This window comes from Orcinus orca, chromosome 6, assembly GCF_937001465.1.
Source record: "Orcinus orca chromosome 6, mOrcOrc1.1, whole genome shotgun sequence".
NCBI lineage: Eukaryota > Metazoa > Chordata > Mammalia > Artiodactyla > Delphinidae > Orcinus > Orcinus orca.
In genome coordinates this window covers 58,923,006-59,067,184 of record NC_064564.1, presented here as the reverse complement: position 1 = coordinate 59,067,184, position 144,179 = coordinate 58,923,006, and the positions used below count along the sequence as shown (strand labels likewise).

General features: G+C 35.7%; 1 long non-coding RNA gene across 1 annotated transcript; it reads right to left on the bottom strand.

Annotated features, from left to right (window-relative positions):
• Positions 1-38,640: 38,640 nt before the first annotated feature.
• Positions 38,641-142,194, bottom strand: LOC125964600 (uncharacterized). The gene is made up of 3 exons (XR_007477755.1): positions 141,839-142,194; positions 73,473-73,544; positions 38,641-38,799 (listed from the first exon to the last, which is right to left on the bottom strand). It is a non-coding gene; the product is annotated as an uncharacterized LOC125964600 (long non-coding RNA).
• Positions 142,195-144,179: the final 1,985 nt, after the last annotated feature.

Below are 144,179 nucleotides of genomic sequence, written 5' to 3'. Positions count from 1 at the left end.
GAGAAATGCTAAAAATAATTTTATTTCATATGATGTGAGTTGCATAGGGAATATTATCAAGTCAAAAGAGATGCTTAGCCTTCCTTATGTTAAATCTATATGGGTAAAATATTGATATAAAAATTCCAGAAATTATTTATTATATGGGAAGTTCCTAGGGAATCATCAATCTCCTTGCTGTTCACGATGTTTCTGTTTATGAGTGCTCGTGCAGCCTTGCCTGAATTTATACAAAAATATGGTATTTTCAGTCATAGTTTGTTATTCTTTAAATTATTAAATTTGGTGGAATTTTACTTCTTTAATTTAAATCCAGAATGTTCGAGGGCAAGTGACTCACATCACTTACCTATTAAGTTTTATTAATATGTAAATGTTTAAGACTTACTCCAGACTTACTGGATCTCTTCACTTGATAATCTTGACATATTCTTGCTATAAATGCTTGGTATATTCATGGCATATTAAGACTCAGGACTATTAGATATTATATCTGAAGACTGTTTTCTCTGTAAAGGTTATGTTCATCCATTTATTATATGTAAGTTAGATGTAATATTTACTGTTCTTTGAACATAGTCTTCATCATTATGTTTATAGATATTTTGTCTAAACTTTTCTGCATTAACTATTTTGTTTTGCATGCCATAGAAGAGATCAAATTTCCTTACCAGCTGAATTATTTGTGTAATGAACTTGTGTCAGATCTTTCACTTGTGCAAATTATAGTAATAACCTGACCACAACCATTTTAAGTCTTGTTGTCTACAAACAGATTTCTGTTTTACTCTGAGGCTTCCCTGAAGGTGCTTGCAAATATGTCATAGAGACCCAAAACAATGGACTGTGCCAGGTACTCTTGGCCTCTTTCCTCTACTTCAATAACCTTGAATAAACTCATTCTTGCCTGTTTAACTTTGGTGCAATTTTTCCTTCCACAGGAGCCAAGATTAATTATGGAAGCAATGCTTGCAAAGCCCTCTTGGGAAAACTAGCAAGGTTCCACAGTACAATTTTACTAAACCTTACAGGTGAGGAAGGAAGGCCCAGGAAATTTAGGATATTTTAGGGGTCTTGAGAGGAGAGGAATTTACCCAAACCCTAAGTATTGCATGTAAAATATCACAGGTAGTTCTAAGGTTGGCTTCCTAGCCTCAAGAGATTTTAAAAGTCCAATCTAAGATTTCTTGTAAAAATTTATAGCAAAGCAAACTTTAAATGCCTATATGGTTAATCCCATTCTTACTTCACCTATGTAAACAATCAGGGCAAATCTAATGAAATCAACCTTACTTTAAGATCAAGGACAATGTTTCTTTGAGATTGTCTTTGATCAAAAATAGGAGATACTGTAGAGAGAAATTTTGCTTTTCAATAAAAAAATGATAGCACATTATTTTAGGTTATCAGATTCTCTTCATTGTCTTTGTGCTATTTGCACCTCTCAGTAAATTTCAGGTAACTGATGGATATGCAAACTATCCTCTCTGTTAAATTTAATGGACTTCCTCTCCCACTGTGGAAAACCCACTTTTTTACTTATTTATTGTGATAACACTTAAGTTCTACTCTCTCAGCAAATGTCAATCATAAAATCATACAATGCTTTATCTACTATAGTCATCATGTTATACATTAGATCCTCAGACCTTATCCATCTTATAACTGAAAGTTTGTACCCTTTTACCAGTCTCTCACTATTTCCCCAACCCTATATCACCTGGCAACTGCCACTTTACTCTCTGTTTCTGTGAGGTTGATTTTTTTTTTAAGATGCCACATGCATGTTATATTATGAAGAATTTATCTTTCGCTATCTGGCTTATTCCACTTTACCATAATGCCCTTCAGATTCTTTCATGTTACGGCAAATGGCAGGATTTCCTTCTTTTTAAGGGCTGAATAATATTCTTTTGAGTATATACATTCGTCCATCATGAGACACTTAGATTGTTTTCATACCTTGGCAATTGTGAATAATGCTGCAATGAATGTGAGAGTACAGATATCTCTTCAAGATCCTGATTTCAATTACTTTAGGTACGTATCCAGTGAGGTTACTGGATTAATATGGTGGTTCTATTTTAATTTACTGAGGAAACTTCCTATTGTTTTCCACAGCAATGTGTCAGTTTACATTCTCACCAACAGTGTACAAGGGTGCCCTTTTTTCCACATCCTCACAAGCATTTGCTATCTCTTGTCTTTCTGACAATAGACATCTTAACAGGTGTGAGGTGATATTTTATTGTGGTTTTGGTTTGCATTTCCCTGATGAGTACAGATATTGAGCACCTTTTCAGTTACCTGTTGGCCATTAGTATGTTTTCTTTCTTGGAAAGCTGTTTATGCAGGTCCTTTACCCATTTTTAATTGTTTTGTTTTGCTTTTTGTATTGTGTCACATGATTCTTTGTACAGTTTGGATATTAACCTCTTGTTGAGTATGTGGTTTGCAAATATGTTCTCATGTTCCATAGGTCATCTCTTCACTTTGTTGATGCTTTCCGTTTCTCTGCAGAAACTTTTTAGTTTGATTGAGGCCCACACGTTTATTTTTGCTTTTGTTGCCTTTGTTTTTTTTGTGTCTAGTTGAAGAAATCATTGTCAAGGCCAATGTCAAGGAGCTTACCTCCTATGTTTTCCTCCAGGAGTTTTATGGTTTCAGGTTTTACATTTAAATTGTAAGTCATTTTTAGTTGATTTTTTGTGTATGGTTTAAGATTGGGGCCATTTTTTTTTTTTTTGCATATGGATATTCAGTTTTCCCAATGCCATTCATCGAAGAGACTATCCTTTATCCACTGTATATTCTTGGCTACTTTAAGATTAATTGACCATACATATATTGATTTATTTCTGGGCTCTCTCTTCTGCTCTATTGGTCTCAGTGTTTTTATGCCAGTATCATACTATTTTGATTACTGTAGCTTTGTAGTACAATCTGAAGTCAGGAAGTGTGATGCCTCCAGTTTTGTTATTCTTTCTCAAGATTGCTTTGACTGTTTGGAGTCTCTTATGGCTCCATACAAATTTTAGGATTCCTTTTTCGATTTCTGTGACAAATGCCACTGCCATTTTGATAGAAATTGCATTGATTCTGTAGATTGCTCTGGGTAGTATGGGCATTTTAACAATATTAATTTTTTCCAAGCCATGAACACAGAATATCTTTCCATTAATTTCTGTTTTCTTCAATTTCCTTCATCAACATTCTATAATTTTCAGTGTACAGATCTTTCAGCTCCTTGGTTAACATTTTTCCCAAGTGTTATATTGGTTTTGATGCTAGTGTAAAAGGGACTGTTTTCTTAATTTTTCAGATATTTTGTTGTTAGTGTATAGAAACACATCTGATTTTTGAATATTGATTTTTGTATCTTGAAACTTTTCTGAATTACTTTATTAGAACAACCAGTTTTCTTGTAGTGTCTTTAAAGTTTTCTATATATATATATAAGATAATGTCATCTGAAAAGAGAGACAATTTTATTTTTTTCTTATTTGGAAGGCTTTTATTTCTTAATTCTGCCTAAATGCTTTGGCTAGGACTTTCAGCATTATGTTGAATAAAAGTGGCGAGAGTAAGCATTGATCATTCCTGAGCATACAGAAAAAGCTTTCAGCTTTTCACTGTTGAGAATGTTAGCTGAGGGCTTGTCATATATGGCTTTTATTGTGTTGAAGTACCTTCTTTATATACACAACTTGTTGAAAGTTTTTAATCATGAAAGTATGTTTTATTTTGTCAAATGCTTTTTCTGCATTTATTGAGACGCCCCTATGATTTTTTATCCTTCATTTTGTTAGGGTGGTGTACCATACCATATTTATTGATTTGCAAATATTGAACCATTTTTGTCTCCATAGAATAAATCCTATTTAATCATGGTGTATGATACTTTTAATGTACCACTGCATTTGGTTTGTTTTTATTTTAAGGACATTTACATCTATTAATATGTTCATCTGGAATACTGACCTGTAATATTTTCTTGTATCTTTGTCTGATGTGATATCAGGGTAATGCTGACCTTGAAAAATGTGTTTGCAATTTATCCCTCCTCTTGTATTTTTTAAAAGAGTTTGAGAAGGACTTGTATCAATTCTTCTTCAGGTGTTTGGTCGGATTCACCTCTGAAGCCATTCTGTCCTGGACTTTTCTTTGTTGGGAGTTTTTTGATTACTGACTTAATCTCCTTAGTAATTGGTCTGTCAGATTTTCTATTTCTTCATGATTCAGTCTTAGTAGAATAGGTGTTTCTAAGATCTTACCTTGATTATTGCTAATTTTACTTATTGATTCTAGTAAAATTCATTCTTTCAATTCCTGAGAATTTTCTATTTATATGATCGAGTTTTCTGTAACTGTTGAAATTTGCAATCTGTGAAATTTTAAATCTTCTTTTTCAATATATATACCTTTTATTTTTTTTTCCATGCCTTATTAAGGTTAGTAACTCCAGTACAGTGGTGAATAGAAGTGGTGAGAGTCAGCCTCCTGGCCTTACTCCTGCTTTAAGAGAAAGACTCAATCATTCACCATTTAAAATGTTACCAGAATTTTTTTTAATGTCTTTTATCAAGTTGAGTAAGCTTCTATATATTGTGGGTTTTTCCATAGTTTTAATGATGAATATTGTTGAATACTGTCCAAGTTTTCATATGTTGAAAAGATGATTATGTTCATTTCCAGATGTTAAACCAAGCTTGCAATACAAGGATAAATATCTCATTCATATAAAATATATTTTTTATATATTACTAGATATTTGCATTAATATTCATGAAGGATACTGGTCTTTGGTTATTTTTGCTTGCAATGCCTTTGTCAGGTTTTGTTGCAAGGATAATGCTGACCTCAAAAATTATTTGGGAGTATTCTCTCCTGTTCTATTTTTTGAAAAAAATTTGTGTGTGGCATTACTTATTTTTTAAATGTTGATAGAATTCAGTAGTATAGTCAGCTCAGCCTTGAGTTTCCTTTTTGTGGGAAAGTTTTTAATTACAAACTACCTAAATGTTTAACAGATATAGGGTTATTTACATATCTCATTTTAATTTTGGTGATTTGTATCTTCAAGGAACTTATCTATTCTACCTGAGATTTTTAAATAATTTATTGGCATAAAGTTGTTGTAATATTCCTTTTAACATCCATTTAGTGTCTGTAGGATTTGAGATGACCTTCCTTCTTTAATTCCTAATATTATAATTATAACTTATCATTTTTATATTTGTGTCTCCTCTCTCTCTCCCCTCACCCCCATCATTCCATTTAGGTTCTTATCAATTTCATTAACTTTAAAAATAGTAACATTCATTTCACTGACTTTTGCAATTAACTTTATTATTCTTTCTTCTCCTTACTTTGTTTTTTGTGATAGCTTTTTAAGGTAGAAGCTCACATAATGAATTTTAACCTTCCTTCTGTTCTAATGTAAGCATTTAGAGTTTCTAAGCACAGCTTTAGCTATATTTTGTAAATTTTTACCTTCCATTTTCATTACCAGTTACTTTGAAATATTTTCAAGTTTTCATTTTGATTTAATCAACCTACTAGTTATGTATGTTGTTTCATTTCTAAATCTCTGGGGGATATTCCAGATAACTATTTGTTACCGATTTCTAATACAATAATTCCACTGTGGTCAGAGAAAATACTCATAACTTTGTAATTTATTGAGGCATGTTTTATGGTCTTGAATTATGGTCTCTCTTGGTCAAAATCCCAAGCTATTTTTAATGACAGCATTCCGTAGTCATTGGTTATTATGTGACATTAACACTAAGGAGATTAAATTTCATGATAGTATTCAAATCTTCGGATTCTTAATGACTTTTGTCAACTGATGAAGGAAGAAAAGAAGACTGTTAAAGTTTATAATTGTGGATTTGTCTTCCTCCTATCTTTAGATCTGGTGGGTTTTGCCTTATATATTATGACAATGTCATTAGGTGCATTGAAATAAACATTTAGGTTTATTTCAAATTCGTCAATGAATTGGCACTTCTATCAGTAGAAATGACGCTTTTTATCTTTGATATTACACTTTTTCGTGAACTCCACTTTTCTAGCATTAATATAGCCATTCTCATATGCTAATGCTACATGTTTGATTGTACGTATTTCTCTATTCCTTTTCCTTTAATTTAGTTGTGTCCTTATGTTTGCAGTGCATTTCTTATTGGCAGAATATATTTGCATCTTGCTTCTTTACTCAGCCTAAAAACAGCTCGTTTTTATTTAAATAATACTATCCATTTTAAATGCAATTATTGATATGCTTGATTTTAAGTCCACTATCTAGCTGTCTTTTTTATTTGCTTCACCTGTTCTTATTTCTTCTTTCTTGATTTCAACCTTCTTTCTCAATAAGCAAGTATATTTTGGATTTCATTTATTCTCTGATCTTATCTTTTTAGATATATGTATTACTTTTTTATTTTATTGCTTCTACTGAGATTACAATATTCAGTCTGAATTTATCCTATAATATCCTTTAAATTAATATTATACAACTTTACATATGAGGTAAAAATCATACAACAATAAACAACATATTCATCAAATTAAAATATAGAAAACAAAATTAAATTGAATTCAGAAAATAATATTTACATTCATGCATTCATGACAAAATATTGAGTGAGTACTAAACTGTCATGAGAAACAATGAAAGGAAGAAAATAATGGGTGAACATCATTAATGTGCTGAAAGAAAAAAATGTAAAAAAAAACTTGTCAACTTCTAATTTAATGGCTATTACAAATATCTTTTTAAAATGAAGTTAACATAAAAGCATTTAAAAATAAATAAAAACTGAAATAATTCTTCACTCACAGAAATGATCTACACAAATCAATGAGAAAGAACATTTCTTAGTTGAAGGGAAATATTACCAGAAAGAAACTTGGAGCTATTCAAAGAAATGAAGACCATCAATGATGTTCAGTATGTGAATTAACATAAAATAGGTTTTATTATTTTTATTAAGCACATGTTATTACATGCAATGGTAATAACATATAGAATAATTTATAGTATTTCTGAAAGTAAAATGCATGCAGTAACACATAGGATGAGTACAGCCAAATTTTCCTTCTTCTGCATATGTCTAGTAATTTTTACTGTATGGTGGACATTGTGGATGCTATTGTTAAAACTCTGTTGTTGTTGTTGCTGTCCTTTCAAGAGTTTTAAGTTTGTCCTTGTTGGCAAATAATTTACTGGTAGACTCACCTTGTCAATGCTTGTTTTTAAACTTTGTTAGAGTCCTTAGTTTAGTCCTGTTATTACACTAGAGTAGCTCTGCTTTTGAGGTTGTGCCTTTCTAGGGCTCAACTGAATGCCCATGTTATTCAGTAAGGTTTACTCACTCTGTATAGTCGGAAATTCAATGCCTGATTTCTATATGATCCACAGAATCTCTGCCCTGAATATGTTTAGCTAATTATTCTGCAAAAATTTTAAAGAGACCTATTTGTAGATTTATGGAGTTTCCTTTCTTTACGGATCCCTCATTTCTGGTAACTTGCATGTGAATTCTAGCCATCTCAATTACCCTAAATGATAATCAGTTTCCTCTGCCCAGTAATATTAGCTGCTATTTGTCTGGATTCCAATTCTCTGTGTGTATTTTGTAAAATACATTTAGATAGAATGTTGAGATGAATGTAGAGCTCACTTTGTGTGTTTCTTTTCTTTCAAGAATCAAGGGTCCGTTTGCTTTTTATTGTGAAAATAGTTGATTCATATATTTTTTCCAGATGAAAATTATTTACAAAAAGTGTGTCAGTCTGATACACATTATTCTCTGATGACCAGGAAAAAGACCCTGCAATTAGTTTTCAACTAGGCTAAAACAGTTCAGGAAAAAAAAAAAAAAAAAAGGTAATAAATAGAGTACTGTTCTATTCAGTGTTCCTGAAGCAATTTAAAAATTCTACATATTCTCTGATCAAGATTAAGTAAAATCCAAAATAACTGCCAAAACTTCAAATAAAAACATTCTTGACAGAGATTTTTTAATTCCAAATGTGAGTTATGTATTAAGCCTAGAAAGAAGTCGGTCTAAATTAGTATAAATAAGAGAAGATTCCAAATGTAATGATTTCCAAAGGAAATAAATTTCAGTTACTTATAATATGATAAAAATGCAAGATGATGTTAGCAAGAAGTTGACTATTAAATAAAATTTAAATTTTAACAATGTTTTTTATGAGTTTTTCTTTCCCTTGCTTTCTCCAAATTTCCATTAGGTATTTTTTTTTTTTGTGATGCTGAATTATAAAAACATAGGATCACCTATCCATCTCTATAAATCCAAACTCACTATCTCATTTCTAGAGTAAATGATATTTATAGCCAGAATGTTGTCTTTGAAAATTGGAATCGACCTATGAACATACCCTGGAAGATACGATTTTATTCACCAGATTACAAATTTGATGAATTCTGTGGTATAGAAGAAATAGTAAAGTGGGTAGATATGGGGATAGGGCATGGTAAAATAGTGTTTGGAGGTGGGTATGTTGACCTCCTCCTACTAAAGGACAGAAAGTTGGGGTACTGTCTAAAACTAGCAGGTTGTGACATATGGTGATAAATATATAATATAATCTATAAAAAGGACAAGGAATGGAGAGGAAGAAAGTGTCAGTGATATAAATTCTTAATGTTTCATAATGGCAAATAAATAAACTTTGTTTATAATCAGCAAATCAAGAACTAAATATATAATTATATTATTTAGAGTTATGGAGATAACCACCAACACTAAAATCAGAAATTAAAATCTTTATTTCCTCCACTACCCAAGAACCTACTTCCCAGAGGATATGATATATCTTATTTAAAGAAGATGAACAGCTTTTTAAATACCACAATGAATTAAAAAAAAATGCCTGCAGATACACAACCTGACAAAATTTCAAATATCCCAAGATAAAAAAGTTATAAAAGCCTATAAAGTAAGAGGAAAGAGAATGAGAGAAAAGATAAATACTTGAAGTTACAAGAGTCAGGTTGATGCCAGACTTCCAAACACCAGTCTTGAAGACTAAAATACAAAGGAGCAATGGTTCAATATAATAAACAAAAATAATTTCACATTATTTTACAGTCTTACATTCTCTAACCATGTGATATTTTATTGGGAAATGTGTTGTTTCTTTCTAGCTTCTACTTTACTAAGTAAGAAAAAAATAGTTTCATATTGAAGAATATTGTTTTCTAGTCAATCAAAAGCAATTATTTAAACATTGTCAAGGAAAAAATTATATGGGGAGGTGGAGGAGGGCTAAAATATTTATAGTACAACCAAGAAAATGAGTAAGACTGTGAAATAAGAATTTAAAGACAATCCAACAGCATTTTACTGGACTAAGCATGCCAAGAAAGAACTATTAAAAGATTCATGCATGTATAAGCATAAGAATCAGCATCCAGAAAACAGGAATTGTAATTTATTCAGATGTAGCTCTAAGGCTCAGTGGTATTTACTAGTATTTCTCTAAATGCCAGGCTCCACAGTAAGCAATAAACAAATAAAAAACAATTCTATCAATATGTACTTGTATAAAAATTTCATTGAAATATAAAGAACCATGGAGAATTGCCACAAAAAAGTGCATATTTAGCTACATATGCTTTTAAATTTAAAATATATCTTTAACAGTCATTTTACCCTCATACTCTATTGTACTATATACACGGGTATCATATTTCTCTAACAACTACATCTTTTTTTCTGGCAGTTAGTGACCTATTTTAGAGGAATAAATAAAATATAGTGAAATACGCATCTTAATATGCTAGCAGATAACCATGTACAAGCAACAAATGTTTGTGACAGTATTAAACACTCCTTTCTTCTGAATATATTTAATACCAGAAATAAGTATTGGTTATATTATTTCTAATTAAGCCTTCATAACTGTGAATGCCAAGAAATTTTTTTAGACATACACTCTAGTTTAACACAATTTTAGTAGTGTTAATTGAAGTTAATTTCCCACTAATATCAGTGAGAAAGGGTAACTTTATATATAACTGACCTCTCAGAAATATAGATGTATAAATGAAGTCCAGGAACAGGCAAGCTGAGGAAGATTTTGAACTCCCTATGCTTTGTCTTTAGAACATAAAGTGCTAAGTTCTAGAGGTAAGAGTGAATCAGAAAAATACTGGTACTTTCAAGAAAAGCAGCACCACTTCAAATAATCTAAATTCCTATGAACAGGTTAAGGTTATCTGGGGTTGCCATTGCCCTTAACACCTGACAAGAGTAAATAAAAACCGTCTTCTAATTACAGTCCTTTAATTATTTCTACAATTTTTTAATTTGATATTCAGTACTACATTACCTATTAAGTGACAAAGGAAAAAAGATACACCATTAATATAAAGCAAAAACACATACAAAAAAGAAAAAAAAATAGTAAAAACAGACTCAGAAGAGATCCATATGATGTAATTATCCAGATAAGGCTTAATATGTTTAAAAGATAAAAAACAAGACAGAAAATTTAGCAGAGGACTAGAAAGTATAAAATTCAATAAAAATAAGTGGGTTTAACAAGATAGTAGACTGAGATGAAAAGAGAATAATGTGTTGGAACACAGGTTTAAAGAAAATATTCAGAATGGAAGCAGAAAATAAAAATGGATATTAAATACAGAAGAGAGAATAATATAAAGGAACAGTAATGTAATCTAACATAGATAATTGGAGATTTGGAAAGATAAGAGCGATAAAATAAGAGCAATAAAATAAGCCCAAAGCAATATTTGAAGAAAAGATGCCTAAGAATTTTTCAAAACCAATGCAAGATATCCAGCTAAAGATTTAACAATTCAAAGAAGAAGGAAGGGAAAAGACAAAGAAAGGTTTATTATAGTTAAGCTACTAAATAAAGACATAGAAGGGCATATAAGTCAGTCAGGAATTGAAAGGCCAAGATAACAGAGAGAAGAAAAATGTTCTGAAGTAAGCTCAGTCTTCTGTGAAGATTTCTTCCTCTAAATTTTCATCAATTCTTAAATGGGCTGGCCAACCAACCAGAACTCTTAAGCCAGAGTCTTTGGTAGAGTCATGGGACTAGGGAGAGAAAGTTGAATTTCAGAGCTGCTAAGGCAGTCAAAATTTAATGGGACAAGATCCTGTAGACAAAAGAACTACAGAGAAGTGAGACCAAATCTGTCCTATTTCCCTACCTCACACAAAGGATGTTTCTGTTTTCTTAGACTGTGGCTTTTAGGATATAAGCAAAATTCACCAGGTAGGGAGCAACCAAACTAAAAAGAGCCTTTAAAAACTCTACTGTCCTGGGAGTACAAAGAATAGAGTTAAGAGACCACCAGGTTATTATTTGAGAACACATATGAGATACATCCTAGGAACAAAGGCAAACCCAAAATGACATCCCTTAAAAAAAACTAAATGCAAATTTAATTATTGCTTCCTCTAATTGGAATAATGTGATCAGACTTTATAGAAACCCTCACTGTAGGAAAACAGTATCAATCAAAGCCTCTAAAACAGAACTTTCCCATAAAACTTGCTGTTATTATGGAAGCTGCAATGTCCAAAAATATAACCACTAGCCATATGTGGCTACTGAACACTTGAAAGGTGGCTACTGTGACTTAGGAACATAATTTTAAATTCTATTTAACTATTTTAAATGTTTATTTAGATAGCTGCATATAATTAATGGATACTTTACTGGACAGTGCATTATTTTTATTTGTTTTTGTCAATGTCTAGCATTCAATCAAAAGTTATCAGATATAACAAGAGAAAAGAATAGTAATAGCTAAGAGGTGAAAAACAGGTAATAGAAAGAGCCTACAGATGATACAGTTTCTGCAGTTTTCATGTACTTGTACACTTGATTTATTAAGGGAATTAGCCAAAGAGAAACAGGGAAGAGCATGAAAGCAGGAAAGAAAAGGGAATGGAATCAAGCAAGGGACTTAATGTCAAGTGGAATCCCCATCTCAACATGATATCACAGGAAACTCTGGCATGTAAATTGCACTGAAGAATTTGTCCTATCTCAGAGAAAGAGCTGTGCTTTTATTTATTAGTTTTTTTTACCAGTATGCCACTGGATACAGGCTGCTCTAGGGGGACAAAAATTACCAAGTAATTCTTGTTTTTCCATGTCTGGGCAAAATCAAGTTATCTGAAAAGGCTGCAATATAACTTACTAAGATTGAAGTAAAGATAAACCGGGGGATGGGCACACAGAGGTGAATTAAACTGATATCCTAGTTGTGACTGCATCCTCTATAACAGGAAAGGGTTCCACATACTGACAGCATCTGCTAAAGCAGTAGTTACCAAAATGTGATACCCAGATCAGTAGCATCAGCAATACCCAGGAACGTGCTAGATATACAAATTTTCAGGCCAACGTTTTCAATATTGTCTTTTACCTCTTTTTACATACTATTATTTTAAGTATAATTTTTAAATCTATGATAGGGAATTCCGTTATCTGAAGCTTCCACATGTGTCACTCTATGGTCATTTTTTTTCCTTGATTATTCTTTACATCAATATGTTTCCTTATGCGCTAACTTGCTTTTAATTTAATACTGGATTTTTGACATTATGTTATTTTGAACTTCCTCTCTCTCACTTAAAAGTTTTCATTTATACATCAGCCACTCTATGTATTTCAAGTAAGAGTTTGAGTCTTAAACCACAATTAGAAGGACTGGGAAAACAAAGGTTAGAGAGGATGTATCTCTTTTTCAGAAAATTGGAAAGTTCAAGAATCTTAAGGGAGGCACCACAGGTTATGGCTGCTTCTGAAAAGCACCAGAGGGCATGATTCTTAGGGACATGCTTGAACTGTCCAGTTAAAATATCACATCTATCACATACATATGCCACATGCCTGCTTTAAGCTTTCACCAAGAATAATAGCTTTTTTTTTAATTCTACTTTCCATCTCAAGCAAGTTCTTCTCATCAGTTAACTCTAACTGAAACCCTGCTGGCAAACAAGCTAGGAAAAGTAATTTCCAGTCTTTCAGAATTTTTGACACGGAAGGAATTTTAGAATGTTGGAATGAAACTGTTTACCAAATAAAGAATTTGGACACATCCTACAATTATATTGTTTTTTTCCCCCCAGTGTTTCTCTAAATGGTTTCCTTTTCACCATCTATAACCTAAGTGTGGGTTTGAAAATAAGTAGTGTATTTTGTAACTTCTCCTAACAAATACAAACCTGTGTTAAGGAGGATTCTAAAAGAAGGGGATGCTGCTAAAGTATAATATTATGTTTAATAATAAAGATTTTGGAAAAAAAAGTACCAGCTCTGCTTTTATTATTTGTTATGAGTCATGTCACATAGGACAGATTTCTTCCTCTTTTTAGCATGCTACCTTGCACACAGATGCATCTTAGTAAATGTTGCTCTATGTCTACCATCATTTCATCAAATACCAAAGGTTTGCCTTCTCTGAGAAATAGAACCTTGATTCTGATAGGCAGATTGGGCCCATTTATTTCAAATAGCTCTATTTAACAGTACATAAATTCTTGTGTAAGTCCAAACTTTATAGAGATAAAATAGAGATTTTTTAAAAAAAATAACCAAGTCTATACTCTCTAAAAAGAGCTATAATTATTTTACTTTTCATGCTACTGGCCTTTAGATAAAGTACTATTCCTTCCTGCACAGAAGTATTTCTCCCTCACTCTTCTTCCAGTGACAATTAAGTAAGCTGGGGCACAGAAAGGACAGCCCCTCTATTTAAAAAGATTGGAAAACCGGGTGGGAGGGAGGGAGAAGCAAGAGGGAAGAGATATGGGAACATATGTATATGTATAACTGATTCACTTTGTTATAAAGCAGAAACTAACACACCATTGTAAAGCAATTATACCCCAATAAAGATGTTAAAAAAAAAAAAAAAAAAAGATTGGAAAACCTCTATACCCCACTCCTATGCCAGTACAGGACATCATGTCTTCTTCCTGACGATCTGGGTATGGAAAACAATTAATGTTTCCCCTGTACAAAAAAACCTGCCCATAAATTAGCATAAAATTGTCACAGTAATAAAATTGAAAACCATATGAGAGGATCAATAATGGAGGCATCACACCCAACAAAAAGGAGAAGTAGCTCTACAAGAAGTGGAGATAATAAAATGTTCTGTAAAATCTGAAAAACTAGCAGTGAAAACCCCCCAAAAATCAATGAAGGAGTCAAAATGATATTAAATACACTAAGAGATGACTCTAGAGACAGGCTTCCTGAGTTTAATTACCAATTCCACCATTTGTGTGTTTCTTACCACCTATGTTGTTCAGTTTTCCAATCTGCAAAGAGGGGATAATTACAGTATCTACCTCATTAGGTTGCTGTCAACAAACACTAAAGATTTGATAATGTGCAGGGCATAATTTCTGCCTATCGAAGAATAAATTCAGGAATGAATAACAAGAACAGAGACAAAAACACTTCATATATATGGTGTAACACAAACTATTACATAATCCACAGGTAAAGGAGCAATCATAAAAATTACTAAATATGTTTAAGAATGAGAAATGGGATTATCAGAATACATCTAAATTTGGGGGATTATTAAAATATATCTAAACTTGAGTTACACTAAAACTTATAGTTGTAGTTATTCTATTGAAAAATTTTAAAATTGAAAAGTAATCAGGTGGCTTCTAAATCTAGAAGTTGGAAAAAGAATAAAAAAAAATCCCAAAGAAAGTGGATGGAAGTAATAGAGTTACTTATAGTAATAGAGATTTGCAAAATGGAAAACAAATATGAAGAAGAATGAAAGCTGGATCTTTGAAAGAATAAAAGAGAAGGCATTAAATACCAACATTACACATTAAAAGAGGATACAAATAAATAAAAGTAAAGAACTTTTAAATTTTTTTGAAAAAAAGTAGAAAATTTTCTAACAAAACAAAATTTTCTAACAAAATAACAAAATTTAAAAAAGTTATTACTGTTTAAAAAATTAAATCTATAGTATAAAATCAAACTAAAAAAATTAGTTGGAGAACATGTTTTCATGTTACATTTATTTTATTATAGTAAATACATATTAATATGTTAAATATATTTATGTATAATATATAATTGTAATTAAATCAGGTGGTGATAAACTTCATGAAGAAAAAAAAGCCAAAAGCAATAGAAAAAATGTGTGATATATTCAGTAGTCATGAGTGGTACCTTTGTGAAGGTGACATTACTTCAGAGACCTAAATGGAGGGACAGAGAAGGTCAAGCAGATTTCTATAGGCACTACAATGAGAGCATTAGAGACAAAGTAAAGAAAAAGCACAAATACCCTGATGGTGTTAGCTCAGTGGTCCAGAGACAGCATGGAAGCCAGTGTTGTATGAGCTGAGTGATGGCGATAGAAGATGAAAGAAAATGAGGTTAGAGAGGTAGCAGCCATCAAAGTAGTGGCCTATAATGCAGAACAAGGAACATCAAAGTGTGGTCCCTCAGGTCAAGTAAAGAGAGCAGTTCCAAAAAGAGGAGGTGATCAACTGTCCCATTTTACTTAGAACTCTCCTGATTTTATCACTGACACCACATACCCAGGGAAACACTCAGACCCAGAGAGACCAGGACATTTGGTACTCAATGATGAAGACTGAAAATTGACATGGGAATTGGCCAAATGGAAACCTGTCTTGAACCTGGTAAGAGCTTAAGTAAAATAGAGGGGAAAAGGCTGATTTTCTTACGTGTTCAAGAGAATATAGGAGGAAGTACCAGGATTAGGTTCATGAAGAATACAAGACTTTCAGAGTTTTTCTATAAAAGGAAACAGAAAATGGGACAGTAGATCAAGGGTTTTTGATTTATTTTCTTTGTTTTAGTTAAAAATATGTACCTCCACTCCACTCTGTATATCCAATGACTTTCTCAATTCATCTGGTATGGTGTGTATACTATCTTTTAACATTCCTTCTGCTGTAGACGGAATGTTTGTGTCCCTGCAAAATTCATTAAATCCTAACTCCCAGTGTGATGGTATTTGGATGTGGGGCCTTTGGGACTTGATTAGGTCATGAGCGTAGGGCTCTCTCTCATGAATGGGACTAGTGCCCTTATAGAAGAGACCCAAGGGAGCTCCCTTCCTCCTTGTGGGGACTCTGCACAGAGAGTCCTCTATGGAAAAGGAATCTGGCTCTCACTGGACACTGAATCTGCCAGCACCCTAATCTTGGACTTCCCAGCCTCTTGAATTGTGGTACTAGGTATAAAGTTCTGTTTTATAAGCCACCCAGCCTGCAGTATTCTGTCCTAGCAGCTGAAATGTCCTAAGACATGGCCCAAGTAATTCTTAGTATTAAGGCATTTAGGGAAAGCCACTAATATTTAATAATCCCATTTCAAAATCCTTCTCCCATCTTTCTAAAAACTTCAATCCTACATTTTCCTCAAGGCCCATTTAATATTTTATGTTTTCCATAGTACAGATTCTATCATATCCTCTAATTCTTTTGGTTTATGGTTTATGGTTCCTTTAATTGACCTTGACATACATCACATTTCTGAACCCATAGTAGATATTAAACTTCTCCTGGGTAGTGACACATTTCTATTTCTCTGTCTCTGGCTCTATGTTCAGTATATTTTATATTGCTAAATGCTTGCTAACTTGTTGCAAATTAACGATGTAAATTCTAGTATATCTGCAGTGGTTTTCCATGAGGTTTTGGAAACGAAGGAGGTCTTGATTTTAAGAGTAATTTATGGGGCTTCCCTGGTGGCGCAGTGGTTGAGAGTCCGCCTGCCGGTGCAGGGGACGCGGGTTCATGCCCCGGTCCGGGAGGATCCCATGTGCCGCGGAGCTGCTGGGCCCATGAGCCATGGCCGCTGGGCCTGTGCGTCTGGAGCCTGTGCTCCGCAGCGGGAGAGGCCGCATACAGCAAAAAAAGAAAAAAAAAAAAAAAAGAGTGATTTATGAAGATATACTATGCTCTAGATGAGTTCATAGATTTACAACATAAAATCCCCTAATGGATATACCCAGATCCTCCCTGCAGTCTTCTGAGTAGGTACTGCATACAGGTTTACTGTGCTACTTTAGCTGAAAGATGCTTTGCTGCCAATAACCACGTCATTATTATTTGTCTCAAAGGAATAGAAATATATTCTTCTCTCCTTTCTGCAGTGATACACAAATAATCAAGGCACAATCACAGCACTCTCTTCTTCTCTTAGAGGTGTAATTTAAACTCTGAGATATTCACAATGAGAAATTAAAATGCCTTTTGCTTCATGTATAAAACCTGACATCTTAATTCCAAATACTTTGGAGATTTAACTAATGAGAAGTGAATCAACCCTTCAACATTAAAAAGAAAATCCATAATTTGGCCTCTTTCAGTGAACAGAGTGAAATGTCAAATTAGTTTAGGCCGACAGGATTTTTCGTAACTTTTTTTTTTTTTTTTTTTTTTTTTTTGTGGTACGCGGGCCTCTCACTGTTGTGGCCTCTCCCGTTGTAGAGCACAGGCTCCGGACGCGCAGGCTCAGCGGCCATGGCTCACGGGCCCAGCCGCTCCGTGGCATATGGGATCTCCCAAGACCGGGGCACGAACCCGTGTCCCCTGCATCGGCAGGCGGACTCTCAACCACTGTGCCACCAGGGAAGCCCAGATTTTTCATAACTTTTATGATGTAAATGTTTCATAATAATGTGAAAACTTCTCCTCTATTAAGACAGCATGTAACTGATCCAATACAAATTGGCCATGACATTAAACTATACTGATGCCTTACCAAAGAGATAAACTTGGCTGTGGAGAGTGGGCCATGCTCCCTCAGCAGCAAAAGAAAGATATTTGGGAAATCAAGTGACCAAGCTACTTACCACTCCTGGAATTGCTTGCCTGTAGCAGCAGCTCAGAGGTGTGCCTGCTTAACTTGGAGTAACTGGAGTAGAAAAGTCTAAATTGGAACTGACAGTCAGGTTTCTCTATTTGCTCCAGCTTCTCTTTTTACTCAGCCTTTAGCTATATACAGTGAATTCATTAAAAGCACTCGAAGCTGCAAATTCTGTAGGACTAAATGCCTGGCCCAGACAGCAAATGAAAATGTTGACAAATGGGATTTCCACAAGTTGCTGCGTTCACACTATTTTCCAGGGAATAGGTATTTCTCCTTCAATCACCAGGACTGATTAATAGCTACAAATAATTTGCTAATACCTCACATTATAATACTATGTGCCTGTATTTGCAATTATAGAAGATCTTGATAGATATCACAAAGACTTTAGTTGTGAATAATAGTAACTTTTTCTACAATTACGTATTTATGGACTATAAAAAATAAGACAAGTTAGGAACATGAGAGATGGGAATATTTTGTTATAAATGGTCAAATGAAATACAAACACTTAGCCAAGATAAGATAACATGGACAACAACTTTTCAAATAAGTAAAAAGGCTAAAATGTAGTAGAAGGATTAGGCATATTGCATAATGCTTAAAAGGGAAGTATAAGGAGGGATAGAAATGATAGTAAGGTTTATTCAACTCAGCATTAGGGGAATCCTCTTACATTATTTAGAATTAGTTCAACATTGAGTTAGTTGTTGGAGGAGGTAGTGAATTTTCCATCTCTGGAGGTATTTAAGCAAAGCATATGGGGTTCAAGCAGTGGTTTTCAATCTTGTTTTGACTATGCCCCATGTTACAAAATATCTTTGACACTATCCTTAATAACCACATGTAGGCTTCATGAAACAATATTTACCATTGATAGCTATATATTTCAATATTTTCTAGAATATATATGTATTGCATATATGTCATTGATACCTGATATATTCTATTTTTCTATAATATTTATATTTTAAAAAACTAGTGTATGACCCTCAAATTTGATTGTTCCATGTTACTAATGTTTCATAATGCACACTTTGAAAAACAATGATATAAACATCCTCTTAAATCTCTTTCAAACATAATTATATCAAAATAAAACATTAGTACACACAAAATGATGGGGAAAAAAAACCTTCACACATCTATTGCTTGAATAAACTGAATCTGACTTATAAATGACTCACAGAGCTGACAAGAGATACGTTCTCAGTCATATAGCAGGGGTCTTAAATCCTTTCTAAGATCAAGTAAGAATCTTTGGAGGCCCAGGGTCTTAGTCCATTTAGACTGTTATTATAAAATACCAAAGGCTAGTTAGCTCATAAACATTAGAAATTTATTCTTCACTCTTTTAGAGGCTGGGATGTCAAAGATCAAGGCTGCTGTTTAGTCATGTTCCGGTGAAGGCCCTCTTCCTTATTCATAGCCAGCACCTTCTCCATGTGTTCTCAGGTGGTGGGGAACAAGGGATCTCTTTGTGTTTTATAAAGTACTACTCCTGTTCCTGAGGGCTCCACTCTCATGATGTAAGCACCTCCCAAAGGCCCACCTCCTAATATCATCACATTTGGGGGTGAGGATTTCAATATATAAATTTGGGGGGCACACAAACATTTAGATCATAGCATCCAGAAATTCAGGAGAAGGCAAGGGAAGAACCACAGTCACCATGGTCAGGGTCACCATTAAAATCCTCATTGCCCGAGACCCTGTGGGTCCTGTTGAGATGGGCAGCCCCATGGACTCTAGACTGAAAAGAGACAGAGGATCTTCGATTTCAGTGTTCATGGCCATAGGTCTGTGGGTCTTGCCCCACGGACAAGAGAAGCTGGAGATCTCAGTACTTTGTGGAACCATCACCACTGACATCACAATCTTGGATGCTAACTCTAGTGTGTATATTACATTAAACGTATAATCAAAATAAAATGTTACAGAAATGTGTCAACCCACTACTCTGTTTTTGCATATACCTTTACAATATGTCTTTTTGAAAAGTTACATGTGGTCCAATATCCCTTCATTGTATTAACTCTTAGCCAGTTTGGGTAAAATTATATAAATAAAAGTGGCTGAGGTATAGTATAAAAATAGTTGATATCAAAATCAGAGAGTCCTTATTTAAACTCCCATGTCTTCTTACTTAATGTACCTGAAAGATGATTTTCTCATCTGTAAAATGGGCCGCATATTTGTGGGGCTATTGTGAAGGTTAAGCCATAAAACGAGTGCCTAGAAATAGAGCCAAGAGGAGCTCATAGAGACATGACAACAAAATGTCATGTGATATTCGCATATGGAATCCTGAAACAGATGAAGGACATTAGGTAAAAAGTTAAGAAAATCTGAATAGATGATAGACTTTAGTTAATAATGACATATCAATATAGGTTCATGAATTATAAACTAATGTACCATACTAATTTAAGATTTTAAAAATAGGGGAAACTGGGTGTGGAGTATATGGAAACTCTTCGAGCTATCTTTGCAATGTTCTCGCAAATCTAAAAATACTCTAGAATTCAAAGTTTATTAGAAAGAATGCCTAGAACAAATCACATACTTATTTAATACCCGTATATAGTAGTCTGTGTATATGTGTATGTATATATGTATATACATTATACACATATGCATACTCATGAGTATTTGATTAACTATATATGTGTATACACATTCAATATATGCATACACATATATTCAAGCAAATACTCATAAAAGTATACATACATATAATGTACTTACATACACATATGCAAAGAGGAGACATGGGTTTCTAAAAAGTTTTCTCAACTTTTAAAAGTTTCAAAATCTTGGAAGTTATATAAAATAGAATAGAATGAAGATACATTAATTTTTTTTCTTCAGTTTTAATTTTTAAATTTCATAACAGATTTAGTTAGGTTTTTTTTTTTTGAGTTTCTATGCCTTCACTAATTAAACAGATATGGTTTACATAAATCTGTGTTAAAGCAATGATTAAATCATCTTCTGAAGATGATAGCCAGTATGTTCTCTAATGAGGGTACAGTTTTAGTAAAAGCACTTAACTGACGGGCCAGTAGTCATAACCAGCTTAATTGGCTATTAGTAGGTTTACTCTGTTGATGTTGTTAGTTCGGAATCCTCCACTCTTATGTAACAGTTACTTACCATGTGACATTAAAGCAAATTTTGTCTCACATTTTCTTTCTTAGGCCTCAAATTATTCTTTTAAATTATTAGGGTTGCACTTACTGATATAATTAAGGTAGATAAACCCACAATATTGGAATCATTTAAAAATATCCATTTAATAATATAGCCTGACATCTCTTACCTCAGATCAAAATACCAAAAACACAAAATTGCTTCCTCCCACTCACCCTGCCTCTCCCAACACATGTGACCAACAGATGCCATATTATTAGAAACATGTACTTTGGAATTAGAAGTGAGATAAGATACTGGCCCTGCCATATTGTGTGGGCTTTGATTTTTCTCATCTGAAAATAAGCAATGATATGAAATATCAGATATCTTAAAAGGATTAAAAACTATCTGAGATAATATGGCCATCGGCCCACCTCTCTAAACTTTACCAACACCTCCTCATAACCATCCCATGACTAAGTTCTATTCCATACTTTTTCTCAAGTCCCTCAGTTTCATCTGCACTTCTATCCAAAATTCAATGAAAATCTTATTATCTAGATTTTTGTAATCATCTCCCTAGTCTTCCATCTTGCCTAAAATTCAAATTTATTTTTAGTAACAGAAAACTACTCTCTCCCCCAATCAACTTTTATTTGCTGATTAAAGGTTTAGCTTACTAGGTAATTGCTTAATGTATCTGGTGAATGACTGTGCTTTAATCATCAAATATCAAAAACTGTCTGATTTGAAAAATTGAGAAATTTATTTGAGTTTCTTTTGCTTCATATTTTAGGGGTGTGCTTCATTTTCTTTTTAACATCTTTATTGGAATATAATTGCTTTACAATGTTGTGTTAGTTTCTGCTGTATAACAAAGGGAATCAGCTATATGCATACATATATCCCCATATCCCTTCCCTCTTGCGACTCCCTCCCAGCCGCCCTATCCCACCCTTCTAGGTGGTCACAAAGCACCAAACTGATCTCCCTCTGCTATGCAGCTGCTTCCCACTAGCTATCTAATTTACATTTGGTAGTGTGTATATGTCAATGCGACACTCTCACTTCGTCCCAGCTTACCCGTCCCCCTCCACGTGTCCTCAAGTCCATTCTCTATGTCTGTGTCTTTATTCCTGTCCTGCCCCTACGTCCTTCAGAAACATTTTTGTTTTTTTAGATTCCATGTATATGTGTTAGCACACAGTATTTCTTTTGGTCTTTCTGACTTACTTCACTCTGTATGACAGACTCTAGGTCCATCCACTTCACTACAAATAACTCAATTGTGTTTCTTTCTTTGGCTGAGTAATATTCCACTATATATATGTGCCACATCTTCTTTAACCATTCATCTGTCAATAGACACTTAGGTTGCTTCCATGTCCAGGTTACTGTAAACAGTGCTGGAATGAACATTGTGGTACGTGACTCTTTTTTTTTTTTTTTTTGGCGGTACACGGGCCTCTCACTGTTGTGGCCTCTCCCATTGCAGAGCACAGGCTCCGGACGCGCAGGCTCAGTGGTCATGGCTCAAGGGCCTAGCTGCTCCGCGGCATGTGGGATCTTCCTGGACCAGGGCATGAACCCGTGTCCCCTGCATCGGCAGGCGGACTCTCAACCACTGCGTCACCAGGGAAGCCCTATGACTCTTTTTGAATTATGGTTTTCTCAAGGTATATGCCCAGTAGTGGGATTGCTGGGTCATATGGTACTTCTACTTTTGTTTTTTAAGGAACCACCATACTGTTCCCAAGAGTGGCTGTATCAATTTACATTCCAACCAACAGTGCAAGAGGGTTCCCTTTTATCCACACCCTCTCCAGCATTTACTGTTTGTAGATTTTTGATGATGGCCATTCTGACTGGTGTGAGGTGATACCTCATTGTAGTTTTCATTTTCATTTCTCTAATGATTAGTGATGTTGAACATCCTTTCATGTGTCTGTTGGCAATCTTTATATCTTCTTTGGAGAAATGTCTATTTTCTTGAGGATTTTTGCATGTATGTTCATCAGTGATGTTGGCCTGTAGTTTTCTTTCTTTGTGACATCCTTGTCTGGTTTTGGTATCAGGGTGATGGTGGACTCGTAGAATGAATTTGGGAGTGTCCCTCCCTCTGCTATATTTTGGAAGAGTTTGAGAAGGATAGATGTTAGCTCTTTTCTAAATGTTTGATAGAATTTGCCTGTAAAGCCATCTAGTCCTGGGCTTTTCTTTGTTGGCAGATTTTCAATCACAGTCTCAATTTCAGTGCTTGTGATTGGTCTGTTCATATTTTCTATGTCTTCCTGGTTCAGTCTCGGAGTGTTATGCTTTTCTAAGAATTTGTCCATTTCTTCCAGGTTGTCCATTTTATTGGCATAGAGTTGCTTGTAGTATCTCTCATGATCCTTTGTATTTCTGCAGTGTCAGTTATTACCTCTCCTTTTTCATTTCTAATTCTATTCATTTGAGTGTTCTCCCTTTTTATTTGGCTCTGTCTGGCTAATGGTTTATTGATTTGTTTATCTTCCCAAAGAACCAGCTTTTAGTTTTATTGATCTTTGCTATTGTTTCCTTCATTTCTTTTTCATTTTTTTGTGATATGATCTTGATGATTTCTTTCCTTCTGCTAACTGTGGGATTTTTTTGTTCTTCTTTCCCTAATTTCTTCAGGTGTAAAGTTAGGTTGTTTATTTGAGTTGTTTCTTGTTTCTTGAGGTAGGACTGTATTGCTATAAACTTCCCTCTTAGAACTGCTTTTGCTGCATCCCATAGGTTTTGGCTCATCGTGTTTTCATTGTCATTTTTTTCTAGGTATTTTTTGATTTCCTCTTTGATTTCTTCAGTGATCTCTTGGCTATTTAGTAGTGCATTGTTTAGCCCCCATGTGTTTGTATTTTTTACAGATTTCTTCCTGTAAATGATATCTAGTCTCATAGCATTGTGGTCGGAAAAGATACTTGATACGATTTCAATTTTCTTAAATTTACCAAGGTTGGATTTGTGACCCAAAATATGATCTCTCCTGGAGAATATTCCATGAGCACTTGAGAGGAAAGTGTATTCTTTTGTTTTTGGATGGAATGTCCTATAAATATCAATTAAGTTCACCTTGTTTAATGGATCTTTTAAAGCTTGTGTTTCCTTATTTTTTTCATTTTGGATGATCTGTCCATTGGTGAAAGTGGGGTGTTAAAATCCCCTACTATGATTGTGTTACTGTTGATCTCCCCTTTTATGGCTCTTAACATTTGCCTTAGGTATTGAGGTGCTCCTATGTTGGGTGCATAAATATTTCTAATTGTTATATCTTCTTCTTGGATCGATCCCTTGATCATTAGTTAGTGTCCTTCTTTGTCTCTTCTAATAGTCTTTATTTTAAAGTCTATTTTGTCTGATATGAGAATTGCTACTCCAGCTTTCTTTTGATTTCCATTTGCATGGAATATCTTTTTCCATCCCCTCACTTTCAGTCTGTTTGTGTCCCTAGGTCTGAAGTGGGTCTCTTGTAGACAGCATATATACAGGTCTTGTTTTTGTATCCATTCAGCCAGTCTATGTCTTTTGGTTGGAGCATTTAATCCATTTACATTTAAGGTAATTATCATTATGTATGTTCCTATTACCATTTTCTTAATTGTTTTGGGTTTTTTTTTGTAGGTCTTTTCCTTCTCTGTGTTTTCTACTTAGAGAAGCTCCTTCAGTGTTTGTTGTAAAGCTGGTTTGGTGGTGCTGAATTCTCTTCACTTTTGCTTGTCTGTAAATGTTTTAATTTCCCCGTTGAATCTGAATGAGATCCTTGCTGGGTAGAGTAATCTTGGTTGTAGGTTTTTTCCTTTCATCACTTTAAATATGTCCTGTGACTCCCTTCTGACTTGCAGAGCTTCTGCTGAAAGATCAGCAGTTAACCTTACGGGGATTCCCTTGTATGTTATTTGTTGTTTTTCCCTTGCTGCTTTTAATATTTTTTCTTTGTATTTAATTTTTGATACTTTGACTAATATGTCTCTTGGTGTGTTTCACTTTGGGTTTATCCTGTATAGGACTCTCTGTGCTTCCTGGACTTGATTGACTATTTCCTTTCCCATATTAGGGAAGTTTTCAAGTATAATCTCTTCAAATATTTTCTCTGAACCTTTATTTTTCTCTTCTTCTTCTGGGACCCCTGTAATTCGAATGTTGGTGCATTTAATGTCCCAGAGGTCTCTGAGACTGTCCTCAATTCTTCATTCTTTTTTCTTTATTGTGTTCCCTGGCAGTTATTTCTACCATTTTATCTTCCAGCTCACTGTTCCATTCTTCTGCCTCAGTTATTCTGCTATTGATTCCTTCTAGAGTATTTTTAATTTCAGTCATTGTGTTGTTCATCACTGTTTGCTCTTAGTTCTTCTAGATCCTTGTTAAATGTTTCTTGTATTTCCTCCATTCTTTCTCCAACATTTTGGATGTTTACTGTCATTACTCTGAATTCTTTTTCAGGAAGGTTGCCTATTTTGTCTTCATTTATTTGGTCTTGTAGGTTTTTACCTTGCTCCTTTGTCTGTAACATTTTTTTTGTTGTTTCTTTTTTGTTGTTGTTTTTAATGGGCGGGCCTGTATTCCTGTCTTACTGGTTGTTTGGTCTGAGGCGTCCAGCAGGCAGTTGGATAGAGCCGGGTTTTGGTGCTGAGATTAGGACCTCAAGGCAGTGTCTCTCTGACTAATATTCCCTGGAGTCTGAGGTTCTCTGTTAGTCCAGCAGTTTGGACTTGGAGCTTGCACCACAGGAGTTCAGGCCAGACCCCCTGGCCTGGGTATCAAGACACTGCAAGCTCATGGCGCAACAAAAAAAAAAAAAAAAAAAAAAAAAAAAAAAAAAAAAAAAAGAAAGAAAGAAAAAAGGAGCAGTAGAATATCAAAGAATAAAAAGCAAAATAAAATTTGAAAGATAAAAAATATATAAAATATATTATGAAAAATAAAAATATAATTCAAACAACTACAGCAAGGTAAAATAAAACCACAACAGAAAAAAAAAAAGGGGGCAGCAGGGGGACCAAGCCCTGTGTCAGGATGTGTGGGTGGGGTTAAGCCCCATGCATTGGAGTGGGTTTCACAGGGAGTCTCTGAGTCTAGTGGTAGGTCCCTGGATGGGGGTTTAGGGGCAGGGCTTGGGCTCTGTGCAGCAGGAGGTGCTCTGAGGGCAGAGGATTAGGCCTGGGAGCCCAATAGCTTCCCTGGTGCCTAAGTGGACTGGGAAAGCGCTGGCTGCATTCCCTTCCGTTCCTGCGCACCCCCCAACCATCTCCCCCAGGGTCTCCCCCATCCCTGCTGGACTCCTAACCATGGGTGGGTTCCACTGGGTGTAGGAACTCCTCCCCTCCCCAGCCACTCCTCAGGGTTGCAGTTCCTGGAGCTCCGACCTTTACTTTTGATCCCCTTTCCCTCCCTCCCATTCCCTCAGGACCCGCGCAGCTGGAGGGGGCCTCGGTGGGCAGAGGATCAGACCCAGGATCTCAGCAGGCTTCTGGGGGCCCAAGTGGGCAAGGGAAACCTGGCCACACTCCCTTTTGATCTTCTGCCCTCCCAGTGGTCCCCCAATTTCCCCCTTCGGGCATGGGATCCCTTCCCCTCCCCCAGCAGACCCTCAGTGATGCCAGTCCTGTCCCACCTCCACTTCTCTTCCTCCTTCACTTCCCCCACGCCCCATATCCTACTCGGTCGCTGGGGGTTCCTCCCGTCCCCTTAGGTGTCCGTGGCCCCCCACCAGGGCTTGGTAGGTGCCCCAGTTGTGAGGAGATGTGAAATCTGCATCCTCCTAATCCGCCCTCTTGACTCTGCCACCGGGTGTGCTTCATTTTATCTCACGGTGAGTTAAAGAGAAGTGCACTGATTGAGAGGCATTAGGATGAGCACGTGCACTTGCACGTTTTTCACTGGAATTAACCTCACAACTACCTTGTTTTAGTTTTTGTGTGTGTGGATTTTGAAGATCGCTAGGTTTAACACTTTACAAACATGTGATTTGGAGATTCTTCACCTGAAGTAATACTGTACCTTTCACTATGAATTTTTATGATGTCTATAGTTATATAATATTGCATTGTAATTTAAAATTCCACTTACATAGCCAGAAACACAGCCTTTGCTACAGAAATAAGTATGTAAAGAAGAGCAATATATTTAAAATGTTAGTGTAGCAGAATTGCCAGTTATGAAATTAACTGTTTTCTCAGCTGTAGTCTAGTCATGAAAGAATGTCAGATACCCCCTGAAGAGGGGAGATAGGGTTTACCATTTTGAAGATACAGGTTTTATTTACTTCTAGAAGAGTTAATCTGGCTTTATTTACCAAAGCTTAGGCTCTTAGAGTAATTAAGTGGACTTGGTGAGAAGGAAAGGAATAAAGGTGCAGGCTTTGAGAAATAAAAAGAGAGGATTTTAATTCTAGGTAGTTTCTTTGAGAATGGGAAAGGGAAAGGGAATGGAGTTGCAAGTTTCTCTGGGTGGTAGACAGAACTGGAGACACCGAATGGGACTAGGTTTCTGATACCTGGTAAAACTGACATCTAAACCTACAAACTTCCCCGCACAGTGAAGTCTCCATGACCCAATGTGGTGGTAGCGGAGGATAGACATGTCCAAACCATGGTGAGAATTTCCATCCAATACAGGCTGAAACATATGGCATTCAGCCATATAATTGTATTGCAGAAGAAACAAAAGTACTGAGGGCAACAACCCTGGTCCCTTCCCCATTTTTCTAGAACCATAAGAGCCTGGGAACATTGAACATCCTTTGGATATCAGAAGAGCCACCATTAATGTCTGACATTTAAAATCATGGTTTATTTTATTGATTTGTGTTTGGAACCAGATTTGACATGATTTTGAGTATTAAAGAAATATAATATTTCTTGCCTTTCAAGTGTTGTCGTGAAATTCATATTTGTTTCATAAATTTGGTATATTGTTTTTTGTTTGTTAAAATTTCTCATTTTATCTTTGCCAGACTCAGACATCTTTCATGTCTAGTATAAAATTTCTTAAGTATCGAAGAATAAATTGATTATCTTAGCTCTCTTTCTCTAGGTATAGAATTGCTCCAATTGCTAAGTATTTTCTGTATCTGACTCTTTTCACGACCCACAGCTTTTCTTACTCTTGGGTTAGGAGACATAAAGCTATGTCAATAGAACATATGAATTCCATTAGATAAAATGTGATGATGTTAGAATAAACCAGTAATCCATTACTTGTTTTAGTAAAATAGTATTTTAGCCTATTTAAAAGCTATGTCAAGTAAATTTCTTAATTAAAATGTATTGTTACTGTAAAGAAGTACTAAAAGATTTTATATCAAAACAGCAAGCAAGGGACTTCCCTGGTGGTCCAGTGGTTAAGACTCCATGCCTCCACTGCAGGGGGCACAGGTTTGATCCCTGGTCAGGGAACTAAGATACCACATGTCGAGAGGCCAAAATAAATAAATAAAAGCTCAAAAAAAAAAACAGCAAGCAAAACTCAATTTAAATGTTAGTCACTTTTAGTAAAAAAGTATTTAAAATATATCATAGACAGTCTACGGAAATAGATTTGGACATAATGCTTTTATCTCCTGATCACTTATTTCATAATTATTGGAGCCCTCTTTTTTCTTTGTACCCTTAAAATCAGTTTGCCTATGGAAAATCTAGATCAATTTGCATGATATACACATGAATGCAAGTACCAAAAAGGAAAACTGAAGAGGGATGATGAATTAGAATATTAGGATAAACAGTTAAGATGAAATAGCATACTAAAGTATAGTCAATTCAAAAGAAGGCAGGAAAGTTGTGGAGCTTAGCAAGAGAACAGCCATCTTAGACTGCGGAGGTCATTTTAAGATAAGACCATCACACCTTCCCCCAATGGAAAATTACCAGCAGTCACAAGCAGTTGGCATTCCAGGAAGATTGAGCTACGACACACCCAGCCTTAACCACCATATAGGTGGAACATTAACCCAATGGTGAACAGAGGGGACCAGAAAAGAAGCCCAGTTTCTCTCCTCCTGTGCAGACCCCCTCTTGGTCTCACCTGCTGCTCCCTTGCAGTGTACTCAATAAATCTTGCTTTCTACCCTTGCTTCTGACTCGGTAAATTCTTTTACCACCAGCGTTGCCAGTACTACTGCCACAGTTTGTGGCAAAAGTGAGAATACAATCAACAAAGAACATTTAAGACAACAGAATATAAGCAGTGAGGAGGTATACTTAAATCCATCCATGCTGATATTTACAGTCAACTAACATTGCTTTTACAAGCCAAATCCTAGACAGGGATAATCAAAATGGATAAAAGCATGACTCAGGAGTACTGTGTCTATATATAGGTTAAAAGTTAAACAAAAAGAAATGACATGCAAAAACCGATCATAAGAAAGCTGGAGTGACAGTATAAATATCTGGCAGAAAAGATTTGGGGATAAAGAACATATTCCCCATAAAAGGGATCTGGGACCTGATTTCCAATGGGAGGGGGGCAGGGGAGAAGTTTTTCCCACACACCACCAAGCAATTCTCCAGACACCAGCTGGGTGTCCTACAGTTCAACTCAGTTCTGACATTATGTACTAAGAGATGGCATCATATCCAACAGCTTAAGGGCTCCATCCTACAAAATGTACCCTACCTCCTTTGGATGACGATCACAAGCCCAGACGATCACCTGTGCCTCTGACCAACCAGCTATTGACTGGAGGTTCCCAGGAACCCTGCCTTGGGTTCAATTAATTTGTTAGAGGTGCTCACAGAACTCTTTTCAGGAGCCGATTTTATGAGCACAGTTCTTGTATCTCCTCATATCTAGAAAAACACTAAAATCCTTCATGGTGACGTCTGCTCCTCTTGACTAGTAGTGACCTTCAGGAGACTAGCAGAAACCTCTGCAAAAAATACGTGCTCGACTGCATGTACTCCCCCTTCACCAAAATCACATGTATACTGACCTTCCCCCGAACCTCTTTGGAGCAGTTTTTCAGAGCTATCTGGGATGCTGTCTTCCAGGCTGCAGCCCTCATTTTGCCCCAAATAAAACGTAACTCGCAATTCTCACGTTGTGCATTTTTTTAAGTCAACAGCAGCAACAGCCAGATGAAAGAGATGAATGTAAGGCCAACTGGCCCGAGGCAGGGGAACACAGATTCACAGGTTGCATCAGACCGAAATTCTCCGGACCACCCAGTTCCAGAAACTGCCCTGGAGACATTCCGGACCACCCAGTTCCAGGAACTGACCTGGGGACTTTGAACCCAGCCCAGCCTTCCCGCCTTTCGAGGGGCGGGACCAACGGTCCCCCAGGATACCCGAAAAGACCACCAAATAAGGAATACCCTGCGCCCTCCCAGATTCACGACACCCCTTTCCCTTCTTCCCCTATAAAATCTTGCCCAACCCTCGCCCAGGGTGCGACTTCTCTGGCCCCTTGCTCTCGGACCAGTGAACCTCGCCCGGGAGCGCTCCCTAATAAAGCTCACTTGAAGCTTTCCTCTGTTTCGTGGTGCCGTTTGTTAAGATCCGACCTTACAATGAACAAGGCAAAGTGTGGGGAAAGGGGTGCAGCTTCCATGATCTCTTGGAGCAGATGAATCTCTGTCAACATGGAAGCTCTCTGAACCGTCTCCATTTGGGGATTTTTAATGGAAGCTTTATTACATAGGCACAATTGATTAAATCCTCGGCCATTGGTGATTGAACTCAATCTCCAGCCCCTCTCCCCTCCAAGGAGGAACAAAGGGTGGGGTTGAAAGTTCCAACCTTCTAATCACATGGTTGGATCCCCTGGAAACCAACCCCCCAACTTCAGGGGACTTCTAAAAGTCACCTCATTAACATAAACTCAGTTGGGGTTGAAAGAGGCTTTTTATGAATAATAAGACACCCATTTCACTTTATAACTCTGAAGCAATATCCGGAACTGAAGATAAGAAACCAAATATAACAAAAGATGCTCCTTGCTCTTATCACTGTTTGGGGATGTTTATGCCAGAAATGGGACGAAGACCAAATATATATTTCTTATTATAAATCATAATATCACAGCCAGTGGTAAAGAACATTTCATAATGACAAAATGATCAAAATGAACATATAAGAAGCGTAAAAGTGTACACAGCTAATAAGAGAAATCCAAAAAAATGAGAAACCAGACCCCCTTCTCTCTCTGTCATCTCTATCCGTCTCTCTCTTTGTCTCTCCATGGAAAGCAAAGTAGTTGTATGAATTCCACTTGTTCCTGAATCATTTTTTAGTACCAGTGAAAACGATCTGCTATTCATTTCCATTAGTACTGTGTACATTTCCTACAGGTAATAGGAAATCAAATTTTCTAAGAAGAGCTTACCTCTACTTTCAAATGCAATCTACATGCATTCAGTATTTTTATTTTAGAGTATTTAGAATAGTCACGCATTAATTTTTTTCAGCATACAGATTAGAAGTAGTTCATTAGGGCAGGTTTGTTTGTTTATTTGTTTCCATCTAACCATATATTTTTTTTCCTTTTAAAAATACAATAACAAGAAAACCTCATATTCTAAAACAGTGTAAATTCTTTTGGAATTCTCTATTTAGGATAGGTATCAGATTGCCCGTAGTTTAAAAGGCTGAGTGGAACTCCAAATCTCTCTAATCAGAGTAATCAGAATTGTCACACAGGGGACCTCTGAAGGGGAGCAGAATTTGCCACCCCTAAAAATGCCTCTTTGAGGCAGGTCATTACTTTTTTTAAAAATTTATTTTTTTGTGGTACGTGGGCCTCTCACTGTTGTGGCCTCTCCCGGCTCTGGACATGCAGGCTCAGCAGCCATGGCTCACGGGCCCATGTGGGATCTTCCCGGACCGGGGCACGAACCCGTGTCCCCTGCTGACTGCGCCACCAGGGAAGCCCTAAAATTTTTTTTTAAATAACAGCAGACACAGGAGACCCTCTAGTAGATGGTATCTTTTTGCAAGAGACATTTACATTTGCAAGGGAAACCTCCACTAGTCAGGGTGTCTTTCTTTTTGTACCCTGAGCAGAAGGACCACTAAATCACTAGAAACTCTTATCAGGTGAAGTAGGCAAGACTTAAATCTGCATAACAACTATTCCCTTATTTACTGTGCTTTGCCTGATAACTTCCCCCAACTGGCTCCACACACTTCAACAGCTTTCTTTCGTCTTTAGTTTAAGAAGGTATTTACGGTAATGGCTTGGGCCATTTATGGGAATTAGTTTTTCTGGATATCTTCCATATATATACAGGAAATATATATATGTTATTAAACTTCTGTCTGTTTTTCTCCAGTTAATCTGTCCCTTATTACAGGGGTTCTAAGCCAAGAACTGAGAAGCGTGAAAAGAAAATTGTTTTTCCTCCCCTACACCTCCATGAGCGACGCTAACGTACCTTTTTGAGGATTGCGAACCACTGATAACTAGAAACACATGTCAACTGAAAAAAAATGCACAATGTGAGAGTTATGAGTTAAGTTTTATTTGGGGCAAAATGAGGATTATAACCCAAGAGACAGCTTCTCAGATAGCTCTGAGAAACTGCTCCAAAGAGGTAGGGGGGGAAGGTCAGTATATATGTGATTTTGGTGAAGAGGGAGTACATGCAGTCGAGCACATATTTTTTGCAGAGGTTTCTGCTAGTCGCCTGAAGGTCACTGCTAGTCATGAGGAGCAGACGTCACCATGAAGGATTTTAGTGTTTTTCTAGATATGAGGAAATGCAAGAAGTGGGCTCATAAAGTTTTCTCCTGAAAATAACTATCTGAAGACCTGTTCTGCCAGTTTTTCCCAGAGCACAGAGGGCCTCATTCCAGACCATCATCCTGAACTCCTTTGGGGGTGTTGATGCTCAGAAGCTGCAGCAGCTCATAATTTGATCCTTGTTGAGGTGGATGGCAAGTGCCAATTTGTAGGTAAAACACAATTTTAAAATCTATTATTGCATTTTAAAATCTAACTCAGAAATAGTGTGTTGTGCTGTAGACTAAAATATAGGTGTAACAGAACAGGGCCACCTCACCTCTGCTCTTATTAATTCTACCTCCATTATAAGTGAGATTGAAAATTGTTTTCACTCCTCTCATTTTGAAAAAAAAATATACAAAGACCTGAAGTTCTGATTTATTGTGTACATACATTATTTCCAAATAAGTAAACTTAAATTTCACTCTATTTTATAAATATTCATACTATTCATCTGGAAAATAAATTTTAAATATATCAAATCAAAAAAAGCCATTGATCCATATTAAATCTAAGCAAGGTATGACCCTTCTTTCTAAATTTCCTAAATTAGACCCCAAGCATTTTGTGTTTGTTAGATAAATTATGCTCATAGTTTAATTTTCATGAATATAAATTCCAACTTCAAAGACTCATGTTTTATCACAAAAGGTTTACATTCTACTGAGGGGCAGCAGACTGTGCCACGCTTATATGTACCTCTTTGGCACATAGATTATTTTTAGGTGACGACAATTAAGAACCATAAGATTCAGGAAAATCTGAATCAGGCAGTTCTCCCTTAACTGCCAAAAAAGAATTTAAATAGGAAAAAACCTGTACCCGGAAGACCTGTATGAGGAAGAGAGCTATTACCAGACATAACTTTTTATACAGGAAAGATTTATCTGCATGACCTGGCAAACATCCGTTTACCAAACAGTTACTCTCTCATTTTCCTGTGAATTATTTCCCTCCCCTTTGAGACACCAGACCCCCACCACCTTCTGCTTCACTCAGGTATATAAGCCTCAGTTGCCTGACTACCTTAAAGTCTCATGTTTTTGTGGGTCTCCTCTAAGTAGGTAATTAAATGTTTTCTTTCTCCCATTGATCTGTCTTATGTCCATTTTATTATTAGGCAGCCAAACAACCTAGAAGGGAAGAAGGAAAAATGTTTTCTTTCCTACACTTGGCTGAGGGTCTAGATTATTCTAATGGGTTAAGTGCACACATATATCTGGACTAAAAAAAAAAGCACTGATTTCATGGTAAAAAGTAGTATTAAAAGAATGCATTTTACAGTTGTAATAAACAAGACAACAGGCCCAAAATGGAGTCACTTATGCTAAGCCCTACATGACCAAATGGAGACTTAATTACAATTTCGGCTCTCCCATAAATGGAATCTTAAGCCAGTCAATAAGGAATTACCTGATCAGCAACAGCTAGGTAATCCACCAGATAAACCCCTGCCATTCCCTAAAGGACAGTGACCTTGACATAACCAATTCACATTTTTGCCTAGTATAACTTCCTTAGTCCCACTCCCTTCTGCCTATAAAAGTCTTTCATTTAATTTACTTAGTAGAATTTAGTTTTTTAACACAGTCAATATTACTCTGTAAAAATTTTCTTTTATTGAAAATCCAGTACTTTACACATTACTTCATTTTTCCATCCAGAAAAGATTATGCATGTATTGTGGGGTAAAGAACAGGACTACTTTATATTGATATCATTTAAGAATTAGGATTTTCTGTGTTGGACAAGGGGTAGAGAGATATAAGTTCAAAGAGGTTAAGGAAAAATCCTAGAATACTGAATTTTTTGGGAAGTATTGATATGAACTCATAATGGCATTTTAAAAATCTTTTTTTATTAGCTTTTAATAAGAAAGAAAGTGGCCAACCTAGTGACCAAGTTGTGGTCTCTAAAATTCTTTCTAACTAAATAAATCCATGGCTTCTCGGATATGACTGATTCTAGTTCTACGCCAAGCAACACACTAGATGACCCTGGGTTCATCTTATCATGTAATGAAGCAGAAAATGTTTTCACAGACTCCCAGGGTCATGTAAGTGATCAGGAAACAACTTGAAGACAGTCTCACTGACGCAAAGATAGAAAAGATTGATTATCAAGAAGAAGAACTGCAATGGATTGAGATACATCACATTTATTTAAATTCATGAGCTCATAATGGTATTAAAGAGAATAATAACAATAATTGACTAACATTATAGGGTTCTAGAGAAACCAGTCATTATTTTGAAAACTGGAAAGAAGGTTAAGAATCAAGAATCTGTTTTGCCTCACTGTGCAAACTATATTTCTGGATAACTATTTAAATGAGAATGGGATGTCTCTTTAGAAGAGTATCCTGCTCTTAATGAAAAGAAAGGATGAATTAGAATATCACCATTTGTAACAACTGGTGAAATCATGGATTTAGGCAACAATCACAGAAAGGAAGCAATTAGACATAGAGACCTCCAGATGGAAAAATACGATAGCAAGTAACTATAGCATATTCTTGCCAAAAATCAATCTTAAACTGATCAAACTTCTAGATCCGAGTACTAATTTACAGAAAATATATGAGCAGAGGAAGATGTTCAATATGATTTCAAGGATGTAGTCAACAGAATCCAGACTATGGGATACTGATTAAACCAAAAATCTGATTATTTTTAACAGATAAATTGTAAGTAAAAGACAAAAGAGAGATGGAGGGTCATTTATTTGATCTTCACTTTCCAATACTGTAGCCACTTTCTATATGTGGCTATTTAAATTTAAATTCATAAAAATTAAATAAATAAAAACTTCAGGTCCTCATTCACATTAGCACATTTCAAGGGCACAATAGCCACAAATGAAGACCATGAACACAAAAGTTTTCTATTATCACAGAAAGTTCTACTCAACAGCAATGCTACTGACTGAAAGAGAATTCATTGTTGTATCAACTAAATATAATGCGTGGATTTCATTAGGATCCTATTTCTATACATTTAAAACACATACACGCATTTATGTGACAAGCAGAAAAATTTTAACAAGGACCTGATATTTAATTATATTAAGGAATTACTGTTATTTTTAATGTTTTGGAATGAATTGTGGTATGTTTTAAAAGAGTTTTTACCTTTTAGAGATGAATATGCTAGTGTATATGTATATGAAATAGTATGATGTCTTGGGTTTGCTTTAAAATTCATACAATTGGGAAAACTGGGAGTGTATTTCAGGCATGTTTGCCCATATACTAATAATTATTGAATCTGTACAACATGATGATTTGATAGATGTATATACTGTGAAATGATAATCACAATTAAGTTAATTAGCACATCCATGGACTCACTATAGTTAGTTACTGCACCATACACTTGCAGTTTTCTGAGGGTAGATCTTAAACGTTCAAATCACAAAAATAATTGTTAAATTTTTTGAAGAAAACCTTAAATGTGTAGGAATGTAGGTTTTTCAAATTTCTTTTAAGAGTAATATGAGCAAAAGTTTGGAGACCATTGTTCAAGTACTCAAGTGCGTGAAAATTACTGTTAATCATGCAGATTTGACATTCTCCTACCAGAGATTCTAATTTAACGGGTCTCTTCTCAGCGTTTACTTGGAATTGTATCTCTTTATATTGTGAGTTCTCAAAATGCAGTCAATGAAATGTCTTCTCTGATGCTACCCCTTTAGGAAGCTCCTGAATAGATTCTAAAGTGAGTGTTCTTTAGCAAAACTTTGAGAAATAACTTCTTCTCTAAGCATCTGCATTGCCCTCTCAAACTACCTCTTGCAACAAACAGGGCTCAAGCCTAGAAAAACCACACAACAGGTGTCCCAGCCCAAATCTTCAAAACCCTGAGATCCTTTCTCAGAGACAGAGTCTATGTTAGGATGCCCAATATATAATTTTCTGCCAGTTTTAATTTACTCCATTTACCCTACCTAACTTCCTTCTAAGATTGCAGGATGTGGCTGAATAACTGTTCTCTTTATGATCTCTCCAACAGATTTCTTCTTAAATGGTGGAAACTTAGAGAATCTTGGCATATATCAATCCAAGTATTAGAAATATAGATTGCTTTTATTATTTAAACATTGTAAAACAGGCTGAAATCCCTATAAGTCTTCATAATGTACCAAAACATAAATCACCTATTTCCACATTATTTCTACATTAACATACTATCTGGAAAATATTATATTTGTCTTATTTTGGTTTTGCTGATAAGTAGATAGAGGGAAAAATAAATAAAAGTACACTTGGATTCATTGCTCACAGGTTGTATTTTACATAGCATAAAACGCAAGTATTTGAGCACAATCAAAAAGTTCTTTCTATCTTATTTTTATGAAACTCATACATGTTTCACTACTTTGAATATGATCTAATTATCCATCTTCTCAGATGTCCGAATGACAATGTCAGACTTACAAAGAATGATGATCATTATTAATCTTTGCTAAGCCACCTACTTATTGACTGAAGAGTCAAAGGAACTTGTCACTGTCTCATGCTCTATTGACTGGGGGATTAGAGGTCAGATCAGAAGGGGAGAGTGATGTACTAGTGAGAAGCAAGAGACTTAGAAAATAAACTGTCACTCATGAGCTCTAATGGAGCAGTTTCTGTATTTGTAGAACTGAGACAAAAATAAGGTAGGTAACACAAAGAAAGAAGCATGATTCTGCCTTCACAAAAGCTAATGTTAAGTTTGATTTTATAAATAGGATATATGTCACTTCCATTTCTAGTTGCTCACACTTTGCTTTTAATAACTTTCTCACTTGCCTTCTGCCATCGTTTTTCTCTCCTCATATTCATTCTATATATTAAGGACGATCTTCTGAAAGCTATTTCTTTGTTAATGTTACCATAATAAAAATTTCCAGCATGTTTCCATTAGCTATTAATTGAAACACAAATTGCTTGCATCAATAAGCAAGACCTCTGGGTACACAGGTTCTAACCAGTTCATCAGCATTCCTTTGCACCACTTTTCAATGAAAGCCTTTTGCTTTAGCCAAGTTGGGATATACTTTTCAAACTTCACATGGTTTGCTTGGAGTCGTATGTCTTTTTATCCCTCAAAATATAGTTCAATGCAATGGCTTCTCTGATGCTTTCTCAGGACAGACCATCCTGGAAAGACTTATCCCTTTGACGATCTCTTAAGCAACCTTGTTCTAACACTGATATACTACTTGTCACATGGTGTCTTTATGGGAGCTCTTTGTACGTGAATACACTGACACATTCCCATGGTATGTTTGGGAAGAATCTATGAGAGTTAATCTTATGTTCAAAGGATAATTAATCATTTGACAGGTGAAAAAGATGTATGAAAGCTCAAGAAAGGATGTAGAGGTAGAAATGACAAAGGCAAGTACATGCAGCAGTACATAGGGCCCCTTGTTTTTACAAGGTAACTTGCAGTAGAAAGAAAACTAAATCAAGTTAGATATCATCTTTGAGTTTCAGTGTCCTCACCTGTAAAATGAGGACAGCAATTTTGTGATTATTAAATATGAGGCTATATTATAAAGAACAAAGCACAGTTACTAACACATAGTAAATGTGCATTGGCTCCTGGTTTCCTTTGTTTTCCATCATCTTCTTCCCTAACTATGTCTCCCTAATTGGATCAAGTTACAGAATTCAGTAGTACTAAAAGTTTGGGTAATTCTAGAGTTATGTGTTCAACATTAGAAAAATAAGTGTACTGAAATTGGGCAAAAGCTGCATTCTGGTCTTCTTTGAGCTAGAATTATGATATTGTACAAGTCAGTTCACATCTCTGTCACTCATTTTCTTCAACTATAAAGTAAGAGTATTAGATTAGATACCTTTGAATCTTCCAGCAGCAGCATTCTATGACATCCTCACAGGCATTTCTCATAAGCAAAATGATTCCATTATGAAACACATGGAGACTCTTTTAGTCCAAAGCCATTTTCAAAGCATTTGTCATGTTTCTGGGGTTCAGTCCATTTTTATTTTCTTGCCTGCAAATACATAGAAGAAAATGATTAGTTACCCACAGTGCATAATATATGGGTGGATTTTCTGAGAAGCCAAGTAAGTTCAAACTTCAAGATCTCTCATGTGGATCCCTCCCAAGTTCCTAGGAGTTTCTGATGCTGTGGCAATCAACAGATTCTAAAATTTGGAATTGTGTGTGTTTTCTTCTTAATTCTAGATAAACATTAACATTTGTACCTAATTTTTAATTATAATTTCTTATTATTCTTAAAAAGAACCATCCAGGCTTCCCTGGTGGCGCTGTGGTTGAGAGTCCGCCTGCCGATGCAGGGGACACGGGTTCGTGCCCCGGTCTGGGAAGATCCCACATGCCGCGGAGCGGCTGGGCCCGTGAGCCATGGCCGCTGAGCCTGCGCGTCCGGAGCCTGTGCTCCGCAACGGGAGAGGCCACAACAGTGAGAGGCCCGCGTACCGCAAAAAAAAAATAAAAAAAGAACCATCCAGAGTTTTAAAGATCTAGAACTATCAGAACTTGGATCTGCCCTGTCTTGTTAGGTCCCTGTCAACTTGGCATTCCTTCTAGAAATGTACCATTAGAAAAATAAATAAGTAGAGAAGATAAAATTCCATACCTACATGTATACGTTATGTTTAAAATACATACTAAAATTTAAAAGAGACACAATGAAATAAACATATTGTATACAAAAACTAAAGTATCTTTTCATTAAGTGGTAAAGGGTGCAGTGAAATTTACCTTGCCTGAGATAACATGTTGTAAATATGTTTTTTCAGTAGTAATTACTAAGCATTGTTCATTTTCAATTCCTAAGTAAGCAAAAACATCTCTTAAATACATCTGAATGAAGGATGATGTTTAAAAGTTCTAATTTCACGAATTCTAAGAGACATGTTTTTATGCCCAATTTAACATTTCTTAATTGATGGTGAGTTGGCAGTCATGATATAGTTGTCTTTACTTATACATGTGAAAACTTGACAAGTACATCTGATTGTATGATGGACAACTCTTTGAATTTTCAGTAAAGAGATCTCTTAAGAACGATTTGAAGAAGGATTATAATTCTAGGATATTGTTTTTAAATATTCCATAATATATTCTGGCATGATTTTAATAATGTGTTGTCTATACATGTGGAAACTAGTTTGGTGGTTCATTACGAAGTTAACCAATGACCAATGAAGTTATCAAATGACCCAGTAATTCCAATTCTAGACATATATCCAAAAGAAATAGACACTCAAAAAAAGAAAACCTTGAAAGTGCACGATAATAGCAGAATCGCTCACAACAGTCAAAGGTAGAAACAACCTAAACATTTAACTGATAAATAGATAAGTAAATTAGGCAATATGCATACAATATAATATCAGTCAGCCATAAAAAGGAATAAGTCTTAATACATGCTACAATCTTGATACAACTCAAAAACATTATGTGAAGTTAAAGACAACAGACACAAAACATCATATATTACCTGATTCCATTTAAATGAAATATCCAGGATAGGTAAATCCGTAGAAACCGAAAGCAGGGTGGTGGGTACCAGGGACTAGGGAGGCCAGGGGGAAAATGAGGAGTAACTGCTTAATGGATACAAGTTTTGTTTGGGGGAGTGATGAAAATATTTTGAAATTACATAGGGGTAATGGTTACACAACATTGCGGAGGTGCCAAATATAACTGAATTGTTCACTTTAAATGGTTAATTTATGTGACACACAATCAAAAAAGAAAAGTGCCAGTATTAAAATTTACCAAAGGAATATTGATGACTTAGAATAAAATCCTAGAGACAACAGGGAGCACTACTCTGAAAACGTTGCTTCAGTAACTCACGATGGTGCGGACGACAACGCTATGTGAAAAACCGTGAACCTGAATCACTCTGGGTAGAAAACAAGAGTTTGATGTGATTGTTATGAAGCTTTATAAAGACCTTAACTAATTCCTTAATTTATATTTCCTGTTTCATGTGTATACAAAAATGAGAAATAATATAAATGTATGTCTTGGGCTCTGGCCAAAAGAATAATATAAAATTCAAATTGAGAAGAAAACATTGCGTCATAGTTTCATGGCCAGGTTTTTTTCTTCTTAGTAGAACGCCGATAAAGATATACCTTTATAATCAAAATCATCTTTACTTCAATGAAATGCAGTATAACACACTTTGAACAGAGTATTTGCTAGTTTAAGAGTCAGGTACCCGAGGCAAGGAGCTGGGGGAAACGGAAAGAGGGTGGGCAAAGTGTGCAAGTTGTAGTTATGTAGGATGAATTAATTCTAGAGATCTAATGTGAAGCATGTGACTACAGTTAGCACTAATGTATTGTATCCTAATAATCTGCTTAGAGAACGGATCTCAGGAGATGGATATACTAATTAGCTTGACTACAGTAATCATGTCGCTCCGTATATTTATGTCAAAACACCATGTTGAACACCTTAAACATTTACAATCTTTATTTATTTAAAAAAAAGAATCCTGAGTAGTGATTGGCAGAGGGAAACATAAACTGGGTTTTTCTTCCTGAGTGTTCCTCTCTGAGCAGACACTTTGGAAACAAAATCTTGGTGTAGGTGGGGCCTAAGCTAAACATGTTATTAAGAAGTGTGTGCACGGCATTTTAGTTTATATGAAAACAGCTAATGGTCCTGACCCTCTGACAGCGTTGGTCACACTCTAGAATTTCCACTTTCCATCTTAATCCTCATTCAGTCATCTTGTCTAATAAAAGTGTGTGCTAAATTAGCCTAGGAAAGTTTAATCCCAGTAAATGCAGTCAAAAGTTAATTTATTTGTGAAGATTCACAATGCAAATTATTGGTCTCCTCTTGATGCCGGTTACTTAGTTTCTAACTAGATATTCATTTAAAAAAGACAAAAATTTACTTCATGTAAATTGCTCACTGCCTATTTTGATTTCATCAAAAGTCTATATGTAAACTCAGTATCAATCTAAATAGCATAAGGGCCATAATCTTGTTAGCTGCTGGTGTAGTCTGAGTATGTTTAGTGTGTAATATCAGTATCAAATAAATTACTGATATTATATTTATGACTGGATAATAATAATACAGCTAACTCAATATCATAAAAACTTTACTCAACTTCTCAAAAATGTCAGGTTAAATAGGGGAGTTGAGTATGTATAGCAAACAACTGTTTTCAAATACCCAGTATTTGACTATTGCCATTTGGGTATACATCGCTTATATTTTGAGAAAGTAATTTAAAGTGCCGGAGTTTTATAATGATCAGATATAGTTCACAGCAAAATAAGACATCTGAACACAACTTACCTAGGAGTACTGAAGTATTCTATGGATACTCATGGATACAGCTCAGCTGTCACTGAAATATTTTAAAATTTCTTTGCAAAATGATTTTAAATTTAAAATTAATATGGTTAAATGGATTGTGCCATTTTCTCTAAGTTCTTCTCAGATTGTGTACTTCACAGGAAACAGCGACATGATAACTCGTGAGAGGACACATTGTTTTCTCTCTTCAAATATCAGCAAAGGTTTAATGTTTGCATTTATTTTAGAGAACACATTTTCTACTTTGACCCATTTCCACTGTTTCTACATCTATGACCTGTTTGATAATTCATCTGTATGTTACGCTTAGACAAGATAATTTTAGCTTTGTTGATTGTGGTCATATTCAACTGTGGAAAATGGACTTTTTGATTACTTAAGAAGATAGGGTTTTTAAAAATGTGTTTGAAGGTTCAAATGGGCACATTTTCCTCTTAAACAAATAAGAGATTACAGGACTACTTACTAACAGGTTCTTAACCTCACTTGGCTTGTTTGTTTAATATAGTAGTCATGATACAGTCAGCTCAAGTATAGCCACTTCCTTAATAATAGTGATTCGATTATACAGAATGAACAATAAATTCTTATATATTAGAAATTAATCATATGCTCTCTCAACTGCATGCTCTCATGCACTTGTCTTGTACTTCTATGTGGTTTTACAACTTTATTGTCTCTTCCACAATCCCTTTTCACTCATTAACAATATATCTTTTCTCTCTGTAATGTAAAGGGAAGGGCATTTTAACCTCTTTGGGATGAAAGAGTCATTTTCTCCCTTGAATTTGGATGAAAACTGATTCCCCACTGTGCAGTGTTATGAAGCTTCCACTGAAAATCCATTAAATATCTCCTTAGGAGCTGGGAAAGAAATGAGTTTACTATTTAAATTATTCCATATCCAAATTCCCTTGGGCTATAATATACTTAAACTTCCACTGCTCTACTTTTTCTTTCAAACCTAAGTAAAACTGGAGATCTTTAACTAAGAAACTGTTCTAAAAACAGAGGAAGATAACTGAAACAGTTCTTTCCTGCCCACTCCTCTAATACTTTTTTGATTAACATTAAAACTTGAAGATTCTATCAGTTCAAGATAATTCCTCTTTAAATGAGTAGCTAAATTACAGGATGTCTGGCTGCTATTTCAAATTTCTTTAATAGAAATTCTATTGATTACAAAGGTACTATAAACTATGGAAATTAATTTGATAAGAAATAAGTTTTATATGAAAATATTTGAAAACTAGATACTAATTTACCATTAATATATATTAAATGTTAATTTTTCTTAATATGGCCCTAACCCACGTATGTTTGCTTCTATAGCTTCAAAATCTTGTATTAATCTGCTCGTCACAAAAAATAATGATTGCAAATTATTGTTTTTACATAAGAATTGTTACAGACAAAATGAAAGATAAATAGAACTTTCTACTTTGAAGTGGATTTTTTTGAATTGATGGATACTAAATACATAGTTGTGCAACTTCAATTTTTTTTTAATGTATTATGAATTATTTATTTTTAAAAAGTCTTTTGGGACATAAAGTCTGTTAGCTAACAATTGCAAAATGGTCTAACAATATCTTTCTGCAAAGTAAATATGAACAATTATAAGCAGAAGACTTCCTGTTCAGTTCAGACATTGGAAGATATCACTCCTATCCTGACAAGCGGACAAAATGAAATGCAATGTTTTGAGACATATCAAAGAACTAAGGTTTCACGCCAAACTGCCAACACAAAATCTAGAGACACACGTGCATTCAGATAATCACAGCCAAAATATGTAAGTCTGGAGTAGAAACCACTGGACCAGAAAAGGACAGGAACATTTAAATAGTAAGTTCAATGAATTGTTGGAGGCTGAATATGAATTAGAATGAGAGTGAGAAACTCCTCTGGATCATAATATCCAAAGGCCACCATACTGTCATGGGGTTTAACTTTAGGACACCCACCAGCTTCTCACTGAAGATTTGAAAAAAATTCCCTCATAGTTCTGGCAAGGGAAGAGGAGGAGGAATCATCATGAAATACCCAAGAGCCTAAAATTAAGGACATCAAACCACAGATTTAGGAGTTCAGAGAGTACCACTCAGGATAAATACTAAAAAGTTTCTTTTTAATCTCACACCTATGTATATCATATTAAAACTGTAAAATACCAAAGACAAAGGGAAAATTCTTGAAAGAAGACAGAGAGAAAAACACCTTATCTATGGAGGAACAAATATAATAATTACAGCAGACTTCTATTCAAAAACCATTCAAGCACAAAGAAAATAAAGCAAAACATTTAAAGGACTGAAAGAAAAAACTGCAAAACTTGAATTCTGTATCCAGTGAAATTATCCTTCAAAAGTAAAGGAGAATTGTCAGACAAAAAATACCGAGCGAATTTATTGTCAGCAGATGTTGTAAGAAATGTTAAATAAAGTTCTTCAGGCATGAAAAAATGATACAGTTCAGAAACTTAAATCTACATGGAAAAAAAAAAAAAAAAAGGAGAGTACCAGAAAGGAATAAATGAGGGAAATATATATATTTTAATTTTATCATTCTTATGGAATTAAAAGAACAACTATTTGTTAAAAGTAATAATAGTTGAATGATTAAAGTATATGTATAATTAAAAATAATGAAGCAATGTCGCAAATGGTATGAGGTAGGAATTGGAAATTCTGTTATAAGGCATCTGCATTACACATATAAAATTATATTTGAAGTTGGATTTCCAATAGTTTAAAATGTGTATTGTTAACTCTAAGGCAACTTCTAAACAAATTAAAAATAAGTAAAATTGTTATATTAAGATTGAGATAGAATGGAATCATATAAAAATCTCAGTTAAAACCAGATACAGCAGAAAAAAAGGGTGAAAAAAGATACCAGGAAAACAAATGAACAAGCAGAAAACAGAAAGACATGGTGGGTATTAACTATATCAATAATCAATTTAAATGTGAATAACACAAATACAGCAATTAAAGCCAGATATTATTAGAATAGATTTTTTAAATCTCAACTATATGTTAACTAAAATAAACCAGTTTTAAGTATAAATGCTCAAATATGTTACAAGTGAAGGGATGGAGAAGGATACACCACACTAACACTAATCAAAAGAAAGCTGGAGTGGCTATATTAAGTTCACATAAAGCTGACTTCAGAAACAGGAAGATTACCAGGGATAAAAGGAGCATTAATTAATGATAAATGTGTCAACTTTCTAAGAAGACATAATAATCCTAAATGTGTATGCATCTAAAAACAGAGCAACAAAATATGAGTCAAAACTGACAGAAATGCAAGGGAAGAAAGTCCACTCTTATACTTGATTCCACCCCTTTGTGAGTAATTGATAAATCAAACAGAAAGAAATCAAAGATATAGATGACCTGAACAGCTTTATCAAAAATGACTGAACTGGGGGCTTCCCTGGTGGTGCAGTGGTTGAGAGTCCGCCTGCCGATGCAGGGGACGCAGGTTCGTGCCCCGATCCGGGAAGATCCCACATGCCGCGGAGCGGCTGGGCCCATGAGCCATGGCCGCTGAGCCTGCGCGTCCGGAGTCTGTGCTCCGCAATGGGAGAGGCCACAAAAGTGAGGGGCCCGCGTACCGCAAAAAAAAAAAAAAAAAAGATTGAACTGGGAATTCCCTGGCGGTCCACTGGTTAGGACTCGGCACTTTCACTATGGAGGTTGAGGGTTCAATCCCTGGCCAGGGAACAAGATCCCACAAGCTGCACAGTGAAGCCAAGAAAAAAAAAAAAAATTGAACTGATATTTATACAATATTACATCCAACAACAGCAAAATATCCATCCTTTCCCAAGCTTCCATGGAACATTCTGGTAAATCAATTCTAGGCCACAGTGGAATTGAGTTATATATCATTAACAGAAATGTGGAAAATGATGAACTAAATGCCCACCAATATGATAACTTACATGAAGTGGACCAATTACCTGAAAGTCAGAAACTACCAAAATGTCACACAAAAAATAGAGTCATAACCATAATTTATTAAATAAATTGTATTAACAATGAATAACCTTCCTAATAAAACACAACAAGCCCAGATTGTTTCATTGATGAACTCTACTAAATATTCAAGGAAGAAATAATAACAATTTTCTGTAATTTCTTTTAGAAATTAGAAACAGAAGGAATACGTTCTAACTCATTCAAAGGAAAACTGGAGTGGCTTTATTAAGTTCACACAAGGCAGACTTCAGAAGAAGAAGATTATCAGGGACAAAAGGATAAACATAGTGATAAACACATCAATTCTCCAAGAAGATATTCTAGGGTAGCATTACCCTAATATTAAAACCAGATAGAGAAATTACAAGAAAAGAAACTATAGACCAATATCTCTTGTGAATAACAGACGCAAAAATCCTCAACAGAGTATTAGCAAATTCAAACCCACAATGTATGGGAAGACTTCCACATCACAAGTATGTTTATCACAGGTATGCAAGGCTGGTTTTACATGAGGATCACTCAATGAGAACTACCACATCAACCAGCTAAAGAAGAAAAGTCACTGATCATATCAATTGAGGTTGTAACCACTTGAAAAACCCCAACACCTGTTTGTGATACAAAAAACTTCCAGTCAGCTAGGAATGTAAGAGAACTCTCTCAACTTGATGAAGGACATCTACAAAAAAAACCCCTATAGCTAACATCATACTTAACAGTGAGAAACTGGATGTTTTCCCCCTGAGATCAGGAACAAGATAAAGATGTCTGCTCTCATTTTTATGTGGACAATATACTGAAATCCTAGCTAGTGCAATAACTATGAAAAAGAAATCGAGTCTACAGTTTGGAAATGGAGAAAGGAAACTGTATTTATTTGCAAATGGCATGCTTGAATACATAGAAAATCCCTAAGGATTTACAAAAAAAAAAAAAAATCCTGGAACTATTAGGTGAATTTAGCAAGGTCTCAGGATACAAAAGTTAATTTTTTACCTATACACCAGTGTTTTGGTCAGCTTGGGCTGCCATAACAAAATACCATTGACTGGGTGGCTTAAACAACAGAAACTTATTTCTCACAGTTAAGGAGACTGGAAATCTGAGATAAGGATGCCAACAGAGTCAAGTTCTGACAAGAGATCTATTTCTGCCTTGCAGATGGCTGCCTTCTTAGTTTAACCTCAGGTGAGAGAGGGGGGGGGGGAGGGAGGGGGGGAGGGAGGGGGGGAGGGAGGGAGGGAGGGAGAATTCTCTAGTGTCTCTTCTCATAAGGACACTAATTCTGCTGGATCAAGACTCTGCCCTTATGACCTCATTTAACATTAATTTTCTCCATAGAAGTTCTATCTCCAAATAAGGTCTCCATGGGCGTTGAGGCTTTAATACATGAATTTTCGAGGACACAAACATTCAGTTCATAACAATCAATAATGAAAAACTGAGATTTGAAATTTTTAAATATCATTTATAATAGAACCAAAATAATGAAATAGGTACAACTCTAACAAAATGTGCACAGAATATGCATGCAGAAAACTATACAATATTGATGAAAGAAATCCAAGACTCTCTAATTGATAAATGGAGAGATAGTCTATTCATGGATTGGAAGACTCACTTATATTGGAGGTCGGGGGGATCACAGGATCTAAAGTAACATGTGGCAAAAGATTTAACTATTACAAATGTGTGAAACAACCTCACTGAAGGAGGCAGGGGGAAAGAAGCTTACCTAAGTAACTTTGGAAATGAGTAGAGTCTCTAATTTTAAATGCAAAAGGAGCAGTGTGTAGGCGCCGTACTCTGAGTTGATAAGGTTGCTTCTCATTCTGAAACTACTATAGATGTATAGTGGAATTGAACAATTAAGTGAATAAATGGCAGGTGGTTGGAGCCAGGTTTCTTACTGTTGGAGTGGGAGGTTCTATCAAGAGAAGGATAGAATTATCCCTGTGATAATGGATTAGAATCAAAGACATTGGTATGAATTCATGATTAACTTACAGATGGACACATATAGAAATATTTATAGATAGATACATATACATGGGTTAAGATATGCACATATTATTTCCTTGTTCTAGCAGCTGACATTGCCTAGAAGAAACAATACTTCTATAATAATGAGCACCCTAGTGCCCATAACTTGGTTTCTAATACTATGCTCCAATAAAAGGAACTTCTGGGAGAAGTGTTTGATTCTAGGACTGGAGCAGTTAATATACAAGATGACCCTAGAGCATCTTGTAGTGCCAGAAACTGAGGTAACGTTTATAAAACCCATAAAGGAATGTTAAGGAGACACAGGAGTCAACTGAACCAGCTTGTGGTTGGTAATGTTTCAGTTCAACATCTGAGATAAATCTAAATAGCTGTTGATACCGTTTAATTTTGCATATAAAATAAAAATGGAATTTTTGAGTGAAATATATACTAAACAATAATTTATTAGTAATAAAAAATAGTAACATGATTTACTAACAGAAATTATTGAATTGTCTGATAAAAATGAATAAAGACAGAAAGCTTAAGTATGCCTATAAAATTGAAAGAATCCAATATAATTCAAAATATCAAATAAACCTTTTGAAACATTGGATTTCTTCCAAACACCACTTATAAAGCAAGCATAGATACAGATACATAGATACAATGATAGATGATGATGATGGTGAAAGGTAGATTACGAGTGTATTTTCTGAAGTTTTTGTGTAGCAGAGTAAATACTATTTCTATATCAAAGAAATGTGGGGAATATTTTTAATGTACCTCTTTTTCCAGCTCAAACCTGCCCTCAACCTTCCCATAGTGATAGTTCTTAGTTATTTTGGAAGAACAACACAATAAGGCAGAAATTCTTTAACAGATAGAATCTTGGCAGAGAAACACTACCCACCAGAAGGCATAAGAATCCTGACCTGAAATCTTCTTGGAACACAGTAGGGGAACAAAGGAGGGAGGATTTCAGGTTATGTTTAAGCATGAATTATTGGTTAATAAATAATTTGACTGAGTTATTTTTGAATCGGCTAAATTAAGTTCTCAGCTATTAGAAACAATTGCTTGAGATTTTTTTTTAATAAAAGGTTGTTTCAGAATAATAAATACAGTATATTATTTTTCTGTCAGTCTTGAGGATTCAGCTACGTGAAAATGATAAATCACAGGTTTACATTTTATTCAGGTAACATAGTAGAAATCAAAGTTTAATTCCTGGGGTCTATGAGATTATTTTCTTCTCAATATGGGTGAATACACATATACCAGCAAATTTTGACAAGTACCGCATTAATCCATTTTTGAAAAGTATGGCTTTAAGATTTTGTTTTAACCATTCTGGTTGTTCTCTCCAGATGTTTTCTATTGTTCTCTACACAGCAAGTTGTATTTCCTCTTAAGAAAGGCCAGACACAGGGGAGTGGTAATGAACCGTAATCCTTAAACTAATATTTTATTTTTCTGTTTATTCTGTTTTATTTTTATGGAGGTCTGACACTTTAGAAGATCACTTGAAATACCATTATATTTAATCTTTTCTAACTTGTATATTTGTGTTATTTTAAAAACGCCACGCTTGATATTATTTTATTAATTTATCTTAGCTAAGGCCATGATAGAGAAAAGTACATTAAGAAAATTTTGAATGGCTTTATTCCATAAATAGAGTTGGGGGAGACATTTGATTCCTTCTTCCAGTCTTTCTCAGAGGAGGAAAACTGAACTTCAACAGTCTATAATTTGCTTTCAATACATGATTTAACATCATAAAAATCTACATTTGTTGTTGAATTTTTTTCTATCAGAAGTTGTTTAGTGTCCTTCCTCCTCTTAGACGTAAAGTGTTCATTCATTATATGTGTTTCCATTTATGAGCAGAATTCAACATTTTGTTAAAGCACTTATTGGACTCATGCTACAAAATTACTTGAATTAGGAGTAATAAAAAATACACAGTTCTTTATGTTTTTTCTATAAACATAGGCTTTGGTTTGCCGTTTGTTAACAATGGGCTTTCTTTTTATATTTAAGGAAAGAATAAATGCAACAGGCAATGGAGTAAAGGGCATATTTAAGAAATATGAAGCTTTAATAGTTATTTCTAAAACTGCATTGAAATTTGCAATTACTTTTTTGATAATGTACCTTTATGTCTTTATGTAAATTCTATTTCACTTTCCTACGCCCTTCTTACTGATACATGTTCAGAAAAAACATCCAACAAGTGTACATGAAAATAGGTTATATAACAAGACAGAAAATACAGAAAATACAGAAACTCACCACAAAATGGTTAAGAAAGAAAAGCACAAACCTAACTCTAAAATCAATCCCAGAAAGCTTGACAAAATTTTATGTGTCAAGTTTCCATTTTAAGAGTTTACTTTAATATAAATGGAAGTTAGAATTTTACTCACACTAAACTAGTATATACATATATATATTTTTAACAACTTTATTGGAGTATAATTGCTTTACAATGGTGTGTTAGTTTCTGCTTTATAACAAAGTGAATCAGCTATACAGATACATATATCCATATATTTCCTCCCTCTTGCGTCTCCCTGCCACACTCCATATCGCACCCCTCTAGGTGGTCATAAAGCACCAAGCTGGTCTCCCTGTGCTAAGCAGCTGCTTCCCACTAGCTATCTATTTTACATTTAGTAGTGTATATATGTCCATGCCACTCTCTCACTTTGTCCCAGCTTACCCTTCTCTCTCCCCATGTCCTCAGTCCATTCTCTACATCTGCATCTTTATTCCTGTCCTGCCCCTAGGTTCTTCAGAACCTTTTTTTTTAAGATTCCAAATATATTTCCTAGGATACGGTGTATGTTTTTCTCTTTCTGACTTACTTCACTCTGTATGACAGACTCTAGGTCCATCCACCTCACTACAAACAACTCAATTTCGTTTCTTTTTATGTGTGAGTAATATTCCACTGTATATATGTGCCACATCTTCTTTATCTATTCATCTGTCAATGGACACTTAGGTTGCTTCCATGCCCCCCTGGCTATTGTAAATAGAGCTGCAGTGAACACTGGGGTACATGACTCTTTTTGAATTATGGTTTTCTCAGGGTATATGCCCAGTAGTGGGATTGCTGGGTCGTATGGTAGTTCTGTTTTTAGTTTTTTAAGGAACCTCCATACTGTTCTCCATAGTGGCTGTATCAGTTTACATTCCCACCAACAGTGCAAGAGGGTTCCGTTTTCTCCACACCCTCTCCAGCACTTATTGTTTGTAGATATTTTGATGATGGCCATTCTGACTGGTGTGAGGTGATACTTCATTGTAGTTTTGATTTGCATTTCTCTAATGATAAGTGATGTTGAGCATCTTTTCATGGGTTTGTTGGCAATCTGTATATCTTCTTTGGAAAAATATATATTTAGGTCTTCTGCTCAGTTTTCGATTGGGTTGTTTGTTTTGTTGATATTGAGCTGCATGAGCTGCTTGTAAATTTTCGAGATTAATCCTTTGTCAGTTGCTTCGTTTGCAAATATTTTCTCCAATTTTGAGGGTGGTCTTTTCATCTTGTTTATGGTTTCCTTTACTATGCAAAAGCTTTTAAGTTTCATTAGGTCCCATTTGTTTATTTTTGTTTTTATTTCCATTTCTCTAGGAGATGGGTCAAAAAGGATTTTGCTGTGATTTATGTCATAGAGTGTTCCGCCTATATTTTCCTCTAAGAGTTTTATAGTGTGTCTGGCCTTACATTTAGGTCTTTAATCCATTTTGAGTTTCTTTTTGGGTATGGTGTTAGGGAGTATTCTAATTTCATTCTTTTACATGTAGCTGTCCAGTTTTCCCAGCACCACTTATTGGACAGGCTGTCTTTTCTCCATTTTTAATTCTTGCTTCCTTTATCAAAAATAAGGTGACCATAGGTGCATGGGTTTATCTCTGGGCTTTCTATCCTCTTCCATTGATCTATATTTCTGTTTTTGTGCCAGTACCATACTGTCTTGATTAATGGAGCTTTGTAGTATAGTAGTATGAAGTCCAGGAGCCTGATTCCTCCAGCTCCATTTTTCTTTCTCAAGATTGCTTTGGCTATTCGGGGTCTTTTGTGTTTCCATACAAATTGTGAATTTTTCTGTTCTATTTCTGGGAAAAATGCCATTGGTAGTTTGATAGGGATTGCATTAAATCTGTAGATTGCTTTGAGTAGTACAGTCATTTTCACAATGTTGATTGTTCCAATCCAAGAACATGGTATATCTCTCCACCTGTTTGTATCATCTTTAATTTCCTTCCTCAATGTGTTATAGTTTTCTGCATACAGGTCTTTTTGTATCCTTAGGTAGGTTTATTCCTAGGTATTTTATTCTTTTTGATGCACTGGTAAATGGGAGTGTTTCCTTAATTTCTCTTTCACATTTTTCATCACTAATATATAGGAATGCAAGAAATTTCTGTGCATTAAATGGCATCCTGCTACTTTACCAAATTCATTGATTAGCTCTAGTAGTTTTCTGGTAGCATCTTTAGGATTCTCTATGTATAGTACCATGTAATCTGCAAACAGTGACATATTTAATTCTTCTTTTCTGATTTGGATTCCTTTTATTTCTTTTTCTTCTCTGATTCCTGCGGCTAAAACTTCCAAAACTATGTTGAATAACAGTGGTTAGAGTGGACAACCTTGTCTTGTTCCTGATCTTAGAGGAAATGGTTTCAGTTTTTCACCATTGAGAACGCTGTTGGCTGTGGGTTTGTCATATATGGCCTTTATTATTTTGAGGTAAGTTCCCTCTATGCCTACTTTCTGGAGGGTTTTTATCATAAATCGGTGTTGAATTTTGTTGAAAGCTTTTGCTGCATCTATTGAGATGATCATATTGTTTTTCTCCTTCATATTGTTAATATAGCTTATCACATTGATTGACTTGCATATATTGAAGAATCCTTGCATTCCTGGGATAAACCCCACTTGATCATGGTGTATGATCCTTTTAATGTGCTATTGGATTCTGTATTTTTATCTCATTGCCCTTTTATGCCTTCTATATAACCTTATGCTTTTAAAAGCATTTTACTATAAATTATAAAAAATTTCAGAAAATATATTCTTATTTTTAGAAGACTGTTCCATTCTATATACAGTGTCACGTATCATGACTTTTCACTTGACCTTTTAATATGAGCATTTTATATACTATTAAGTATTTTAAATTTATTTTGTGATAATTATTTAACATTACCTAGCTCCTAATGAGAGCTCTCTATTATAAGTAATGCTGTAATTAATGCCCTTATGATATAAGCTTATACTTTCCTTTTTTGCTCAAAGGCCTTTCTCTATTTTGTCTGGTTCTGGCTTCAGCAATGCCTTCAATTCCATACACACTCCAGTGCCCTCCTTCCTGAGTAAACCTTCCTTCAACCATAGTTACTTTCCTGACTACTTTTTATCCCCGATCTCATCTAATATTTCTAAAAGATTGCCTGCAAGTACTGCTTATTCTTCATCACTTACCTACTTCACAGACTCTAACAAACTAAGGTCTTACTATGACCACTGCTCTTTTACTGAAACTGTGCTGTCAAACGTCACAAATAACAAACTCATGTATTTTCAACTCTGTAACATGTAAAATTGCTAACTAAAACCCCACCACCTCTCTCTCAAAATTCTGTTCCCTTGGATTTTATGACTTTGTTAAAAAGATGTTTTTCACTTGTCAGTGACTAAAAACTCCACTGAAGACTGTTTAGTCTCCACTGAAGACTAAAAAGTGACATGAATCTGTTCACATAATGGAAATGTCTAGATTATATAGCTTTAGGTACTACTGAACACAGGGCTCAAGTACTAACAGGAAACTTCCTCTCACTTTTTACTTTGGCTTCATTCAAGTGGGATCTTTCTTGTAGAGGTAATTTGTCTAGCAGCAGCTCCATACTCATGCTTTATCCTCACAGCAATTCCAGAACAAAAGAGCCTCTCTCATTGCTCCATCAAATTTCCGTAATACAGTCTCATTGGCCTGCTTTCATTCACATGCATATCTTTAAAGCTATCATGATGCCTGGAAACTACTGATTCACAACTATATTCATCAAAATACATTATACCTTATATATGGTATACATAATACTTATGAAATATATACTATGTTATACATTATTTTGTTAAAAAAGATATAAACATGTATAATTAGCACTATATTGCTTTATTCATTGTCCTACTCGAGGTTCCATAACTCTCATCAGGAATATTACACCATTCCATTGGTTGGTTTTCTTGACACTTTGTCCTACTGAGCATTTCTACTATGATACCCTTCCTAAAGCACCATTTTAAACATGTCACTCTTAAGGGTGACATGTTTAAATTTTCAAGGGTTTCTCATTGACTATTAAAGTCTACTTGACTTAGACTGTCATTTAGATCTTTCATAACATGCCCTTAAGTGATTGTCCGGTATTTAATCATAACCTCCAGCTTCCACTTGTGACTTTTGTGTGAAGTTGTTTTTCTTCTAATCCAAATTAAAACAAAGATACTCCAAGTGACTTGACCTTTCAGTGCTTTTGTAGTGGGGACAAATAAAAGTGTAGCTCTTCATATTGTTTGATAGGTTGTATTGTTGAATTTCTCAGTGCTAAGAATTTTGGAGTCCTCAAATTAAATACATTTTGTGAGTGCAGAGTGTTGTGTCCAAGGAGCAAAAAATAACTGTAGGTTAATAAGTACCATAGGTTTCTAACTGAAAAACCTGGGTGTCATCTCACAAACAACATTCATTGTTGTGTTTTAATTTACGACATGAACTGCTGGCTTCGGCAGCACATATACTAAAATAATTTACTATATGGAATTAAGCTTTTATTCTTTACCTGTAAAGTATCCTTACAAGTTTAATGCCACCATACTGTGCTGTCCATTTAGACAGGAGTATTTCCATTAAAAACCATATACAGTTTAATCAGTCCTCTTCAGCAAGCTCTGAATTGTCTTATGGTATTGATCACAATATAGCTAAATAAATTCATTCTGAAAAGATAAAACACCAACTGGGGTTTTTGTGTTATTCCAATTCTAAAGAAGCTCTATTTTTCTAGCTTTGCTTTTTCAGTGAGTTTGGCAATGTGTTTCCAGTTCACATCCTAAAATAATTTACAACATGAACCCTGAAAACACATCTTTGATTTATACACAGAAAACCTACTTATTTCATTGTTTACTTGTAAAGAATATCTTTCTTGGACCTGAGAAGCTGAGTTGTGCATTCCAGAGGAACACTCTTATTGTATACAGATAATGATGCCTAACTACCTATAGGGGCAACATTATCATCAGTGACTTTGTTACCTCTCTGGTACCATAGAAACTCACATAAACATAACCTCTTCTCTCACAGCTCAGTTCGCTCTTCTTGGCTACTCTACATTGGAAGAAGACATCTATGAATTTTTGACACTTCCTCAGATATCTGTGACTTATGTTCCAGGATACTTTCTTTCTACCTGTATTTTTCACACTTCTAGAATACTTTATCTGCTCAAGCCAGATTGGTCTCCCCTCTCTAAATATACTACCCACTTTAGATAATTTAAAATTACTACTTTCAACTGATTACTGTAATAATAAGAGTAAAATTTGCTATTATTATTTTTACTATAACAATTGTTATCAGATCACGTAGCATAGGAGAATGGTTAACAGCACAGTGTATAGAAACAAACTGCGGCTGGCTTCCCTGGTGGCACAGTGGTTGAGAGTCCGCCTGCCGATGTGGGGGACACGGGTTCGTGCCCCGGTCCGGGAGGATCCCACATGCCGCGGAGCGGTTGGGCTCGTGAGCCATGGCCGCTGGGCCTGCGCGTCCGGAGCCTGTGCTCCGCGACGGGAGAGGCCACAACAGTGAGAGGCCCGCGTAGCGCAAAAAAGAAACAAACTGCCTAGAACTGAAGGCTGGCTCCACCAAGTATTTGCTATATAATATTGATAATGTTACTTAAACTTTCTAAGCCTCAGTTATTTTCTTCTCTAAAAAAACAAAAATTTACAACATGGAATTCTAATAATCAAATGAAGACACATATGTTAGGGAACCTTCAGAGTGTCTTGTTCATGTTAAGAACACACTAAGTCTTATTTATATAGCTCAATTTACTCATTGCATTTAACATAAAGCCCTCCTAAGACCTCCAGGTTTGTGAGAAAAAAAAATGTAGCTTTCTAATCTTGGGTGACTGGCTCAGGAGTAGCATGGAACAGTCCAGATTTAACCCTAGCCATTGTGATTTCAAATCTTATTCTTTTCCCATGCTGACTATATCCCCTCATTATTTATAATAGCTAGCCAAAGGAAGGATATGGATAGATAGAGATTATAAGCTTTAAGGCCACTTTTTGGTTTCTATTTTCTAACTGAAAAGCTAAGGAGGCATCTGTATATATTGGTATCTATATGTCTAAGAAATTCAACTGTACTGGATGCTGTATTACATCATTCCAGTCCCCATTCATGACTGAAATATATATTCTGCAAACTGCTGACAGTGCTTCAAACTGACAGCCTCCAGCTGTCATCCTTCTTCAAAAATGGCCCTTGATTTGAGAGAGCCCAGTGTCATACCCTATGCCCCCAGGAAAGCTTGCATCCAATGACTGATCCACCCTTATGTACAAATGTCCACTCCCTGCACACAATGCAGGGTGACTTTAAGAGTCAGTCCAGCTTCATAGCTCCTCCATCTCAGCCCAGTTTCTCACTCTGCCCCATCTGATTCCCTTTCCTTTTCTTCCCAAGTGCACTCTAGGACACCCAACTTGCAACAGTAACAAATACTCTTCTTAGCAATGCTAAAACCATTAAGGAATCAGACTGATTAAGAGCATAATTTATTCCCCTCAAACGGTATGGAGACACATCTTCAAAGTTGTGGAGAATAAAATCATTTTTAGTTGGTCACGATTAACTTTTATTTTAAAGTAAAAAATTCAAGGATGTCAGTGGTCCTCCCAAGTAGTAAACACAAGAATTTTGGGGGAAATTTGGTTGCAGTTTCACATTGTTTTCTCCAGAAAAATCGAAGAAGGTATAAAATCAATTAAATTTTTTTCAGGAAAAATAAAACAAAAATGTGGATGTAAAAAAAAAAATCATAGGACAATCATTATACCAATAAACCATCTTACACTTTATAATATCTTTATAAATTGCAAAGTTATTTCACTGGCATTGCCAAAAGTATATGCAGAAGTTACTTTGAGTTTTTTAAAAGAAGGGGTTATTTTCCATCTTGTTACAGAGGCTTTTTCAGGGTCTTTCTTGCACTGGGCACTGCACTTGGCACCTTTTTCGTTCATGACTGTCATCCCCAAGGGTTAATCTGGTGCCTCAAAGATCATTCAGGCTGTTGAAAACTACTTCTTCATGTATAAGTGAGTAATGACAGCCCCTGGGAACATGACATCTGAACTTAACTGCCAGTTCTGTCATGTGTAGGAGTTGTGGAAATTTCTCTTAACCTTTCTGTTCTGAAGTATGGTTAGCTGTAAATTAAGACTGAAAATAGTAATAGTTATATCACAACATGTGTGAAGAGACTTCAGTAAGACAGTTTATGAAAATAATATAAATAATAACAGTACAAATTCTGTATTCATCCTTATTCATGTGATATACAATAAAATACTAAATTGCATATTATTAAATGTTTATCAAGATGACCTTAATGTTCCCCTCAGCTAGCTTATATTGCAGACAGGCTTCTTCCTGACTCTAGTCCCCTCTCCTTCTTTTTCTTAGGAAATTTACTTAAGAAAAATTTGTAATAGAAAACACTTTTTCATTCTCTTTAAGATGTAAATCTTTAAAAAAATTCTCTTGCCAGTTTTATCACCCAGGGCTATCTTTTTCAAGGACCCAGGGACCATTTCTTTGAAATGTAACCATCAAGGAATACAGGGCTCTTGTCCCCCAGTCTCTGTGGGAAGGTAGGAGCCTAAATGAGATGGGAGCCTTGCTCCAAGTGGTAAAACTACCGCCTGTCATGAAGGTATGAGAAAGCTTACTATTCCTGTGGGAAAGCCAATTAGTAAACACAGATGGCCCATGACCTCTATCTCACTCCAATGTTTAAAAAGTCTCCCAGCTTTGTTTCAGTAGAGTTAAGACCGAGGTCTGGCCTCTCTCTCCTATTGCAATAGCCCTGAATAAAGTTTTCCTTCCCTATTTAACTTTGGCTGGTGCAATATTGTACTTTGACCTACCAACTAAAATTTATTTCCAAAAACTATCCTTTCTGAAATGTTTTAATACGTGTAAGGGAAAAAAATCAGAAGGATAAGATATGTAGTGGAGGAATCACATGACAGCCTTAAAAGAAGGTAGAAACTAGTTGCAAAATATTTTTATCAAACAGTCTGTTACCCATGAAGTTACAGAGACGGAGAGGTTAAAGCACTCTCAGAAATTATTGTACCTCAGGAAACCACAATTTTTTGCTAAGAGTTTCAGATTAAGAATACACATGCTCTGGGGCTTCCCTGGTGGCACAGCGGTTGAGAGTCCGCCTGCCGATGCAGGGGATACGGGTTCGTGCCCCAGTCCGGGAGGATCCCATAGGCTGCGCGGAGCGGCTGGGCCCATGAGCCATGGCCGCTGAGCCCGCGCATCCGGAGCCTGTGCTCCGCAACGGGAGAGGCCACAACAGTGGGAGGCCCGTGTACCGCAAAAAAAAAAAAAGGAAAGAATACACATGCTCAGTGTTCCCACGGTCGTATTTTTCCCCAGACATATTTAGAAAAATAAATAATGAAAAGGAGGTAGTATTCCCCTCCCAAATTGTACAAATGTCAAAAAATATAGCCACCCTCCTGAGTGTTACTGTGCCTTGCTGTCTAACCCAGGCAGAATCATCATTCCTTTCATCAAAACACACTAAAAATAATGTATGAAGAACAGGAGGGATCCTTTCATACTCCTGGTGATGAATTAACACCACGATGGTCCCCATACTCAGCTACCTATTCTCAGCAACGTCAAGCAAATTGAAGAATTATATAGAGGATGCCAAGAATTAATAACCTCTAGAAAGGGTAGTTACTGTTAAGTCATGCTACAAAGTCACTGCAATTTGCAAGAAGGCTGACTAAGAAGAATTGTCTCACTATAAATATTCATATGTATAATTATGTCCTGCTTCCCAAACATTGGCACTGTTTGAGAAACTGACATTAAGAAGCTTATTAAAAATAAGTTTTGTTATAATTATTACAAAAGTAATGCTTATATGTAACAAAAAAAGAAAAAGTAGGAATCTAAAACCATCTATACACCCACAATTTAGTGATAATGACTATAAATATCTCTGTAAAATTTACTTCCATGTATGTGTAGAATATTTAGCATAGTTTAAGGTTTTAGCTCATACTGTAAGGTAGGGATGGTTGTAACTACTATACCAGTATTAGTTTATTTAATGCTCAGAATAGCCCTATAAAGTGGGCACTATACCTATGCACATTTTACAGTTAAGGAAACAGGCACAGAAAGGTTAAGTGATTTGCTCAAGGTCACAGAGTTAGTAAGTGATCAAGCCAGACTGTGGTTAGTTAATGTGGCCTCATGGCCCATGGTTGTATGCAACCTAACATCTATAACCAAATACTTATTTTGAAAAAAATGTGGTTTGCCAAAGTTTTTCACTATTATATACAATTTAATGGTGAATTTCTTATAGTTACATTTTTTTGCATACTTTTCCAATTATCACCTTAGATAAATTTGTAGAAGATTGCTTAGTTGAAGAGCATGCCTATTTTAGAAACTGATACATATTGTCAAATTTCCCTCAGTAGTGATTACCAATGTTCTTCCATTTATACTGTAACAAAGAGTTCATTTTCGCCTTCTCACAATGGACTGTTTTCTACTCTACCCTCATTCCACTGTATCTGACAACTTAGACCAAGGCAACACCTATTGGATATATAAATTACATTATAATTGTTCCTTATTTATTAGTAAAAAGATGCTATATAGCAACAATTGCACAAACCTCATTTTCTAGTTATTTCTCCCAGGGCTTTGAAAAGAACTCTTTAAGTTTATGTTAGTTTAATTACATTAATTTTATTAATTCAGAACGTAGTAGGTACAGGCTACTCTGCTAGGTACAGTCAATAATGGAAAGATAAATAATGTTGTTTCTTCCCTTAATTAGCCTGCTATGTAAGAGAAAGTTATCCACGTAAACAGCTAAAGAATAAGGCAGAGTAAAGATTTTGTTAATTATAATACAAGCCGAGTATTATTATATTACAGAGGGGTTAATAGAAACATGCCATTAATTCTGATTGAAGTGGTCCAGAAGCCTTCACTGTGGGTTACCTTTAGAGTTGAGACCTAAAGAGACAGAACATTTGGGTAGATGTACACAAGGCTGAAGGACATACCTGAGTCAGTGAACGTGAAGAAGCCAGCCCCACACACATAAAAGTGTATAATGTTTTCTGTTTTATATTATGAACTGAGGGCATTTAGTGGGAGGTGGACTTGACTTTTCCAGCTATAAATACAAATTTTATCATCTATTTATGTGAACAAATGGTTCTATCAGCTTTCTAATCAACACTGCACCCAAGAGGACCAGGCACTTCCATTGATAAAATTTGCTGCACACACTCCCGAAAATATATAAGCTAGTCATTAAAAAGAAAGTGTTTATTAATCACTTGCTTTGTGCTCAGCACTGTTCTAGGCACTGGCAAAAGAGTGATCTGCTCAGACCCTTCTTTCTGGGAGCTTATATTCTAGGGGTGGGAGATAAAAAAAAAAAAAGCAAATATGTCAAAAAGATTACTAGTAAGAGCTGAATGATGAAAATATAACCAGCAGTTGAAATAGATAAGATGCAGCCAGCCAGGCAAAGATCTGGGGAGCATATTACAAGATTAGAAAGAATCTGTGGTCAGGAGGTAATTGTCACAAAAGGAGAAGGCTAGATATTTTGACAGAGACAACTGCTACCTTCAGTCTATTAGTCTAAATGAGCATCACCTTTAGCCTCCTTTGCACGATTGTTTGATATCTCTTCATTCATTTTTAGTTTTTGTTTGCTTAGGGAGTGTGTTCAGCAAATTGAAAAAAAAAGTATCATTTCATATTTTATTCACATGTGCTGAAGAGTTACTGGAATTCTTCCCCAGTCATTAAATACCATCTACCTTATCCCTAGATGCCCAGTAATCAAAACCTATTGTCCCTCTTCATGCTGCCTTTCCAATCTAGCCACACATTCTAGCCTCTGCCTTACTCAGTCAGGTCATGTAAGGGTTCGAAAATTCTTTAAGTATTACACTCAAAATGCCAGATAGAGTTTGTTTTCAGGATTATTTTTTCCTTGAGAAATGACTATAAAATGAGGTTTCCCATCAAAATCCACCTTTTATCCTGTATCCAAAATTGGAGTTGCTCTCTTCAACATAATTTCAACTCAATTTGATATATATTGATATTAATCAGTAGCTTGATGCATTCTTTTCACTTCTTTTCCTTTTATCCTGGGTTATTAAATATTTTTTAGAATACGTATTGTATAATAATATTAATATAAAACTATATTTTAAAGTTTTCTTTAATGCATTTTTATTTATCTAAATATAATAATAATGCATGGAATTTATATATATTGTTATTAACTATTTTGAATATTTTTTTACCCTATGGGCCCTTAGCTATATACTGCTGTCATCACCATATATGACCACGGAATAAGTCTAGTATTTAAAATTTAGGAATTATGGTGGGACTTGTACCCAATTTGCATCAATATTCCCCTTGAGGAAAAGAGACAAATTAGCTAACTATTTCTCAAAAAGCTCATTGTACATCAACCTTTCCCACTTGAAACTATGTTTCCTAAATTTTTGAAATACTCTTGCCAGTGTGAAAAAATGAATACTAAACGTTTGTGCTTGTCTAGCTTGGGGAAGGAAGTTCTTTGGGGTTTTCAGGTTGTTTGGAGATTGTCACTTGATGCATTGCTTTAATCATTTTGCTGTTTTAATCAATGTGCACATGTGCTCAGAGAGATCTGACGAACATAATATAATGAACGCCAAAAATAACAAGCAGGAAAGCCTCTGGGTCCTTGCCAATTCCAAAATATAATGTAATCTCTGAACCAAATGAAAGTGTCCCTGGTCCAATTTGTTCAAGGGAACATGATCAATTTATCTCCTCTCACAGAGAAATGAAGGGAAAGAAAATGTAAAGGCAGTTGAAGCCTCAAATATATTCAGAGATGCTCTGATGTGTCAAATAAATGTCACTTTCACCTGAGGAAAAAATTTTAGAAATAAAGGTTTCAGAGATACATAGAAGTGTCTTTTTAGGTAGTGTTCTAAAGGAAAACAAAATACGTTTAGGCATCTAGAAGTGAATAAACCATGGTAGAATCTAGTTTTTAAAGTTTTTATTCAAATGACATATATAATTGCTCTAATGGTTATGATACTAATTACCATTTTTTATGTTTGCCAAGTGGCAGGCAGAACATTAAAAATGTTATCCCATTGGGATACAATGTACAGCATGGTGATTATAGTTAATAATGCCATATTGCATATTTGAAAGTAACTAAGAGAGTAGATCATAAAGGACTTCATCTCAAGAAAAAAAAATAAGAAAAAAAAATTATAACTATGTATGGTGACAGATATTAGGTAAAATTATTGAGGTGATCATTTTGTCATGTATAAAAATATTGAATCATTATGTTGTACACCCAAAACTAATACAATGTTTTGTGTCAATTATACCTCAATAAAAATGATGAGAAATTAAAAAAACTATTCCTCCATTTTAATCTACACAAGAATCTGAGAGGAGAGGTGGTTCTTATTATCTCCATTTGTAAAAATGAGCAAACTGAAACTTAGAAATTTTAATCAACAGAGATAGAACTAAAACAAACAAAAAACTGTTCAATTAAGCTCTCAGGTCCTTTCCTATTTTCAGAAAGCCTTTCATTATTCTAATGTTGTGTGTGTGTGTGTGTGTGGGTGTGTGGGTGTGTGGGTGTGTATGTGAAATTATGTTTTAACAGGAGACCCAGATACTTCATCTTCAGGCCCTCCACAGTCCTCACTTTCTTCCTTCTCCCTACTTTACAGGGTATACCCCAATTTGACAGGTCTTTAAACTTCCCTGGATTTTTGTACTTTCATTTTATTTGCTTATTCATTCTTACTAGAACAATATTCGTTTGTTCCTCTTCTCTACCTTTGTGCCTATTCCTGTCTTTAATGATTGGTTCAAGGATCCTATTTTTATTAAATCTTTCCTGGACTCTCCCAGTCTCTCACGGGATTCCCTGGGTATTTATGATGTATTGTAGCCGAGATTTTCTTTTCTATACACCCCTGGGTTCTTTAATGGTGATGACTTTCTTTTTTTCATCTCCATAACCACATCATCTAGTTAATCCCAAATGTATAAATAAAAATAAATGAATTATTTTCTCTCTTATTGCTTTACTTTGTCTCTCAACAGAAAATCTATTGGGTTAAAGCAGAGAATAAAAAAGGAAAACATTTCTAACTATTACTAATAAGAATGCATTATGTTTGCCTTTCTCTTTTAAAACAATGAATACTTGGTGCTGGCACACATCTAAATCAACTGAAATGTTATTTTGTACTTATTTCAAAGTTGTGTGAATAGAGTGGTTGCATTATATATAATGATTTGGAGACCCTCTTTTTCTTCCGGTCTTCAGTACTCATGCTTCTAATTTTAGTACATATATAAGTTAGTTTTCTGAAATTATTTTAAAATAAAGGATTATTTTCAATTTTTAAGGAGACTGGGAAAGAATTCAGGAAGAAGTAATTTTTTATGAAAGATAAATTCAACAATAGAAAAACAACAAACCCAGTTTAAAAATGGACAAAAGTCCTGAACATAGAGAAGACACACAACTTGCAAATAACCATGTGAAAGGATGTTCAATATCAGATGTCATTAAGGAATTGTTAAGTCAAAACAACAAGAAACCACTACGCAAGTATTAGAATGGCCAAAATCCAAAGCATTCACAACACAAATGCTGGCAAAGATGTGGCACAAAAGGAACTCATTCATTAATGATGAGAATGTACCATTTTTAGCTATTTTGTTAGATAGTTTGGCAGTTTCTTGGGAAACTAAAACTACTCTTACCATACGATCCAACAATCATGTCCCTTAGTATTTACCCAAATGAGGTTTAAAACTCATATCCACACAGAAATCTACAAATAGATGTGTATAGCTGCTTTATTCACCCTTGAACTACATACCGATGGAATAAATCCAAGTCAGCACAGCAAAGGCATTGATCGCTAAACTGCAACTTGAAGCACTGCTCAAACTTCAGACTAACCTGTGAACCATGTATGCTCAGAAAGAATGTTTTGCTACATTCAGACCAATGTAGCAAAGACAAAGAATTGATGTGCTATATGAACTGCTGCCCACAAGAGCTGAGACATAACTTACAGTCCAAAAGTACCTGCATTGATAAAATGCTAAAACAAAATCAAGATTCTCCAGAATATTTTCAACTGGAACCAGAGTTTACACAACAAAGGATTCAAAATTTCCAGGATATAACCCCAAATTACACAACATACAATAATCCAGGAAAATGTGGCCAATTTTCAAGTAGAAAGAAAATTGGGATATATTGCTGTTGACTGAATGTGTCCCTTCAAAATTCACATGTCGAAACCCCACCCACAATGTGATGGTTTTAAAGGTGGGCCACTGGGGAGGTAATTAGGATTTGATGAGATTTTGAGGGTGGAGCCCTCATGAATAGGATTAGTGCCCTTATAAGAGTCACAGGTGAGTTTGTTTTCCTGTCTTTCTTCCCCATGTAGGAGCAAAGGAGAAGATGGCCTTCTACAAACCAGGAAGTGGGCTCTCACCAGACACCAAGTATTCTAGTGCCTTGATCTTTGAACTCTCAAATTCCAGAACTGTAAGAAATTTTTATTGCTTAAACAATCCAATCTATGGTACTTTGTTATATAGCATCTTGAACTAAGATGTCAACTCCAAGATGATCCAAATGTTGAAATTATCAGATAAATATTGAAATCAGTTTTTATAACTCACCAACATGAATCAAAGAGAATTACATGAAGCACTTTCAATAACTGGAATACTCAGGAGAGAAATAGAAACTTAGAAAAGAACCAAATGGAAATTTCAGTACTGAAAATTAAAATTTCTGAAATTTAAAGAAAACATGAAATATCTAGAATATAGGCATCAGAACAAATAGATAGTGATCTTAAAACTAAGTCAATAGAAATTACACAGTCTGAAGAAAAAGAGAAACACAATTTCAATAAAATGAACACAGGGACCTGGGGTAAAGTATTACCAAAAGAACTAACAAATGTGTATTGGAATACTAGAACGAAAGGAGAAAGAGACTGGGGCATAAAAAATACCCAGTGAAATACCCTTCAAGAACAAAAGCATTCTCAATGAAAGAAAACTAAGAATTCAGCAACATCATAACTGCTCCATAGGAATTGCTAAAGAAAGTCCTTCACACTGAAGAGAGATGACAGACACCAGATGGAAATATGGATCTCTGAGGATGCAGTAACAATAAAAGTGGTAAATATACTTAAAAAAAACTATTTTCCTCTTAAGTTATTTAAAATATATGAGACTGGGACTTCCCTGGTGGCAGAGTGGTTAAGAATCTGCCTGCTAATGCAGGGGACATGGGTTCAAACCCTGGTTCGGGAAGATCCCACATACCACGGACCAACTAAGCCTGTGCACCACAACTACTGAGCCTGCGCCCTCGAGCCCACGAGCCACAACTACTGAGCCCAAGTGACACAACTACTGAAGCCCATGTACCTAGAGCCTGTGCACCGCAACAAGGGAAGCCACCACAATGAGAAGTCCACGCACTGCAATGAAGAGTAGCTCCCGCTGGCCGCAAAGAAAGCCTGCGTGCAATAAACGAAGACCCAATGCAGGCATAAATAAATAAATAAATAAATAAATAAAAATAAAATATGTGACTGCTTACATCAAATATCATAACATTGTCTGGTATGATTCTGAATATAGGGATGTAATGTACATCACTCCTCTAGCATAAAGGTCATTGCAGAAGTCATTAAAGGTATAATACCTATAAGTTTGCAAGGTATTTTATATCCAGTGTTACTATATTAGTTCTAAGTTAATTGTGAAAGTTTCTGTTATAGTATAATTCCTAAAGCAAATACACACACACACACACACTGATGTGCACATGCCCTCACACAAACACACTAGAAATACACCAAAAGTCAAGATAAATTAAAATGGGATAACAGTGACAATAACAGATAATCCAAAAGAGGGCATGCAAGGGGGGATGAGGAACAAAAGGAAAGGGAGCAAACATAAAACAAATAATAAATTGGTAGACCAATGTAACCATATTGATCATTACATTAAATGTTAATAGCCTGACCACTATAATTGTAAAGAAATACTTATAGAATGAATAAAAATCATGACCAATCAAATGTTGCCTTTAGGAGAAAAATTTTAATAAGACACAGATAGGCTGAAAGTAAATGGATGGACAAATAAACACCATGAAAACACAAAGGATAAGAAGACTGAGCTAACAATTTCAGTATCAGGTGAATTCATGACAAAGCTTATTACCAGGGATAAATATTAGCCTTACATAAGGATTAAAGGGGCAATTCATTAGGAAGACATAACAATTATAAATGTATACAAATCTAATAACAGCGCCTCAAAAATACATGAAGAAAATTGAGAACATTAAGGGAAGAAATAGACAACTGCACAAGTACGGTATAAGTCATTGAGACCTGTGTCTCAGTAGTTGATATAACGCCTGGATAAAATATCAGTAAAAACACAGAAGCTCAGAATCAACCAGCTGAATCTAACTGACATTTATAGGACACTACAACCTACAACAGCAGAATACACATTCTTTCTAAGTTTACATGCTACAGTCAATTAGACACACAATATGTAGGATCATAAGTCAATAAAATGTAAATTGATCTAAAATCATATAGTGTATTAGATAGCTGGGGCAATGGGGAAAAGGGAAAATATTGGCCAAAGGGTACAAACTTCCAGTTCTAAGATTAACAAGTTCTATGGATCTAAAGCACAGCATGGTGATAACAGCAAATAACACTGTATTATACAGTTGACCTTCAAACAACACAGAGGTTAGGAGCATAGACCCTCCACACAGTCAAAAATCTGCATATAACTTATAGGTGGCCCTCCGTATACTTGGTTCCTTCAAATATGTGGTTGCTCCATATTCAAGAATCCATATCCGCAGATTCAATCAACCTCCGACGGTATAGTACTGTAGTATTTACCATTGAAAAAAAATCCACATACAAGTGGACCCATGTAATTCAAACCTGTGTTTCTTCAAGGGTCAACTGTATACTTGAAAGTTGGTAAGAGAGCAGATCTTAAATGTTCTCACCCAAAAAGGAAATGGTAATTATGTGACAGGATGGTGGTGTTAGCTAATGCTATGGTGGTAATCATTTTGCAATACATAAATGTATCAAATCAACACTTTGTATACCTTAAACTTACACAAGGTTATATGTCATTTATATCTCAATAAAGCTGGGGAAAAAAACAGAATAAATGACAATTAGACCAAGTTTTTAAAAAGGAAAGCAATATCATAGGAAAATCTCAAATTCCTGGAAATTAAATTTTGTTGAATACTATATGCACCAAATACAGAACAGAACTTTGCATTAAATTACAATTATCCTATTTTGATTGTGTCATCTCTAACATTGTTATTTGTGTAATTTTTTGTACAAATTCTATTCTAATGTAGCCCAGACTATACCCAGGAAACACAAGCAAAGGGGGCTAGTTTTTAGCTACCATATCTAAAATAAGTGGAGAATAATGTAGATACACAATATAGTTACTTATTCTAAGTAGTCTAAAGTTTGAACCTCAGAGTCAGCTTCTGGGAGCCAAATTAGAGAGAAAGGACCAAATTCTCCCCGATAGCTTCATCAGATCCTTTTCATTGTTGGGCCCCACTGTTGGTCTGAAAACAAAATTTAATCCTTTTATAATATATCCCTTTTAAAAATCAAATATCATTCATTTAAAGTCTGATATCACTTTCTATAAATACGATAAATCTAATATATATTGAGTGCTCAATATCAGATATTTAAATGGGTTCTAGATTTTAATTACATAAAAAGTATTATCAACACCTATACAACATTTATTTTTGTGAATATTTTCTTAATTATTAGCTCCTTGTTACCTTATGATCTATTTTCAGCCTTTCTTGGAAAACCCTTTCTATTTTCTACTCACCATGCTTTTTCTCCTGTTTTTCATTTCAAGTACGGAAACAAGAGTATAATTATTTATGCAAAAGTTTATCCAAGTGATCTTCACTGGGGACATGTGTTACCACTCACATATTTTATAATAAGAAAAGTTCAAGCTGATTTATTAGACATTCTTAAAGCAAAAATTACACTGGGCAATGTTAAACAGGCAAGATCAAATTTATTCTAGGCAATAGGGGAGAGAGACCAGAATGAATTCTGAACTCAGTTCCACTGAAAGAAAAGAGGAGAGTTTTTAAGAGCTGGGTGAGGGGCATTGTAGTTCTTCAGTGTTTGCTAATTGGCTGTACCCAAAGGAAAAGTAAACTTTCTCCTTCCTTCAGAACAGGTGGTAGTTTTACAAGTTGGAGCAAGGCTCCTTCTCAGTTAGGCTCCTACCCTCCCACAGAGACTGGGGAACAGGGGCCCTATTTTCCTTGATGATTACATTTCAAAGAAATGGCTCCCCGGTCCTTGAGAAAAACAGCCCCTGGTGGTAAAACTGGCAAGAGGAATTTATACATGTATGCACATATGTATGTATTTGAGATATAATGGACATAACATTATATTAGTTCCAGGTGTACAATGTAATAATTTTACATTTGTATATATTATTGCAAAATGATCACCAAAATAAGTCCAGTTAATATCTGTCACCATATGTAGTTACAGTTTTTTTCCTTGTGGTGAGAACTTGCAAGATCCATTTTCATAGCTACTTTCAAATACAAAATACAGTATTGTTAACTATAGTCACCATGCTGTACATTATATCCCTATGACTTATTCATTATGTAAGTGGAAATCTGCACCTTTTGACCCCCTTCACTCATTTTGCCTACCCACAGCCCTCTGCCTCAGGCAACCGCCAGTCTGTTCTCTACATTCATGAGCTTGCTTTTGTTTGTTTTTTAAGATTCTAAATATAAGTGAGATCATGTGATATTTATCTTTTTCTGTCTGACATATTCCACTTAGTGTAATGCTCTCAAGGTCCATCCATGTTGTCTCAAATGGCAAGATTTCATTATTTTTTAACGATTGAATTTTATTGTATAATATATATATATTTTAAATTTTATCACTTTTTTAAAAATCCATTCATCTATTGATGGATGTTTAGATTGCTTCCATGTCTTGGTTATTGTAAGTAATGTTACAATGAACATTGGGGTGCAGATATCTTTTTTTTTTTTTTGCGGTACGCAGACCTCTCACTGTTGTGGCCTCTCCTGTTGCGGAGCACAGGCTCCGGACGCGCAGGCTCAGCGGCCATGGCTCACGGGCCCAGCCGCTCCGCAGCATGTGGGATCTTCCCAGACCGGGGCACGAACCCGTGTCCCCTGCATCGGCAGGCGGACTCTCAACCACTGCGCCACCAGGGAAGCCCCAGATATCTTTTTGAATATGTGTTTTTTTTTCCTTCAGATAAATCCTGGAAGTGGAATTGCTGGATCATGCAAGAAGCTTTTTGAAATATTTAAATTCTCAAAGGGGCAGAGAAAGAAATTACAATTACAAGTTTTCTAAAGTAAATGTTCTAGGAAAAGAGAGGGGAGGGACCTCTGTGGTTAGGCCATCTTGAGTCCTTAAGGGTCAGGGTGAGGGGAAAGTCAGGAGCCCACAGCAAGAAGCATCCTATCTAGTTTTCAGTCAAGATGAAGAAAAGGTTAAGGCCTTGTTGTCCAGTATCAACTGTTAAACAATTTCAAATTCAATTATGAATAAATTTAGCATTTCAGGATTCTTGGAGTTCAGATTTAATAACTGCAATGGGTTAAACTAGAGAGGAATGAGTGAAATTTTCACTGCTTTATAGCAATTGGATGATATAAATTATTACTTTTTTAACTTTTGAGGTAAAATAATTTAATTACTGTAATTAATAATTTTTATATATAAAATTCATGGAAGATGCCATCACACACTTTTTGCAGATAATAATGCTAATGGAAGTAACCTAAGTTAGCACAATGCCTGTAAGAATTTCACATTTCACAGAGTGCTTGCATTCTGAAAGAATCTGATTTAACTTGGTTAGCAATTTGAAAATATAAAAATTGTACTATAGATAATATTGCTGGAAGACCCCCTTCTACATTTTGATACCCCTTTTTGTTAAAAGGACGTTGGTATTAAGAACACTTTTCCATTTTTTTTCCAGTAGGCTATATCAACACATGGCAAGTACATAGTTTATCTGATCAGATTTTTTTAAGAACCATCAATGCAAATAAATATTACAAGAGGAAAAGTTAGGCGATGCATATGCAGATCCAAATTCAAAGTAATAACTTCCAATTACCTGCTATGTTTAAAATATTGTAAAGATTAATGTGATATTATTATCTCAAGTTTTCAGATAAAAACCCTCAGGATGACAGAATAAATAATTTTCGCAAAGTTATGTTACTAATGTTTGTAAGAACATAGGTTTAATCCAAGTTTGGCTCACTGGTTTCCCTTATGGTATACCCACCATCTGAGACAAACTACTACAGTAAGTATATTTTTATTTGTTTATATACAGTGATCATTTTACTTTATAAAATATAATAAGAATAGGACTTCCCTGGTGGCGCAGTGGTTAAGAATCCGCCTGACAATGCAGGGGACATGCGTTCCATCCCTGGCCCAGGAAGATCCCACATGCCGTGGAGCAACTAAGCCTGTGCGCCACAGCTACTGAGCCTGCACCCTAGAGCCCGCGAGCCACAACTACTGAAGCCCATGTGCCTAGAGCCTATGCTCCACAACAAGAGAAGCCACCACCGTGAGAAGCCTGGGCACCACAATGAAAAGTAGCCCCCGCTCGCCGCAACTAGAGAAAGCCCACATGCAGCAACAAAAACCCAACACAGCCAAAAATAAATAAAAATTTTAAAAAAGTCTTTCTTAAAAAAAATGTATATATAATAAGAATAGGCTTAATAAGTTATTGATAATTAGATATTTTTAGGTAATAGATGGGAATGTCAATAAGGATACCACAGTCCTCAACATTGAGATATAAACTGACTTAAAACAATCATTTTTAACAGCTTTCAAAAGCTAGAAACACTGTATTAGAAAACAGTACGTTTTCAGAAAGACAACATGTGAAAAAACAAAAACAGCAATTTTTTTTTTTGAATACAAGAAAGGAACTGAAAAGACAGAATGAATGGTTTATAGTCTGTTCACTGCCATGCCACCACACCCCCATCAAGCACAACCAAACCAAAATAATTTACACACACACCTCCCATCTCCACACACTCACGTACATTCCCACAGAGAGCAGCACTATTGCCGCCAAGATCAAACCCAGCTAGTCCCTGAAGTTCTCTCATTGAGAGTACTCAAGTCAGCAAAAAATCTAAACAAGATTCTTGGGCTTTGTACTAAAGAATTCTGAAAATAAAATCTGTGGGCTGTTTCCAAACATAAGTCTCCAGCTTCACTAAGTTCAGGATGGGTCACTTCTGAGTAAAGTAGAGATTAGGTTTGCTTTAATGAACTGTTTTTTCACTCAATTCACTAAGTGGTCTCCTAGCCAGACACAATCGAGAGGATGAAAATTAAGATTATGTCTTTAAATGTACTAGCAAGTGATCAGTGCATGGAACAAAAAAGGAAAGTCATTATGTCAAGCTCTGGATGATACCTGTGTATCATCTGAGCGTGTTTTGGATCAGCTGCCGGAGTGTAGATGAGGAAAACTTCATGTGATTCAGTAAGACACTCAACCACTGTCCACTGGTCCACTGCCCCTACATTTTTATTCTTATTGACTCTTTTGCATCTTATTTATAGATATAAAATTTTTAGATGAAACATTTGTCAAAAACCACTTTCTAGAAAATATTTGAAAATAAATATATACAATATTTTAATCTTCTCAGGAAATAGGTTTAAAATTATTCTAAGCTTATAGGAGCCCACTGTGTATCCACTAAATTTATGCCTCAAGACAGAATTTAGTGAAGTCAAAGGATTAGAGTTTTAAGTGTGAACCCTTGCGAGTAAAGTGAGTGATTTTCTTTCTTTTTTTTGTTTTCTGCTGCCACAAGGTGAGGTACGTTAAAGTCAAGGTGTAATTTTCCCTAAAAAGCGGCTTCTTCAGAGTAGTTTAATCTTTGAACTATTTCTGTATTGACAAATTATTTTTCCCAAGGGTTCTAACTATTTATGTTTAAATTTATTGCACCTTATTACAATACATGATTTTTGGCTCTGGAGTTCAGGGACAAAATAGAACTTTAGTGAGATTCAGCACAGCAAGAGCTGCAGCAACAAAACCCTTCTTTATTGGGGGTGATGATTTATTAGCCAACAAATGCTATTTGGCAAATTTGGTATTTTTCTGAATAAAGCCATTGGTCAAATCTCTTAAGAGAAAGTGTGTTTCTCATTCTGACAATCAAGTTTAATTGTCCTTCGTATAAACAGATGATCAGGCCTGTGAGTTCAGATATTCTCAGCGAGAGAAATTAATTTGTCCAAAATATTAGTCAGGAGTCAGGAGCAAGAGTCAGTTTCTAATATAGCTTGTCAAATAAATAGTAACCACATGACTGTTACATAATCATATGGATTAAGCTTCTGGTACTATATACAGTGAACTACATAATTTACCTATTATATTCTACATAGATTTCTTAGAGATTTTTATTATTGTCTTTCATAACATATTTCAAATGTTAGTAATATGTACTTTTGTTCTCTTGATCTCTCCCTTTCTCTGTAAAGTGTTAATAACAAGAATGCAGATGAATATTTTCATTTACTTCAATATAAAGTAAGTGTTTCTTTTCAAAATCAACCTGAAAAAATATGAGTTATTTCATGCAGCATGAAAATGATAAAATGTAAGAAAGGCTTACATGACTACAGGTCCCAGAAGAAGGGTGAAAACTACTTGTAACATCCTACCGTGGATTTACCTACCTACAACCACACAGGGACCAATTATACAGATTGAGGATAGCTTGACAGAATCAAGGATGAGTTCAGCAGCCCCTGAAAGAGAATCGAAGATTAGATCAATACAGTTCTGGCATAAATGATAAAAGAGGTATTAATACAGGAGGCCAACCAATAAATTAGGCAATTGTGTTAAGGAAATGGTGTGGGACTTCTGCTGCCCTAAAATTTCCTCTGTAACCACATGGAAAGGTTTAGTTAGACTGGATTCTTTTCCATAAATAAAGTTTCCTCACTTGACATATAAGATCTATGAGCTAGAAACCTGGTAAAAAATGAAAATTAAAATCAGGACTTTAAATATATTAATAACTAGCACAGAAAGAAAAGCAAAGAAAAAAGAAAAAATCACAATGGCAAACCATGTTTGATACCTGTGTGTCAGTATCAAATGCATATTTATGAACAAAATCTTCATTGTAGATGATATTCCTAATGTCTGAAAATTTAACCTGTAATTCTGAATATATAATTCCTCATAAAATCACAAAATTAAAATACATTATAACTAAGTCAAATTTTATAATGAAAAATTAGCAAGGGTTCAAAAAAAACAATTTTTCAAAATTGATATGAAGGATTCAAACACGTGGGGACTGTATTTAAATAGTACAATTATAAATTTTATCACATATGCATCAATAGACCGAGATGTGAAAATCACATATGAAACACTGATACCATCTAAATAATATTCCATAAAGCTTTGGGAAGACTTTAAGAAGTCTTGTGTCTATGATCTGAGGTCATCCTTGTCATGTGGCAAGGCTATAGTTTAGATAAACGGTCAGCTAAAAAGTACATGTCTCTCTAAGCACAGATTGCTGAAGTGTCCAGAGTTGACTGTCAAATGAGATATATTGCTCTACTTTCCCCAAACTATTACTGCTTCATGACATCAGTGTAAATATTAAGAAAATTATTTAACCAAAAAAATTAAAATAAGAAAATATGAGAACAAAATAATTGTCTGTATAAATTATCTAAAAATTTGGAACTGAATTTTTACTTTAACTGACAATGTTTTCCACAAATGTGAAAGTCACTTACATTAGTAAGAAATTGCCTGTTGTATTTGTTTTCTATTGCTGTGTAACAGATTACCACAATCTCTGTGGCTGGAAATAACACCAATTTATCTTACAGTGTTTATATGTCATAGATCTAGGCATGTCTTAACTGGGCTCTCTGTTCAGGGTCCTACAAGGATGAAACCAAAGTGTCAGCTAGATTGCATTCTAATCTGAAGTTTGACTAGAGAAGCATCCTCATCTAAAGTCTCTCAGGTTGTTGGTAAGAATAATTTCCTAGTAGCTATAGATTCATGGCAGCTTGCTCCTTGCTCCTTGCTTCTCAACAACAAAGAGAATCTTTGCCTCGCAGGCCTCTAACTTCAAAGAATGCCCGACCCTCTTTTGGAGAAATCATGTAATTAGATCAGACTCACCAGATTAATCACTCCCTTTTATTTAGCTTGGAAGGAACTGATAGGGAGCTGTATTAAATTTGCAAAATTTCTTCACTTTCATCATACATGGTGAACATGTTCGCAAGTCCCACCCCCACACAAAGGGAGGGACTGACACAGGGTGTATACAACAGGAAACAGGAATTTTTAAGACCATCTTAGAATTCTGCCTACAACACATGTCTAAAGCATCCTTTCACACTGTGTTTTCTGTCTCTGAGCAGTTCACCTAGCTGGAGGAGATCCTGACATTTTTCATAATGAATTGCTTTTGCTTTCACTGGTTTGATATTTAATTTTAGGAAACTGTTCTTGAATGGCAGATTTTTAATATATTTGTTTCCTTACTTTGGTTCCTCTTCAAGGACTGCTATAATTCATATGTTCATTCATTTTTCATAGATTTAATAATTGTCATGTTTTCTCAAATATTTAAACACTTTATTTAGTTCTGATTTTTAAGTTTTTGTCCCCCTCACTTTTAATCTTCTATTTACCTTGAGTCATCACCTGTTACCTTTATTTGCTCTTGTGTTCTTTATAATTTAATTGTTATGGGTCAGTTTTCCAAGGCGCCTGTTTCTGGCCTGTTTTCACCATCAGTAAGAATGTTATTCTGCAACTTATTCTCTTTTTCTTTATAATGATTTTATATAGGACTTAATTTTGACATATTTCTATTGCCGATTCTGAGGTAAAATGAATTTTCCTGAACTTTTGGAATCATATGTGTTTCAGGAAACTTCTTAATATCACTGAGCATTCTTATCTGTTACTTATGTGTGGGCTTAAATAATCTAGTGGCTTGCGTTCTGAGCTATCCTTGTTTTGTTTAAGTATCAGTTTGCTAGGGTTGTCATAAAAAAATACCGTGAATTTGGGTGGCTGAAATAACAGAAGTTTATTTCTCACAGTTTAGAGCTGGAAGTCCAAGACCAAGGTGTCAGTAGGTTTGGTTTCTTCTGAGGCCTCTCTCCTTGCCTTGCAGATGGCTGATTGTCTCTGTGCCCATACATGGTCATCCCTTGGTCTTTGTGTCCTCTGTTTTCTAACCTCTTCTTATGAGCACAACAATCAGATTGTATTAGGGCGCACCTATATAACTTCATTCTAACTTACTTACCTCTTTAATGGTCTTCTCTCCTGATACAGCCACATTCTCAAACACTGAGGGTTAAGACTTCAACATATGAATTTTTTTGCAGAAGGAGGTCTTACTCAATCCTTCTAACCTGAGGTCAGTATTGGAAAGGGCGAAACTAGTATTGGAAAGGGCAAAACCCCTCCAGGTTTCAGCTGTTGTTCTCAGACTGGAGAAATCTACTCTCCAGCAAATACTTCCTGACTATTCTGAGGTTCTTCTGTTCTTGGATCAGCAGATACTCTCTCAGTTCATTCCTTCTTCTTCCCACCTAGAATCAATACCATGCAGACCTTTGATTCTTATTCGTTTGTCCCCACCTGTTTATAAGTTAGAGCGCATTAGGACTTCCCATCTAGTTCTGTTGTAAATGCTGTTTATTGTTTGATGGTTTTGCTATCTTGTTCCTCTGCATTTCCTTATATTGGTATTTTATGTTTTCTTTTTTTTCTGATCTGTATTGTGACAGGGTTATCAACTTTAATATTTTTAAAGACACATCCTTTGGTTTTATTTTTCATCTCTACTGTTTCTCTGTTTTCTATTCCATTGATCTCTGCTCTTTGTTATTTCCATCCTTACACTTATTACTTAAGATTTAACTTGCTCATATTTTTATAGAATTCTTTGATGTTTTCATTATCGTTAATCTTGAAATATTTTATGATTTCTCTTTTGGGTTATTTGGAAATATGTTACTTAATGTTCAAATAATTGGGGATTTTTCAGGTGTCTTTTTTTTTATTGGAATGTAATTGCTTTACAAGGTTGTGTTAGTTTCTGCTGCACAATGAAGTGAAACACTATATGTATACATATATCCCCTCCCTCTTGGAGCTCCCTCCCATTCCCCCCATACCACCCATCTAGGTCATCACAGAGCACCGAGCTGAGCTCCCTGTGTTATACAGCTGGTTCCCACTAGCTATCTTATTTTACACATAGTAGTGTATTTATGTCAAACCTAATCCCATTCTTCCCCTCTCCCCTTCCCTCGCTGTGTCCACATGTCCGTTCTCCACGTCTAAGTCTCTATTTCTGCCCTGCAAGTAGGTTCATCTGTATCATTTCTCAAGATTCCACATATATGCCTTAATATATGATATTTGTTTTTCTATTTCTGGCTTACTTCACTATATATGTCAGACTCTAGGTCCATCCACATCTCCACAAATGACCCAATTTTATTCCATTTTATGGCTGAGTACTATTCCATTGTATATATGTACCATATCTTTATCCATTCATCTGTCATTTGACACTTAGGTTGTTTCCATGTCCTGGCTATTGTAAATAGTGTTGCAATGAACATTGGGTTACATGTGTCCTTTTGAATTATGGTCTTCTCAGGGTATATGCCCAGTAGTGGGATTTCTGGGTCATATGGTAGTTCTATTTTTAGTTTTTTAAGGAACCTCCATACTGTTCTCCATAGTGGCTGTATCAAATTACATTCCCACCAACAGTGCAAAAGGGTTCCCATTTATCCACACCCTCTCCTGCGTTTATTGTTTGTACATTTTTTGATGATGGCCATTCTGACTGGTGTGAGGTAATATCTCATTTTAGTTTTGAGTTGCATTTCTCTAATAATTAGTGATGTTGAGCATCTTTTCATGAGCCTCTTGGCCATCTGAATGTCTTATTTGGTGAAATGTTTATTTAGGTCTTCCAACCATTTTTTAATTGGGTTGCTTTTTTTTTTGTTATTGAGCTCCATGAGCTGTTCGTATATTTTGGAGATTAATCTTTTATCCGTTTCTTCGTTTGCAAATATTTTCTCCCATTCTGAGGGTTTGCTGTGCAAAAGCTTTTAAGTTTCATTAGGTCTCATTTGTTTCTTTATGTTTTTATTTTCATTACTCTAGGAGCTGGGTCAAAAAAGATCTTGCTGTGGTTTATGTCAAAGACTGTTTTTCCTATGTTATCCTCTAAGAGTTTTATAGTGTCCGATCTTACATTTAGGTCTTTAATCCAGTTTGAGTTTATTTTTGTGTATGGTATTAGGTAGTGTTCTAATTTCATTCTTTTACATGTAGCTGTCCAGTTTTCCCAGCACCACTTATGGAAGAGACTGTCTTTCCTCCACTGTGTATTCTTGCCCCCTTTGTCATAAATTAGGTGACCACATGTGCATGGGTTTATCTCTGGGCTTTCTATCCTGTACCATTGATCTATATTTCTGTTTTTGTGCCAGTCCATAGTGTCTTGACTACTGTAGTATAGTTTGAAGTCAGGGAGTCTGATTCCTCCAGCTCTGTTTTTCTTTCTCAAGATTGCTTTGGCTATTTGGGGTCTTTTGTCTTCCCAGACAAATTGTAAAATTGTTTGTTCTAATTCTGTGAAGAATGCCATTGATAGCTTGATAGGGATTGCACTGAATCTGTAGATTGCTCTGGGTAGTATAGTCATTTTCACAATATTGACTCTTCCAATCCAAGATCATGGTATATCTCTCCATCTGCGTATGCCATCTTTGATTTCTTTCATCAGTGTTTTATAGTTTTCTGAGTACAAATCTTTTGCCTCCTTAGGTAGGTTTATTCTTAGGTATTTTATTCTTTTTGTTGCAATGTGATGGACAACCACGAAGAAATGGACAAATTCTTCAAAAGGTACAGTTTTCGAAGAGTGAACCAGGAAGAATTAGAAAATATAAACAGACATATCACAAGTAATGAAATTGAAACTGTAATTAAAAATCTTCCAACAAAGTCTAAGACCAGTTGGCTTCACAGCTGAATTCTATCAAACATTTAGAGAAGAGCTAACACCTATCCTTCTCAAACTCTTCCAAAACATTGCAAAGGAAGGAACAGTCCCAAATCCATTCTACAAGGCCACCATTACCCTGACACCAAAACAAGACAAAGATATCACAAAGAAAGAAAATTACAGACCAATATCACTGATGAACACAGATGCAAAAATCCTCAACAAAATACTAGCAAACAGAATCCAACAACACATTAAAAGGATCATACACCTTGATCAAGTGGGATTTATCCCAGGGATGCAAGGATTCTTCAATATACACAAAGCAATCAACGTGATACACCATATTAACAAGTTAAGGAATAAAAACCATATGATCATCTCAGTAGATGCAGAAAAAGGTTTTGATAAAATTCAACACCCACTTATGATAAAAACTCTCTAGAAAACACTCATAGAGGGAATCTACCTCAACATAATAAAGGCCATATACAACAAACCCACGGCAAACATCATTCTCAATGGTGAAAAACTGAAAGCATTTCCTCTAAGATCAGGAACAAGACAAGGATGTCCACTCTCACCACTATTATTCAACATACCTTTGGAAGTCCTAGCCATGGCAATCAGAGAAGAAAAAGAAATAAAAGGAATCCAAATCAGAGAAGAAGAAGTAAAACTGTCACTGTTTGCAGATGACATGATACTATACATACAGAATCCTCAAGATGCCACCAGAAAACTGCTAGAGCTAATGAATGAAACTGGTAAAGGTGCAGGATACAAGATTAATGCACAGAAATCTCTTGCATTCCTATACACTAACAACGAAATATCAGAAAGAGAAATTAAGGAAACATTCCCATTTACCATCAGGTATCTAATTTTTAATTGGTAACTAATTTAATTCTGTTATGGCCACAGAATATATTGTGTTTAACTCTTTTAAATGTATTAAGTCTTGCTTTATGTACTAATATATATGGTATCTCTGTGAATTTCAAAAATATGTGTATTATATGTTTGCTACTTATAGTGTTTTATTAATATTGGTTAGGTTCACTAGCTCTTGGTATTTTCAAGTCTTCTACTGATTGTGTAATTGTTTTATCAATTGTAGGATAAGTGTTGACATCTCCAACTATGAACTGACTCCATTATCATTACCAAATGTCTCTATCTCTGGTAATATTCTTTATCCCAATGTCTACTATGCACAATATTTATAGAAGTATTCCAGCTTTTCCACAATTCATGCTTGCATAGTATAAACATAGAAAAAGAACAATAAGTTCCTAACAACCAGGATCAAGCTAGGCACTAAGAGAGATGCCTTGGTATTCCTAAGAACTGCCCTAGCCTCTCAGCTAGGTTCATAGTTTTCTGTTTATTAATGTACTTGATTCTAATAGCTGTGCCTTTTCTGCTGACTCCATTGCCTTTGTCATTTCTTAAACTGTTTCTATTGACTCCTCCTGTTCCTAGTTCTTGGTGACATTTTCTGGATTCTTCACATATTTAGCAATTTTTTTATTGTATTCTTGTCATTATGATGCTAAGTTCTTGATTGCCTGAGTCTTTCTGATGTCTAACAATGTTTTTTTTCTGCAACAGTTATATGATTTCCTTGACGTTAAGCTTGATATTTTGATGCTTGCTTTTAAGCACTGTTAGGAGATATCAGAGTAGGCTTTGCTGTAGAGTTAAATTAGTCAATTCCAAATTATGTATATTTTTGCTTTTGTTTTTATTGCTGTACAGTTAATGTACAATATTATATGTTTCAGATGTACAACACAGTATTGATATTTTTATGGATTATGCTCCATATAAAGTTATTATAAAATATTGTCTATATTCTCTGTGCTCTACATTACATCCTTGTACCTTGTTTATTTTATACTTAGTTGTTTGTACCTCTTAACCCCCTTCACCTTTCTTGCCCACTCTCCCCACTGGTAACCACTAGGTGGTTTGTTCTCTGTATCTGTGAGTCTGTTTCTTTTTTGTTATATTCATTCGTTTTATTTTCTAGATTCCACATACAATTGAAAACATACAGTATTTGTCTTTCTCCGACTGATTTATTTCACTAAGCTCAATACCCACTAACTAGATCCATCCATGTTGTCAAAAATGGCAAGATTTGGGCTTCCCTGGTGGCGCAGTGGTTGAGGGTCCGCCTGCCGATGCAGGGGACGCGGGTTCGTGCCCCGGTCCGGGAGGATCCCACATGCCGTGGAGCGGCTGGGCCCATGAGCCATGGCCGCTGGGCCTGCGTGTCCGGAGCCTGTGCTCCGCAACGGCAGGGGCCACAGCAGTGAGAAGTCCGCGTACCGCAAAAAAAAAAAAAAAAAAAAAAAAAGGCAAGATTCCATTCTTTTCTATGGCTGAATCATATTCCATTGTATATTTATATATACCACACCTTTTTTACCCATTCATCTGTTGATGAACACTTAGGTTATTTTTCTCTCTTGGCTATTGTAAATAATGCAATTATTGAGGTGCATATATGTTTTCAAATTAGTGTTTCCATTTTCTTTGTGCATTGGCAATGGTGGTTTTCACCTTAGCTGGGAGCAATGCTAAGGCGGGAGAGGCTGGAACAGGAGCCCAATGTGGAATGGGATGCATGCTGGGGTGGTCCTGTCAGGGTTGTCAGAACACAAGGCAGTTTTCAATCTGGTGCCTTTGTGCTGGAACTGGTAGCAAGCAAGTCTGTGTGTGTGCTCTTCAAGAGTGAAGTCTCAGTTTTACAGCCCTTTGGTAAGCCCTCCTGGTTTTCAAACCATCCAAAAGGACTTCTCTTCCTGGTGTCAGACCCTAGGGATGGGGTGCCTTGTATGGGCATTGTACCCCTCACTCCTTAGGGAGGATGCCCAAGCTGGTGATATTCCCCTCCTCTTCTGGGTCACCTGCTAGGGGTGCTGTTCCCAACTAGATCTCTTCTCTTCTCCTTCCACCAGGTTCCTTGTGCTTCTTTCTTTAAAGCCTTGGTTGTAGAAGACCTGTTCTGCTAGTTTTCAGGTCATTCTCAACGAGAGTTGCTCTGTAAGTAGTTGTAGATTTGATGTATTTATGGGAGGAAGTGAGTTCAGGGTCTTCTTACTCCACCATCTTGATCTCACCCCCTATCCAAATTATGTGTTTTTAAGAGAGCTATTAGCAGGAGCTTTCCTTATATCAGGTTGCCTTTGAATTCAGCCTGTGAAAGTACCCCAAGTTGACTAAATGGTTTTTAACTTAAGTCATCATGTATTTATATTAAAATGTATACACACACAAGATGGATAAATTAAATCCAAGATTGTGTAATATATTCAATCTTGGACAGTATAGGTTCAATCTTTACATCTTAATTAGTTCAGTTTAACATATATCTAGAAGAATGACTATGATCTTACCATATGAGGATAGAAAGATTTGTAGGCCATTCCATCCATGCAAACCTTGTAACATGAATAAAGGTTTAAAAGTCTTTTCATACATGAAATTTTGAAGAAATATCTACAAATTTTATATTGTTAGATCTTGGGAAACATGGGCTGTGCAATGCAAAGCTGCTGTTGTGGTGTGGTAAGAGGTTTTTATTACAGGAGCTAAGGCAAGAAACTATTCTTTGGGCTAGACATAAGCCCTTCAAAAGTATTTTTATTGTGACTTCAATTTTTGTTTTGACTAGTGTCATCGATTTCTGACAGAGCCTGGCAAAAAATGTTTAGTTCTGAAAGGATATCTCTAAAGAGTCATTCATGAGCTTAACCAAATTTCTTGGCGTTACCATTTCAATAGTCATACATAGCAATATTTAAAATTCATGCAAAGTCCCTAGAAAGAGGGCAAGATTCTCCCTGGAAATGCAAAAAGAAAATATTTAAAGAATTATTTACATTTATTTTATTCCTTTTCTCCTTTGCCTCAAGAGGATTTTCTATAGGGAAGAATTATTTAAACTAGATTAATCATTTGGAAATACAACACTGGTATCCATCCAATTTTTATCATTTTCATTATTTCCGACAAATTCCATTTTCATCTTTCACTAGGAAGACTCTTTGATGTCAAGATGGGTTGAACTAAAGCCAAGGACAGGGTTTTGTATGCTTCCTATTAGACTGTTACTTCCCCCTTCTCCAGATGACTAAACTTACATCTAATTTTAATATTCTAAAGTTTCAAATTCCTCTCTTTCTCTAGTAGCATGACTTGCATCTAACTTATGCCATAATGCTCTCATCAAAGCACTTTCAAATATATGAAATTATAATGCAAATATAATGTAAATAAGGTATTAATTCAGAAATTTTAAATTAAAATGAATTTTAAAAAGATAAAACTTTTCTTGACAAGAGAAACCTTACATGAAAGAAAGGGATATCACACAAGGCCAAAAATAAAAGGGAACTACAAATCATGGCAGTATTTATGTGAGTGGGTTGTGACTACATTGATGAGATATCACTGGTACCCAGAGCAGCTTTTCAGCCCCTGAATAAGGTTGCACACTGCCTTTGAATGATGCAGTAAAATCTTGCTCTTGTAAAACTAGAGCATAGAAGTAACACATTATTTTGTATCATCTGTAAAACGTGAAGAAATATCAGCACAAGGACATTGAAGATAGCCTTTAGTAAAAGCTAAAGCGTTACTAAGTGGCCTCATTAAGGCATCACAATCCAAGCTTTCTTTTCAAACCAGATAAAAAAATGCTAATGTATTTCAGAGGGTTCAGATAATTATCAAGATGCATAAAGAAAACTTTTAAAACACAGGTTTTAAGAAGAATAAAGATTTTCATAGATATTTCAAAAGAAAACAACTTGAAAAAAACTATTAATAAGCACAAAAGATATAATTGGCTATGATCCATATTATACAAGTACCCCCAAACAATTTTCAAAAGGTATTCTTCAGTTGTTCCTTACCAAACACAGGATCACTTTAAGTACAAGAACTGAAAAATGCAAAACAAATGTCTACCTTTCAAAAGCAACAGAAGTTGTCCAGTTTATTGCTGTGTCTAAAGGGAATTAATTAGTAAAGTTTCTCCATCACTACAAGTTTGAAGTCATGGGAAAGGAGAAAGGAGTATAGACCTGGAAAAAAGAAAATCTTGCAGGCATAACATGAAAGCAATAAAGAGTAATCTGCATTGAAAGAAACCTATCTTGTAGTTTAAAAGAGATACTAGTAAGTTAAAAACAGGTCATTCATTTTAGATGTTCTTTAGTGTGGATCAAAGTATGCAAAAGAAATATTCACCTTCGAAGTTAGGTTTTCTTCTTGAATTCACATACCCATAGTTCTTTTCGCTTTTAATTTGCCGTAATGAATTTACCATTTATATATTAAGTAATTCTATATGCAAGCACTCCGCTAATTGCTGCAAGCATACAACAGATCAGTGTAAGTTTCTTAAATCTGGGAACTCACAGTCTAGCAAGTGCGGAGAGTATGAGAGATTCACATGACCACTACAAACAGTTTTTTAAGCTGTACTCTGAACACTGATGCCATATTTAAGGGGGTACTGTTTCATAGACATCATAAATTTGTATATTTATTAAAACAATTTTTGGCTAATGACAACAAATTATCTTACTCTACTGAGCCTAGGTGTTTTTGGTTTTCATTTTTAATATAGGTACTTGGTGGGCAGCAATCAGAAAGGCTATGGAACCACCAGCCGAAAACTTTCCCAATACAGTCCAAAAGGATTTATTTTGATAAATTAGGTGTAGCCCAAATGCTAGCCTCATCTTTTCATGCTCACAGACTTGACTGGGTAAAAACATTTCAATTATTCCTTAGAGGGTCAACTAAGACGCTTCCAACACTGATAACTAAAAGCATCGTGAAAATGCACAGATTTATGTGGGCAGCAGAACTATCATGTGAATCAAAATATTTGCATTTATAGAACTAGGAGATTCTCTTCCTGCATGCACTGTGACAAGGAAAGCCAAGTACATAATTAGCAGATGGTTTGATGAGAATCAGAATAAGAGTAATAACACAGATAAATAGATATTTGCTAGTAACAGGGTTAAGATACTTAATGTGCATCAATACGTATTTATAATTGGATATCTCTTGACATCGAGTCCATAATATTCAAATGTTATGGATAAATGCCTAAACCAACCTTGAACAACTAAGATGGTATCGTTAAAGGAGTAGTAGTAGTACCTCACATCTATAGATGCGGCCTTTTTGTTTTTTTTATATATATATATATATATATATATATATATATATATATATATTTGGATGAGCATTTATACTGTTAGCCTCTCTGACTCTCTTTTTCTTAGTTTTCATTCATCAGCTCTTCTGATTCATTTATATTTTATGTATTAATCCCTTTCCTTTGATCACTGGTACAACTGCTGGTTTTCTGACCCATAAGAAGCATGACTACCATTGAATACGTTACATGTTGACTTTTAAACATGTGTCAGAGAACATATGATTGTTGAGTTGGGGGTGAGAGGGAGATGATCCAAAACTGAAGAATAATCATAATTCGTATTCCCTGAGCATCAGTCTTAATAATGATTAATAATGTGAAATATTACTATGGCTCCTAGTAAACATCTCCCTATTATAGAAGTTATGACACTGAGTTTCTAATTTATTTATAATAAAATGAAAACTATTTAGATAGAAAAATGAGATTTCGTGTAATACATGCTTTCACCACATATGGGAATCAAATGGTAGTTACTGACACACAACATAAGAGAAGGAAAGGACAACCAAAATGTTTTCATAAAGATTTTGAAGCCCAAAATATTGCATTATCTTTCTAGTAGTGTACCTGACTCTCTATATAATAAAAAATGTATGAAGAAAGGCTGCTAATGCTGTCTTGTCTGAAGATGTACCTCCTCTAAGTTTCCATGAATTATTATTGAAAATACTAAACTACTGACCTTTAAACACCCTTTAAAGACCACATTAATTGAATATTATATGCCAAAATGGACTGATGCCAGTAACATGGATGGGTAAAAAATAAGACTGGTATCCCAAAGTAATTGGTCAGGGAAAAGAAAGAATTAACAGCAAAAACAAAAAAGCCATTACAAAAATACAAAGCCATTTAAAAACTCTGAAACCATACATTCTTTAGGTAATAATTAGATTAATGGGAAAATTGGAAAAGTTAAATATTTTCTTCCAGTATAATGCTATTTCAATTTCTATTTGATTAAGTCTCTATAAAATTATTCATATTAATTATCAAAGGAACAAATATACCCAACAGCCACATTTTGGAGTGAAATGCAAAATGTGCATGCTATATTAAAGGAAATCATAAACTTCAAAGACATTCGTGCTTATGCTTGTTTGCTTTAACATTTCCAAGACCCTAAAGCATGTGTATTTATCTTATCATCCAATGGGTGTTCCTTAATAGGAATACATCAATTTTTTTTTTTTTTTGATCAAGATGTTTTAGTTTCAGGTGACAGAAATGCAACTAACAGTTATTTAAGAAAAAGAAAAAGCCTTGTAAAAATTACAGTGTAATACTGGTTTGGGGCACTACCTGGCACTGGGGCTACATATAAGACTCACTGTCATTTCCTTCCTTTATTCTCAGGCTACTTCTTTTCATGGTGGCTTCTGGAAACTAACCCTTCATCATCCTCACGCCTACCTTCTATATCCCAATAGTTTCAACAAAATTCCTGGCATTAAATTTCATTCTCTTCATGCCCATCCCTGAATATATCACTGTAGCCAGTGGGAAGAACTACATGATTTGGCAAGGTCTGGGTTATGTGCCAATATCTTAGTTAAGAGTAGCAACAGGTATCTCCACAAAGGGAAACTGAGGTGATATATCCATGTTTATAATACTGCCTCTCAGCACCTGGCACCTAGTTGGGCCTACACAGAAGATTTACAAATGATCAGTCTGCATCCCTGTTCTTCAGTATTCTCAATTCCAACATATGTTGGGTTATAGTTTAGTTTCTTTTAACTGCTATTTTTGCTCATTCAATGTACTATCAACTAGTGGACAAAAATTATTTCTTTGAATCATACCAAACCTATGAGAAAACCACTATATGGACCTGATAGGGTATTTTTGTCACTACCAGTGGGCTCCTGGAGTGATTCATCTTAGTACAAACATTCCCTTAAAAGCTTTATAGTATGAGAATGGTAGCTCACACCTGGTACCATGAGGAATCTTAGAGTGTTATATCCAAGGAAACTAAGGGAATGGAATGTCTAGAGCAGCTTTGTCCAGTAGAATTCTTTGTAATGATGAAAATCTTTTTAAATCTGTGCTGCGCAATATAGTAGCCACTGGAAATATGTGGTTATTAAGTACGTGAAATATGACTAGTTTGACTGGAGGGCTAAATTTTTAATTTTATTTAATTAGTCTAAATTTAAATAGCACTATGGGCTATTGGCTACATATTGGACAACACAGCTCTAGACAAACTACATGAGGTCACGTCTCTGCAGTTCACTGTCATATTCCCATGCAGTACAGTTTCTGGAGAGAACCAGGCACCTAATAGTTGTTGTTGCTGTTGATAATGACAGCAATAGCTGACATTTCTTCTTTTTTTTTTTTTTTGCGCAGGCTCAGCGGCCATGGCTCACGGGCCCAGCCGCTCCGCGGCATGTGGGATCCTCCCGGACCGGGGCATGAACCCGTGACCCCCGCATCGGCAGGTGGACTCCCAACCACTGTGCCACCAGGGAAGCCCTAGCTGACATTTCTTAAGCACTTTCTGTAAGTCAGGTACTCTGTTAAGTTCTTTAAGCACTTCATATAAATATCTTCTCAAAGATGTTCCACATCTAACTTAATATTACAGGGAATATCTTAGAAATCCAGAATGTTGTGGTAGACAATGAAAGACTCCAGCTCATTATAATGTATGAATTGAATAACCTCAATTCAACAGTATAATCTCCTAAGAGAATATATGTATACTACCATCACTCTCTTTTTTACAAACTTTAGAGGTATAATTGATAACCAAAAATTGCACATATTTAATGTATACATTGTAAGCTTAGGCATAGGCATACTCTCATGATACTATCACCACAATCAAGGTACTAAACACACCCATCACCTTCAAAAGTTTTTCTATGTTATTGTGTGTGTTCAGAATACCTAACATGAAATCTATTCTCTTAACATGTTAAGGTGAACAATATTGCATTGCTAACTATAGACATTCTGTTGTACAGCAGATCTGTGGAACATATTCGTCTTATATAGCTGAAACTTTATACCCTTTGAGCAACAACTCCACATTTTCTCCTCCCCCAAGCTCTTCACAATCACCATTTTATTCTCTAGTTCTATGAGTTTGATGATTTTAGATGCCTTATATAAGTGCAATCATACAGTATGTGTCCTTCTGTGATTGGCCTATTTCACTTAGCATAATACACCCCTAGGTTCATTCATGTTGTAGCAAATGGTAGAATTTATTTTTATGGCTGAATAATATTCCATTGTATATATACACCACATTTTCTTTATCCATTCATCTGTCAGTGGACATTTGGATTGCTTACATATCTTGGATACAGTGAATCCTGATACAATGTACGTGGGGGTGCAGATATCATTTTGAGATCCTGATCTCAATTATTTTGTTTATATACCCAGAAGTAGAATTGCTGGGTTCTATGGTATTTCTATTTTTTAATTTTTTGAGGAACTTCCATGCTGTTTTCTATAGTGGCTGTACCTATACAGGGATTCCAATTTCTACACATCCTAACCACACTTATTATCTTTTGACCTTTTGATAGTATCCATACTAACAGGGGTGAGGTGATATTTCAATGTGGTTTTGATTTGCATTTTCCTGATGATTAGTGATTTTGAGCATCTTTTCATACCCAGGTTGGCCATTTGTAGGTCTTCTTTGAAGAAATGTCTATTTAATTCCTTTGCTCATTTTTAAATTGGGTTATATTTTTTTTGTTATTGAGCTGTAGGAATTCCTCATTTGAATATTTGGGATTTTAACCCATTATCAGATAGATGTTTTGCAAATATTTTTCCCATTCCATAGGTTGCCTTTTCACTCTGTTGAGTGTCTCCTTTGCTGTGCAGAAGCTTTTTTGCCTGATGCAATCCCACTTTATTTTTGGGTTTGTTGCCTGTGTTTTCGTGTCAAGTCCAAGAAATCATTGCCAAAATCAAGGTCAAGAAGTTTTTCCTTATGTTTTCTTCAAGGTGTTTTACCATTTCAGGCCTTTTGTTAGACTTTAATCCATTTTGAGTTAATTTTTGTGTATAGTGTATGATAGGGGCCCAATTTTATTCTTTTGCATGCGGATATTCAGTTTTCCCAATGCAACGGCCATTCAAAAAAATCAAATACTGATTCTTCAAATTTGGCAATGAAAGGATATTCATATGGGGTGGATGTTTACACTTGCAGGTCCAGTTCTTTTCATGTGTTAACTTACTTCTGATTCATAATTGCCATATACTACATCTACTAAATCATTAACAATATGTTAGTCATGGCTGTATTTCCATGATTTTTCACCTTAATGACCTCTCATAATTTAAAGTTGCCTAACATTAGACCAGATTTGGGGTGAAGCTCTTTCTTCTTTATCGCACTTTGCCAAAATTAAATGCAGGATTGTACTTTGACAGAGAAAGACTGAGAAAAGACTGCGACATTTAAGTAAGACTTCACAAATCCTGGGGAATCAAAAACAAAACAAACAAGCAGACAAAAGAAATACATCGGCTACAAAAAGGAACATAGATAATCTGCTTTACAAAATTAGGCACTTAGGATAGGTATTAAGAAATAAAACTGAATTGAGAATGCCTGGATTTATATCTCAGCCCTGAAATTTATTTGGTATGAGACCTTCAACAATTTCTTAACCACTCTATGACTCAGTTTTTCCATCTGTAAACTGGGGATAACAGCTGTGCCCACCACAAAGTATTATAAGGATTAAATTTAATATGTGCAATATACTTAGAATAGCTTCCAGGAGGTAGTCAATGCTTAATAAATATTAAATATTATAATAATTATTAATAGTATCAATATGGTTTCTACAGAAATGTTTCTCTGCCTAGGTTCTGGACATTTCACCGTGTGACAGAAACCGTCTTCTCCGACTAACTCTGGATTATACTCAAGCACAATTGGATCCCTCAAAGAATTGGATCCCTCAAAGTCTGGAGCATAAGACAATAAGGTCTACCCTACCATTATCTTGTCATTATCTTATCATTATCTCCCCAAATTCCAGAATTCCTACTAATCTTTAAGATTAACATTCGTAATAATAATAGCCTTTCAAGGGTGACTATCTCTCCTATTTTCTAAGAAAGATCATATTCCATGACTTCCATTAGACAATCATATCAGAATATTCACATAACCTCTGAAAATTATAAAACCAGTCTCAGAAGATTTCTTAAAAAGTTTTCAAATTTTACAAAGTAGCTATACATTCACTACTCATTTGATCTGGTCTTCACAACTGTCTGTGATAGAAGTATTAGCATATGTACTTCATAAATTAAAAAAAAAAACTAAAAATTGAAGACACCAAGACATAGAGATGGGGTTGGTGTCATGACTATGAAAAAGGGAGTTCTATTCTTGAACCCAGTTCTTAAAAGTCCAAATCCAGAGATATTTTTCTTTCTAAACTTTAGACTTTCTAATAATGAGTTTTAAGTGGTCATGTTTACTTTGTGGATAAAGCAAGACATGAGGTACTTCCCTGGCAGCCCAGTGGTTAAGACTTCACCTCCCAGTGCAGGGGGTGAGGGTTCGATCCCTGGTCGGGAAGCTAAGATCCCACATGACTCACAACCAAAAAGCCAAAACATAAAACAGAAGCAGTATTATAACAAATTCAGTAAAGACTTTTAAAAAAGAAAAAAGAAATGCGAGGGGGAAATGATTAATTTATATCTCTTTACTAGGCTTCAAGGTCATTTATAAAAAAACCAAACTGTATATTTGGCTATTTGGGTTATTTTCCTGTACCTCCAAAATCCAAATAAACCTCATAAACTTTTCAGAAAGAAAAAAATATCAAGGTCACTGTTGTACTAAAAACATGCAGTTTTAACTTTAGTCTATTCTAAATAAAAATAGTAGGAAAAAAAGACCATTAATTACATTTTATATTTTACTCAATGTCTTGTTTATGCTACATATCTGCTGCCTAATAACATATGTTATTGCTACTGAAACTCAGATGTTTATGTGCTTACTTCCATATCAAATATTGTTTTCTCTTGGGGAATAATTAATTTTCATTGCTATACTTTCATATATATTGTTTTCTTGCAGTTTCTTCTTCAATCTCAAATTTTTAATTAGGGATTTTACTTAAAAGAGGATGATAAAAGGCACAAAGAGATTTGATGTCGAAGCAAAGTGACTGAAAAATATTCGAATGCATTCTGTATTTGTTATATTAAAACTTCAAAGAAAATGATGCAAGATTTTCAACCTCCTAACTCTTGTATATTAAAAAAAAATTTTAATGATGAAAAGCCACGTAGATGAATAGGTCTTTATAATTGCATGTGTGGTTGCCTACTGGACTCCTAGCTTTTCATTTATTTCTGGTTTTCTTTGGGTGGAGGGAGATTATCATTCTTTAATAGAGGAGCATTCTGATTAATTTTAGTACAACACTTAAATATACTACATAAAAGGGTTTATTTAATCAAGGGCTACAATTTTGTGATACCATTCCTGACCCACAGTACAAGAACTGGCTTTTAATGCATAAAGATATCTGGTTACCATGACTATAATTACCATAATTTTACACCTATTAATTTTGTCTGTAGAATTAATTTCCATAACTTATGACTTGAAACAAAAACATCAGCCTTGTTCCATAGTTTCCAAGAGCAGAATTATGATAAACCTCATAAATGCCAAATGTTATTAGTATTTCTCCCTTTTGCTCTCTCTGAGTCCTCCAAACTGGTTCCTTCTTATTAAAATTCAAACAGCTATGAAATGGCCAGGCGATTTGAAGATGAAAGTAAATGTGAAGTGACCTTCATCCATGCTGAACAAATAGAATATTATAAACATACTTTCCGGTTGAAGTTACACAAAGCAAATTGAGAAATACCTAGGGCTATAATTTACTACAAAAATGTTTCTTAGATTTCTGACAGTTTCATTTAACTGACTAATTAAATTTGCTTGTAGGCATTTTAGAGATGGAGTCTAATAACTGCACTGTCATTTGGGAAGAAAATAAAATTACTTTTCTGTGTGTCAGATATGTTTGTAATGGTCCAGGTCTTGTACTAAACATATGACAAATATCTGTAAGTATTTATGCCTACTACTAGATAATAATGCCAATTATATTAAAAGGTGATTAAAAGAAAATCTCACATGCAATAGCTTGGAACTGTAAATTTGCATTTTCTAAAGGACCTGCCAAGGAAAGAAGTTAAACTGTATTTCTACAACATGAACAATATGCCCTTATTGCATACTGTTTACTCATTTCATAGAAATTAACATGAGAGGATGACCCATTTTACGATTCCCCCATCTTTGACTGTGCTACTTCTTCCCATGAATGACCCAGATCAATCCCGTCCCCAGGAGATTGCATTCTTAGATGCCAGCCAGAGACTGTTGTGGAGGACCTGGAATTCAGTTTCCTAGTACACAAGCTTATATGTTGAGAGAGCTAATAGATTTTTTGATTTTCCTCTAAAGAAAACCAAAAATACAAACTCTTGAGGCATGTTGTAAGGCTGCAAGGAAAAACATTCAAATAGAGTTTTGCAAACAGTGTCTTCAGGTGACTCTTAGAATAAAATACCCTACAATCTTCTATAATTATACCCCCAATTGTGGATAATGGTCAAAACACTGATTTTTCTCTTTTTATTCTCTTTAGAAACAATCCAGAATCTTGGCATGTAAAATATAAAACACCTGACAACGTTTAATAATCATCTCCTTTCATTATGTGTAATTGTGTTATTCATTCCATGAAAATGACATTTAAGAGAAAAATGTGAAAGCCACAATTATATAATTATTTTGCCAAGTACCAGGGCTCTGTGAATATCAGACTAGCTCAGGGTTTAAAATTTCATTGAATCTATGTGCAAAATTATCCACATTTATTTTAGTTCCTCTCTTACCTCCCATTAACCTGTGACTCTCTGAAGCCATGAAGTGGTATTAGCTCATGGTAGAATATGCTTCAGCCCCTAGGATAGTACCATATATAGAAGTCATTTAATATGCATTTGCTGAATTGAATTAACTGAAATGTTTTAAAATGTAAGTAAATTAATAGGGTGTGGCATTCAGGGAAGGGGAAAGTTAAAAAAGATCAAGTCTCTGTGGCCTTTGCTATTCTTGCTGCTCTAGTGATTTCATGTTTTTTTCCCTAATTTAAAAAAAAAAAAGAACAATGTTCAAATCTGTAGCAAAAGTGAGAAAATATTTTCATTACGGCAAAACTGACACTAATTTTGGTGTTAATTAGAGAAAACTGGGAGGATTTTTACATTTCTAATTTCTCTTGCTGTATAGAAAATTTGAATCAACACCGCTGAAGCCCCTTCTACCATCCTAACTTCATTTCAATAAGGAACCAAATCATAACCTATAATTTCAGGCTACGCTTTAAGCCATACTTTACATAGACAATTTAGATGGTCCATTTTTGCCATATTCCCAGTGGTGAAGTCAAGCGACCAAAGACTACTAGAAACCTGCAGTCACACAGTTAGGTTTATTCAGTCTTCTGCAGTGAGTGAAAGCATGTATCAGAGGAAGCATGGGAGTCTCAGCACCGGGGAGTTTGATAGGGGTATCTTATAGTGCTTGTGCCTGTTCTGGCCGATTTTAAGGCAAATGTAGGGAAGCGGGTGTCAATTTTGGATTAAGTGCCATCAGGAAGGGAAGGCAGTGTGGTCCTTGCTTACCTCAGTAATTTTTTGTCTAAGAGACCTGAAAATTAAAGAAGAAGTATAGCTGTCAAGGGTAGAGAAATAACAATCACTAAAGTTAGCCAGAAGAAGGTAGCTGACTAGTGGCTATTACTGTTATATGTTTTGCTTGCTTAAGATACTTGTCTCTGTCTTGTTCCATCGCGGTTACAGAGTGGCGTTTTGTGAGTGTTGTTTATACTCCATAAACGTCTTTTATGCTAAGTTAGAAACACAACAGCCTAACTGAGAGTTTTTAGCTGCCAGGTCCTAAGGTCATTTTTCCCTTTCTTATGGAACATTATTATAATTATGTGTAACTATTTTTTAAATTTTTAAATTGTGAAATAAAACTATGCAGGTGATCACTTTTTTTTTGTGTGTGTGTGTGTGTTACGCGGGCCTCTCGTTGTGGCCTCTCCCGTTGCGGAGCACAGGCTCCGGACGCGCAGGCCCAGCGGCCATGGCTCACGGGCCCAGCCGCTCCGCGGCATGTGGGATCTTCCTGGACCGGGGCACGAACCCGTGTCCCCTGCATCGGCAGGCGGACTCTCAACCACTGAGCCACCAGGGAAGCCCAGGTGATCACTTTTTATGGAAGACTGGAGTTTCGGAAATCCTTGCTCCATCTTTCTGGAAGTACTTACCCACTACATCATTTTCAGAATTTCCTTATATGAAAATAAATGTAGATGTTACAGGTGTAGAAATAATATATAATAAACCTTAATAAACCTGTGTTTCTTCATGTTAACTATTATTAGCTTCATTAATAGTAAGACAAAATAAAATGATTTACCTATATTCAGTAGTAGGCATAAAAGGAAAGCAAACAAGAAAAACTGTATGAATAAATACAGAGAGTACAAAAAGAAAACTAGACAGGTGATGAGGTGACGAGGGGTTTGTCCTTTTGTGACCACTTCTTCTAACATAAACACACGCATTATGAAGGCAACCTTGTTTCTTTTATATCAGATCTCTCTTTCAGTCCAGTTGGTCAGGAAAACTCCTATACACGGAAAAAAAAATGATCTGAGTCCCCATTCCTATGGCATAAGCAAAAGCAGAATGTTTGGTAACAGAAGTCTGGGGTTCCAATTGAAAATCTCCTATTCATCTTGGGAATCTCTCTTTCTGCAGGATTTCATAAAGATTCATCGGACTAGAGTTCAATCTAGACATGATAGTTACTTATGTGATACTGTACTGTATAATTCTTGGTATGATAAACCCCCTCCTAATCTTATGTAAAAGTAGGCTGAGGTAGCTGTTTTTATTTTCCAGAACTCAAAATATAGGAAATTATCTGGTACAGATCAGGAAAAAGAAAGATTGCTCATATCAAATCTGACTCATTGAGAACAGGAGCCAGTGCTAAATAATGGTGAATTAATGCCTGATCTAAATACCTGAGGATGTGAAAGGGAACCATGTGCTTTTGACCAGAGGATCTCCTGAATCACACTTGTTGGCTCTTAAGCAGTGTGCCTATGAAGCAAGTAGAGATAGGAAATGTGATGGAAAATCTATGTGGGTCCAATATTATTGGAAGCAACTAACTGTAAACGACATTTTCCCATGAACATCAATGACTCTAATATAAGACATACACACACACTGATTTAAAGCCCAGGAATAATAAAAATTTCCAGGAGAAATAGAGGGCTTCTACAATATTGAGTAGGAAACTGATTATTTAGGGCACTTTTCTATCTTAGTTGTGTTCACTTGGCATTTCGCTTTATGTTTATCATCATGCCACTAAACTAGGATGAAAATCCTTCTGATACGTCTGCTCAAGGATTCTATTTTACTAGAAGTTAGGTTCAAGAATGGGCTATGGACACTTAAAGTGGAAGCCTCACATACCATGTTACTCCCAGGTGACCAGTACTATACAGCAGTGGGTCTGAGTGCTAAAGACCCAGATGAAGCAGACTTATTTAATTGTGAAGGCATCTTGCCAGTAGTAGTTTACTTCCTTAGAGAAAAACTTTTATATGACTCAGTTTCCCTCTGAAAAGATTATGGGTCTAATAATTAAAAGGATATAGAATAAAAGCAATTCTAGCATAAATATTACTGCAGTTATAAAAATGTTAGTAATTTCAAAATATCTTTTTTCCTAAAAATTTTATTTTACATTCAGTATCTTCAAGGGCTTTTTGCTGTGCATTTCCACATTCTTAAAGACTGACAATTGCAGTAATTTCCTTAGACGTTCTGCCTGTCTTACGGACCAGCACAGTATCTTTCAAAGCCATTCACCAAAGCAGCAAAAAAAGGGGGTAAATGTTGACCACATGCAGAGAATTAAAAACTAAAGACAGAAATAAAATTCATAAAATAAAAATAAAGAGACAGGAGAGTTTTCTTAGCAGCAAGCAGGGGGCTCTTCCTACAAAACCTGGTTCCACCAAGATACAATTAAGATTTTAGAAGGCTCTGGGACTAAAAATCATTAGGGTGGGTACATAAATCAAGCCTTATTTTGATTATGAGTTATAGAAAAAAAAGGAATGTAGTGGTTCATGTGACTAGGATGTCTAGAGATTAATCTTGAAATACACCTGGGTCTAAGGACTCAACTAACATTCAACCTCGGTTTCTCTATGTATCTTTTTTTCCACTTTACTCTGGTTCTGATTTTTTTTTTTCATCTTTAACCTCGGTTAGGTTCACTACACACAGAGATCCACACAGTCACAAGCTGCCCAAGAGTCTCTTCCTTCCAATTTAGCAATGTGTTGGATGCTCTTGGTGCCTTGCCTATATCCCCTTGGCACTCGTAGTTCCTACACGTGCTGGTGGCTTCTTATCCCAAGCATCTGCAATCTCTCTGCCTGGGGGCTTTCTGTGGCTGCTAGACTAAGGGCAAGCTGAAAGTGTGGAGGAGTTAACAACCCCTGGAGCAACCCTCAACTTTGCTCCACACTGTTGCCCAGAAGTTCCCAATGGGACTGAGCTCCCATTTCCCAAAGTAGTCATCTGCTCATTAGCTCACCCTTAAGTGATTCTTTTTCCTTTCCTGATCACTCCCTGTTCCCTACCAGTGTTTCTTTGGATAACCTCTCAAGTAAACTGATTTCTTTCAAATCTATGCCTCAGGGTCTGCTCCTGAAGAAATCCAACCTAACACCGGCAGCCTCAAAAGGTAGACTTTCCTCTACATACCAGAGAAAGATGCTAAGTCTGGGGTACTCTGAGGGCTGGGTCCAAGTCACATGCCCTCCCTTTTGCTAAGGAAAGAACCGATATGTGTTTGTTACATAAATGAATGTGTCTATTATCCAAAGAATAAAACATGAGGGACAAGCAAAATGCATTGCTTTCATAAGAGTTTGGTACATCTCATGAGTGAAAAACAATTGTATGAATCAGAGGATGAGGACGATCTATTTCTGCCTTACAAGGGACATCTATCAAATTATTATTTAACTACTCACACCCTTCACAATTGTTTAGAGTAACATTCTGTAAAATAGCTCAGTATCAATTATAACCTATTTTAGGCTATTAATTTGATACATGTATCCTGATATTTAATTAAGTTCCTATTGGAACATGAGTTTTTAAAAAATCAATATGTGTAATATTATAAATTCCTATAGACTATGGGAAATACATTTTTCTATTATTTTTTGTTTTAAAAAATAAATATGTGAGATTCTGAGGAAAATCAGAAACAATGGAAAGGATACTGGTAAATTGGATGTATAGATTCTGATAGATTTGTGGAAAAACTACACTTAACCAACTTTTTTTTATATCAATTCTGGAAGAAAGCACTATCAGTAATATACATGTATTGTTGTGGGCCTCAATGGAAATACAGAAACATACTAGAATTTTTTTTTTTTTTTTTTTTTTGCTTTTGACGTCTGAGTCAAACCCTGTAGCATACTCTGAGACTTGTCTCTGTTGAACAGCCACTAAATCCACATGTGTGACCCATCCATGGGGTTCATTCTGGAGTCAGACACAGGACTAGAAGGGCATAATTACCAGAATCACTTCCATGGATACACTGAAAATTTTACTTGTTGACTGGAGGGGACGGAGAGGTAAGTATTCTAAGATGTATATGTATCAGAAAGAAGCTACTCAATATGTAAATGAGGCCTAGGGATAGAAAATAGCCATAAGTGAATAATAAGGATTATCATTCAAAGCAGAAATTTATCCTTAACAACACCAATACATTTGCTGGCTAATAAATCAATGGGAAGCTGGATATCACTGAGAGAAGCTGAGTAGATTCAAGTTCACCTCTGAAAGCTTGAAAACTATTTTGTTAAAGAATCCTCGTGGGGCTTCCCCAGTGGCGCAGCGATTGAGAGTCCGCCTGCCGATGCAGGGGACATGGGTTCGTGCTCCGGTCCGGGAAGATCCCACATGCCAGATCCCACATGCCGTGGAGAGGCTGGGCCCGTGAGCCATGGCCGCTGAGCCTGCGCATCCGGAGCCTGTGCTCCGCAACGGGAGAGGCCACAACAGTGAGAGGCCCGAGTACCGCAAAAAAAAAAAAAAGGAATCCTTGGGATGATATAGTCAGTGCAATTCATACTCAGCATTAGGATAATGAATTCGCTCCCCTCACATTAATTGTCCTAACTGGAAAGAAGCTCGCCTCCCCAGGATAGACATATGAGGAAGTTCTGTATCAAAAACTGTACCATGTGCTTCACATCTACAATGTCATGGCTTCCCAGGCACAGGCTACTGAACAGAGTACAGATTTAACAGAGCTGAAAAGCTATCATTATCCCACTTACAATACAAAACAAACAATACAAACAAAAACACTCTTAATTTTAGAAGGAAAAAGTATAATCCATTTGGATACTACAGGGTGCCTAACAACCCTCTGACTGAATACTGTTCAAGGGGAAGTGAATGATAATCTTATAATTATGAAAGAAAGTGGAAATTATACATAAGGCACATATGACTGAAAGTTCCCTGTAAAAAAAAATATATATATATATATTCAAGGTGTGACCCTGAGCAAGTAATATCACCAGGCTGATCCACATCTATAAAATCTGAGAGTTGGATAAGGAGGTCTTCAAAGTTCCTTTCAACCCTAATCTTCTCTGTGTGACCTTCCATGAACAGAATTCCTATTCTTTTATAGGCTACAGGGAATTTAAAATAAAATGAACATATTTCATGAAGATATTCAATCAAATAAGCCATTTCGGGAAAATGTTCTTGATGCTCCGTGCCTTCTGAAGGAATGAAGAGTGCCTTCACTTTGCTTTACAGTGGTTTTAAGGAGAGTGGATGTGGATGTGATCAAACATGACACCACCATGCTGTGTGATGCCTCCTAGCCTCCCCTCCAACAATGCTGAACTTCAGAAATAGCTACAAAAGGAAGGGGTTTTCCTCGTGTTTGAGGTAGTACAGAAAACTGAGACTCAGAATGTCAGGATTTCATGTGAGGTTTGGCATTGTTTTGAAATGTAGCCTAAAATAATTTAATCATTGGTTTATGTCAGCGATTTTTTCACATGCAAACTTTGAGGTTAGTCCTTATCTGCTGCTGTCTTTGGCAGACATATGAAAGAGATTGGAAAGACAGTCTATAAGAGGCCTTGAGCTGCAGCAAGACAGAGGTACACAAATATAAGGCTGTTTGTAATCATCATTATGCTATTTTTGTTTAGTGACTTCATTTGACTCATAAACTCAACATACCAGCAGCAAAAGCAGATGCACTTTCTCCTTGGAAATGCACTTCATATGCTCTTAGGGAAGGCAAGATTGCCCACTGGACAACATTTCAGAAGGTGCAATTTCATGTGAGTTCTCATGTTTTTTAAGCTGAAGAAGCTATTTAAAGTTCTGTTTTCTAATTTTCCTTATTTCTGACATTGAAACCTCATTTCAATTAAATCTTAAAAGAGTACCAAGGATACTTTTATCTGCAGGTTTCAGACAAGAGAGATAAAAGGGGAAAAGAAAAATAATGATCAGTAGAAAATTGTGTATCATCAAGATTAACATACAAAAATTGCCTGCATTTTTAAAAATTAATTTATTTTATTTTTTTAACTTTTGGCTGCATTGGGTCTTCTTTGCTGTGTGTGGGTTTATCTCTAGTTGCAGCGAGTGGGGGGGTACTCTTTGTTGCAGTGTACGGGCCTCTCATTGCAATGGCTTCTCTTGTCATGGAGCACGGGCTCTAGGTGTGCGGGCTTCAGCAGTGTGGCTTGCGATCTCTAGAGCGCAGGCTCAGTAGTTGTGGCACACGGGCTTAGTTGCTCCATGGCATGTGGGATCTTCCAGGACCAGGGCTCAAACCCATGTCCCCTGCATTGGGCAGGCATATTCTTAACCACTGCACCACCGGGGAAGCTCCTGCCTGCATTTCTTTACACTAACAATGAAATATTAGAAAGGGAATGTAAAAAAAAAAAAAATCCCTTTTAAAATCACAACAAAAAATCAAAATACTTAGGAAAAAACCTGACCAAAGAGGTGAAAGTCTTACATGCTGACAACTATGAAACATTAATAAAGGAAACTGAAGATGATTCAAAGAAATGGAATGGTATCCCATGCTCTTGGACTGGAAGAATTAATATTGTTAAAATGGCCATACTACCCAAAGAAATCTACACAGTTAATGAGATCCCTATCAAATTACCCATGACATTTTTCACAGAACTAGAACAAATAATCCAAAAATTTATATGCAACCATAAATACCCAGAATTGCCAAAGAAATCCTGAGGAAAAAGAACAAAACTGGAGGCATAACCCCCTCCAGACTTCAGAAAATACTACAAAGCTACAATAAGCAAAACAGCATGGTATTGGCACAAAAACAGATATATGGATCAGTGGAATAGAATAGAGAGCCCAGAAATAAACCCACACACCTATAGCTAATTAATCTTTGACAAAGGAGGAAAGCATATATAATGGAAAAAAGACAGTCTCTTCAGCAAACAGTGCTGGGAAAGTTGGACAGCCGCATGTAAATCAATGAAGTTAGAACACACCTTCATATCATACACAAAAATAAACTCAAAATGGCTTAACGACTTAAATATAAGACATGACACCATAAAACTTCTAGAAGACTACATAGGCAAAACATTCTGACATAAATTGTACCAATGTTTTCTTAGGTCAGTCTCCCAAGGCAATAGAAATAAAAGCAAAGATAAACAAATGGAACCTAATTAAACTTAAAAGCATTTGCAAAGCAAAGGAAACCAAAACAAAATGAAAAGACAACCCACAGAATGGCAGCAAGTATTGGCAAATGATGTGACCAACAAGGGATTAATCTCCAAAATATATTATCAGCTCATGCAGCTCAACAACAACAAAAAACAAACCCAATTGAAAAATGGGCAGAAGACCTAAATAGACATTTCTCCAAAGAAGACATACAGATGGCCAAGAGGCACATAAAAAGATGTTCAGTTTTGTTAATTATTAGAGAAAAGCAAATGAAAACTACAATGAGCTACCACCTCACAATGGTCAGAATGGCCATCGTCAAAAAAATCTACAAATAACAAATGCTGGAATGGATGTGGAGAAAAGGGAACCCTCTTACACGTTGGTGGAAATGTAAATTAATGTAGCCACTATGGAAAACAGTATGGCGGTTCCTTTAAAAACTAAAAATAGAACTACCATATGATCCAGCAATCCCACTCCTGAGCATATATATGGACAAAACTCTAATTCAAAAAGATACATGCACCCCAATGTTCATAGCAGCACTATTCACAATAGCCAAGACTTGAAAACAACCTAAATGTCCACAGACAGATGAATGGATAAAGAAGATGCGGTACATATATACAATGGAATACTACTCAGCCATAGAAAAGAATGAAATAATACCATTTGCAGCAACATGGATGGACCCAGAGATTATCATATTAAGTGAAGTAAGTCAGAAAGAGAAAAACAAATGCTATATGATATCACTTATATGTGGAATCTAAAATATGACACAAATGAACTAATGTATGAAACAGAACAGACTCACAAACGCAGAAAACAGACTTGTGTTTGTGGGGGCGGTGGGGAGGGGGAGGGCTGGAGTGGGAGTTTGGGATTAGAAGGTGCAAACTATTATATACAGAATGGATTAAAAAAAAGGTCATACTAAAAAAAAAAAAAGGTCATATTGTATAGCACAGGGAACTCTATTCAATATCCTGTGATTAAATCATAATGGAAAAGAATATGAAAAAGAATGTGTATATATGTATAACTGAATCACTTGGCTATACAGAAGAAATTAACACAACACTGTAAATCAACTGTACGTCAATAAAATAAATTTTAAAAGACTGTGTAACATGTTCAAATACCCACTCGACACATTGTCAGTTAATATAAAATACAGCAAAGGTTATTTCTCCTTCAGAATTAAACCATGCAGCTCAATTTTTTGCCTCACAGAAAATTTCAAAAAGCAAAAGCTTATTTTAAATTCTATCTCATATCTATAACATTTAATTGAAGCTTAAATTTTGCGGCTGTGTATGTGAAACTGGATGGCTATAATAACAGTAGCTACTTATTTCCCAGACACCATTTTAATAGAGGGCTTCCTATTATTATTTGCCAGGCACCTGTATTAACTAATTTAATCTTCACATAAAACTCTTGAGTCAGTGCTATTATTATTTCATTTTAAATTTTAGGGAACTACATCACAGTGAGATTGAGGAATACATTATTCAAGTCTTATAGTGACTGAAGGCACAACTGGGATTAGAACGTAGGCAGTCTTTGCTCCAGAGTCCATATGCTTATTACGATTCCACAAACAGTCCCTCCTGTAAGAGACTCAGATGTTGTGGGGACCTGTTCCTGCATGTAAATAGTGATTGTGTCACCGTCATCATCTACTATATATTCACACACAGTGTCAGCTCTGAATTAGGGTGGGGAACTGGAATATGACACTTGGATGAGAGCCAGAACACACAATTTTAGTTCTGGCACTTTTCTTGACTTACTGTTTGATCTAGAACCAGTCACTCAACCTCCTTGGGCTACAATTCCTCATGGGTAAAATTAATTAATTAATTAATTAAATTGTTGAGACAGGGGATTGATCAAGCTTTTTCCAAATGATTAAATGAAGATTCTATAAAGTGCTTAATTTGTTTAAAAATAACTGACGTGACCTTATCCAATTTATTAGTGAAATAAATTTTATTGCTATAAAAATATGGAAGAAAATGTCCATTGTATATTCCATGGACTTGATTTGGATTTTTAGTAAAGACCAGGTTGGTTCTTAAGAAAAAACAAAAGAAAAAGCAAAACATCAGGATTTCCATCAAAATGAACATATGTAAGCAGTAACAAAGAAGCAACTGGTCACATGTTTACATTTTGATTTCAATATATTTTTTCGTTGAATAAAAGAAAAAAATCTTTATAGGAAAAATGGAAAATGTTACAACAATGATACAATAAACTCTCATAAAATTATAACTTAATCAAGACAAGGAAGGGGCTTTTTCCTGACTTGCTAAAGCTACAATCACTTCGAAGAGACATACAAGTATTATGCTGATTTAATCAATAGGCTTGGCTACATAGCATGCTTCAGTTGCCAAGCAGTAGGAATGGCCAGAGAAGAGGGTGAAAATTACTAAATGCTCTCATACTCTGGCCCATCACTGTTGGGCAAATAAGCACCAACTCACAAGAAGCAATATAACTCAGGAAACATTGGATATTAGATATTATAAACATCCAAGTTTTATATTTTTTCTGTACTATTTTTAGTATTGGTAAATGACATAAAGTGGGGTGTGTAGGTGAACTAGATGACAAAAGAAAACATGCTTTCTGTAGTAAAACTTTAAGAGAGATAGGCTCAGAGTCTCTATACTTATGTAACAGCATCCCTGTGATAGTGGTCAACAGGGATAAAGGAACACTGTCTCGGGATTCACTGTGCTCTGGCATATCTTCCTCTGTGATTAAAGCAATATTATCTCATATGTCAGCCAAAGAAAGAGGTTAATGGAGTCTCCAGGCATGCACAAGGAATTAGTCTTTAGTTTATATAAACTATAATAAATTTTATCAAAGCATTCAAGTTTTCCAGTAACATCATCATACCTATAGGACAAAATCCTGGAATATACAATATTCAAAAAAGGGGCCTATCATTATGTTCTTGGAGGCATAGTTGTCAAATGACACATTTAGAAAAGAATCATGCCTTGCTATAAATCCCACAAGTCTCAAAACACTCTCATAGGTTTTATGGACTAGGAAACAACCAAGTGAAACAGGTAACATTATCACAGTTTTTTGGAAGTAGAAACGAAGGCTCAAATAAACTGCAAATTATACATCATTTAACTTTACAATAGAACTTTTAACCAAAGTATTTTGTTTTTAAATTTAAATTTGTTCTTATCCCACTATAAAAGTAAAAATTAGTGGCTCCTTCTAAACTTCCTGATGATATAAAAATATCTTAAGGAATAGGCCCAGTAAATTCATTTATTTATTAGGAAATTTATTAGGATTTTATTAGGAAAAAAAATAGCTTCAGATGTAGTAATAAAACGATTCTCTAGAATGTATAAAATTGTTCCTAAAAATACCTGGCTTACAAATTTAATGCGAGATAGACATCTTTTTATTTTTTTCATTGGGGTATAGTTGCTTTACTATGTTGTGTTAGTTTCTGCTGTACAACAAAGTGAATCAGCTATATGTATACATATATACCCTCCCTCTTGGACCTCCCTCCCACCCCCCATCCCACCCATCTAGGTCACCACAGAGCACCGAACTGACCTCCCTGCACTATACAGCATGTTCCCACTACATGCTATCTGTTTTACACATTGTAGTATAAAACACATTGTAGTGTATATATGTTTTACACATTGTAGTGTATATATGTCAATCCCAATCTCCCAATTCATCCCACCTCTGCTTCCCATCCCGTGTCCACACATCCATTCTCTACCTCTGCGTCTCTACTCCTGCCCTGCAAATAGGTTCATCTGTACCATTTTTCTAGATTCCACATATATGTGTCAATATATGATAGTTGTTTTCTCTTTCTGACTTACTTCACTCTGTATGACAGACTCTAGGTCCGTCCACATCTCTACAAATGACCTAATTTCGTTCCTTTTTATGGCCAAGTAATATTCCATTGTATATATGTACCACATCTTCTTTATCCATTCATCTGTTGATGGACATTTAGGTTGCTTCCATGGCCTAGCTATTGTAAATAGTGCTGCAGTGAATGTTGGGGTGCATGTGTCTTAGCCATCTTAGCCATCTGTATGTCTTCTTTGGAGAAATGTCTATTTAGGTCTTCCACGCATTTTTTGATTGGGTTTTTTTTCTTTGATATTGAGCTACATGAGCTATTTATATATTTTGGAGATTAATCCTTTGTCAGTTGCTTCATTTGCAAATATTTTCACCCATTCTGAGAGTTGTCTTTTTATCTCATTTATGGGTTTCTTTGCTATGCCAAAGTGTTTAAGTTTAATCAGGTCCCATTTGATTTTTTGTGTGTTTGTTTTTATTTTCATTACTCTAGGAGGTGGGCCAAAAAAGATCTTGCTGCTATTTATGTCAGAGAGTGTTCTGCCCATGTTTTCCTCTAAGAGTTTTATAGTGTCTGGCCTTACATTTAGGTCTTTAACCCATTCTCAGTTTATTTTTGTGTATGGTGCTAGGGAGCATTCTAATTTTATTCTTTTACATATAGCTATCCAGTCTTCCCAGCACCACTTATTGAAGAGACTGCCTTTGCTCCATTGTTATTTCTTGCCTCCTTTGTCATAGATTAGGTGACCATAGGTGTGTGGGTTTATCTCTGGACTTTCTATCCTGTTCCATTGATCTATATTTCTGTTTTTGTGCCAGCACCATACTGTCTTGATTACTGTAGCTTTGTAGTATAGTCTGAAGACAGGGAGCCTGATTCCCCCAGCTCCATTTTTCTTTCTCAAGATTGCTTTGGCTACTCAGGGTCTTTTGTGTTTCTATACACATTGCAAAATTGTCTGTCCTAATTCTGTGAAAAATGCCATTGGTAATTTGATATGGATTACATTGAATCTGTAGATTGCCTTGGGTAGTATAGTCATTAGACATCTCAAAGACCAAATGTCTGAGTCTATCACCAAAGTGTTTAACTTTGCAAGGAGATGTGTTGTGATCTACTATAACTGTAACATTAGCTCTACAACTGTACATTACAAATATCTTGTTGCTTTGGTTGAAATAGAAAGATTCAGTTGCTAGGAAAAACTTCCAGACTTGTTAAAGAATGGTTCATTTTAACTGATGATATCTTTATTTCTTCTTTGCTGTAGGCTAAATGCTACAACGGAAGGAATTTTTATTTGAGACCAAAAGATCTGGAATTGACTTTCTACTCATCCATCTACCATCTGCATGATATTAATCAAGCTACCATGATGGACCTCTCTAATGCTCAATCAACAGTGTCATGGGCTTCCTTCATCACTGCCCTTTGCCAGATTCTTTTGAGCTCTGCCTGCCTGCCAAGATCTCTCATCTTCTTTGCTTGATCCACCAACAATTTTCTCCTCTGAACATGTGCATGTATATAATCCTGAGTTATGGCCATTCCCAACCAGACTGATGCTAATTAAGCTTCAAGTGACAATGCTGCAGGGTTAGAAATTCTAGACGCTGATCATCAGTCTGGGTACCTTGACCATTATTCTGCCAATACTCTCTGCCAGACTTGAACATTCTTTCTCTTCCAGGTCCTCATTCTGACTCTTCTTCTTCCCTCTTCCCCTCAGTGAACATGGAGTACAGACAGACTCATGTTTCATCAAGGCTCTTGGACTTGGCCTCTCCTATGCTGTTCTACCACATCGTGATCAGGCAATTGCTCAAACAACACACTCCAAAAACCCTTATTTATTTTTGATAAGGAGATCTTATAAAGATTCAATCCTTTCTCTTTGAAATTTTCAAATTTCCGTTTAAAGAAAACAAATATCTCATACTTCTTATTGAACAAAATGTAGATTTCAGGAAGATGAAAATGCGTTTGCTTTATTACATACACTATTAACCTCTCTCTCACAAAAGTTCTGAATATTCTGTTTGTCTTCTTAGGTATATTTTCCACTATTCCTCACATTATGCATTGCCCCAGAAAACTGAATTCTATGGATTTCATCATCAGGCTACCTGGCTCTCTGGCGTTTAGTTTGGTTTGGCCAATGGAAGGTTATACTGGCAGGAAACCAGTGTGGGATAGTAGAGAGAGGTTAAGTTATCTGTGCCCCAATCCTTGCAAGGCAGAGGGTAGACGGAGGCTGCATTCCTCTAGTAGGGAAGCCCCTTTCTTACAACAACAGCTCTGACTGGGTCATGAAAACCACTCTGTCTCCTTTCCCCTCCTCACCTTTGCTAGCCCTTTCTCGGCTTCTTTAGTCCCACCTACACTTTAGTAAATAGTATCATCATTAAATTCTCCTTACTCCTTTTATGTGTGTCACCTGCTTTTTTATAGAACCCTGACTGATACAGTTTCCTCACACCAAGTTTAACTGAGCCATGTCTACTGCAAGTGCTCAGTCCACTTTTGAGAAATAATTGGTCCCTGAACATAAAGAGAAAAGGAACTGGCAGAAATAGTTTACAATGCTTCTGTAAGGATTTTAAAATGCAATTTCTTGTATAAGATAGTCACACCCTATAGATATATAAAGTAGTCATATTTAATAGAACATTTTATGTACTTTAATAATGTTTAAGATTTAATTCTATAAAAGGATATTTGAGGTGAAAAAAAGAAATGAGTGATATTTTTCCTTTCTTATTCAGTTTCTTTCATATTCAGATTTTTAAAAATCTTTTTCAAGTCTGGAAATTCCCTGCTCAAAAATCAGGTCTATAATTATGATCTTGGGAGTCTAATGATTTTAGTTTTCCCGTTCCCTGTAGCCCCCTTTGAAGCTGCATCATTAAATGATCATTTGCACATCCTTTTTCTTTTTTCTTACATAATTGATGAATAGTACATGGAATTTCTGAATAATCAGGCAAGAAGTCACGTTAGGCTTTCAGAGAAGACATTCTGGCCTTTGCGTGGGTTATTGCAAAAGAGGATACTTTTTTCTAAATACTTCAGTAATCATCTAAATAATTGTTTCCTACCATCCAACCCAAAATTTCAGCTTTAGATATATTTCTATTCTGCTTTATCATACAACTTATAAAAATGATTAATAACATTTCCTTTAGTAATTATGTACCAGCAAACGTCTTCAGCTTTCTCGAAAGGTATCCTGATAGACTTCTAAGCCATAATAATTCAAGATATTGCTGTATGACGTTGTAGCAGATGCAGTGGCTCATCTCCATGACTGGTTTTCCCTTCTTCCTGAGCACATTACTAGCCCCCATTTCTCAGGCTCTTGTGGTCAGTTACAGTAATTTGACAGGATTCTAGCTCACTGTGAGGGTAAATGATGGCTGCCATTCTTAAACCTGGTTTAGGAAAAACTCAAATCATGCAGTCCTCACACTCTTTCCTCTTTTGGACTGAGTCATATGGAGATAACAAACAGAGTGATCATGAAAATTATGTGTCATAGACAATACAAAGACATCATCACAGGTTGCTGAATAACTGCAGGGGACAGAACCCCCTCCTGCCTGCCTGGAATTTGCCTTTTATTGTAACTGGGCAAGAAATAACCTTCTTTTTGTTCGAGCCAATATACCTTTTGGGTGTATTTTTACAAATGTTGGCTTATCCTCATACTAATGATATGACTAAATTAATTCTTTCTCAGGATGGTTTAAAATAGTTTTATCATTTGTCTAGTGAATTTCCTTGATCCTATATTTTCCTCTCAATACTACCAATTTCTTTCCTTTCATATGGACGCTTTCAAAAAATGTTTCATAAACACATTTAATAACTCTTTGAAGGGACTTCCCTGGTGGCGCAGTGGTTGAGAGTCTGCCTGCCGATGCAGCGGACACGGGTTCGTGCCCTGGTCCGGGAAGATCCCACATGCCGCGGAGCGGCTAGGCCCGTGAGCCATGGCCGCTAAACCTGCGCGTCTGGAGCCTGTGCTCCGCAACGGGAGAGGCCACAACAGTGAGAGGCCCGCGTACCGCAAAAAAATAAATAAATAAAATAACTCTTTGAAGAGAGCACAATAAGATTCATGCATTCTACTTGGTTCTTGGGATGAGCAAAAACAGATATATTCCTTGACTCATAGATCTTGTAAAGGAGACAAATATTAATCAAATAATGGCAGAAAAAAATAAATATTTACAAAGGTATTGTTTGAAGATAACTATTTTGAAGGAAAGATTAATATGAAACACTTGGCTTGGTATGGCAAAGGGACAATTCTTTGATAAAGTGAATGAGTGACATCAGTATAAGGAGTAGTATTACACCAGGTGTACAAAGGCGGAGATTGCCTCCCAAGCAGTTGAAACACTATGTGCAAAGATTGTGTGGATGGAGGGAGCAAACCAACACAACAACTTGGTGAGAAGCCATTGTGCCTGGAGCACAGCCAGCTGTGGAATATGAGATAAGGCCAGAGAAACTGATGGGAGCCAGAGTGTGCATGATTCCATTGGTCATATTCTTCTTTCCCATTCACTTTGTAAGTCACTGTGACCTGGCTTCCATATATTTGGAAAACTGACTTTGTCACTATCATCCATCAGTTATCACCACTGATTTCTATTATTATCAAACACTAGCTCCTCCTAATATCGAACACAACTTCCTCTTCTTTTGGAAACTTCAGTGCCTCACTCTCTTCATTCATCTCTAACATTACGGCAGATTGCTATTTCCAAACATTGCCTCAGCCATAATTCCAGTCCATGCTCTTCTAGAACCTTGTCACTACCACACCAAGCAGGTAAGTCTATTTCTTCTTTACTTGAAATGAGGTAAGCTGTTTGGCTACCCTAATATGCAGAATGTAGCAAAAGTGATGCTACTTCACTTCCAAGGTTAATTCATAAAATGTAATACAATTTCCATCTGGCTCTCTCTCTTGAGATGATGACCCTTGCATCCAGCCATTATGTTGTAAGGAAGCCAAGTCCACGTGAAGAAACCACATTTAGGCATTCCAGCCAAAAGCCCAAGTTAAGGTTCCAGCCATTAGTCATCGTCAACCACCCGGTATGAGTCAGCAAGCCTACAGATGATTCCAGCCTCTAGATTTCACGTTGCTCTAGTTGATGAGTGAAACAAAGACAAGCTGTCCTTGCTGAACTCTGTCCAAATTCCCAATTTATGAGCAAAATAAATGTTGTCATTGTTTTATTATTCTAAGTTTTGGAGTAGTTTGCTACACAGCAACAGGTAATAAGAGCAAATATTCTGATTCCTTCTCATTTTTCTTTATTAACCAATTTTCTTCAGTGTAATAGTTTAGTAAACTATGTTTTCCAAATTAGCCTTCCTTGGTTCTAATCATCACTCAATCACTTTCTGGCTATGTAAGAGTACAAATTACTATACCTCATTTTACTCACCTGTAAAATTGGGAAAACAGTGGTAAAAATCCCATGGTGTGATTGTTAGGATTAAGTAACATAATTCATGTAGAGCATTTATTACAGTACCTGGCACATAGTAAGTGCTCAATAAAAGTGTTATTTTTATTTCAACTCTGAAACTTTGGGGTTTCCCAGCATTTTACCCATAACTCGATTCTATTATATTCTATTATATTCTTACTTGGTGTGCTCTTCCCAGCATTCTTAACTATTCCCATTGCTTCAACTATCATGTTTTTTAAAGTGACATTTTATTTTCTTTGACTTAAGTAGGTTTTCAGGCTATAATTAAAACTTATTGCATTTTACAATTTTTCAAAATTGTCTTATATGCTTAATATTTACTCTTTCCTTCTTCAGCATATCTTATTAATGTAGAATAAAAAAAGAATCAGGATGTGCTGAGCATTTTAAATAAAAAGTATGAGTCACCTTACAGCTAGATGAATTCCTAGCAAAGTGAGAACCAAAGAAAACCTGAACAGAGGGAGAATAAAATAGTATTTCTTTAGGAAAAGAGAAAATCGTTTTTCAAACAAAATAAAATTTGGAGAGGTATAAAAACAAAAATACAATTACCTCTATTTGAAATGGTTAAAAAAGTCATTTTAAGTTTTGTTTTTAAACTCTCAGTGACTGTGGTATTTGCTTCTGGTTTTATCCACAAACTCCTTGAATATATGTCTGGAAATAAACATTTCTTATTAAGAATTAGAAATTATAACTTTTAAAATGCATACCTAAGTCTTTAAATCAGTGTTCTCAGCAGGAGTAATCCATGCTAGTGACCACGAGTGACCTAGCAGTTGGCATGCTGGAAGTGATTATTAGTAGCACAGTGAATCTTCCAGAAGAGTAATCCAATAAGAATTATATCTGTAACATTTCCCATACTTCACCTTGCCAAATGTGTCTTGTGCATCACTTTCTGGTTCAAGGCTAATGATGGCTAGCATTATTGTATATAACATTCACTATGTGTCGGGTAGTGTTCTAAGCTATTTAGCAGATTTAATTACAATGAATTTCAAAACAACACATTGGTACCATTATCATCTCAACTTTTGAGATGGATAAACGGCCCCAGGAAGGTTATATATCTTGTTTAAGACTACCTAGATACTTGGTACCTACTTAAGTAGGTACTTGTTAGGGTTGGGGATTTGAAAAACCACTGTCTGCCTCCAGAACCCTACTGGTAGTCACTGTGCCATTTAATGAACCACTGAGGTCTGCAGCAGATCTCAGAGTCCAATCTGAGAGTCCAATCTGGACTCTGCAGAGTCCAATCTCTTCAGCATGGCAATCAAGATCTTCCCTGTTCTGCTCCCCGTTCTTGCTGCTCAACTATTCCTCCCTCCCCAGCTAGGCTCCAACTAACCTCGAAGAGTGACAGTTTCTCAAGAACACTCTTCATTTTTCTATCCCATTGTCTTTTTAAAAACTCCTATATTTGGTATGCTTTTCCTCTTCCTTTGTTTGTCAAACTCCTAACAATCAACGTCAGCTCAGTTAAGTGGTGCCTCTCCATGGAGACTTACTTGAGCTAGCCCTATTTGTGAGACAGAAAGAAGTCCTATCTTTCCCTTTCTTCAGGAAATCTCACGTATTCATTTAACAGGTTATATCCTAAGCTTTCTGAGAGTAGAAACTGTTGTGCCTTCTTTTTTCATTTCCCTGAAATAACTGGTATAAAGCCTTGAATATAATCAGTTTTCAAAAACTGGTTTGATTTGAATTAGGTTCATGATTCCATGGCACTCTACAACATAGCTAGCATGCAAAGCAATTATGAAGAACCACTGTTCATAGAAACCTGATGAATAATCTTTTCTATTAACATGTTTTGATGTTCTGGGTATCTAGTATCTATGTAAGATATATAAAATAGCTGACGTCTACAATTATTTTATGTGGTAAAATATGAATGACAAAAATGTTTCCAATTACTCAAATATATTATCACAGATGACACAAAGGCCAAGTTGAGGTATTAAGGAAGCTGAAGGTTACAACTTATTTGATTAATCTAAAGTGCTCTTGACATTCAGTCATGATAAGCCAATCAAAACAAGATTATGTGTTTTGTGCCTTGGGATTATTCAGTTATTTTTCTCCATTCTTCATAATTAACCACATGCAGCCAAATGCATTTTTTTCCAAAATAGAGATGTCACAATATATTCCATAAAAATAACATAATAAATGTCCATCTCCCTGATAATACATTTGCATTTTATGTACTCTACACTGCAGACTAATTCATCTCTGTGGTAAATGTTTCAAGACAACAATGACATTTTCCTACCATTGAATTCTCCCAACAACATTTAATTCTATAGAAGTAGAGAATTTTCTTTAGCGGTCATCAGTCTTATATTTCTTTTTTTTTTCTTTTTTGGTGTGTGAGGAATTTAATCAGATCATCCTGTTCAATCTGTCCAATATTTTCAATTCTCTCTCTTTCTTCCTTCCATCTCAAAATCAAGGAACTTTCACAATTAAAATGTTCATCTATAACTCAATTAAATAAATATTTTTCTTTAGTTTGTTTGATTTAATATGCAGTAGGCAAGAAAGTGCTGAATTCAACAGGTACCAAAAATGTCTCCTGCTGTATGGACACAGAGCCACTATGGTAACACAGAAACCAATTGCTTTAGCATCAAGAGTAACATTCCCAAGGGCAAGATAATATTGTGGCTCAATGCTCTACGAGTGGGAGTGTTTGATTATGTACACTCTCGGGGAGATGTATATACCAGGTAGAACAATCAGGGAGTGCTTAATGTTAAGCACCACTACCAGAAGGATATTGACTACATGAATTTTCTCTACAATACTATTACCCTGCTGTGTATAACCACACATTTCAATCACTTTGATGTATTAGCCAATCAGTTCAAGCAAGTTTAGTTTTCTTAATGGAGCTTAATCAGACTCTTGGAGAAAATATTTTTATGCAAAATAATTCACCAATATAATGATTTATTTTCTCTTCTCTGGCATGTGTTGGAAATCTGGTCTCTTTAGTCAGACTTCTGTACACTGAGAGACTAAGTTTTAATACATTTGGCTTTATAAAATGCATGAAGGGAAGCCCATCAGAACATAATTGCAGAACTTCCAAAAGAGGGTTGTAAGAGAATATCCCCAGCTGATCCATACTTGCAACCTTTTCCTAAACCCCATTTTCCTTTCAAAGCTTCTTCCCTCTTTGGCTCTCATCTAAGCCATCACTGTGGCTCTTCGTCTGTTAACTGTAACTTTGTTCCTACCTGGATGACTGTATCTGATTATGCTTATTCTCCCAAAGCTGCGCTTGACATTTTAAGGGGCTACATAATCCTATTGAGCTCTTATGTATTTTGATTGCAGACCCAATTGCTGGTGTTTAGGCATCAACTTACCTTTAAAAGCTTTGTTTAAATAAGGATGAGGCTCATAATCAATATATATGTTTAATGGTAAAATGTTTTGATTTATCTTTCTGAAAAGATGTTTAAGGCAATGATAATAGTTGATGGAAATATGTCATTTTGCCTGAAAGTTAACGGATTGACTCAGGCTTGCCTCACCTAATCAAGGTAAAAGGTTGGTCCACTTTGGTCTGTATGTGTAATTCCTATGATGTAGATGTGTACACATGCACACGCACTCACACATGGAAGTTAACTGTGGAGATTGTACATCCATAAATTAACTAGATTTTTTTCCTTTACATATTGTCAACAAAATAATGTTAATATATATCTTGGACTGTACTGGGGGATCAATTTCGTACAAACATTAAAATAAATAGTACTTTGTAAATGTACCTTAAGTGAGATTTACAGGCATCTATGAGAGTTCCTGATTAACTTAGGCACTGCTCCTACTCAATATAAATATGGCCTGTGGCTGTGTACATTTCATAGATCATTTGCACTACTCAGTAACATCTGAAGAATATTAATCAGGATAAAATAAGAGATGGCAAGCTAAAGAAATTCAATATAAACATGTAGCAGAGTGAACCTTCTGACCTCTCTTTGTAGAACAGAGTTAAAGCTATTACTTAGAATTGGGCAACAAATACACGGGAAGGATTTGCCACAGGTTTATCAGACTTCGTAACAATCAGTGACAATGATGGGACCTTCTTATGAATTTGAGAGCTGGGTTTAAATTAAGATGAAATGCCCTAGATTAGGCATTAAAGTTACCCATTATATTATTAATTTTAATTAGATTCTTTGCTGTTTATATTCTTTGATCTGAGCTAAGTAATTAAGCCTATTTTACTTTCTAATTAGCTTACAGTGCATGTCTTGCTAAATCCAAAGATAAGAGAATGTATAGGTCCTTTATGTATACTGCTTTGCTGTGGGTATCCTGTCTACAGAATGGTGCTCTGGATGTAAGAACACGCTTAAAATTTTATTTGACAATAGCGGTAGTGTTGACCTTTCCAGAGAGATTGTAAACCATAATTTTTTACATTTATGTAATGAGTCCTATTTAATCCTTAGTTTTTAAAGCAGAGGATTTGGGGATCCAGAAGGAAGAAATTTTCTACTGCAAAGAATCTGGATGATGCCAGTATATAAGGAGGGATCCAGGGGTCTAGAAGAAAACATACAGACCACTTAAAAAGGGAGATGTCCCTGTGTCAAGGCAAGGCTAGACTCCAATGGCTCTAAGACAGACATATGATTTGATGGTGTAGCTTTATCTTGAACCAGCTGTCAGACTGCTGAAAACTTTGAATTTAATGTTAAAGATGACTTTTGAGATTAAAAATAATGATAATAGCTAAATTTGAGCACTTACTATATTCCACACAAGGTAATAAGCATTTTATATAAATCATCTCATTTAACCTTAACATCCACCCACTGGAGTAAATATTTTATTTAAGTCCACCTTCCGGAAAACATAAAGGAAACAGAAAGCATAGAGACTTAATGTGACTTGACCCTGCTGGTATGTGTCAGATGCAGGCCTTGAACCTATGTCTGTATGACTCCAAGCTTATGCATGTTTTAACCACTACCTTTCTCTATAGCAACTCTAATTCGATCATGAGTTTTAGGAACTTCTCTCAGACTCCATTTTCCACTTGTAAAGTGGAGCCTGAAATACATACAGCTCTTAGTGGTACTGCATAAATTAAATCATTCATATTTTTAAACATGATTCATGTGATATCATCCGGGAACACAATAGGTTAGTGAATATATTTTTTCTTTCCGGAAACCACAGCTACATGTGCGAAATATCTGGTGCTTGAGTACAATAGCATTTATTTAACACACTGATAGCTTCTGAACTGCTCTTCTTGCTTCCTTCTTACTCTCCTATGGTTTATTTCCACCTATCAGCCAGAATGATCCAAATAAAATGTAAGTCAAGTCATGCAGTACTTTCACTAAAACTTACAATGGCTTCCTACTTCACATAAAATATAATTCAAAGGTTCCCTCATAACTTACAAGGTCTCCATGATCTGACCGCAACCTGTGTGATTTTGCGTCATACCAGTCATCTGCTCACTGCACTGATTCAGCCAGACAGACCTCTGCTATTTCCTCAAACACTGGCAAATGTTCTCAGTCCAGGGCCCCTGTGTTTATTATCCCTTCTTTTCACTGTGTATACAAATCTTGCTCCTTTCCTTAATTCAAAACTCAGCTCAAATATGGCCTTCTCTGACACACACCCCCTGACTGTCCTGTGCAAAACATTAAGAAATAGCACAAACACTCCACCGACATCACTCTCTTCACTATTTACCCCTTAGTCTTCTTGATTTTTTTTCATAGCATGTATTCTACGACTCTCTATTTACTTATGTATCTATAATTTTTATGATGTCTTACTGAAACATACATTCCACAAGAGAAAAAGATTTGCTTTTTTTTCACTGCAGTTTCTCCAGAGCAGAAAAGAGTGTCTGACACATTGTATAAATTCACTTTGAGAAATAATGAATGAATGAATGGATGGACATATATTAATGCTCATTATATTAAAGGTATTAAGTATTATGAAATGAATGTGGTTTTATACACTTATTTTCCAAGGATCTTTTTCAACCTTCTTATATGACACAAAATCTTCTTGAGAAGAAGGAAGTATCCCTGTTGGGTAGGCTCCAGGAAAAGAGCTGCTTGAGTGCATTATCTGATTATTTCTAATACCTGCATTTCTCTACACTTCAGAGCCAGGCGCATTTAGCAATCTATTCTAGGTTAATCCCATTTTGTATTTTGAGGGTAACCCTTTTAGTATACAATGTGACTTAAACTAGTAAATTTAAAGCTGACTCATGTCTTACCTGATTTTCCAGAGTCTGAATTACCTGTGGGAATAGAGTTCAACTTTACCTTACACTTCCTATTGGTATTTCTACTCCCATCTCTCTGCCAACTGCTCCTAATGCCTGCCTCACCCATGGGGACCTCTGGGTGTGCCCCTAATCCTTGCTGTTGGAACCTCTACTTGCTTGCCTAACCATATGATGTTGTGTGGTATCTAATCTCCACTCTGACTCGTCATTCCACTGCTTTAGTTATGACGTCGATCTAACTCCAAAATTTTGAAGGATGCTTTAATTTAACAAACACAAATCATCATGAACAGAGCTATTGATTAACGAAATAAATCACTAAGTATATTTAATGTCAATAGCCACACACATTTAGCATCTACTGGTACTTATTTTCACTACCTGTTAGATGTGTATATCCTCCCAAGATGTACATGGACTATTTCAGCAAGTCTACATTGCTACAATATGCTGTGGTAAGTTACCTGGATATGAGAAACGGGGTTTCAGCGAAGCTATAAATAGAAGAATAACAGACTCTGTGAATATCAAGACATTCTACTGTGGCTCACTATAATAGTTTTCTATCAATCTTCAATGAAACAATAGTATAAAGCACTTTGTAAATTTTTAAGTGATTTAATATGTAAACTACAATTTGGTTATAGAATATAATTCAAAGTATACATGATTTTTCAAATTTAAAATATTGTTGTTACTTTGCCACATGGCTTAATGTGTTATGAATGAAAAGAACATTTTTCATCTGATACATAATAAATATTTTATAAAGATGATTATGAAAATAACATATATGACATACTGGGAAAACTGGATGAGACTGAACTATATTTTTAAATAATAGATTCTATTTAAATTGGAAAATGGGAGGTTTGCTATATCAAAATATGAAGGAAAAATAATTTGTGCTTTACGGAACACCTGTCTGTGTGTTTACTTTATAATTGTGTTTTTTAATGTTAAATGTGCATAATATTTCTTCTGAGCTAGACAGAAACATTCAAAATTAAAATGATATTCCCAGGAAAAGACATTTAATGTATTTAACATTTAACACATTATTATAGGTTTTAATCTATTGCATTATATCTAAATGCGGGTCCCTCACACATGACTATCTGAGAGGGTCAAAGTCAGAATGCCTATACCTTCAGACCAAAAATCAATACAGTATCCTGAGTTTGGTTAGCTATTCAAACTTCTCTGCCTATTCATCACTCTCCTTTTCTATCACTAACATTCATTGCTTGATGTTGGCTAAAATGCATGCTTTTTGTGTTCTATAAAAATTCCATCTTTTTTTGACAAATACCGTTACGCCCTTAGGAGTTTCCAATTAATTATTTACTTATCTATATATAAAACATTTTTCTCCCTTTTATAGATAACAGAAATATGTAAAATTTTTATTACCAACCATAAGAAGTGGTTTTTTCTCCAGGAAAATTTTAGATACTTGATTGTGATTTAAATAAATGTAGGCAATTTATTTTTATCTAGGATTTAACATTACCCAGTGTTTCATCATGTCCTGACCTGCATAAAGAGCATAAAAATATCTAACAAGAAGTTTCAAATGGTCAAGGATGCATCAGGATCTCAACAGGAATATTCAGTATTATTGAATGAGATTTCTTTCTTTAAGAAATGAAAGTTCATCCCTCAACATAATAAAGGCCATATGTGACAAACCCATGGCTAATATCATACTCAAGAGTGAAAGGTTGAAAACTCCCCCTCTAAGATCAGGATCAAGATAAGGGTGACCACTATCACTATTCCTTTTCAACATAGTACTGGAAGTCCTGGCCAGAGCAATTAGTCAAGGAAAAGAAATTTTAAAAAAACTATGAGAACTAATAAATTCAGTAAAGTTTCAGGATAAAAAATCAATATACAAAAATCAGTTGCCTTTCTATATACTAGTAACAAACTACCTGAAATCAGCAATAAAGAAAGCAATCTCATTTATAATAGCTTAAAAAATAAAATACTTATGAGTAAATTTAACTAAGCAAGTAAAACGTCTATACAGTGAAAACTATAAGACATTGATGAAAGAAACTGAAGGAGACACAAATAAATGGAGAGATAGCCCATGTTCCTGAACAGGAGGATTTAATATTGTTAAAATGTGCACAACACTCAAAGCCATCTACAGAGTCAGTGCAATCCCTATCATAATCCCAATGGCAATTTTCACAGAAACAGAGAAAATGATTCTAAAATTTGTATGAAACCACAAAAGAGCCAGATAGCTAAAGCAATCTTGAGAAATAACAAACCTGGAGGCATCACACTTCCTGATTTCAAACTATATTATAAAGCTATAGTCATCAAAACAGCATGGTACTGGCATAAAACAGACACATGGACAAATGGAACAGAATTGAGAGTCCAGAAATAAACCCACACATGTATGATCAACTAATATCCGACAAGGAAGCCAAGAATACTTAATGGAAAAGGGTAGTGTCTTCAATAAATCATGTTAGGAAAACTGGATACCCACATGCAAAAGAATGAAACTAGAGCACCATCTCACACCATACACAAAAATTAACTGGAAGTGGATTAAGGACTTAAATGTAAGAGCTGAAACTGCAAAACTTATAGAAGAAAACATAGGGAAAAACTCTTTAACACTGGTCTTGGCAATGATTTTTTTAAAATATAAACCAAAAGCACAGACAACAAAAGCAAAAAAACAACAAATGAGACTACGTCAAATTAAAAGCTTCTGCCCAACAAATAAAACAATCAACAGAGGCTTCCCTGGTGGCTCAGTGGTTGAGAGTCCGCCTGCCGATTCAGGGGACACGGGTTTGTGCCCCGGTCCGGGAAGATCCCACATGCCGCAGAGTGGCTGTGCCCATGAGCCATGGCTGCTGAGCCTGTGCGTCCGGAGCCTGTGCTCCGCAACAGGAAAGGCCGCAACAGTGAGAGGCCCGCGTACTGCAAAAAAAAAAAAAAAAAAAAAAAAAACCCAAAAAACAATCAACAGAATGAAAAGACAACCTATAGAATAAAAGAAAATATTTGCAAACCATCTACCTGATAAGTTAATATCCAAAATATATAAGGAACTCATACAACTCAATACAAAACAAAACAATGGACTAAAAATGGGCAGAGAACTTGAACAGATAGTTTTCCAAAGAAGACATATGAATGGCCAACAGGTACGTGAAAAGGGGCTCAATATAATCATTAGGGAAATGCAAATCAAAACCACAGTGAGAAATCATCTCACACCTATTAGAATGGCTATTAACAACAACAACAAAAAAACAAGAGATAAATTCTGGCAAGGATGTGGAGAGCAGGAAATCCTGTGCACTGCTGGTGTGAATGTAAATAGCACAGCCACTATGGAAAACAGTATGTTGCTTCCTCAAAAAATTAAATATAGAACTACCATGTGATCCAGCAATCCAACTTCTGGATATATATTTGAAAAAGATGACATCAGGATTCAGAAGAGATAACTGCACTCTCATGTTCATTGCAGCATATTCACAATAGCCAAGATGTGGAACCAACCTAAGTATCCATTGACAGATGAATGGATAAAGAAAATGTTATATATATAGAATTATTATTCAGCCATAAAATAAAATGAAATCTTGCCATTTGTGACAACATGAATGGACCTTAAGAGTACTATACTAAGTGAAAAAGTCAGACAGAGAAAGACAAATACTGTATGATCTCACTTAAATGTGAAATCTAAAAAACATCAAACTCAGAAACAGAGCAGAAGGGTGGTTGCCAGGAGCTGAGAGGTGGGGGAAACAGGGAGATGTTGGTTGAAAGGTACAAATTCTCAGTTTTAAGAGGGTTAAGTTCCAGAGATCTAATGTACAGCACAGCGCCTAGATTATATTATACACCTGTAAGTGGGAATGAGAGTAGAGTTTTAATGTTCTCACCGTAACAACAAGATGGTAATCATGTGAGATAAAGGCTGTGTTAACTAATCTTATTGTGGTAGAGGTTTCACAATATGTATGTTACCAAATCATCACACTGCGCACCTTAAACTTACACAATGTTATATGTCAATTGTATCTCAATAAAGCTAGGGAAAAAAGATGGAAGTTCATAACTATCAACCAATTCATTCTAGTTTAAGGCAGCAGTGGAGCAGTGCAAGCATTTGCTGGATCTATGTTAACTAAAATGGCATTCCATTCTAAATTAAGCTAGGAACTCTGAACTTGTACTTGCATTTTTGTGTTATCACCAAGCATGTATGAAAAATTATAGAGTGAAAGTCAAATTTTAATAAATTAAATGTTGCCTTTAGGATAAATGTTTTAATACATTTTATGGAGATGTGTAAATCTTTTAAAACCAGTGTTATACTGTATACAATTTATGATCGTTGTTCTTTGGATATTGGATAGTGAGCATAATCTTTAAATCAGGAAAGTTACATAAATTACTAAGTGGCAGCTGTTCCTTGGGAAATGCTAGAAAGCCTCTGAACAAATATATTTCCTACTCAAAAGAACACTGAAAAAAAGGAAAATACCCCCATTTAATGGGATAGTCAGAAGCTACCTCCTTCTTATTAGGAAAAAAATCCACCTTCACGATTTTAAGACTTGATCATTTTAAATCTTCCTTTTCACACTCAGAGAAAGGGAAAGTATGCTCTAAAGAAGCTCACTTCAATGGAAAGGGGATTTGCCCTGGACTGAGAAGAAAATTAGTAATAAAATGAAATATCCAGAGCTTGTAGGTGGGTGACAAAATAAGAATATTGACACGTAAGATTTTATTTAGCAACCTAATTCTTTTTAGCTAAATATGACGTGTGAGTACAAAGAAATATGACTGATTTCAAAAAAGGAAGGAAGAATCCAAATAGACCATTGTCCCCTTTTAAAGACTCCAAGTGGCTACTGTCCCCTTTCATAGGGTCACTTTGAAAACTGCACACAAAATGTAATCATATTTCCACTGATCTTAAATATTTTAGCTCCGACTCTCCAAGGAAGTTGTGATTTGAAATTAGTCGTGGGGGTTTTTTATGCCATCTATGTTCCTTGCAAAGTATATTCCATTGGGCAACTAACATATGACTCACTTTCAATAACCCACTTTACAGCTGTGAGGATGATATAATCAAAACACATAAAGCACTTGATAGCTATTCAATAGTTAATTTCTACTTTCTTTTCTCTTATTTTCCTGTCTTGAATAAAAGCCAACATTGCTAAATCCTCAAATAGTATGGTCATTACCTTTTCAAATTCAATTCTTACTAATTCACATGCTTTTATATGTAACCTATCCTTTAATCAAACTTAATTTCTTAAACATGCTTCTACTAATATATAATCTTTTCTGTCTTTTATTCATATAGTTTCCTCTAATAAAATACTCTCTCCTAAACTTCAGTTCAATCTATCACAATTTTAGCCATCCTTCTCTATTCAAGCAACACGTACCATTGAAAGAATCTCCTACTTCCAGATGGGTATGAGTCATTTTTCTATACTTCAATAAAACTGGATTTCTATTTCTTTGGACAGTTTTTCACACTTATAACATTTTTTGTGATAGCAGGAGTAGTAGTCTATCTTGAAATCTTTCACAGTAGATACCCCCAATAAGTATTCAAAAAAAAAAAGGCATTTGGGGCAACTGTCTGGAAATAAAAACTACAAAATTGTTCTGCATTCCATCTAATATTTGTAATATAAACAGATTCTCAAAAAGCTCCACAGTGAGAAAAATTTGAAAGCCAATGATGCTCTTTTCTACTTAAATAAGAAAATAAGGTGTTTGGGGCTATTTTGTCATTTGTTAGAAATAAGTCCAATATAAAAATTCTAAGAACAACATTCTGCTAAACTCATTTTTGAAACCTATTTATCCTCTGTCTTTTTTATGTGATATTTGATAGCTTTTAAATTGAAAGAATTTCTTTCCACCTTCTCTATCCTGCTCTAAAAAAATCCACACACACACACACACACACACACACAAATGTACTTCATGTCCTTGAAGCTGCTCATAACTTGACTGATGCAAGTCTTGCAGTTGTCATTTTTGACAATTGGATTTAATTAGAATTATATTGTATTATTATTCTCTTCTTTAATTGCTATGCAAATTTTAGGTGCCACATGGAGAATAACTGTAATACCTGATCTTTTCTCAATGCAATCTTTTTCCAAGCCAGTTCTCAAAAGTACTCGTCAGTTGATTTTGTTTCTTTTTGCAGTGAAGACTATTTCATATATGATTTTATCTCCTCACATCACAGATTTCTTACTACCCTCTCTGTTGTTAACACGTTTGCTCTGACTTTGCTAGCAGGACAGATCATGTTGATTTTCTATTGAACTGGGTAAAGGAATCAGCCCTGTATTGTCTGCATAGATAGTTGGCCTTCCTAAGTCATTTATCAATTCTTACTACCATGAATGTGGGAGTAATTGAAATTCTGTGTTACCATCACCCACCACTGATGTGACTTGAATTCTTCCCTATGATACTTTCCTTGTCTCTTCTCATTATACAATAACTTCTGGTAATTTATGTGCCCTTTGAATATTCCAGTTCAGTAGTGTGTGATGTGAGGCACACAGATGTTCTGCAATGCTGCCACAAAATATTTCATAGAAAGGAAGGGAAGTTTAATATATGACAACTATATTATTACATACTAGATGTGCTCTAATGTGGAACATGTGGGATTACAGAGAAATTATACAGAGAAGCTTCATGTTTATTTTTTCTCTGCCTGATAATGGAAAAATGCCTCCAGCTAAGCTTATTAAAATATGCCTTATATGGTACTGCATTTTCCTCCACATAGTAGGCAAGGTAGGCTTGCCACAGGCTTATGACTCAGTGAGAAATCAAATACAGAAGTGTGTAGCCCTAGCTCAACAAAAATTTCCTTATATGCTAAGGTGTTATGTCACTAAGTACTCACTTCTTCTTTCCTTCCAGTCACTCATACAAAAGTCATCAAGCTTGGGATTCTGGTGTATTCTAACTGTTAGATTCTTAAATTCATTTGAGATTGTTGAAATTTTTAAATCCATAGAATTAAATTACTATACTTTAGGTAAACCTTCATGAAAATTAGGGGAAGTTGCATCTACTCAATGTTATCTTCGAGCTCAAGAGTATCCTTTGCACTACTTGTTCATTGATTCAGCAGCTGAGTGAATGCACTACTTGTTCACTGATTTAGCAGCTGAGTGAATGCAAACTTAAACCCTGTGCAAGTCACCGTTTACCCCAATTTGCATGTAAACTGCAAGCATACCTCACCTAGTTTACTCAAAAAATATTTTTTTCTTTCAAAATTAAGACTTCTTGAATTCCTATTACTAAATTCTGTAATTAAATATTTCTGGAATCTCCTCTTTCTTTTCCAAACATTACCACTGTCTTAGTCCAAGCACTCACACTCTCTCTTAGATGATTACTGACTATCTCCTCTTTCTCGTGCCACACTGCTCCAGATAGATTTCTGTTAAAGGAAATTCTAGTACTGTGACTTTCACGTTTAATACCCTTCAACGATGCTGCATTAACCACAAAAAAGTCTATGCACTTTAACATACCAGATCCTTCTTAATCAGAATAAAATTTCCAGTTCTTTTTCTTAACATCACCCTCTTAGAAAATTACTTACAGTTCCTAGTACTCAAGATGCTCACCCATATCTGCTTTTTATAATCTGCCACTTCTTAAACTTTTCTCCCCCTACCATATGGTCAACTTCCTACTTAGAAATCAGATCCGGATAGAGTTAACGTATGATCCTGCAACCCACGCCTGGGCACGTATCTGGAGAAAACTTTAATTCAAAAAGATACATGCAACCCAATGTTCATTGAAGCACTATTTACAAAAGCCAAGACATAGAAGCAACTTAAATGTCCATCAGTAGATGAATGGATAAAGAAGATGTGGTATATACATGTGGTGTATATACTGTGTCTGTAAATATATATATATATATATATGAAGAAGATGTTTTATACACAAACACACACACACAATGGAATATTACTCAGCCATAAAAAAGAATGAAATAATGCCATTTGCACCACCACGGATGGACTTAGAGATTATCATACTAAGTGAAGTGAGTCAGACAAAGATCATATAAAATCACTTATATGTGGAATCTAAAATACGATACAAATAAATGAACTTATTTACAAAACAGAAACAGACTCACATAGAAAATGAACTTATGATTACCAAAGGGGAAAGAGAGGTGAGGAGGGATAAATTAGACGTCTGTGATAAGCAGATACAAACTACTATGTATAAGATAGATAAACTACAAGGTTGTACTGTATAGCACAGGGAACTCTACTCAGTATTCTGTAATAAGCCATGATAAAAAAGAATACAGGGCTTCCCTGGTGGCGCAGTGGTTGAGAGTCCGCCTGCCGATGCAGGAGACACAAGTTTGTGCCCTGGTCCGGGAAGATCCCACGTGCCGCAGAGCGGCTGGGCCCATGAGCCATGGCCACTGAGCCTGCGCGTCCGGAGCCTGTGCTCCGCAACGGGGGAGGCCACGACAGTGAGAGGCCCGCATACCACAAAAAGAAAAAAAAGAATACAAAAAAGAATATATATTTATTTTATTTTACTTTATTTTACTTTATTTATTATTTATACAACAGGTTCTTATAAATTATCTATTTTATACATATTAGTGTATATATGTCAATCCCAATCTCCCAATTCATCCCACCACTACCATCCCCCTCCCAACTTTCCCCCTAGGTGTCCACACGTTTGTTCTCTACATCTGTGTCTCTATTTCTGCCTTGCAAACCAGTTCATCTGTACCAATGGTTCATCTGTACCATTTTTCTAGATTCCACATATATGCATCAATATACGATATTTGTTTCCTCTTTCTGACTTACTTCACTCTGTATGACAGTCTCTAGGACCAACCACGTCTCTGCAAATGACCCAATTTCATTCCTTTTTATGGCTGAGTAATATTCCATTGTATATATGTACCACATCTTCTTTATCCATTCACCTGTTGATGGGCATTTAGGTTGCTTCAATGACCTGGCTATTGTAAATAGTGCTGCAATGAACATTGGGGTGGATGTGTCTTTCTGAATTATGGTTTTCTCAGGGTATATGACCAGTAGTGGGATTGCTGGGTCATATGGTAATTCTATTTTTAGTTTTTTAAGGAACCTCCATACTGTTCTCCATAGTGGCTGTATCAATTTACATTCCCACCAACAGTGCAAGAGGGTTCCCTTTTCTCCACACCCTCTCCAGCATTCGTTTGTAGATTTTCTGAAGATGCCCATTCTAATCAGTGTAAGGTGACACCTCACTGTAGTTTTGATCTGTTTTTCTCTAATAAATAGTGATGCTGAGCAGCCTTTCATGTGTCTCTTGGCCATCTGTATGTCTTCTTTGGAGAAACGTCTATTTAGATTTTGTGCTCATTTTTTGACTGGGTTGTTTTTTTAATATTGAGCTGCATGAGCTGTTCATATTTTTTGAACATTAATCCTTTGTCAGTTGCTCCATTTGCAAATATTTTCTCCCATTCTGAAGGTTGTCTTTTTGTCTTGTTTATGGTTTCCTTTGCTGTGCAAAAGCTTTTAAGTTTCATTAGGTCCCATTAGTTTATTTTTGTTTTTATTTACATCACTCTAGGAGGTGGGTCAGAAAGGATCTTGCTGTGATTTATGTCATAGAGTGTTCTGCCTATGTTTTCCTCTAACAGTTTTATAGTGTCCACTCTTACATTTAGGTCTTTAATCCATTTTGAGTTTATTTTTATGTATGGTGTTATGGAGTGTTCTAATTTCATTCTTTTGCATGTAGCTGTCCAGTTTTCCCAGCACCACTTATTGAAGAGACTGTCTTTTCTCCATTGTAATTTCTTGTCTCCTTTGTCATAGATTAGGTGACCATTGGTGTGTGCGTTTATCTCTGGACTTTCTATCCTGTTCCACTGATCTATATTTCTGTTTTTGTGCCAGTACCATACTGTATTGATTACTGTAGCTTTGTAGTATAGTCTGAAGACAGGGAGCCTGATTCCCCCAGCTCCATTTTTCTTTCTCAAGATTGCTTTGGCTATTCGGGGTCTTTTTTGTCTCCATAAAAATTTTAAGATGTTCAATGAAAATTGCCATTGGTAATTTGATAGGGATTGCATTGAATCTGTAGATTGTTTTGGGTAGTATAGTCATTTTCACAATATTGAGTCTTCCAATCCATGAACATGATATATCTCTCCATCTGTTTGTGTCATCTTTGATTTCTTTCATCAGAGTCTTATAGTTTTCTGAGTAAAGGTTTTTACCTCCTTAGGTAGGTTTATCCCTAGGTATTCTATTCTTTTTGTTGCAATGGTGAATGGGAGTGTTTCCTTAATTTCTCTTTCTGATTTTTCATTGTTAGCATGTAGGAATGCAAGAGAATTCTGTGCATTAATTTTGTATCCTGCTACTTTACCAAAATCATTGATTAGCTCTAGTAATTTTCTGGTGGCATCTTTAGGATGGATTATCTATGTAGAGTATCATGTCATCTGCAAACAGTGACAGTTTTACTTCTTCTTTTCCAATTTGTATTCCTTTTATTTCTTTTTCCTCTCTGACTCCCACGGCTAGGACTTCCAATACTATGTTGAATAATAGTGACAAGAGTGGACATCCTTGTCTTGTTCCTTATCTTAGAGGAAACACTTTCAGTTTTTCACCATTGAGAATGATGTTTGCTGTGGGTTTGTTGTATATGGCCTTCATTATGTTAAGGGAGGTTCCCTCTATGCCCACCATCTGGAGAGTTTTTACCATAAATGGGTGTTGAATTTTGTCAAAAGCTTTTTCTGAATCTATTGAGATGATCATATGGTTTTTATTCTTTAATTTGTTACTATGGTGTATCACACTGATTGATTTGCACATATTGAAGAATCCTTGCATCCCTGGGATAAATCCCACTTGATCATGTTGTATGATCCTTTTAATGTGTTGTTGGATTCTGTTTGCTAGTCTTTTGCTAAGGATTTTTGCATCTATATTTATCAGTGATACTGGTCTGTAATTTTCTTTTTTTGTAGTATCTCTGTCTGGTTTTGGTATCAGGGTGATGATGGCTTGTAGAATGAGTTTTGGAGTGCTCCTTACTCTGCAATTTTTGGGAAGAGTTTGAGAAGGATGGGTGTTAGCTCTTCTCTAAACATTTGATAGAGTTCACCTGTGAAACCATATGGTCCTGGGCTTTTGTTTGTTGGAAGATTTTTAATCACAGTTTCCATTTCATTACTTGTGATTGTTCTTCTTATATTTTCTATTTTTTCCTGGTTCAGTCTTAGAGGGTTATACCTTTCTAAGAATTTGTCCATTTCTTCCAGGTTGTCCATTTTATTGGCATAGAGTTGCTTGTAGTAGTCCCTTACGATGCTTTGTATTTCTGTGATGTCCACTGTAACGTCTCCTTTTTCATTTCCACTCCCTCTTTTTCTTGAAGAATCTGGCTAAAGGTTTATCAGTTTTGTTTATCAGCTTTTAGTTTTTTTGATCATTGCTATTGATTTCTTTGTTTCTATTTCATTTATTCCTGCTCTTATCTTTATGATTTCTTTCCTTCTGCTAACTTTGGGGGGTTTTTTGTTCTTCCTCTAATTGCTACACATGTAAGGTTAAGCTGTTTTCTGAGATAGGATTGTATTGCTATAAACTTCCCTCTTAGAACTGCTTTTGCTGCACTGCATAGGTTTTGGGTTGTCGTGTTTTCATTGTCATTTGTTTCTAGGTATTTTTTGATTTTCTCTTTGATTTCTTCAGTGATCTCTTGGTTATTTAGTAACATGCTGTTTAGCTTCCATGTGTTTGTGTTTTTTACGGTTTTTTCCATGTAATTTATTTCCAATCTCATGGTGTTGCAGTCGGAAAAGATGCTTGATACGATTTCAATTTTCTTAAATTTACCAAGGCTTGATTTGTAACCCAAGATGTGACCTATCCTGGAGAATATTCTGTGTGCACTTGAGTAGAAAGTGTAATCTGCTGTTTTTGGATGAAATGTCCTATAAATTTCAATTAAATCTATCTGGTCTATTGTGTCATTTAAAGCTTGTGTTTCCTTATTAATTTTCTGTTTGGATGATCTGTCCATTGGTGTAAGTGAGGTGTTAAAGTCCCCCACTATTATTGTGTTACTGTCAATTTCCTCTTTTAGAGCTGTTAGCATTTGCCTTATTTATTGAGGTGCTCCTATGTTGGGTGAGTATATACTTAGAATTGTTATATCTTCTTGGATTGATCCCTTGATCATTATGTAGCGTCCTACCTTGTCTCTTGTAACAAACTTTATTTAGGGGTCTATTTTATCTGATATGAATATTGCTACTCCAGCTTTCTTTTGATTTCCACTTGCATGTAATATCTTTTTCCTTCCCCTCACTTTCACCTAGGGCACATGCCCCTAGGTCTGAAGTGGGTCTCCTGTAAACAGCATATATATGGGTCTTGCTTTTGTATCCATTCAGTGAGTTTGTGTCTCTTGGTTGGAGCATATAATCCTTTCATGTTTATGGTAATTATTGATATGTATATTCCTTTTACCATTTTTAAAATTGTTTTGGGTTTGTTTCTGTAGGTCCTTTTCTTCTCTTGTGTTTCCCACTTAGAGAAGTTCCTTTAGCATTTGTTGTAGAGCTGTTTTGGTGGTGCTGAATTCTCTTAGCTTTTGCTTGTCTGTAAAGCTTTTGATTTCTCCATCAAATCTGAATGAGATCTTTGCCAGGTAGAATAATCTTGGTTGTAGGTTCTTCCCTTTCATAACTTTACATATATCATGCCACTCCCTTCTGCTTTGTAGAGTTTCTGCTGAGAAATCAGCTGTTAACCTTATGGGTGTTCCCTTGTATGTTATTTGTCATTTTTCCCTTGTTGCTTTTAATAATTTTTCTTTGTTTTAATTTTTGTCAATTTTATTACTATGTATCTTGGCTTGTTTCTCCTTGGGTTTATCCTGCCTGGGACTCTCTGTGCTACCTGGACTTGGGTGGCTATTTCCTTTCCCATGTTAGAGAAATTTTAGACTATCATCTCTTCAAATATTTTCTTGGGTCCTCTCTCTCTCTCTCGTCTCCTTCTGCGACACCAATAATGCAATTATTGGTGTGTTTAATGTTGTTGCAGAGGTCTCTTAGGCTGTTTTCATTTCTTTTCATTCTTTTTTTCTTTATTCTGTTCTGCAGTAGTGAATTCCACAGTTCTGTCTTCCAGGTCACTTATCCGTTCTTCTGCCTCAGTTATTCTGCTATTGATTCCTTCTAGTCTGTTTTTCATTTCAGTTATTGTATTGTTCATCTGTTTGTTTGTTCTTTAATTCTTCTAGGTCTTTGTTAAACATTTCTTGCATCTTCTCAATCTTTGCCTCCATTCTTTTTCTGAGGTCCTGGATCACCTTCACTAACATTATTCTGAATTCTTTTTCTGGAAGGTTGCCTATCTCCAGTTCATTTAGTTATTTTTCTGGGGTTTTATCTTGTTCCTTCATCTGGTACATAGTCCACTGCCTTTTCACTTTGTGTGTCTTTCTGTGAAAGTGGTTTTCATTCCACAGGCTGCAGGATTGTAGTTCTTCTTGCTTCTGCTGTCTGCCCTCTGGTGGATGAGGCTATCTAAAAGGCTTTTACAAGCTTCCTGATGGGAGAGACTAGTGGTGGGTAGCACTGGGTATTGCTCTGGTGGGCAGAGCTCAGTAAAATTTTAATCCACTTGTCTGCTGATGGATGGTGCTGGGTTCCCTCCCTGTTAGTCGTTTGGCCTGAGGCAACCCAGCACTGTAGCTTACCCTGCTCTTTGGTGAGGCTAATGGTGGACTCTGGGAGGACTCACACCAAGGAGTACTTCCCAGAACTTCTGCTGCCAGTGTCCTTGTCCCCACGGTGAGCCACAGCCACCCCCTGCCTCTGCAGGAAACCCTCCAACACTAGCAGGTAGGTCTGGTTCAGTCTCCTATGGGGTCACTTCTCCTTCCCCTGGGTCCTGATGCACACACTACTTTGTGTGTGCCCTCCAGGAGTGGAGTCTCTGTTTCCCCCAGTTCTGTGAAAGTCCTTCAGTCAAATCTCACTAGCCTTCACAGTCTGATTCTCTAGGAATTCCTCCTCCAGTTGCCAGACCCTCAGGTTGGGAAGCCTGACGGGGATCAGAACCTTCACTCCAGTGGGTGGACTTCTGTAATATGAGTGTTCTCCAGTTTCTGAGTCACCCACCAGCAGTTATGGGATTTGATCTTATTGTGATTGCGTCCCTCCTACCATCTCATTGTGGCTTCTCCTTTGTCTTTGGATGTGGGGTATCTTTCTTGGTGAGTTCCAGTGTCTTCCTATAGATGACTGTTCAGCAGTTAGTTGTGATTTCGGTGCTCTCGCAGAACGGAGTGAGCACACAACCTTCTACTCTGCCATCTTGAACCAATTTCTCTCAAGAATATATATTTATATATGTATAACTGAATCACTTTGCTGTATCCCCAAAACACATTGTAAATCAACTATACTTCAATTAAAAAAAAAGAAATCAGATCCTATGATTCTCCAATGTCTTAGATAACTCAATTACTCAACTCTCATCTACATTAAAATTATTCATTGTTATTTTTCTATTATTACTGTGCTATATATTTTAAATGTTTTAAGTAAGCTTTTTAAAAGCATAGATGGTCTACACCATCTTTGCAACCCAAGTCTTGCAAAATATCTTACACATAACATATGGACAATACAGTTTGAATGGGGTTTAATTTGATTTAATTGAGCAGATTTTTATTATTCACTTCCTATGGAATATTTTATTTTAGGAATATATGATATGTAGAAAATAATATTATAGTGCTTTTATACAGTGTGGCTTAGATTCAACTATGTATACCAATGGTGACATCTAATTTGTGCAAATGTCTTCATTTCTCCTTCTGCCTTAAAAAACCCAGAATTCCAAGAGCTGTTCCTGCTCAGAAATTGCTGCTTATGAGGTAGAATCTTTACCAATGGAATTTCTCCAAACCTCACCTCATATTTATCCTTCACAGGTGATCTTCTTCATCCATTGATGAAACTCCTTTTGTCAAGGATTCTTCCAGTTTCCTACTATTGAACACCTGCTTTTATCCTGTTAGTGTCTGACTTTTAACTAGGAACAGTAACCTCTAAATATATTATTACATTCCTAGAAAAAGATTTTGAGTTCAAAACAAGTGACTTACATATACACTTACTTGTAATCTAAAATATTTTTTTTTAATTAAAACATTGAGTTTTGGAAACATTAATGAAAATAGAAATATACTCATAAAACATGAGAGGCTGAAGGTTTCCTAAAGACCGTATGTTTCCACCTATTAACTTTTAAAATGAGAAAAAAACAACTAAGACAGAGGTTAATTAAAATGCTTGCCTCGAATCACATATGCAGTTAGCAAAGTATCCAGAATGAAAGCTCAACTTTCACACATTCCCAACTTATGGCTTCACTCAGTATCATACAGCCTTCTGGAAAAGCAAAGCAGCTACCTGAATGCCTGGTCATGGACCTGATCTGCACTATAGCTACAAGAGACCTGGGATCCAGATATTTAGACATTTTTTATTCCTACCTGAAATTTGGAAAAAGTATCTTTGTCCCCATTTCTTACATCTGGAGTACGCCTTGGAAGGTGAGATCAAGGTTCTGAGAAAGTGTCTATTTATACCCATGTTTGTACAGCCCTTGAATACTGAGGAAACTAGGTATCGTCTCCTTGAGAATAAGCATAACTTTAAAAAAGCAATGCATGCTATTGACTTACTCTGATGCAAACTTGCTTCATGTGAATTATTCAGCTGCTCCTGGCCACTATCTGTAGCTGAATTTATATGCTCAGTTAAACATCCAATCATCAAGTCAGCTACTGGTATCCCTGCCATCAGAAAACTGTATTTTCCTCTCCTGGCATTTAGTATGCTTTAAACCTCACATCCATTCAAACTTGCTCAGGCCAAGTTTTATACTTCCTCTTAGTGCTGTGCTGATTATTCACCCATGTAACTACACTGAGAATTAGCATCAAAATGGAGATATGAGGACCAACCGTAATAAAGATGTTATGAATACTCATATCTTCAGATCTGAAACTTTCTGCTTTAAGAGTCTAGAGCATAAATGTCAGAGAAAAACACTAATGTTTGGATTTATGAAGAGAACTCTGATGCCCTCCTGTGGACAGTTAAGGAAAATCTCAAGTTTTCCTTTTACTAGGGCAGCTGTATTTAATGGTATGCAGAGCAAAAGAAGAATGGCATATAAAAATTCGTAAGTACATCTTCTCTAACACACACATGTAGTCTAAACAATATGTATTTCATATAATAATCGTTATTAAGGTACACACACACACATACACAAAGAAAGAGTAAACAGCTAAAAGAATAAAGCCAAAATGGTTACAGTGATTATAGCTTAATGGTGTTATTTATTTATTTTTTTTTTGCGGTACGCGGGCCTCTCACTGTTGTGGCCTCTCCCGTTGCGGAGCACAGGCTGCGGACGCGCAGGCTCAGCGGCCATGGCTCACGGGCCCAGCCGCTCCGCGGCATGCAGGATCTTTCTGGACCGGGGCACGAACCCGTGTCCCCTGCCTCGGCAGGCGGACTCTCAACCACTGCGCCACCAGGGAAGCCCAATGGTGTTATTTTTAAAACATGAATATGACTTATGTTTTTATAATTTAGGGAAAAATTATTTCCAGTTTGCACAAAATTGATAACACAAGAAGCAATTCAGCAACACAGTAAATTTATTTTAAATTTAGAGATAGGTAGATAAATTTGCTATATAATATTTTGCAGACTTTTCTAATAAAGTTAGACATATCCAGGAAGATTTCCTGATGAATATGAACACAAGAGAGATACTTCTGCACTATGAATTCTTTTCTTTTTTTTATAAATGTATTTATTTATTTTTGGTTGTGTTGGTTCTTTGTTGTTGCCTGCAGGCTTTCTCTAGCTGCGGCGAGGGGGGGCTACTCTTCATTGCGGTGCACGGGCTTCTCATTGCAGGGGCTTCTCTTGTTGTGGAGCGTGGGCTCTAGGTGTGTGGGCTTCAGTAGTTGTGGCACACAGGCTCAGTAACTGTGGTTTGTGGGCTCTAGAGCACAGGCTCAGGAGTTGTGGCCCATGGGCTTAGTTGCTCTGCGGCATGTGGGATCTTCCCGGACCAGGGCTGCAACCTGTGTCCTCTGAATTGGCAGGCGGATTCTTAACCACTATGCCACCAGGGAAGCCCCCGCACTATAAATTCTTAAAGGAGTTTTTGTCATTTTATTTAATTATCCAGCAAACATTTATTGAGATCCAACAATGTGCTAGTACTAGAAACAGAGAAATGGAAAATGCTCTCTGTCTTTCAGAGCATCACCATGCAGTGAACAGACATACAGAGCAACGGTAAGTGACTTTGTGGAGGTCTATACTGGATACTGGGGCAGTACAGGCAGGGCGTCCAACTCAGATAAAATGGAGGAGCAAAGGAAGCAACTCAAGTGGTCCAAAAGATATATTTCCTGACCTGAGCTGTTCAAGATCTAACAGAAATTATAGTTAGCCGTTAAAAGAGACAGAGGGGGAAAAGTCAAAGCTTCTTTAGTCAGAGAAAATAGGCACTTAGTGTCTGAAAGACTCAAAGTACACGCTCAGTCCCCCTCACAAGATAATAATTTAGTGTCATGATTCTGGGAAGGGTTACCAGGATGGTTGGTCGTGCCTCTTCCTGGATAAACACTGTGAGATAAGTTTGTGATTAAAAAAAAAAGATATAAACTCCTCTTCCTTTGTGTAACAGTCCCCTTCCGGTTTCCACAGGCTGGAGCCCAACGCATACTCTAAATGTGATAGGAGCTGGATGAATCATTATTGAATGAAATCAGCCTCCCCAGTGATCTAGCTCTTAATTCAAAGACTTTTTCTCTTCCAGTTTTGTTGAGATATAATTGACACACAGTACTGTATAAGTTTAAGGTGTACAGCATAATAATTTGAATAACATACATCATGAAATGATTACCACAATAAGTTTAGTGAACATCCATCATCTCATATAGATAGAAAATAAAAGAAAATTTTTTTTCCTTGTGATGAGAACTCTCGGGATTTACTGTCTTAACTTTCATATATAACCTATATAAGGTACATCTTATAACTGGAAGTTTGTACCTTGTAGCCACCTTCATCCAATTCCCCTTCCCCACAACTCCCATCTCTGGAGCCAAGTATCTGATCTCTTTTCTACGAGTTTCTTTGTTTCTCTGTTGAAGTATAATTGACCTACAACACTGTGTTAGTTCCTAGTACACAACATAATGATGTTATATTTCTGTATATTACAAAATGATCACACCAGGATAAGTCTAGTTACCATCCATCACTACATAAAGATGTTATATTATGGGCTTCCCTGGTGGCGCAGTGGTTGAGAGTCCGCCTGCCAATGCAGGGGACACGGGTTCGTGCCCCGGTCCGGGAAGATCCCACATGCCGCGGAGCGGCTGGGCCCGTGAGCCATGGCCACTGAGGCTGCGCGTCCGAAGCCTGTGCTCCGCAACGGGAGAGGCCACAACAGTGAGAGGCCCGCGTACCGCAGGAAAAAAAAAAAAAGTTACATTATCATTGACTAATTCCCCACATTGTACATTTCATCCCCATGACTCACTTATTTTGTAACAGGAAGTTTGTACCTCTTAATCTCTCTCATCTATTTCACTCGTGTCCCCAATATCTCCTCTCTGGCAGCCACCTGATTGTTCTTTTTAACTAAAGATTTTTACTTGGGAGAAAGTAATTCCTTATCTTGTGATACATTCTTCTTGTGAACTCTCAGCATTATAAAATGTTTAAGCTGAAAACTGGACACATGAATTGTTCTGTGAAGAACCGCATCAATTGATAAATTTTGCCAGAAAAGGAGGAAATGCATCCTTTGACTAATTCCCGGGGTAGGCCTGAACTAATTACTAACTAAGTCATATAGGTCATTACAAAAAAAAAAAAAAAAATCAGGAATATATTTTCTCTTTTCAGCAAAGAAAATACAGACTCTTGATTTGAACAGTGGACAAGAATGGTATGAAAATTCTTCAACTTTTCAGGCTAGCTGTATGAATTGGTCAAAAAATTTTACCCCAAGGGACAGAAACCCATCTCACGTAAAAGGAAAAGTTTATTGGTTCTTATAATCCAACCAAGATTAACAGCTCACTTGGTAAAGAGAAGACATGCACCTCAACCTTAGAAACTCACGAAGCAAGCATCTTCTGTTTGTCAGGACCCTCTGCATCTGTCTACTCTTGGTATATTCTTTCATTGCAAGCCTTATTTTTCTACAATGTGGGAACAGTGACCACCAGTGTGTTCATGCGCCTCATATAGAAAGCAGTTACCACTTGAAAAGGACTGACTTTCTCACTTCTAATTTAAAAACTCACAGGCATATATAATGTACCCAGCCTTGGTCAGTTGGCTGTTGGAATTTTTAAAAATTAGGAATTTGGATTAGAGTGGCTGTTTTCAAACCCTGATGGCAAGATTGAGAGTTATCGTAACTGAGTTACTTAATTGTTCTTGTCTCTGATTCCTCATCTATTAAGCAGAGACCTCTTCTTTATATATGGATAGCACTATGAAAATTAAAAAGCACTATGGAAATGGATAGTATTGTTCCTAGTGTTAAACATTAAAGAAATAGTCTTATCTTTCTTGCTTTTCATCCTTTCTTGCTTTTCAAGGGACTCATCTAGAGAGTGTGTCTTGGCCCAAAGTTGTGGAAACTTCAGACAATTAGAAAAGAAATCTTGACCTTTTAGTAATATTATATTGTCTAGAGGAAATTTCTTATAATCCTGTCTGAAAACCTGTCCTGGATATGGTTTGTGGGGCAGAGTTTATACACCTCACTTGTATAGAAGCCTAATTATTTAGAACATTGGACTTTTAATTGAAAAAATATCTAATAGCCAAAGCGAAGACATGTTATGAACCTCTTAGGTAACGTATATATGCAGACATTACTTAACTGATTCTTAAAGCAATTTTCAATAATATCAATTCAGTAGTTCTTTAAAGCACCTTTAGAAATATAAAAAGAATAAAGAGTCAAAAATGATGTGTCCAGAATCTTACTTGGATTTCATTATATTTGTGAATTTGTGTATGTGTAATGTAGACCCTAAAATCAGAATTAAAAATCACTGTAAACTGGATAATGAATCTGTCAAGGAAACTTAGGGGTCTACTGAGCATTCAGTCGTGAACCAGGCATGCACTGAATACAGACAAAAGAGCAGAAGACCTGCAAGGCCACTGAGCCATAACCCAGAGCCCAACATGAAACCCAGTGGTCAGCATTGAACAACCAGCCAGGATTGCCCCAAGGACAGGTTGCACCCACCATTGTGATCTCGATGGCCAGGAATGGGACAACCTAAGCATCATCATAAGAGGAAGGATAAATAAAAATTTTCCAGTTTCTTGAAGCTATAGTCCATTTACCTCTGGAGTCCTAAGTGATTTTAATCGGTGCTTCTGGAGATTTTTATTTATCAATTATATTTTAATATATCACTGTGCATATGACTAATTTTACTTTGAAGAATATTTGTTTTTAATTTGGAGAATATCTACTAATCTATCACGGGATATTAATGCTCTGTGGAACATAGTTTAAGAACTGCTGCCTACCAGATTTAGATGAAGGTCAGGTTAACATATCTGTAATACTTTTCTCTTGTCTGCATTTTTCTGAGATAAAGTGGGATACGTGGGATAAGAGGTTAAGATAAGTGCAGAGCAAATGGTAGGTGCACTAGTCAGAAACTAAGGAACTTGAGGCAGGAGAAATGAGAAAGTTAATTATTGGCTACTTGACAATTAGTTTTTCTAACCAGATAATAGCATATAAATTTAAAGTATATGAAATGGGACTTATGAGATAAATTACTGGCAATCTTTTGAAGGAGACTAGGAGAAAGAAGTTTGGGTATCTAATGGATGTATGTAATGGTGGGACAGAAGGGAACTAGGAAGATATGAACTGCTAAGTGAGATTCATTTGAAATTTTGTTTAACAATATTCCTGGTGGTGACATACCCTAGTTTGCCGGGAAAGAAATCACCTGCTTGCTTTGGCTCACATTCTCTGGCTGTCAGTGGGTAACACCAATTATGCTCTTGGAATATACAGGTGAAGCATTGTTTATCCTCCATAAAACTTTACACATGAATAGGTAACTAAAAACCATGAATATTTATAGCTCCAAATTATACAGAGCAAGGGCCTCCACATTGGAAATCAATTAAATTTTAGCTTCCCACGGGATTTATTAACCTCCAGACTACCTGTCTCTCCTTTCCCAATGAGTTTCCTATAAATAAACATGACATATAACTCTCTATCTCTCTCTCTCTCTCTCTCTCTCTCTCTCTGTGTGTGTGTGTGTGTGTGTGTGTGTGTGTGTGTGTGTGTGTGTGTGTGTGTGTGTGTGTGTGTTAGGCTGGGTCAACAGATGAATGAAGCATAGTCACTGGAATATCAACACGTACTTCTAAATGTAAGTTGGCGACTTATTTTCAGGTCACAAGGCCCAATGTACGAGGGTAAACTGATTTTAGAAAGATGCTCTTTCTTTCTGTCTCTCTCCCTCTCCCTTTCTGCTACCGTTATTCCTCAGTATATTCTCCTTATTTGTAAACGTCTGAACTGTTACACAGGTCCAAGTCTTTTCTAGCCACTAGCTAAATCAATGGATTTACAGAGATCAAATCATTATGTTATACACCTTAACATTATAAAGTTATGTCAATTATATCTCAATAAAACTGAGGGGAAAACAAACAAAAACAATGGATCTGAATACTGTAGATACTTGGAACAGAGGAATCATCAACCCATTAGCATCAGGCTGAGTGTGTTCCTCTTCTAATCCCCAAACCCTGTAGCTCTGTGTAAGTGCAACCATACATATGTCTCTATGTAGTTAGTTACCTATGTCAAATGGATTGCATTTACTGACCAGAAGTTTGTCACTTCTTATCGTTTTTAAGAGTGGTGAAATTTTTAACTCATTAAAAATTTAATGAAATTTTGTTTAAACAAAAATTCTAGATTGATTTAACAATCAATCAAACTTTCTAATGTGAAGTAACACACATACAGACAAATGCATACAGCATACATTTAGAGTAGTTTAATTAGTGATTATATACCAAAGCCCATGTAACCAACACGCAGGTCAGGAAATTGAAGATTGACAGCATCCCAGGAGTCCCTTCCTGATCCAATCCCTCTCTCCCAACTAGAGGTAACTGTTACTTTCCTTTGTAGTTTTACAAAGTAGGTATGCTTTTTTAAGTATTACATTTTTTTCTCATTTGAACTTAATAAAAATTGATTTGTCTCTTTGTTGTTTTTTTTCCCTTGGTCTTTTTTCCATGTTTTGTTTTTGTGATTCAACCATGTTGGTACATGCATAAAAATTAGGAAAACTCATTAGTTAATACATGTCATTTTTTGGTAGAATAACTTTGTACATAAAAGCTAAGTATAGAAAAAAGACTGTGGTTGCCCCTGGCAACTGGAAGAGAAGATATTGGTCTTTTTTCATTCTACATTAATCTTCCAAATCAGAGTATAGTCAACTTCCACTTATTAGTTGGCTTACACAAATGACCTTTTCCCCTTATTGCTATCCTTGAGAATGAGGGCCGTATTCTAGGGCTTGCACTACTGGCTGGCTTTTGGTACAACTCACTGGCAAGAATGAACACTATGGAATATAGCCTAGAAATAGACACTGAAGTAGGTCTCCTTGATCTGAACGGCAATACCAAAGCTGGTTTGGTAAACAACCCAAAAATGTAACATTTCACCAAAGTTCCCACATAGAGGTGAGTTTCTATTCTACTTGGTGTCTAATACCTTCTTGACTCGGTCTGAGAGAAAATGAGAAATGTTGCAACAAATACTATCAGTATAAAACTATTTTAATATTTGTAAAGAGTTAAGATAAAAAGAAAAAAACAGATTTCATATTTTCCCCCTCATAATAAGTTCCCAGGTGTTTTCATTACAGTTTTGATACAATAAGTAAACGGTCTTTGAGTGCAGCAAAGTAAAACGTTTTCTACCATGAAGAAACTTATCCTATTAATATTTCTGGACCAATATTATAGACGTAAGATATACTGTGAGATAGTCAGCTTGATTTACTTCTCTGATGAGTATGCACATTAGGTATGCATATGTAGGTATATGAATCAGGGAGATAAGCCGACCCTAAATTTGTCCTAAAGTGTTTCTTTTCTGATTTTGCTTCATGTCTCTATTTCCCATTTCAAAAGAAGCAATCCATTAAAAGTAATCTTGTTCTCCACAGGCGTGTAGTAAGACTTTTGCTCATTTTTAGCTAAGTGTGTCATGACTAAGTAAAAGAGGAAAAACAGCTAACCTACTGAGGGATTAGGTAAAACAGGCAGATAATTAACATCACTGGGCAATATACATTTTGAATTTATAGTCTTAAAGTGAAAACTATTATTAACCTTGAAATCATACTACACTTCTGAATCTTGAAATATATCTTCTCATGTTTACACTGGGGTTTTACCTATATATTTTGATAGCATTTCCTTAAAACATTATTTCATTTTTCATCTATCCCTACCCACATATACAATAAAGTTATCAAGCTATCATTAGTTTACTGTTTACAAAGAACTTTCTTGTACATATCTCTTTTGAGCTCCCAAACAACCCTATTAGTCAGACAGATTTCGTCAACAAATATTTACTGGATATCCTCCAGATGTATATTTCACACTGTGGCAAAGAGATGGTACAATGTGTAAGCAAATACAGTCCATACTCTCATGAAGTTTACCTTTTGGTGTGGAAGCCAAAGGACAAATTACTCCAATTAATTATAAGTGACTGGATAATTATAAGTGTCAAATGTTCTGAAGGAGAAGCAAAGACTGCTAACATATGGTGAAGAAAGTGAAAAGAACTTTTACCATGTATTGAAAGTATCATGTCTGTTTTCTTTTCCTTCCTTCTTTCCTCCTCTCTCTGTTTCTCTTTTTAAGTATATACTATACTTTTTTTTTTTCCTCTCAAAAGACTTAGCATTTTTCCCCCTTTTCAGGGCAACATTATAGTTTTTGTAGGGACAAGTGAGTTTTTTTTATCACTTGATATAGTGTTCATAAATTTTGAAACCATCCAAGAAAGTGGTATATAGTTTTCTCAGATATGTCTTCAATGCCTATATGATAATGTCATTTTGGTTTTGTTGTCAACGATGTCATCACTGTTGTTCTTGTTGTCTTCTCTCCCCCCCACTGCTGCCAGTAAGGGAAGGAATGTTGGATTCATAGTAATTCTAATCTTTTGAGCCCTCAGGGGATTTAAAAAATAATCTTTACTTATTCTCTCCTGTGGCATTTATCCCACAGATTTAGTTATCATTTTTTTAAAGTGGAATAAAGTTGTAAGTAGAGGCTTCTCCAATTTTTGAAGAAAAAGAGGAACAAATTTCAGCATAAAACCTAGCAATTACTAACCAAACCTAATAGCCTGGGTTGAGCCCTATCTCGAGGAGCTATCCTCAGTAGAGAAAACTGAAAGTTTGAGTACATCTGATAGGGTTAAAAGAAAGTTACATTAAGTGTTAGAGCTCATTACAATTTTCACATAAAATATTATCTGATCATCATCTTGATTTTATATGAAAAAACCATTATTATTAGCACCCAGTATTGAATGATTATCTGAGGCTCTGTTTCTGTGGCTTGTCCAAGGACAGTGAATGGTGAAAATGATACTTTAGAGGCATATAAGCAAAGCAAAAGTTACTTGGAGTATTTTAGATTCTAAGATTATCTTCCTACCAATGGCAAAACCAAATATCAGGAAAGCAAGGAATCTCACACTGAAATACACAGAAACCCCTGATGTTTTAACTCAATCAAGAAAATTCCCTTTCTCAATCTTGCAATAGGAAATAAGGAAATTCAAATTTGTATGCATACCTTATTTCCTCGAGGTAGCAATGCTTGTTGGTTGATGCAGCTGATAAAAATGTTGCCACGATCTCCAGGAGTCTTCAAAGCTGCACTACCGCTTGAGAGAAAAATCTACAATAGTACAGAGAAGAGAGTGGCCTGTTGGCATAAAAAGTCACAGCACACTGTCATCCATCCCATAGATACTAATGCCAGGAAAGGGAGACCTCTTTAGAACTAAATCTATGGCTGCGGTTTGGAGCAATAAAGGAAAGATCTGAGAGGTCAGAGTCACAGAGAAAATATCTCTATATTACAGAAGTGAAGAATTCCATTTTTATCCACAATAGCTAATACTGTCTAGAAACTTCTCAGGCAAGCAAAGAAGAAAAAAAAAAAAAATCAAGCTCGCCCCAGATGTCCAGAATATGCACCTTCATTGATTGGGCAGTCATATATGAGAAATGACCTCTCCGGAGGGTGCAATATGAATGATTAAAACTCCCTTTAATGCTCCAAACTACCTCCAAAGCTCAGTGGGAACTCTGTGTTGCATTACTGGAAAAAAATTGAGTAAATATACCATTTTTCCTCTTTAGACCTCATTCTTGACTTTTTCCTAAATACTCTCTCCAATATAGGAATCACTACTTTTTTCTTCTCCCAAACGTTATAGATGTTATAGCTACATAATTTAGAACAACGAGTGCTTGGGTTTAATCATGTAAGAGCATTTCGCCTATTCTAAATACAGGATGTGTGGGTTTTCTTATTTCTAACAGAAGATTTAAAATGTTTTATTTGTTACAATAAATATATCTTTAGCTAAATGAATTCAACTGGCTTTTACTGTATTGGAATCCATGCTAAATGTAGGAATTGCTTGGAATGAATGGACTTTAAAGAATATACTTGAGAGTGGGGGAGTTAGTCTCTTTTCTAGGAAATGAATAATCAGAAAAATAATAGTTCACCCAGAGAAGTGAAAGTCAATGAACAACATGGAAGCTGACTGTGAAAGCTTTCAGAAGATAGATAAAGCCAGTTAATATTTGGGATTACAGATATCATGAAATATTATAAAATAATGATATCCAGAGGTAAGGACAGGGAATGAAGAAAAAATAGAAGAAAATTTGAGCATCTATGGATATAAAGATACACTATCCCAAGCATGGAGCTTTTCTCAATTAAAGCAATGGTATTTACTAGAATGTTTTTGCATATTAATCCCCTAACTCAAAGTAGACACTCACATAATTGTGGAAAGAAAGGAGGAGGGTAGGGGAAAAGAGAGTGAGAAAGACAGAAATGAAACAGAGCCAATGATGAGCATCCCAGAACCTTTCCTGTGCCCTCTTGACTCAGAATCATCCCTAATACTTGTCTGTCATTTCTCCTCACCTTTTCCTGCCCTAGGTAAGAGATACCAATTTTGCATTCTATCCCCATCTTCTTCCACTATATCTTACCACCTTTTTGTAAAGCACACCAAGTTGGAAAATTCAGTAAAGAATTAATTCTTGTCTATCTCCAACCAGGTCCAAGGCAGAAGGCAGAAGGTCGACCCTCCCACTTCGCAAAGAAAGAGGTAACAGCTGTATTACTAGGTAATTTAACCAGATCATACAGTGGGTGGAGGCAGTATCCTTTTTGAATGGATGCACTGAACTAAGAAAAGACCACAGAACTGATTCCTATAGAGGTTTTTGTTTGTTTGGGTTTTTTTAGTCATCAAGTTATAACTCCTGATTAATAGAGAGCCAAACTCTTTTATGTGAGTAAAATTCCAGAAACAAATCCAATTGCATATCCCACTCCAGTCAGTAAACCAAGTGAGATAAAAGAATGAGTCACCATGCTGGTGTCCTTTTCATAAAGTAAAAGGTTTTTTTTTTCCCCCCAGAAAGGGGGGCTTACATGCTAAAATTTTCTTTCTGATAAAGGAGGATGAACTGATTCTCATGATTGAGAAAGAGATTAGCTACTGAGTAAGAGTCATAATGCTCACAGGAACCACATATAGCATTAAGCATGGAAGTCTTGTAGTCTTATGCTCCATTGTATGATTTATACATAATTCAGGTCCCAGAACTGGTAGTGATATACTTACCAGTTGTATCCGTAATAGCTACACCTTCCATACCCCTATTTAGCAATGGTTGGGGAGGATACCTAATGCTCTCTAAGATATGAACCAACTCAAGAAAAGGTGACCTGAGTGTATTAGCTAGCCACAGCTTAGCTTGCATTTAGGCTCCATTCAAAGAAAATAGGAGAACTTGCTATGCCCCCCCTGACTTCCCCATCTTTAAACGACAAACAGACAGAAGCAATGTGCCAGTGACCTACATTAACCCTGAACTTA